The sequence below is a fragment of the Desmodus rotundus genome, chromosome 9 (assembly GCF_022682495.2).
Source record: "Desmodus rotundus isolate HL8 chromosome 9, HLdesRot8A.1, whole genome shotgun sequence".
In the NCBI taxonomy this organism is placed as follows: Eukaryota; Metazoa; Chordata; class Mammalia; order Chiroptera; family Phyllostomidae; genus Desmodus; species Desmodus rotundus.
Genome location: NC_071395.1, coordinates 25,031,270 through 25,175,448, shown reverse-complemented (window position 1 = coordinate 25,175,448; position 144,179 = coordinate 25,031,270). Strand labels below are relative to the sequence as shown.

Below are 144,179 nucleotides of genomic sequence, written 5' to 3'. Positions count from 1 at the left end.
AGAGAAGAGAAGAAAGAGAAGAGAGGAGAGGAGAGGAGAGGAGAGGAGAAGAGGAGAGGAGAGGAGAGGAGAGAAGAGAAGGGAAGGGAAGAGAAGGGAAGGGAAGAGGAGGGGTGTTTTGTTTTTTAATTCCTTCCTAGATCTAGTTCTTTGTGTGTCGTGGTTACACTAAGTCCTCTTATTAAACAAAATTCCTCCTTTGTGCTTGAGCTAATTTGAGTGAATTTCTGTTCTTTGACTCCAGAAGAAACCGGATACAAAGGAAATGGTGACGGAGTGTCAGCATCACTTGTCTTAGTGTCCTTCTAGTAAGAGTATGGTTGTATCATTCTAAGATTATATTAAGGAGCTTTAATAGTGATGAAGACTCTCTCCTTTGATCAAACTTGGGTTAGGTTCTCAAACTTGCCTTCTGGTGAGGCCCTGAACTTGGGCTCTGTCCTTGGATGGCTTAGTGCAGTTTTAGCAAGAATCCTGCTAAGTCACTCTATTGAACATTCTCACATTCCATATTAGATCAAATTTCTTACCCCCTCCTTTGTATTTTATCGTTTCTGACCTGCCTTCAGCAACAATCCCTCTCACCTCAACATTTCCTCTTGGTAATTTTCCATCCACTGACCCCACCCTGCTCCTTGGCTATAAATCTCCTCTTGTCCCCGTTCTATTCAGAGTCGAGTCCAGGTTCTCATCACAGCAGCAGAATTCCCATTCCAGTAGTCCCTCTTGAATAAAGTCTCCCTTCTGGTCCTTAACGAGTATCTGAATAAGTTTTTCTTTAACAATATACTCACTTCATAAGAAACACCCAAACTTGTAGAGAATTTTTATGAGTTTATTTGAGCAAAGCTGACCACTGCTGGCAAGCCAAATCTCAATGAACTGAGAATATGCTCTGGAGAACAGCACTTTTACAGCTTATTTTATACACTGCAATTAAAGGAGAAGGTGTAAGGGGGGTCACATGAGTTCCACTGGTGATAGATTAGGGAGGCAGGAGCAAGCAAAGCAGGGAAATCTCTGAGATTGGATGCAGAGTAAAATGAAGAGACAAATACACTGCCTTTCCATTGACAGGTGTAGGATAGTGAACAATGGACACTGTAGCCCGTGGAGATGGTATTTGAGGAACAAGATTTACAATGAGGGTTCTGTGGTCTTTGTGCTCTGGAGCGAGGTCATACTCTGAGGGGTCTGGAAAAAGGGTGTGTCCTCTTAGATGCACAAAGATAATAGATGGGTTTACTTAAAGTAAAGATTGACCTCTGCCAAGAAACCTACAGGCCTAGGATGTGACTACCCGCCATGACCTGCTTTTAGTTATGAATTTGTATGTTCAGGCCATCATATATGGCTACATTTGGTCTCTGAGTTTGTAAGGCCCACCATGCAGGCCTCCTCTAAACTTGTCGGGTTTATTACATGGCCCCTTTTTTGTCACAATACCTCCATGTGCTACAGAACCAGCTGATGCTGTTCTAGAACAGCTGTGGGGTTTGATTGCCCACTGCCCAGAAGCATGACTCCCCAGGCAAGAATTTGGTGAAAATGGAAAGCGTTTGTTTGTTTAAAGGTTACACAGATTTAGAATAATGGCAGATTTCTTCCATTAAGTCCCTCTCCCTTTAAAACAACCAAATACGAATAGGTCTGCCTCCCTCTGCCAAGCCAGACCAGTTTCAGAACATGCCACTCAAAAGTACCATCCTTCAGAAACACAGAAGTCTGTAGCTCAGCATTCTCAGTCACAGTTGAGCTCCAAGCACCTCTCTTGTCTCTGCTGGGCCTGGCAGGTCCCCTGCAGTGCTGCCATCTCTGTCCTTGTCTTCTGCATGAGGGGAGTACTGGGGATGCTTCCAACGGGCCTCCAGCCCTCCTGCCCTCCAGACAGACCCACAGACAGACCCACAGGCAGCCCTCCAGACAGATCTCCAGATTCCCGGCCTCGTGTTTCTTGGCCCACTCCAATTTTGAAAGCTTGACTCAGAACTTCCTGTGTGGTTGACCATCTGGCTCTTCCTATGGTGCATTAGCGTCTGCCATTTTTTGTCAGCTCCCTGATGTCTTTGACCCTCTTTTGGCTGCCATCTTTAGTCAGGGCAAGAGTTCCCAGCCACGCACAGGCATCCAGAATGGGCATCTGACCCCGCAGCTCACACAGGCGCTGTATGAGCGTCCTCCCAGCTGCATCAGGAGTTACTCTTCCAGGTCACTCCGCCTGCGCACTTTCTCACAGTCACATGCACTGTCTGCTCCAGATTTAGCCTTCTTCCCTTCAGGAAGGCAGGGGCTGCTAATCTGCCTTTGTTATGCAATGTGCCTCACAAATGGTACTTTTCCCACTCCCCACCCTCCTTCTGCCTTTTTTGCAGGATTTGGGATGGGGTGGGGTTCCCTGCTTTCCAAGGACCCATGCTCAGACCTACCCTGTTTCACCTGGAATTGAAGGGATTCAGAACAGGCCTCTCCAGAATGGGCTACCTTGGCATGTGGATTATTTTGAGCTGAAGGCAGTTGAAACCCTGAGAGCTCCCGAGAAACTTTTACTTCTCCCTTAAAGAATCTAAATTAGGAGCCTCGCCCATAATAACAAAGATGACTTTTTATGACCTATCTATAGGGCAAAGCAAACTGCTAATTACTGAACATCTGCTCTTCTTATCGTCCTGCAGTGCCCTTCCCCTCGGAAGCCCCGAAGTGCCTCACCTCATCCATAGCTCAGAATGTCGTATTTTGCTGTGTAGAATGCACACTTTTTTCCCCAAGTTTTTGAGGGAAAAATATGGATGTGTGTTATACTTGGGTAGTACTAATTCCAAATCTATATAAATGTTTTTAATTCTTTTATTTATGCTTATGAGTTAAAAATGTAACTTGAAAGCAATAATGACATCTGTATGCAAAATAATACCCTGGAATATGATAACTGGTTTTGTTTCTAAATATAAATAAGTAAAAAATTGAATTAAAAAATTAAAACAAAAGATTTTTTTCCCTGAAAGTGTGGGCCAAAAATGTGGATACGCATTATACACAGCAAAACACAGTACCTCATTTTCCTGTCTCTGACTCTTTCATGTATACAGTATTCCCAGACACACGTGTATAATTAAATTTGGTTATTTTCTCTTGTCAATTTGTCTCACATAGATTTAACTATTAAACCAGCCAAAAGAACCTTGAAGGTTCTTCCTCCTCTGCAGAGTCTTATCCATTTGAAACTTTTCCCGGAAGACAGCCTTTTAAAGAAATGAGGTCCTGCCCTGACCAGTATGGCTGAGTTGTTTGGGTGCCATTCCACAAAGTGAGGGGTTGCAGGTTTGATTCCTGGTCCGGGCAAATGCCTAGGTTGCTGAGTGCGGTCCTGGTCGAGGTGTGTGTGAGAGGCTGTTACAGAGCAGACCTGGGGTGGGGTGAACGATATGCTGGTACCAAAAGGATCCCCACTTTTGCTCTGGGGGTTCCTCCCCCTTACTTTGCTTTGCCCGCTGCCAGAGGAAAGACGTCTCTCAATGCCAGAGATTGGTGAAAAGGAAAGGAATTATTTATTAAAAGTTATACAGACTTAAGAGTAATGACTTAATGTCTTCATTAAAATACTAAAGTCCTTTGGAATACTCACAGATGCACACAGTTCTTCCTTCTCCCTCTGCCCTAGTCCGGGGTACCATATTTCAGGAAAAGAAGTAGAAGTCTGTGATTCAGGCTCCTGGCACCATCAACTGTGTTGCCACCATGATCTCCAGTTAATCCAGAGCCATGTGGCACCTTCTCATGGCCCACCAGCAAGAGTCCTTTCACCTCTTTTCTTCCAGGCAAAGTCTCTCCTGCTGCCTAAGCCATGTGACAAAAGGGAGAACCCCAAAGCTGTGTGGTTCCCCTTGGCGTGGCTGCCATGCCTGGGTTTGAATCCCAGCACCAGTCTTCCTCCGCAGCCCCATTTCTGACTCCTACAGTCACTTACACCTGCTAGCATTCCCTATTCTTCCAGCTTTACCAGACTGCCACAGTCAGTCTGGGCAGGTGTGGCCCCATGGTGTGGAACCAATCATCTCTAAGCTCTCATGCAGGTGCTGTAACCAGTGGGGGTTGCCTCCCAGTTACATCTTGGGTGGAAGTCACTTCTATCCCCCTGGAGCAAAGCATGGCCACAGCTATTTAACATTCTATGAAACCAGTTAAAAGTTATAGATACGTTAAGTGACCATGCCAGAGGTTAGCTGCAAAGTTGTTGCTCTACAAAACAGCTTTCAATGGCCCTACTCCATGTGTCCTATCCCCCAGCTCAGACTGGTGGTGGTGAGGACATCATATATATATTTTCCTCTAATATTTCCTGAACACCCTAGGTTCTGGACCCCATTACAAATCCCTATTTGGGCCCCCCCTCTTGGCTGCACCCTGTTACAATAAGGTGAGACAACTTTAGTGTTCAGGAGTAGGAGAGAGACCAAGGCAGGAAATGGATCAAGAGGAGCTGTTGATGGTAAAGGTTGGGAATCTCATTATCACAACCTGATAGAAAACTTGGTAGTCTCCAAATTAATTTTTGAATGAAATTAGAATAAAGCCAACTGAGCATTTACCACACTGTATCTCTGAATCCTTTCTGAGGCTTTATTTTCTGGAGTAACCCAAATCAGGATCTGGCTAGGCCGTGACGCATGTCAGAAAATTCTTTTAAGTGATGTAGTTTTCTTCCCTTTTAGGCTGTAGTGTTAGGATCCAAAACAATGTTGGGATGATATTTTGTGTCTATTACGCCCCAAAATGATGCTAAAGTGAATTCATTTATTTTTAATCTGAAATCGCTTTAATTAATTCACAATGTGAAAGGTTAGTTTGAAGATAAGGGATGATACAAAGGGGATGGCGGGCGCCCTGGTGTGCAGCAGATTGCCTCTGATCTCTTGCAATCCAAGTAAGAGGTTGTTGTTCTGTTATGGATGAAAAGGCTCATTATCTCAAAGATAATTGCCCAGATGCCATACCAGTGAGGTCACACTAAACAGGGCTGTGGTTTCTGAACCAAATACTTGCGCTAATTAACAGTTAAAGTTGTAGGAAAACATTTTTTCATGTTCTGTAGAGAACAAACAGTAAATACTTCCTTTAACCAAACGGTTTAACCAGTTACGGAGACTGAATGGAGCTATATTGTGAATTTGCAAAAATTAGGAAGAAAGGAAATTTGTTTTTCTTATTTCTAGTATGTAGTTACATGTTTTCTATATTGCTCCAAATGTGGAAATAATGAACTTTTAAAGAAAGTCATGCAGCATAAGAAGATAAGTAGTAAAATATTTTAATACCTTTACATTCTATTTACATATTTAAGCTAAGCCTTTAGATTTCAGTGTTTGTGAATACAGTTGAAATATTAAAGTCTTGGCCATTGAAATTTTCTGGAAAATAGGCTTATAGCAAACTGTAAAATAGTGGGTAAAGGCAGGGTGAAGGAAAATGTAAGCGGGAATCTGACCCCTTAGTTTTGTCTCCTACTCTCCAAAGTGAACGCTATGCTTGGTGTTTTTGAATTGCACAATAACTCTGCAGGTGGTGCTCTCCGCCTTGAAGTCGAATTTTATAGATAGCCACAAGCTCTTTTCCTATTAGAAAAGTTATTAATACCTTAAATCAAAACTAAGCAAATTGCATGTGGATTGTGTGATTTGTGATAAAGATTAAGGTTGACCATTTCCACGATTTTACGTGTAATTTTGTCCTGTTCCATCTTTGCACAAATTTGTGGAGTGGCCAATTAGGGGCAGCAATAGCTAGAGTGAAAACCAAGCGTGAAATTTGGAGCACGAGCAGACGGACACAAGGAGGGAAAATGCTGATACGGGCTGGTATGGGATATGGAACAAACAAACACAAAATGAGATTGCTCAGCCTCAGGGAACCGGACAGTGAAAGAAGTTTCTAAACAGGTGTGAGAAACCCTTTCTCCAAGCTGAGATGGGCTTCAAGACTTTAATGACGCTTCCTTTGTGACGTGGGTTGGAACCTCAGTACCAGGATTGTAGAGAATTTTTGTAGCTTGTTTATATAAATTCATTATAAATGATTTAAAAAATATACTGTGGGTTTAGTTAGCCGCACTTGAGTGCTTTTGGAAGAGCTTGCATGTAATGCCTGTCCTCTGTGTCCAATGCCCTTCTCCTCTCCTTTCGGATGACAGACCCCCGCCCTCGTGGCACCATGAGTCAATAGCTTGCTCCAGTTTTTTAGGCCCCAGTGATTGATTTAGGGATCTACCAAGCTGAGTTGTTTTTGTTGTTGCCGTTGGTTTGTTTTTTGGATGGGAGTGATAGGGAATTATCTATTTTCCCTCTTTTGTGGGCTTCTAAGCTTTTGCCTACAGAGTTGGCTACAGCAATATCGCACTTCACTGGGAGAAAGCCTAGTTTACACCCTTCAAGTTCCTACCTCTAGTCCTTTAGGCCAGTATGGTTTCCTGCAGCCTGTCTCATTCTGTGGCTACCACAGGAATGAAGGGGTTCAGGACACACTACCCCAAAATATGACAGCTTGCCATATTGCATATCTCAAGATGAAGGAATTTGAGAAATGGCAGGTGTGGGAAGAACTTTCTGACCTTCCCCTGAAGCAGGTCATGAAGCCCTCATGTGAGGGGTGCCCTCCTTGCACCCAGAGGAAAGGAGCACCCTTATTTCTGGAGAAGAAACAGAGAGGGGTCTGAATGAGCAGACCTTTATAAATTTCTCCCAGTTTACTACACTTGGCTCACTTTTGTCCTATCATATCTTTCCATGATGGCCTACTCTTTACTCAACCTAGCATCAAAAACACTCAAGTTCAACTGTTTCTTCCGGTCTTTATTTCCTTATGAAAGTTCCCACATCATGCATAATTTCTATTAAATAAATCTGCATGCCTCCCTTCTATATGAAATAAATGCCTATGCTATTAATCTGTCTTTTGTTACAGGATTCCTGGTGGAGAACTTGAAAAGAAATATATTTTACTCCCTCCCAGAAGAGTCTTGCAGTCCCCCTCCCCACAGCCTTTTCCTTTTTAATGGGTTTGTCTTGGCTTCTGTTAATGACAATATATTAAGGCAAATCACCCAATGTCTTGTTTCACTAGGGAGATAGGCCCTATTATAGGGGGCCAGAATGCACCACCCTGAAAGGGGCTACTTAGGCATGTGGGTTGTTTGGAGCTGAAACCAATTAAGACCAGAACATTTAGAAAAAGCTTTTTATCTTCCCTTAATCGCCTAAAAGGATTTAGATGGGGGCCTGCACCAGGAAGAAAGGTCTTAGCAGAGATCATTTTTTATATCAGAAAAGCTGGTCTGCATAGCATAGTGTTACAGAGCAAGGCAGGGAGTGGTTCACGATAAATTATTACAGAAAGGATTCCCCCTTTCTGTCTCTGGAGGTTCCTTCCCCCACGCCCACCTGCTAGGTTCGCAATGCCCGCCGCCAGAGGAAACACGTCTCTCAATGCCAGAGACTGGTGAAAAGGAAAGGAATTGTTTATTCAAAAGTTACACAAACTTAGAATAATGACCTAATGTCTTCAATAAGATACTAAAGTCCTCTAGGATACCCACAGATGCACAGTCCTTCCCTCTCCCTGTGCCCAGTCCGGGGTACCGTGTCTCAGGAAAAGAAGTAGAAGTCCGTGATTCAGGCTCCCGGCACCATCAGCTGTGTGGCTGCTGCGATCTCCAGTTAATCCAAAGCTGTGTGGCACCTTCTCATGGCCCACCAGCAAGAGTCCTTTCTCCCCTTTTCTATGGCTGCAAAGTCTCTCCTGCTGCCTAAGCCTCGTGGCAAAAAGAAGCACTCCAAAACCTCGTGGTCCTCTTTACTCTCCTTCAGAACCGCGTGGTCCTCTCTTTACCTCACCAAAGCTGCCTGATCCTGGCCCTCTTCTTTTCCCCTCAGAACCTCGTGGTACTCCCATTTACTTCAGAACCGTGTGTGGCCCCGTATTTACTTCAGAGCCGCATTGTCTACTCTCTTCTCCCCCAAAACCTTGTGGTCCTCCCCCTACAGTCAGTTACACCTGCCAGCATCCTCGTATTCTTCCAGCTTTACTGGGCTGCCAAAGTAAGTCTGGGCAGGTGTGGCCCCATAGCATGGAGCCAATCATCTCCACACTCTCACGCAGGCCCTGTAACCAGGGGGAGTTGCTTCCCAGTCCCACCTTGGGTGGAAGTCACTCCCATCTCCCTGGCTCAAAGCAGGGCCACAGCTATTTAACATATCTATGAAACCAGTTAAAAGTTATAGATATGTTAAATGACTGCCAGGGGTTAGCTACAAAGCTGTTGCTACCCAAAACAGCTCTGAATGGCCCTGTTCCATGTGTCCCATCCCCCTTGGCTCAGGCCTGTGGGGGTGAGGACATCCTACATACATTTTTCTAATATTTCCTGGACACCCTGAGTCCTGGACCCCATCACAAATCCCTTCTTGGGGCCCTCCTCTTGGCTGCACCCTGCTTCAATAGCACACATTTGTCCACCAAACAGTTGCTCTTCTCATTTCCCTGAGCACTGCCTTTCTCCCCTCACTCAGGACGGTCTATCAGCCTCAGTTGCGTGAGTACTTAGGGGTCTCATCTCTTCTTGGGGTTCTGTTTGTACATAATTAAGTTTGTTTTTCTTTTGTTAATCTGTCTTAAGTTAATTTAATTATTAGACCAGCCCATGTATGTGGAAGGGAAGATGGGAAAAAATTTTCTTCCCCAACACTATTTAAAGGAAACCCTTCAACTTGCTGTCACTTCTCTGTACCTGGAACCATCCCTGTTTTCTTGTAGAATTAGGAAGAATTTTCAGTGAGGCAATGCAATTTAAGATAATGCTTTTCCCCTGCCTATTCTATTTAGTAATACAAAATGAATGTCTGCCTCAAGAACACAGGAGAATTGAAGTGACTGCTGTTGTAATTCTAAAACTGAAATATCTTCAAGGAAGGAATTTTTAAAAACAATTATGCCTAATTATACTTAGGAAATAAGGACATCCTTAGTATTTATGAATCAATAAATGATCTTTCTGTTTCCTAAGCATGTTTTCTCTCTCCGACTTCTGTTAAATAGAAGATGAAATCTATTTACTACTGAATTTAAAAATATTTTAAAAATTTTAATTAAAAAGGGCTTCATATTATGAAAAAGTGAAAAAACAAAACCCTGAAAACAATATCAAAAGGCAAACAATGGAAAACCAATGTCCAGAAGACAGACTTACTCCACTTTGGTGAAGATTCATGCTTATTTTTCCACCTTGGATGAGAAGATTATGTCCTATACTGAACAAATATTTATCAAGCATTTCTTATGTGTCAGGCATTATGCTTGGTGTTGCTGATCAATGTCCTTATAAAAAAGGCCTCTACAGAATCTGCCTTCATTGAGTCTCTGGGGCAAGCGGGAAAAGAGGGATGGTAATTAAATACGGTTTTTCTTACAGGCGAGATGTGTTAGGGTAGGGGAAGCACAGGGTGCTGGGGAGCTATAGCAGAGGCACATGACTGCACCTAGAGGGTTGTAAAGGCCTCCTAAGAAAATGTTCTGTACACTAAAAGCTGGGGAAGGAAGACAATGGCTTTAACAGATTCCCTCATCTATTTTAAGTTATTGAAGGCAGAAAGAATGTTATGTGGTCATATCCAATTTAAGCAGTTCCTGCGTTTTAGCACTTGTTTCTGTCAGATACATCTGTGAGCACATTTGGCATTAAATATATGTGTGACTTCTGAAATGTGAGGAAATAGCACAAAATAAGGCCAGATGAACTCTGCCTAGAGTATGCGGGATTTAGACTGAACGTCCAGGAAGAAGTGCTTACAGCATTCATTCGCCTGGTGTCACCGAAGGCCTGCCACAGGTCAGGGGTATGTAGGCCCTTTAGGATTTGTTGCTGATTTCTTGTTATTCTCTGAAAAATGAGAGCCTTTCCCACTGTTAAAATCTTTAACATTGCTCATGAAATGCTGGTTCAACTGGGAAGTTTAGAGAGCAAGGTTTAGGCTTTTTGTCACGAAGTCCAAGGGCAGTCACAGACGTGCTAAATGTTTAACTGAAGAACAAGATATTTATGACCAGTGCCTAAATACTTAGTTTTGATGGTGGTGTGTATTGGGTTGTAAATTTTAGGAAATAACTCAGAGAAGGAACATCTGTTTATTGGCAGGGAACTTCCTGTTACCTCCGCTACCACTGTCTCTGTTCATGCGTTTATGCTTACAGTTCCTTGCCTGGCTTGTTACAGTAAATACTTAACTATTTTTATTTCCTTTAATCTGTCTTTTTTGACTATGTATTCCACATTGGTGCCCAGGTGACCTTTTATTTTTTATTTTTAAAATCGACATTGGTTAATAGATTATACAGCTTTCCCATGTGCAATTCTATAATAGAGCATCTGTGTATTGTATGGTGTGTTTACCACCCCAAGTCAAGTCTCCTTCCATCACCATTTATCCATCCCTTTACCCTCTTCTACCTCCCCCCATTCCCTTTTCCTCTGGTAATCAACACACTGCTGTCTGTGTCCACATGAGTTTTAGGTTTTTTTTTTTTTTTGCTTAATCCCTTCACATTTTTCACCCAGATCCCCAACCCCCCCCCCCCCCCCGACAGCTGTCAGTCTGTTCCCTCTAGCCTTTTAAAAGGAAAGATCTGAACAAGTCTTGCTCTTGTGGAAGAATCCTCAATCCAGGGGGACAAATGGTGATGGATGGAGACTTGACTTGGGTGGTGAGCACACAATACAGTGTAGATGATGTGCTGTGGACCTGTGCACCTGAATCCTGTATAATTGTGTTAACCAGTGTCACCCCATTAAATCAATAAAAAGGAAAATAAAAGAATTCTCAATCCACCGCCTTGAGGATTGCCATTGGCTTCACAAGCAAGGTGAATCACCACCTGACTTCTTTTGTTAAAGTTTTTATCTTGCTACCGGTTTGTACTTCACTTTTGCTTAGCCAGACGGATTGCTTGCAGTTCCAGGAGAACACACATCCATAGGCCTGTCCTTTGTTTTTCGCTTTGCTGACCCAGCCTCCCTGTTGTCAGGCACTGTGTCTTGTTCGTCTTCATAAGTGCAGGACTTAATATTATTTCTGGGCAATCGAAGGCATATGGTAGATGCAGCCCATCTGAACCAAGTTTTATTTTTTGATACTGCTCATCTGGTTAATGTATTGGGAATATAACCTGCTCTCCTGCATTTGTTCGCTTCTGTTGGAAAGTACACTTTTCATAACATTGTTAACAGAAAATTCTTGAGGATTATGGCCCAAACATTAGTGGAGTGCAAATGGTACACAGTTCATTGGTTAAGAGGTGGTTATTGGAATCAGAGTGAGAGGGGACTCAAAAGTTGGAAAATTTTAGTTTAAAGTGAAAAGTTGTAAGCCTAGCAAGTAGTGTATATGTTAAAGCTTTTGTTTCAGAAACTACAGATAAGGCCCCTCCTGGCTCCTGGGAAAACAGCTGACCTCCTGGGGCACTGCTAAAGATTACTGCCTGGGGACAACTGGAGGTATCCGGGCCTTTGAGTTCCAGGGAGAGACAGACACCACCCACTCCTGGGAACAGCTAACTGCCCTGGACAGGAATGTTGCAGCTTCTTTCATCTAATCCTCCCTGAACCTCAAAGCCCTCACCACACCTTGTTTATTCCCTGACAAGAAAAGTCTGGCCTGGAAAGAGAAGGCAAGATGGTCTGTTAGGGTGTGAACCCACCATCTTCTCAGGTAGCCGGCCATCTGAATAAAGTGCCCATAAAGATTCAATCACTGACATTATTTATTGGGTTTGGTAGTGACAGGCAGCCCAAATGCTGGTGTCTTTTCCGGTTTCAAGAGGGTTTCACTTTGAACCTAAGATCTTTAATTTGTTAACTGTGTGACTTTGAATAAGATAACTTCTCCAATGCCTTGTTTTTTTCCATCTGTAAAATAACAGCGCCTATCACTTAGGGTTGTTAGAGGATCGGCTGGGTTAATCCTTGTTAAGCACTTAGGGTATCTGGAAGAGAGCAAGCATTTAATGAATGTTAGGTAGTATTATTTTGAAGGTCTGCCCTTTCTTTCTTGGGGTCTGCTGGCAGTGTTTGGAGCTAGATAGGAGCATAAGGCTTGGTGCTGAGTACTGGGGTGCGGGGGGAGCAGGGGCTTCAAAAGATTCACAGCCAGGACCCCGTCTCAACAAAATACAAAGTAAAGATGAGTAGTTCCCATAGTGAAGTGAGAGAGAAAGTACTTGAAGCAGTTAGAAGATGGGGAGAGTACTTTGGCTAGAGCAGGGATTTTCGGCCTTGAAACTTGAGATGAGTCTTTGTTGTGGGGGGCTGGCTGGTGCATTCTCACATATTTAGCAGCCTGTCTGGCCTCTGCTCACGAGATGCAGATAGCTCATTCCCAGTTATGAGAACCCAAAATGTTTGCGGACATTGCCAAATGCCTATGGGGAGCAAAACTGCATTTGTTTGAGAGACACTAAACGAGGGGGATTGGGGAAAACTTGGCCTGGGTAAGCAGGGAGTTGGGGGGTTAGGCCAACTGTGGAGGTAATGTTCAAATAAATAGCAAAGATTAGAAGAGGCTTTGAAAATTCACCTCCGGGAAATCTTTAAAAATTTGATTGATCTTTATCTGTCTAAAATGATTTATGTGTTGGGTTTAAAGGAGGAACGGATTACCAAAATTTATTAACATTTGCCACTCCCAGAAGGTGATACATCATCTGGTGTATTCTCACTGCATCACAAGACTAAACGCAAATGGCAGGCGTGAAGATGCAAAGCACCGCTTCTGACCCTCAGGAGCATGTTTATTGTAAACTCTTCAAAGGCAGGGGTTGTATTTTATTTTTATTTATATTTTATTTTATTTTTTTCAGAGATTATATTTTACGACACAAGTTTGCAAGACATTAAAAGGCAATAGAAAGTTAGATATGACTCTATTTAAACAATAATTCAAGACAATAAGAAAGGCCTTTTCATAAGATTACTAGAACAAAATTTTCCAGGAATTTAGGAGAGGGAGGAATCATTAGGCTCCATAGCAGGTGAAGGCTTTACTCAGAGTGATAATATAAACAGAGCCTTGAAAAGGGGCGGGATTCAGATGAGGAAGATGGCAGGTCTTTCAGGCCAGTATGTCCTGAACAAAGAGATGGCAGTAAAATGAATAGGAAGGTTTAGCAGAGAATAATCTGGGCTAGAATCGAGGGTTTGGCGAAGACTAGGAGATGGAGCTAAAGAGACGCTTGGATTTTGTTTGTTGACAGCCACGTATTTCCATTTATGCAAACATTGACAAAGTGCTGTCTGTGGCCATTGGCGCGATGTCTGAGTCACCTGCCGTAAGCTACATTAGGAGATTTGGACCAAACTCAAAAGGACAGACTAAACACTGCTGTGGTCTGTGCCACGTGGCTTTCTCCATGGTGTGCTGGTCTGAGGAACCTGCTTCTTTTGGTCCTGTGTCCTCTTCTCTGAAACTGTGCCTTTCAAAGAATCAGGTCTCCCATGCCTGCAGGAAAAGTTTCGATTTCCCAAAGCTGCAACATGTTCTCGGTTTTCTCAGATTCTCAGTGCTCTGGTTATGTGAACTGTGCTAAGGATACCCTTTCTTCTTAACAGCTTCCAAGAGTTCTGGGTCATCGTTGGGGTCAAAGAGGCCAAAACCATGCACCCTGCATGGAGGTTGCCATATGTTATATTATCATACCCTATTTCCTACACTGTATAAGCAGAGGTGCAGGGACCCAGCAACCGCCAGCAAATCACTTCAACAAATGGAAAAAAAAAAAAAACACTGGAAGTTAATTAACCGCATTGTTCGCTGGCAACCAAAATTCTCTTTTTCTTTCAAATTTAAGTCAAAGTAACTTCTTCCACGCCAAAAAAGGTGAAGACACAGCCGAATTAAAAAGAATGAAAACACGTTTAAAGAATATATATTTTCAAAGCTTGCACAGGTTTTCTGCCCTGTCATTATGTGACCAAGAAGTTCTGTATGGCGCATATTCTAACTTTGAGTGTTTCAGTCCAGTGTTTTCTCACTTGGAATGCTGAAATTGATTTTTGTATGCCCACATTGGTAAACATGAAACACTTGTGGAATCTGTGGGCTGAAATGTTTATTAATGTGCTTGACAAAAACAGAGGGAGAAGGAAGAAAAATACTTTTATACCCAGAGACTGATTCATGCCCAGAGATGTCTGAAGCCTCTTAACTGAAAATTGCAATGCTTTTACTGATAATTTAGACTTGAAATTTCACATTCTGTGATTCAGTTTCCAGCAAGTAAAACAGCGTCACATTTACAGTTATATTTAAATCCCGATGGTTTGTGCTCCAATTTCTTGAGAAGGAAATCAGTCTTTTCCTCCCAGGAAATCTGCATCCTTAAATGGCAAAAATAAATCCTCATTTGTATTGTCAAATGGTCACTTGCATCATCTGAAGATTTGAGTAACATCATTTTCTTGCTGGGAGGTGGGGATCCCTGGAGGGAGGGGAGGTTTGTACATTTTCTCAGCGCCAAACACCGCAGAGTTGGATTCCGTCTGCTCTGCTGCTTGCTGGCCTCCGTGTCCTTCTTCTGTACTGACCATTGTTACTTGGCAGCCGGTAGGTCGCTGCCCGTGCTGCTGCTTGTTCTGTGGGACTTCTGATCACGACAGTTCATCCCTGCCTGTGGTACTCCTGCCGTCCTCCAGGCCACCCACCTCCATTCACTCTGGACAGCCGCCTGGGTTGCTGCTTCCTTCTGCTGGGCAATCAGCTCCTGCCAATCTTCTCCCTCTCTGGCCAGTGGGAAAGCACCTACTATCTTTCATGGCCGGCCCTTGGAATAGCTTTAGGGCCCCTAAAAGAATTTATATTGAATACAAGCCCGATGCTTAACCTTGACTATTATTTTTTCCTTAAGAAATAGACATTATTTCCTCTCTCAGAGCTTACTTTTCTTTGAGGGTCTCTAGTCTATGAAACACATCGATACATAGCTAACCTCCTGTTCATTTAATTCCTGCCCTCTACCCTCTTTTCCTTACCTCTAATTTAATTAGGGGTGTGATTAAGATCAGTTTTTTAAGATTACTTCACACTAGAGAGAATTAATTTTGGCAAAATGCTATGATATTTGGGAGCATCGTCTTCACAAACACATACAGAAGCTGTAGGGACCGTTTTGCTAAATTCAAAGGCTGGCTGACGTGGTCGAGATCACTAGCTACGTTGGTGAAAAATGCTTATGTAGGGATTACATTTTCCAGCCTATCAATCTTCAAGGCTCAAAATGTACAGATAATCCTTCAAACAGTTAAACTACTGCTCCATAAGTAGAAATCCAAAAGACTTCACTTTTATTCTTAAAATAGTTGTAACCGTGGGAGTATAGCAGCTTATCTAAGTTTTCCTCCAACTCAGGATTTGAAAAAATAGTATGTGGTTAAGTGGTGTGATACATGCGACAAAGGGAAAGTGAAGAGATAACACATCAAAAACTCTTGACCCAGGGCTGTGTCCATCACAAAGTTTCTGTAATTGTTGGTAGAAGATGATGATGACCAAAGGGGCCTTCGTGTTCCCCTCGGTGGGACTAAACTCTAGGCAATCTTCTTCAGGTAGCTCAAGGAAAGGAGCCAAAAAAAGGTACATAATTTTTTTTTTCCTGAACTTTGACTTGTAAAAGAAGAGCAAGAATAAAGATAATATTATTATTGAGTTTTTGAAAGCTATGTTCAGTGGGGCTATATACACGTGTTAATTTATACTCACGTAGTGCCTCCCGAGTGCAAGGCACTTTTAGGTCATTTAACACTCATACGCACCCATACTGTGAGGAAAGTGCCATCACAATTCCCGTTTTACCGACAAGGAAACTGGCGGGTTAAGTAACTTGCCCAGAGTTGCTCACCTGGGCTGTACAGTGCGATGAGAACCGAGTAATTTAGAACCAAAACCTGGGCTCGATGCCCTCTGGTAGGACGGACACAAAATAGCTGATGCATCTAAATGGGATTCAGCTCTTCGAAACTTGTCTGTGAAAAACGCCTTTGAGAGGAACTGGGTCAAACGAAGTGTTATAAAAGATTAAAAACCAATCTTCTGCTTATGCTTTGTATGTTTCTTTTATTGTATATTTTTCTTAAAAAGATGTGGATAAAAGTTATTTTCTTAGCAGTTGATATAAAAATATTGCTATTGAGCAAGACTGGCTTTATGAAAAAAATATTATATATGCTTTACTTTCATTTTTCTGATAATAACTCTAAAATTTCTTTTTGATTGATGGAAATATCTACCCTTTTAAGAATACAGTAAAATCGAGTACAATACATGAGTATAATATCAAATATATTAGCAATTACAGATATGTGTGTGCATGTGGGTGCGTTTGCTCTCAAGACTGATGGTTTACATAGCACCTCTGTGGGAATTAGTAAAAGATGTTCTCCCTGCACAGATGGATCAGAAAAACACACCTGCTGAGTGAGGACAGCCTGGGCTTCCTGCGCACTCTAAATGCAGACTGTCTGGGTTCTAGGTTCTAATCCTGACTACTTCATCACTGTGGCTTTGGTCACCTACTAGCTTCTCTGCAATTTCATTTTCTTGTCTGTAAAATAAGAACTTTTAGTGCTCTCCTTACAAGTAATTATGCGTGTTAATGGAGGTGTTAAGAAGAGTGTCTGGCCCAGAGCAAATATTCAATAGATATTTTTTAAAAATCATAGATGTCGTTAATTTAGAAGTAGTGAATTTTTTCTACAATACTTAAACATTTTATGAAAAAAATCTTATTGAGACTCTTCTCACTTATACTTAATATCTCTGTCTTTATTATCAGTAGACATACTGTTTGAATAACTTTAAATCATTTTCAGGACTCAACACCTTGAACTTGAAGTTAAGACATAGCACTGTTATTTTGTGTTTGAGGCTGTCATAGAAAATTTTGTCCCAAGCCACCACTGTCCTCACAGAGTATTAGGACAGTTCCCCACCCCTTATTTTCTGAAGTGTGGGTGACCTGGACAAAGTAAGTATTTCATGTTTTGCTTTCTAAAGTGTTGTTTAAAAACAGTTGTGAACAATGACATCCAAGGCGTTTTACTGTGAAACCATACCCAGGGAGTAATTAGTAAATGGGTGAGATTTCTTTTCTTTTTATGAAGGAGAATTTTTTTTCTGTTTCTTTTCTTTTTATGTCAGATGACTCAGAAAGAATCACAAACTAGTGTAGATTGAGGTTGTTTTTGCCCGATGTGTCTTCCTCCAATAGTACTTTATGGTTCAAAATAAAGAAATTTAAAGAACCCCTCATGTTTGATTATGAGGTTAATTCTCTTTTCCAAGTGACAATTTGGGGAAAACTTTTGCAGCTATATTTTACATTGACAAGCTGCTTAGGGTGCATTGGGAGACCCTAAAAGGCATGCTCCAGGAGAAAAGTGGATGGGTTTTAAACTTCCCTCTCGGGAACCCGGGTCCCGGAGCTTCAGAGATGATGATGAGATGTACACAACACTGTGTAGTCCCAGGTTCAGCTGCAGTCAGTGTCACCACCTTGAGACACCGTTCCTTAGAGGTGGGCCTAGGGGGTCTGCATTTTAAAGAAGGTTCCCATCCAAAATGATTTTGTTCACGTATAGGTCTGAGTAATTTTTCTCTGTACAATAGAGCAGAGGTCCCCAACCCTTGGGCTTCGGACTGGTACGGGTCTGAACCGGGCTGCACAGCAGGAGGCAAGCAGTGGATCAGCAAGCTGTCCCCCCTCCAATCCCCCCACCATCCATGGACAAACTGTCTTCCACAAAACTGGTCCCTGGTGCCAAAAAGGTTGGGGACTGCTATAGTAGAGGGTATGTGTGGTAGTGGGAATGAAAAAAAGGGGTTCTATAGAAGCAGTCATGCCCCAGGCCCGTAATTTCTGTAGTGAAAGGTATAAAGTCAGGCCTGGCCATTGTTCTCATGCATCTAGGTTAACTCACCTTTGAAATGCCAGAAGTAATATCCTCAACGTTGGTATTAATCCTCACTGAAGCATAGAGTCTTGTTAACTATCCTATAATCCAATCCTCACCTTGCTTTCCCAAGTCTTCCTTGTGTTCCCTCCTTAATTTCAAATGCATGAAAGAAGCTGCTAAACTGTTATTCTCTGGAGCATTTGAGATCTTATCTGTTGACATATGTTGTCAGTTGGGCTCAAGTAAACTCTTATAAAAATTCTCTACAGGCTTAGATGTTTCTTATGTTGACAGTAGAAAAGAGTAGAAAGAAGAGCAGGGGAGGAAAGAGCAAACATAGAGTAGACAAGACAGGGAGCTAAGAATTAGGAAAATTAGAGAAGCTGATGGAGACTTTTCTTTGGGGAACAATTTATTGCATTGCATTAGACTGGGATTTCTAGAGAAAGAAAACCAATAACATATATCTCTATGTATCTATGTATGTATCTATCAAGAAAGGAAAAGAGAGAGAGAAATTTACTGTAAGGAATTGGCTCATGTGATTTTGTAGGCTGACAGATCGCAAGCTGAGAGATCGGCAAGCTGGCCACCCAGGAGAGCAGATGATATAGTGCTATTCTAAGTCTGAGGGTCTGAGAACCAGAGGAGCCGATGGTGTAAGCTTTAGCCTAAGGCTGAGCCCAGAGTCAGGAGAAGACCAACGTCTGAGCTTGAAGACATTGAGGCAGAGAGAGAAATCTTTCTTTCTCAGCCTTTGGTTCAATCAGGCCCTCAAAGGATTGAATGAGGCCCATCTTCACTAACTAGGGCAATCTGCTTTACTTGTTCTACTGATTCAAATGCTGCCCCATCCAGAAACACCCTCATAGACATATCCAGTCTGTTCTCCCACCTGCATCTGCGTCTCTACTCTCTTCCTCTCTGCAACCCGGCTACTGCTAAGGCTGCTGAGCCAAGCCGAACTCTTTAGTAATTGAAAATGCTATTCAGGTATCCCACAGAAAAGCATGATGAAGTACTGATAGTTCTCCCTGAAGTGGGAAGCAAGGAGGCATCATGATTGCATTCCTGGCACTTGAGCATAGAGCTATTAATGCGTGTGCCAGTGTCTGTGTACCCTACATACAAGAGAAGAGGGAAACAGGTTAACATCAAGGAAAATTAGTAATACTGAAGAACTAGTAACAAGAAGGGGAAAATTATTAAAATTTGGATTGTCATAGAAGGTAATCCTAAATTCCAGACTGATCACTGTGCACGCTCCACTCTGTACATAAAGAATCATGACCTTCAAGGAGGAGGGGCCCTGGACTCTGGCTTGTAAATAACTAAATGGGGGATTGTCATGTTCTCATGCTCACTCACACTAGCAGAGTGTTGCCCCAGAGGGTGTGAAAGCTTTTCTTTTCCCCCTCTTTAATGGTAACATACTTTAATTTGTCCCTAAGGTAACATAAATGCCTTGAATTGATAAAATAGATTGGGTTAAACGACTGAACAAAAACACGTATGCTCAGATCAAGCTTTATTTGAATCCTAGAGAAATAAGATGAAATCCTATTTGTGCCGTTTTGAAAGTGTTTCTCCTTTTCTTCCTCTCTTCTTGCATTCTTGAAGAACAGCCAAGAAATAGCTTAAATTTGCTCACCTGAAAACCTGGGTTACAACCTGGGGACAAATCACTTTGCTGGAATCATCATTTGCAGAAATATACCGCTCCTTAGCTGGGCAAAAATATTCTCGTGATGATGGAAAGCAGGTGTGACACAGCTGGAAGGCGAGGGTTGCCATGGTCACAGCAAAAGCCTTCAGACAGCTCAGATGCTTCGAGAGCTGGTCCCCCGGATCCATAGGAGGCCTGATCTTTCCGCAGCCTGCGATGGATGACATTCCCTAGGGGAGTCTGAGTGCTCACCACTGGGAGGTGCTTCCGCTGCTTCACGGGTTCAAGCTTGATTTGACAAAATAATCCTGGAACATTCAATTTTACCCTTGTATTTTAAAGTCAAAGCAACTGACATGGGTTAAGAATACTTACAGTCTTTGGGCTTTTGAACACATTAGTCACTCTCACTGCTTCAGAGCGCGTTTCAAATTGTTTTCCGAGGTCAGAGTGCCAGGGTTTCAACACAGGCTGCAGGACTTTTTTAGCTTGTGTGATTCCCTGATTCTGAGTGGTCTGTTTTACTTTTTTGTGCCTCATTTTCACTTCTGTAAAGTGGAGGATGATAATAATACCTCCCTCATGGAGGTTTTCAGAAGGATTCAATGAGATCACACAGGTGAAGCATTTGGAACTATGCCTGGCACAGTCCTCAGTAAATGCTAGTTATTCTATTTTCAAATGAGCCACGAATTGAGTTACTTATGTTCACACAGAGACATTCATTTCTAAAAGTGTTTAGTTTCTAAGTTTTAGAGATTTTAAAATATACTGAACTCAGCCGAAAGTGTGTTCGTCTGCGTGTGTGCATGTGTGGGATGCCAGGAAAGGGTGAGCGATGCATACATCTCCGCGTTGGCTGTTTACCTCCATGGCACTAAGACGGGAAGCAGTAAAGCCACAGCTGAGGAATACTGGGCTCCTTCACATTTTAAAATTATTTTTTCTAAGTTCTAATTCTAGAGTTAGAGTTATCTTTTAATTATGTTCAGTGCAGGATGGGGATGAAATGAGGCTGTCCTTTGGGAAGGCACAATTTTGGTGATATATTCATGCTCTTATAACATTACCTAAGAAGAGTTTATTTTCTTTGGCCCATTTCCCTATTCAGATTATGCGGAGAGATGAACGTGAGCAAGGCAGCACAATTGTAGCTTATTAAGGACCTCGGTTGTTGATTCTTTAAAAAAAAATATGTTTATTGGTTTTTAGAGAGAGAAGAAGGGAGAAAGGGAGAGAGAAACATTGGTTGGTTGCCTCCTATATTCCCTTGAAAGGGGATTAAACCAGCAACCTTGGTATGTGCTCTGATTGGGAATCGAACACTCAACTTTTAGTGTATGGGAGGCCACTCCAACCAACTGAGGCTACACGGGCCAGGGCAGCTGTCGATTCTTGATACCATGAGGAGACTCAGAGCCTCCCCTGAATGCTGTGGTCAGACTTTGGGTGAAGGGCAGGGTGCTCACAGACAATCTCTCTCCCTTTCTCAAGGGAGATTGGGTCTACCAAGCCAAGGGCTTGCTCCTCACCCCGCACTTTGTGTTTCAGAAAGCAGGAGGGGCTGGAGCTTGATCATTAATAGGCCGGAGCATGACACACTATGAGCTCTTTCAAAGATCAGTGGGAATATGCAAATGTTACGAAAAAAGTCCAGAGCTGACAGGCCATTTCCGCTCTCAATGTGATCATTAATCATTATGGTTTGCCTTCACATAGCTAAAAAGTGCCCTGCAGATTGAAATGTGTAGCGAGAACTGTTTTTGTCACTAAGATTCTGCCATCCGCTACCTGTACAGTTCTTGATAAACTAACTTTATATATTGTTATAGACACAACCTTTCCATCCCAAACATAAAAAAGGGAATTTTCATGCATTTATTACAAGATAATGGACATATAGTAAACTGTTCATATTAAAAAGTGTATAATTTGATGAATTTTGACATTTGTGAGACCATCAGCACAATTACAATAATGATTATATGTATCTGTCATCTGAAGTTGCCTTCTGTCTTTGTGATTCCTCCCTTCCGACACTCCGCTATTCCTAAGGCAACCACTGGTCTGTTTTCTGGCAATATGGATTGGCTGGAGCTTTTTTTGAGTTTTTTATAAATGGAATCATACAGTAGGCCTTCTACTTTGGGTTTTTTCAATCAGCGTAATTATTCTGAGATTCATAGATGTTGCGTATAACACTAGTTTATTGCTTTTTATTGATGTGCAGTTTTCAATTGTACAGCTATATCTACCCAATCTCCTTTCGATGGACTTTTAAATTGTTTTGGGTTTTGGGCCAATACGGATTAAATTCTAAGATAATTTCTTAGAATTTAATAATACAAGTCTTTGTGTGCACATGTGTTTTGATTCGCTTGTGTGAAAATCTGTGAATTGAATGGCTGAATCAAATAGCAGGGTTATGTGTAGCTTTTTAAAGGAACTGTCCACAGTTTTCAAAAGTGGCTAAATCATTTCCCAAAACAGGCATGAAGAGTCCCATTTCTCCGGAGACTTGCTAACACTTGCTACGCTCAGTCTTTTTAATGTTAGCCCTTCTAGTGGACGTGTAGTGGTGTTTCATTGTGATTTTCATTTGTTTTCCCTAAAGAATAGAGATGTTGATTTTTTTTCACGTGTAAATAAATGTCTGTATATTTTCTTGGGTCAAGCCTCTGTTCAAATCTTTTGCCTGTTTTTATAGATTGTTTGTCTTCTTATTATTGGGTTTTAAGAAATTATATATTCCATATATCAGTCTTTTAGTGAATATATGTTTTGCAAATATTGTCTTTAAGTCTGTGCCTTGCCTTTTTATTTTCTGAATAGTATTGGATGAAGAACAAAAGTTAAAAATTTTAATTAAGTTTAATTAATTGATTGTTTTCTTTAATATCTTTAAAAATATTGTATTTATTGATTTTTAGAGAGAGGGTAAGGGAGGGAGAAAGAGAGAGAAGGAAACATTAATGTTTGGTTGCTTCTCACTTGCCCCACACCAGGGACCTGGCCAGCAACCCAGACATGTGCCCCGACTGGGAGTCGAGCCAGCGACACTTTGTTTTGCAGGCCGGCACTCAATCCACTGAGCCACACCAGCCGGGTTTGTTTTCTTTAATATCTTTTTGTATACTATTTAAAATATCTGTGTGAAAACCAAGATTACTAAAATTTTCCTCCTATGCTTTCATCTAAAAACTTAATAGTGTTAGCTCATATATTTCAGTCCATGATTAGTTTTTTACATATGGTATTAGGGAATGGTTGACTTTTTCCCCTTTGTGTTTAAAAATCAAGTTATCTAATTGTTTTTGTTGAAAGGGTTATCATTTCCCCATTAAATTGTTTTGGCACCTCTGTTAAAATTAACTCACCATATATGTGTGGATCTATTACTGGACTCTATTTGGTTGCACTGAATTGCATATATATCTTTATGCCAATATCACACTTTCTTGATTAATGTAGTACTGTGATATATTTTGAAATCAGATAGTATATAAGTCCAACTTTGTTCTTTTTTTAAAAAGCCATTTTCATTTTTTAGGTCTTATGCACTTACATATAAATATTAGAGTCAGTTGGTCAATTTCTGTTAAAAACCTGCTGGAATTTTGCTTGAGATTGCATTGAATTTATACACCAATTCAAGGAGAATGAAATATTAACAATAATTGACATGACCCCTGAATATGGTATGCTTCTTCTATTTTCATCTTTAAATTTTCTCTCATCATTTTTTCAGTTTCCATGTATAGGTATTACATCTATTTGTTAAATTCCCCCTAAATATTTCAAATTTTTTATGTTCTTATAATAGAATAGTTAAAAAATTTTAATTTCTGATTGCTTTTTACTGGTTTGTAAAATCATCACTGATTTTTATATACTGACTGTGTAAACTATGCTACACTCCTATTATTAGCTCTAGTAGTAGATTTTTTGTAGATTCTTTTTCTACATAGATGATAGTGTCAGCTGTGAATAAAGACAATTTTCTTTTTATTTCCCCAATCTCTTTGTTTTTTATTTTTCTCTTTAATGCAGTGACTAGGACTGCCAGTATAATGTTGAATAAAATTGTCAGGATGATTAAGTGAGTTTTATGTTGTTTAGCTCTGGCATTTTTGTATTCTTTTACATGTTTTTTGAAGTTTGTTCCATGTTTCACCTAAGTTCCTTGAAAACTGCAACATAATCATTAGCTCAAGGCTAATTTGACCCTACTGTTGAGATAGTCCAAGTTCATAACCCATTGCCTCATGCACTGATAGATTTCATCACTGTGGCTGTTGGGAGGGTACATTATTCCCAGCCCACTGTGATCTCTGGAATGGCTTCACCAGCCTCCACTAGTTTACATGCACTCGGCTGAAGACTCAAGAGAAATTCCTTGCACGTTTTCAGAATTCTTTCTCTCTCTTTATAGCACTCTCTTGTCTGTTAGTCTGCCCTATGGATTCTAGCTCCTTTGAGGCCCCTCCACTCTCAACTCCATCTCTTCAATCCAGGAGGGCTTTCAGGGTCTTTTTGGTCTCCGCCATCCTGTCTGGAGGCCTGAACTCTGCAGACAGAAGGCTGGGGCAGTGTCATGCCTCACTTTGTGTGTCTCCTTTTCCTCAGGGATCACTGCTCTGTCCTGAGACAACTTTTGTTTAATATCTGAAAACTTTGTTTCATGTGTTTTGTTCGTTTAGAAGTGTTTGTAGTGATTGGGTAAAGCTGGTTCCTATTATTCCATCATGGCCAGAAGCAAAAGTCTTAGGGGTATTTTGAGTTTATAAAATTTGTCAAAGTTGTTAGGACTCGTTTATTTGACTCATTCAGAAATGGAAACCCAATTCAACTTCCTGGAATAGCAGAAATATGAAAGAGCTCACCTAAGTGGAAAATAAAGTGAAGATGATAAAATGCAAAGGTTTAAACAGCATGATAAAAATGCATAGTCTCTTCCATCTCGTATTTGCTTGGCTTTATTTTCAGGAAACCTCTTTCCACAGAGTGAAAATATGGCAGCTTTAATATTATGTGAAACTCAGAGTGTTGATGTCAGAGGAAGGGTGAACAAACATCTTTTCTAATAACTCTGGTAACATTATTTAAGGGAATTCTGATTGGCCCAGTTTAACTTACATATGAGCTCTGAAGCAATCACTCTGGCCAAGTTTCACCCAGAAAGGTATACAAGTCAGCCACGGCAGGAATGTCAGGGATTGTGCAGGCTTATTTAGAGTGGGGAAGAAGCGACTCCACAAAACAAGAGATGCTGGGGAAATACCCAATGAATGTCCACTATATTTAGCTGGTAATATTGTTTAGGGCATGCATTAGTTATCCATCTCTATAATACACATTACTCCAAAATTTATGACCTTAAACCAACAAATATTATTTACTATGTCATAGATTCTGTTGGTCAGGAATTTTAAAGTCAGAGTCATCCTTGGCTAGGTGGTTCTGGCTCAGGAAGGTCTCTCTTGAAGTTGAAGTCAACTATTATTGGCCAGGGCTGCTGTCACCTGAAAGCTTGACTGGGGTGAAGTGTGGGCGGGATCTACTTCCAAGCTCACTCACTTGCTTGTTGGTAGGCTTAAGTTCTTTGTTGGCTGTTGGCTGGAAATCTCAGTTCGTCACCATGCAGGGCTTTCTCTAAGCTGCCCAAGGGCTCTCACTAGTGACAGCTTAATTCCCCAAGAGTGAATGACCTCAGAGAGAGGGCTTTTTGTACGTGAGATGGAAGCTGCAAGGTTTTTATAACCTATTATCACAAATGATATGATATCACTTCTGCCATATTCTACTCAAAGGGAAAGAGTTATGTTTCACTTATTGAAGGCAAGAAATATATAAAAAATTGTGAACATATTTTTTAAATTACCACACAACTTTTATGAGTAGAACTTATAACCTACAATAATCACAAGGACTTGTATTTTTTTTAATTGTTTCTTCACATTTGATTTCTCTGATTTGTGGTCTGAAAATTCAAATTATATTACTATCTCAAAAATACAATCATTTTTGGAAATACTCAATATAATAAATACATTTTTTCAGACCACAAATTTAACTGATTTGTGGTCTGAAAAAATTAGAATTATATTACTATCTCTAAAAGATAACCATCTTTAGAAATACTCCTAATATAATAAATATATATTTTATGGCGGTAATAATTAGTTGATATCTGGATTGCTTTAGGAATGAAAAGAAGTTCAAAGATATGCTGATAGACTATATTTCAATCATTGGGAACATTTAATACAAATTCAGAAAACCTATTAGAATGAAAAAAAAATAACTGCAACATTTTGTCTTCAGAGACTTAATATAAGCTTGTGTCTGTAAGCTTCAGTTGAGGTTACCGTCAAGTTCACTACAATATGAAGGAGATAAATACATGTGATACCTTGTATTCTATTTAAAGTTGTGGCCTATGGACACCCTCTTAGTTATATTTCACAAATAAGTTTCTACCTTGTGTAGACATTTCTGAAAATGTGGTGATACTTTTAGTAGGGTAATAGCATGACAGTTAATTAAAGTCACTATTTGTTACTTTACTTATTTCAAGTTGCTAACAGCTACCTTGACATTAATGTGCTACTTTTCTCAAACTTACTATGTTTACTGTAACAAAGAGGCAGAAAATATTTTAAAATACTTTTTCTTTCACTTGCTTTAATTCTAATTTTCCCTTGCAATGTGGAAATTTAATGCAAAAAAATATCTACATGAACAATAGCTGTGAACATTTCTTCAACTTTAAACACGAAGATTTCTTTTTAAACCTACTCTCATCAAAGATGTAGAAACAGTTCTAAGAGTACATAAGGTTGTATCAAAAGGAAGCTGCTTTTCCATCCTGGGCTTCCAGTGTTTCTGTTCTCTTGCCCAGAAAAAACAGTTCTCGCAGATTCCTGTGTACTTAAAGAGGCCAGCCTATGCATTTAGAGTGTTGGGCATGCATCTGTGTGCGAGAGTATATGTGCGTGGCTGTGCGTGGGTCCGTATTCATGCATATGTACGCTCTCTCCTTTTTCATTATGTCAGTGATTCCTAGGTTTAGCATGCCTCACCATCACCTGCAGGGCTTGTTAAAACACAGTTTCTTCAATGTACCACCCTTCAGAATTCCTAATTTACTAGGATAGGACTGAGACTTGAGAATTTGCCTTCTGACAAATTCTAGGTGATGCTGATGATGCTGGTTTGGGGATCACACTTTGGGAATCACTGAATTATGCAAATGTCAGAAACTTGCTTTGTTTCTTATATACTGAAGATTTGTTAATGCCAGTTTGAAAATGCACAGTTCTCTTTTTGACACTTGAACTCTAGGTGGCTAATTTGTTCTTACTGATGGATGATACTTAGATGGTTTCTAATGTTTGAGGTTTTAGTGAGAGCAGGTAAATTGGTTGATATTCACTTTCCAAAATGGACAATTAGCTTAATATACAGTTCACAAATCAATTCACAAAAAACAAATTAAAGTTCATTTTGTGGAATAACTAATTTGATGAATTTATCTATTATAGTCCTACCAGCAATGTTTTGATAGCTTTAAAAGAAATAAATAACAGACTTATGAGGATGCTCAATTTTAATTACTGGTGACATATACTTTTCTTAAAATTAAAGTTAGACTGAGGTTACTGGTGAAATTGGCTAGAGCATCATAAAACTGCTTACAATCCAGTGAAACAGAAATCAGTATATATTAAAAAATCTCCTCAATTCACGCTATTTTTCTAATCTAATTTTTGCCATGTTATAGATGATCATAATGTTTAAACTGCCAGTGACTTTATTCATATGCTTTGAATATAATTGTCTAGCTTTAAAAATTTTAACATATTGATTATCCCCTTGCAAATACCTTAAATAATATAGCAACTTTAATTTTATATGTCTAGCAAACAAAGGTAAGAGTGAATACTGTTAAAATTTTATTAATTTCTCAATTTAAGTTAAATTAAGAAATTAGAAATAGTTGAAGTAACCCTATCACACGTAAAATATTGAAATTTTGGTTTTGAGAAACCAGAATTTGAGTTGTGTTGACTTAGCAATTTGCAGAAAGATTACATTTGTAAGGTCAAAATCATTCAGAACACCAAGAAACAAAAGTGAGGTTCTCTGGGTGGAATGATATGATCAGTGACTTAAATTTGATACCTGTTAATCATAAGTGGAAAACTGAGGCTTTTACTTCTGCCTGGGATGTAAAAAGTTATAAAGAGTGCTAGTACACTAAAAATAAGAAAAAGTCAGGTAAACGGCAAAATCATAACTTTTTTTATTTTTTAGCTCATCAGAGAGCTGATATTGCAGGAAATCCAACCAGACATCCAAAGACAGGCAGAGTCCTCCAAGGGGGGACAAAGTGGGAGCACAGGCTTGTGTGTATTTGTGTGTGTGGGAGGAGCAGAGTGTGGGAGGAAGAGGTGTTGGGCCATCCAAGCCGTTAGGATTCAGTTGAATGTTTTCAATGATTTGCTAAAGGCCAAGGGAGAGGATTAAAACCTTGGGCTGCCTGGCTGGTGTGGCTCAGTGGATTGAATGCTGGCCTGTGAAACAAAGAGTGACCAGTTTGATTCCCAGTCAGGGCACATGCTTGGGTTGCAGGCTGGGCCCCCAGTAGGGGGTGCATGAGAAGTGACCAGACATTGATGTTTCTCTCTCCCTCTCTAAAAGTAAAAATAATGAAAAAAACCTTGGGAGTTATGAACAAAAATGGAGTCTGCATCTACTTGCTGATTGCATCTACTTGCAGGGTCTTCCCCACAGACCTCCCAGGGGTGCTCAGGAGGAAAATTAAAAGCTTGGAGCGAGAGTTGAGACTCGCTCAGCGGTAAGGCCTGCAGGATGGCAGTGACAGTGTCAGTGGGAAAGCATGGAGCCTCTCCCAGAACTTTCTCTCAAAGATTTAAGGTGATGGAGGAAGGCAAACAAATGCTGTTTTATGCAAGAAACAGGTGAACACCCACTGCAGCAAGGGAAAAGATTAAAAAAAAACCCCAACAACAATGTCCTTTCCCCCAAAGAAAGAACACCAACAAAGCCTTCTACCTTTGGGGAAAAGTCAGGGAAAATTATGAAGCATGGACTCTACACTAACACAGTAGGGTTATTTATATTTTCCTGTCTTTGGACAATAGGCAGGAAACTTCTGCAGACATGATTTACCAAATATTCAAGGCAGAGTTTGGCTGAAATGGGGGAAGGAGAGCATTGAGTATTAAAAAAGCCCTACTCCAGAGACCTCATTACTGGGTTTGCCGAAAACCAAGGCTTGACCAAGATCACCAAGAACCACCTTGCTTCCCCTGCCTCTGAGTAGTGAGCACCAGCTCTGATTCAGGAACAGAGAATGAAGAGAGGGCCCTGTGTGGTTCAGGGTCAGGGAAGACTGACGGTTGAGGACATAGCATAAATAAGCAAACAAATGGACAAAAATCCCCATGGCAATCCTGGTCCATCTCTACCCGCAAACACGTTAAAGGAAGTTGAAGCAAGTGGTACAGTGGAAGTTTCCAAAGTGATAATAAAACTCAAGCCTAGCTCAACTCCTGACCAGATCGACCGACTCTTCTTCCTTGTAACGTAGCAGGAAAAGAGGCACGTGTGCTTCCGAGCATAAATAGCATTTGCCTCAGTTTCTACTAGTCTACACAAGATGTATAGAAGTCAGTAAAAAATTATAAGTGCACGAAAAATTAATAAACAGCAATCTCCTCTCAAGAGACAACTAAAATGAAACTAGACTCAGAGATGGCCCAGATGTTAAAACTATCAGAGAGCGTCTTTGATGTAACTATGAGTAATACGTGAAAATTTCTACTGAAAAAACTAGACAATAGGATTTAACAGATGGAGAATTTCAGTAGAAAGATGTAAACTATAACAAAGAAAAAAATGTAAGTGCTAGAAACAATTTTTAAAAATGTGATAACAGAGATAAAAACGGCTTTGATGGGTTCACCAGTAGACTTGACATAGCTTAGGAACGAATCTGTTCGTTAAACATAGGTCAATAGGAACACCCAAACTGAAATGCAAGAGAAAATAAAAGTAAGAAAAAACATATCAAGGCATCCAAGAGCAGTGGGACAATATCAGTTTATACCCTATCTGAAATTGGAATCTCCCATGAAAAATAGACTTTCTATTTGAAACTTTCTTTTTACTAATAAATCACTTAATGCTATAAATTTCTCTCTTGACAGTGACTTAACTGCCTCTCACAAGTTTTTATATGCTGCAACTTTATTAATCAATGCACCTTTTAATTTGCCTTGTGACTTCTTTAGCCCATAGATTATTTAGAAGTGTGTCGTTTAGTTTTCAAATATTTGGAAATTTTTTTGTTATCTTCCTGTTATTGATTTCTGGTTTGATTCCATTGTGGTCAGAAAATATACTCTGTATTTCTTTTTTAATTACCTGAAGATTTATGTAAGGCCCAGGACGTAGTCTTTCTTGGTGTATGTTCCATAGACACTTGAAAAAAATGGCTGTTCTACCGTTGTTGGCTGGAATATTGTATTAATGTCAATTAAATCATCTTGAGTGATGATGGTGTTATTTTATATTCCTGATGACTTTCTGCCTGGTATTCTGTTGTTTGTTGACATCTCCTACTACAATTATGGGTGTCTATTTCTTCTTTCAGTTCTATATATTTTTGCTTCACACGTTATTAATTTCTGTTGCTTGGTGCACACACATTTAGGATTGCTGTGTTGGCTTGGAGAGTGGGCTCTTCTATCATTATACAATGTCGCTCTGTCCCTGGTACTTTTCTTTGCTCTGAAGTCAACCTTATCTGATATTAGTATGCTCAAAATATACTCACGCTTTCGTTTGACTAAAATATTAACATGACATATATATATATATATATATATATATATATATATATATATTCATCCCTTTCCTTTTAATTTGAATTGTTTTTCCCAAGTGGTTAGGTTGCCATTTCTCTTTCACTACCTTCCAAATTTATTATAATGTTTTGGCATCAATTTATCTGGCCTTATCCTGCATGAGGTTTGTGCAGATTCTTGAATCTGTAGTTTATTTATTTTTTGCCATATTGGGAAAGTTTTCAGCCATTGTGTCTTTGAGTATATTTTTAGTCCTATCCTCTTTCTCCTCTCCTTCCTACACTCTGATAACACTTAGATCTTTAGTTAGTTCTTTGTTTTTAGTCTACTAGTTATTCAGATTGGATAGTTTCTATTGTTGGATTTTCTAGTTCACTTATTCTTTCTCCCTTTTTTTCTACTTTTCCCTCGATCTCATATACTGAGCTCTTTATTTAGGTTATTGCATTTTTCAGTTTTAAAATGTCCCTTTGGTTGTTCCTTATGTATTTTATTTCTTTGCTGAGACTTTATATGTCTTTGCTGGGGTTTCCTATGTTTTCATTGTTTCCGTAATTGCTTATTGAAGCATTCTTATCATGACAGCCTAAAAATCGTTGTCAGATAATTCTAGCAACTCTGTCATCTTGGTCTTGGCATCTATCGATTCTTCTTTCATTCAGTTTGAGATCTTTCTGGTTCTTGGTATAAGAACTGACTTTTGATTGACATCTGGACATTTTTGTGTTATGTTGTGAGACCATATCTTATTTAAAACTCTTTTAGCTGGATTTATGTGACACTGTTCTAGCAGGAAAAGACCTGCCTTGCTACTGCCACATGGAAAATAAGTACCAGTTCCTTAAGACAGTTGCTGCGCTGACACATGGCGGGGTCCTTATTGCTTCTAGGCAGGGCTGGGAGTCTGGGAGTCCCAGCTCCCCACGTGGGCTCACTGACACTGCAGCAGGTGGCCTTGTTACTCGGCTGGCAGAGACGAGCGGCTTGGCTCCCTACTTGGCTGTCTCTGAAACCATTCTGGCAGGGAGAGGGTTGAGGTATCTTATTAAACCCTCAGCTGGCCTTTGCCAGCATGAGTGGAGTGAAACCATAGGTTTTTGGAAAGAAAAAGTTATTTTCTAAAAGTTTTTTGCCTCTCTAGGCTGCCCTTTTTCTGGTTCCTTTGGCTGGAGAGGCTTTTGTTGGTGCTTTTTTTTTTTACATGTGTCTGTTAGTATTTCCAGTTTGCCGGCTTTTTCAGCTCCGAGTCTGGGGTATATTAGGCAAATAAGGAAGCCTAAGGAACTCACCACTGTGTCTTTTTTGTTTCTACTCTTTAGACTCATCTAATATTTGTTTTATATGTAACCTAGGGTTTTGAGTTGTACTTACCTAAAGGAATAAAGTATGTCTATTCTCTCTTCCTGGAAACAGAAGTCCTATTTTTTTGTTTACTTCTTATTCACTAATGTTCTGTCTTTATTCTTTTCTTACCTTCTAAATTAGCATAATACTTTTTCCTGATAGACTTTCAAGTATAAAATATGTTCCATTAGGATAAAATTATGTGAGAGAGATGGGATAGAGATATGAGTTCAAGGAGAAAAAGGCTAGATGTTAAATTTATGAATGTTAAAGAAAAGATTGATTATGCACTTAAAAATAAATGATGGTTGGTAGAGGTATATTATTGGATTTATATTCCTTAAACACATTTAAAAAGAGAGATTTAACTGTTTTATTTAAGATGTTATATTTATATTAAACTGGGAATCACATCTTTGGAACTATAAAAACATCTGATTAATGATGGTAGTCAACTTAAAAATGGGTAAGAAGGTACAGAGTTCTCAAAAATATTAAGAAAATATGTCAGCAAAAAAGGTCGAGTCCATTGCTCTGGGATGTGAGCCTCAGTGTGAGATTGCTTGGTTCTGTGTGTGAAGAGTGTCAGAGGATGTGAGATGACTTTCCAGAGCGGTCACGACTATTTACATCCCCATTGGCAGTGCGTGACAGTGCCCTTGCCAGCCCGATATTATCAGATATATACATTTTTGTTACTACTATCAGAATAAACTGTTGTTTCATTATGGTTTTAATTTACCTTTCCCTGATTGTTGATGAGGTTGAGCATCTTTCAATGGCTTATTTCCATATTGATTTTCTCTTCATTTAAGAGGCTGGTATTGCCAATACTTAAGTTTTCCCAGCATTTTCTAGTGGGTTAATTATAATTTTCATCTTGACTTGGAGGCATTCTTTATGTATTTACTAATCTTATGTCAGTTATGTGGTACAATTAACTTCTCATAGCTTGTGGGTTATATATCCACTGTTGTTAGGGTGTTTTTGATAAATATATGATTTCAGTGTTAATAAAGCAATATGTACTAGCCTTTTTTCCTTTAAAGTTTGCATTTTATTTTCTTGTTTGAAAAATTTCTTCCTTACTTCTAGGTCATAAAGATATTCTGTTTTTAACAATACTTCTGAAAGTTTTTGTAGCTTTGATGTTCACATTTAAATCTTTAATTCACCTGAAATTGATTTTTGTGAAAGAGATAACAAGATTCGGATTTCACTTTTCCTTTATAAAATTGTGTGAACACAATTTAAAAAATAACTCTCCTCTCAGCCCCATACTGTTAATGTCACCTCCATCGAAAGTTAGTTTCCCTGTGTTCATGGGGCTGGTTCTGGGCTCAGTCTCTCTTCCTCTCTCTCTCTTGCTCTTTCTCTGTCTCTCTCTGAGTCACCACCATACAGTTTTACTTACTATAGCTTAAAAGACATTTTGACATAATAATACATCTTGTAGTTCTTCTGATCTTCCCAAACATGCTTAAATGACAGTAGCCTTTTTGTTTGAAGATTTTTTGCTCATCTCTAGTGCTTGTTACTATTATTTAAATATTACTAATTTTTTAATGACTGGAGGATTTTAGGTCTGCTGTAACAAAATGAACAGTAGGGAGGAGAAACCAGCCTGCAGTCTGGGCTATGAGGAAATCTCTCTGGCTCTCAGTACAGTTCTATAGGACAAAAATGTGTGTGTGTGTGTGTTTTATCTTTGTCTTATTTTAACCTGACCGAGACTGGGATTGTAGGTTGTACTTACCTACTCATGGTTTCTATCTCGCTACAGTAATCATAAAGACTGCATCTGTGTATTTCTTCAGTTATTTTAGTTTTCCCTGCCAATTTGTATTTTCAAACAATGTAGCAAAAAGCTCCTGCAACTGGTTCCATCCCCTCTGTTGCTCACGTTCCAAATCAGGGCGGTTTGACTTTTTTGTCACGTCTCTGCCTGACATCTTCAGTGGTAAGCAGCTTGTGTGTCTTTTTTCCTTCACGTTGGTCCGATTTTCATTCCACTTAGTCGTCCTTTGCTTATTTGGAAGTAGATGTCCAGGGTATTTGTTAGTATCAGTGAAGACGATTTCCATTTTATTTCCTTGCTCTCCTTGCTTTGGGTTGATTTCAGCGAATAGGTTTTTAACCACTTAATTTGAAGTCTCAGCTTGACATTTCAAGTTACTGAAATAATTTATATATCAGGTTTTATCTTTGATCAATATCGAATTCTACAGACTGTTTTTGGCATGAGAAGAAAACTTTTAGTATTACGCAGACCACAGAAAACTTGTAATAGACCACATGATGCAATCAAGAGTGTAAGATAAAAAAGTATTTTTACAGATTTAAATTATAAAGTGTTTTGGCAAGAAGGTATACTTGCATATTATATTTTTAAAGTTCTTGAATATGTCCTAATACATTCATTAACATATGCATTAGAAAGAAACAATTCAATTGATGATCTCTTGTTTTGTCTGTGGCAGCATGAGGTAAGGGGAAAGTATTTATTAAGTGTGTACCATAAGTCTAGTGCTGCGCATAAAGTCAGCCAGAAACTGACTTTTTAGCACTAAGAAGAATTTTTTAACTGTGGCTAACACATTGAGAACTCCGAAAGAGGTACCAAAGATTACCTTTTAATATTTTGACATATTTAGCTTAAAAGTGATCATGAGTCGGAATCAAACAGTAGATGTGGGTTAACCCACTGATACGTCGTCTCATCGCAACTCCTTATTTAAAATGCTGCTCATTTTACAGGGATCTAATTCTAGAAAAGAGGGGGATTTCAGGGAATTCTGGCTCTTTTATTCTTATTGAGTCCTAAATTTAAAAATTACTGCTCAGTCTCTTGGTCAGCTCCTTAGGGTGGGTAAAAGCCTCCTGAATGTGAGGTTTTCTTTCTCTGGATTTCTGTGTTGCCCGCATCTTGGCTCAGGTAACTAACCTATTGTCTTCAGTGGCAGCTGTGAAATGGAGCCTGAAAATTAATGTATTCCTAATAATAAAGACTCCCCCCAAATTCTTGAACCTAATCTTCTTTCTAGACAGTAATAATTTGTTCCAAAATAGATTATTTACTTTAAAATGCTATAAAGTAAAAATCTCTAAAAGTTATAATTAGGCTTAACAAAAGGTACAATATTTAATTTTGGTGTAACAAATATCGATTAATTCTTATTAAAATGTCAAGTACTGGGGTTTGCAATAAATAAAACAAAGCTTGTCCCAGCTTTCATATATTTTTTTCATATGACTTAGTTGTAATTTCACAGCTCCTAATAGAACTTTATCAGTTTTCATCAAGCCCAATTACCGGTAACTTAATAAACTTTGGGATTTCTTATAAAACTAAAACACGTTCCTCTTTGAACTTATAAAAATAGTATCAGAGAGTCTAATCTCTTTATGAAAATTAGTTGGTTACATCACTGAAGGATGGGGCAGCTTAAACTGGTACAAAGTTGCCTGCTGTAGGTTCTGAAACTCAGCATGTTAACACAGTTATATTCTTGCTTTTATCTTAAGGCTGTTCGTACTTTTGTGCAGCTACCGGAAAATAGGCCTTTATCAGTTCTAATTCTGGGGAGCTGGGTGGGGGGACGGGGGACAAGAGGCAGATATATTTAAGGAGGCCGAATGAAGAAGTGAAAAGAGCGTACACATGGAGTCAGCCAAGGACTGGAATCCTTGCCCAGCCACTTACAGAATAAATTAGAACAAGTTATTTAAGCTCTCAGAGCCTCAGTTTATTTCTCTATAATTTACGAATTGTAATACTTCTTCAGCGTGCTTTGAGAGCACCGAGCAATATAATGTGCATGAATACCTCGCACATGGCAGTTGTTATAAATGTAACGCAGCCACTACCTCCTTCTGGGCCCCCGTAGACCCGAGGCAGTGCCAAATCACAAGTTCCAGACAAAACAGAGAGAAAAGCTGCTTTTTCCTTCCTCTCATCCCAAAACCTATTTTCTGGCCTTTACATTATGGTAACAGACAAAAGACTTTATTGCACTCTCCACCAAGGAAAAGCATTAAAATCATCTCCAGTAAATTAAATGATAAACCTGCTTCTCCCTGGGAAATGAAACTTGTGGATAGGAGGTCCATTTCTCCTGCTATGAAAAGAATAATAATAGCTCTTGGTTGTTTAAGATGAAAGGGTACATTTCCTGTGACATTTATTCTGATACTAAAAGGCTGTGGGTAACTCTTACGGGAGTCAGGCAAACGACGCAGACAAGGAAAAGCTCTGTTTGGTCCGAACAGTTCGAGATTCTGTAACCTAATACTGATGTAGCAAGAGCTAGTTCATCACAATTCAGCTAAACAAATAGGTAATCTGTGAATAAAAGATGAATCTGATGTAATTGGTGATTTTACATTCAAATATATAATACAGGTTGGAAGGAGATTTATACTATATCATATTTTACTTTGGGAAAACTGAGTTTGAACAAGTTGGTCTCAATATGAGCCCTGAATATCATGCTGGTTTATCTAATTTCAAGTAAAATTACTGACTCAAATTTATTGGAGGAAATTACTTTCCACACCATGAAATCTTTTCAGACTATTGTTCAAATAAACTCAAACATGGAAAATCTTTTTCAAAAGAACTGAACAAAGTGCTGGAGAACAAATTAATATTTTTTCTAGATTAAATCCTTTAATGGATTTACCTTTAAAAAGAATTTGATTACACTTATATATAACACTGTAATAAAAGAGTTCAACTTAGTTCTTATGAGAATCGAATGATGGAGGTTAAAAAGCCATAGATATTTTTGACAAGTGTTTGGAGTGAATATTGGCATAAAATTCTTATTGCTGTTTTCTGCCTTTGGTCTGACTTTGTGGGTAACCTTTTCTGTGACTCACCGTGGCTTTGGAGTGAAATCTGGCTATCATATGCTCTCATGCTCAAAATCCCTAGACCCCACAGAGATGACTGATTTTAAAATCTGACAGCTATGAGTTTAAATTTAGGCTCCATTGTTTGTTAGTTGTGCTACCTTAAGATTAATTTTCAGCGTTAATCACTGTTATTTCAGATTTTTGGGGGGGTCAGAGTAATATGTTTAAATGTTTTGCATACATGTAAATATGAATGCATAATAAACATAGCGTGAAAATGGGGTAGTTCTATACATGTAGTTTTTGCACCTTCTTTTTTCATAATAATACTTATAAACATTTATCTCACTAAACATTTTTCTATTGCATTATTTCATTTTTAAAATTTTATTTTAAATTAAAGTTTGTATTTAATATTATTTTGATTTAGTTTCGGGTGTACAGCCTGGTGGTTAGACAATCCTACACTTTACAAAGTGCTCCCTCCTGACACCATACATAGTTGTTAACGACTTTCCTTATGCTGTACCTTTCATCCCTGTGCCTATGTTGTAACTACCAATTTGTACTTCCCAATCCCTTCACCTTTTCCACCCAGTCCCCCCTCCCTTCTCTCCTCTGGTGACCAGCTATCAGCTGTCTGTGTCTATGAGTCTGTTTCAATTTTGTTTGCTCATTTATTTGTTATTTAGATTCCACATATAAGTGAAATCATATGGTATTTGTCTTTCTCTGACTGACTTATTTCAGATAGCATAATACCCTCTAGGTCCATCCATACTGTCACAACCGATAGCACGAGACATGCTTTTTAATGCTGAGTAATATTCCACTGTATATATGTACCACCACTTTTAATCCACTTGTCCATTGGTGGGCACTTGGATTGCTACCAAATCTTGGCTACTGTAAATAATGCTGCAATTAACATAGGGGTGCATGTATTCTTTCATCTATTACATTATTTTTAATAGCTAATAATGTTTTACCACTGTATAGATGTATCATGATTTACTTGGCTGATTCCTTATTTTTGGGCATCCAGGTAATTTTGTTCTTTCTTTTTTCCTTCAGCTTTATTGAGATATAATTGACATATAATACTGTGTATGTTTATAGTATACATGTGTTGATTTCATATATGTGTATATTGCAAAGATGATTAACAAAATAAGGTTAATTAGTGCATCTATCACCTCATGTATATCCTTTTTTTTTTTTTTTGGTGATAGTGAGAACTTTTAAAATCCACTCTCTCAGCAATCTTTAAATATACAATCTGATATTGTTAAGCATGATCACCATGCTGTATGTTACATCACCGGAACTTATTCGTATTGTAATTGGAAGGTTGTACCTTTTCATCACCTTCATGCATTTCTCACACCCATACCTCTCATCCCGGCAACCACCAACCTCTTTCCATTTGCTTTTAGATTCCACATATAGGTGAGATCATGTAATGTTTATCCATTCATCTGTCAATAAACACTTAGGTTGATTCCATGTCTTGGCTCTTGTAAATGATGCTGCAATGAGTGTGGAGGAGAGATATTTCAAAATAGTGATTTCTTTTCCTTTAGGTATCTTCCCGGAAGTGGGATTGCTGGATCATATGGTAATTCTATTTTTCATTGTTTGAGGAAACTCCATACTGAATCAGCCTCCAATATACAATGATTTTTTCTCTCATAACCTGGATTCATGGGGTGCAGGAATCAAGAGATGGACATGGGAGTGGCACCACTCACTATTACCCTTAGTGAATCTTAGCAACATTTTTGCTTTCAGTTCTCTTGACCGTATGGTCTGCTGGCCTAGAGGTCTTGATGCTAGAGGTAGGAATGCTTCTATCTGGAGACGCCACAATGTCTCCACTGAGCTGGACGCTACTACTGCCACCCTGCTGGCTGCTTTGGGATCCTCATTCCTCTGAATCACTAGGCAAAGAAGGGAGAAATTGTGCTGCCAGGGATACTGCTCCTGACTGTCAGGGAAAATTGGACTCCTCCACAATGGAGGTGAGAAAGGATGCAGAATATCCCTTAGGGCATTTCTTAGTATTGTCATGCCCTGTAATTAAGGTCAATGGAAAACTATAAAAACCCAATCCAGGTAACACTACTAATTGCCCTGACCCTTCTGGAATGAGGGTTTAGGCCACCTCACCAGGTGAAGAACCACAACCACCTGAGGTGCTTGCTGAAGGCAGGGGGGGCACAGTGAAAAAGTTAGTTCTGCTGCATACATTAAGCATAGACAATAATAATAAACAAATAAATAAAACGCACAGAAATGTATGTCTTTGTTTTCTTTATTCCCTTATTCCCGTATGTAAAATAACACTGGTTTTAAATATTGTCAATTTTATATCAGAGTATTTAAGTTATGGAATTTCAAGGAGAAGATTAAATATCACTGAAGAATTTCATCTCTTCTGGGGAAGATGTTTGTGTTTTTGGTTGTACATGGGATGGCTGTGTCATGTTAGGTGGAATTACAATGTTGTTGCTTTTACTTCAAAATTAAATACAGTTTAAGAATTGAACAACAATAAAAAAAGTGAAGCAAAACTAAATAGCAATAATGTAAAAAAAATTAAGGGTGCTCAGTTTGATTTGGGTTGCGGATAAGCAAGAGATAACTTTTTAGTGTAGTTTGTCCCAGATATTACATGGGACATACTTATGCTAAAAACCTACTCCTTGTTTGTCTGAAATTCAAATTGCAATGTGTATCCTGTATTTAATTTAGCAACACCCATGAAAACAGGAATTCCTTTCAAAACATAGTTATTAACAGAATTTACATTTTAGTGTTTTGTACTCCCTAATAAAATAAAGTACCTAGAACAGTTATTTTTTTAAGTGTAGTTCCCTGAGTAGGTGCATTACTATCTGAAATGCATCATCTGAGAACTTGTTAAAAATGCACATGCTTGGAATCCACCCCATAGCTACTAAATGAGAGATGCTGGAGACAGGGCCCCCAAATCTGTGCTTTAATGAGATTTCCAGGTCATTCTGACCCACGAGTTATAATAGGAAGAATAATTTTCCTCCAAAGATATCTATGTCCTAATGCTTTGAACCTGTGAATTTCATCAGTTGCGTGACATAGGGGAATTAAGATTACAGAGGAAATTTGGGTTGCTAATCAGCCACTCTTACAATAGGGAGTGTATCCTGTGTTTTCCAGGTGGGACCAATGTAATCACAAGGGTCTTTAAAAGAGACATCCGTGGAAGATATGAAATGGTAAGAGGGCACAGGGAGATGCAACATTGCTGCTTTGAAGGTGGGGGAAGAGGCCAGGAGCAAGGAACGTGGGTGGCCTCCAGCAACCGGGAAAGGCAAGGAAGCAAATCCTCCCCTAGAGCCCCAGAAGAAAATGCAGCCCAGGTGACAGCTGGATCTAGGTCAGTGAGACTCTGTTTGGGCTTTTAACCTATGGAACTGTAAGACAAGTTGTTGTTAAGCCCTTAAATTTGGGGTCATTTACTACAGCAGTGATAGTAAACTAATTGAGTGGTAATCATCAATGCCTGCAAGAACCACCAGATAAAACGCAACACTCCAATTTGGTAAAGGGACTGGGCTGAGAGATAACATCAAATCCTTCAAAAAAAAAAGGGTGCCAAGTTGACAGGGAGTGGCTTTATGAGGATTAATTTTGTGTGTTAACTTGACAGGGCCTTGGGGTGCTCAGGTCAATCACCATCTCTGAGTGTGTTTGTAAGGGTGTTTCTGCATGGCATTAGCATGTGAATCTATAGACTGAGTAAAGCGATTGCCCTCTGCAGTACGGGTGGGGTCCATCCAACCAGGCGAGGATTGAATGACACAAAGGCTAAGGAAGGGGAAACTCCGTAGTTCTTTGTCTGACCTTCAGAACTGAAATGTACATTTTCCTCTTGCCCTTGGACTGGGACGTTTACAATTCTCAGGTCTTTGGACTCAGAGTAAAAGTTGCTCTACTGGCTCTTCTGGTTTTGAGACCTTTGGACTTGGACAGAAACTACCCCAGTGGTTCTCTTGGTTTCTCAGGGCTTCTACCTCAGTCTGGAGCTCTGTCATTGACTCTGCTGGGTTTCTACTGTGCTGACTGCAGACCGTGGGACTCCCTAGCCTCCGTCATCATGTGAGCCAATTCCTTATAATAAATCTCTTTATGTGCACACATATAAAATATATATCATCAACAAATATGTGAAATTAGATTATAATGGTAAAATGTGTACTTATAAAATAATTATATATAATATGTATTACATGTAGTACATTATATGTTTTATTTTAAAACGTCTCTCTATATGTATATGTGTTTATTTGTTTTTTAAGATGTTATATTAGTTCTGTTTCTCTGGAGAACCTTGACTAATACAGTATATTTTTATGGATTACATTATAAACTCTTTTATGTTACATATCATATAACTCTTTCTGTTTCCTGCATTAGCTCAGTTCCTTATAATAAATCTGGGCTGAAAACTTTTGTTGACACTATCATTTTTGTAATTGGATAGGAGCCACCTTAGAGTTTGACTTTATACTGTCTCTAACTGTGTATTTGTTGAATATGTAGTGTCAATGAACTTTGTAAGCTTCCTTAGGTACATTAAAAGTAATTGATTATACTCTAGACAACAGATGTGCTGGTGGGAAATCCTATCTACTCAATAAAGCCAGGGGTTTCATTAAGCAATATTCTATTGGTTCAGTTCTAGTCACATTATCACTTGAAAGTAAAAGAGCCAGCATTTCTTTCGATGCACGCAGTCTGCCCATGTTAAATATTCCCCTAATTTGGAATGCTTCCTCTCAGGCCAAATTAACACGTTTTGTGTTGAGAAATCAAAATCTATATGGTACTTATGGAACTGCTGCTTTGGATATTTACCTTGTTATCCATATAGAGGTCATTGCTATGCTTTAGGCATTTTAGGTCAAATTCTTTGTTTCAAATATTAAAAAATGAGGTGCATTGACATTCATAGCTGTAATGAATGAAATGAGGCGGATGAATTGTGACTTGTCCAACTGCAGTGAAATATTTATGCCCTATGGAAGTCTCAATTAGAATGTTGCTTTTTTCTCCCCTTACTGTGTCAGAAAATCAAAAAGAAAGAAAGAAAAAAAAAACCCAGAATGGGGTAGCTACAAGATTTTATGGTGTAGAAAAGGAGCCTGCGGCACTGCAGAGGGCACTTGGATGTCTGATGATGGCATCTCCTGCTCCGCAGGGATCCTTCTGCCTTTTCAGGCAGAGCTGGCCCTGGCAGATGCCTGCTCTTCGCAGTGGCCATCTGCAGTGAGGGAGGAAATTTAGAGGAGATGATTTTCGACAATGTGGCCAACAGAGAGTTTATAACAAGAGGGTAGTGCTGTCATGCATGGTTTAGAACATGACATTGGCCATTGTTCTTAGGATGATTATAAACTATTCTTGCTGGATCCAAATGGTGCAGCCAACAGGGGAAGGTTTTTCAGGCTTGGACTCTGTCCACTTTCCTGCTGTGTGGAAAAGCAGTCGTTCACTTTCTTGTTCTCTTTCTGTTCTGTCCTGGCAACTTATACAATTAAAGGCATTAAACCTTGCAGTTGAGTTAATGCTTCCAGTTGTGCTTGGGGAAGAAACCAGGACAGAGGAAACTGACTTCTTAAGCAGATTTAAAGAGAGGGAGGAGCACCCTTAATAAATGGCAGTTTGAGTCGTGGAAAAGTCAATTGCTTCTTTTCATTGCCAGCTGGTATTGAGAAGAGCTGGGTGAGAAGTTCATAGAGCAGCCTAGATAAAATGTGACTGAGTACAGAAATAGGGAACAAGGGACTTCTGAGTCAAGTTGGATCAAAAGATGTTTGAGGATGGTTGAGCGTTGGAACACTTAAAAAGTGAGACATTTTGTCCACTTCTGTCCTCAAATCCTAGCTAACATTCTTGGATAGGCTTTCACATGCAGAGCAAAAATGAGCACTGGCTTTCCCGTGAAATGCCCTATTATTTCTTGTCGTTCATTAAGATGGGACCTGAGAGCACAGAAAGAGGCAAAACATAATGATGAAGTTAAGCTGATCTTTTATGGAGTTGTAGCTCTTATTAAATTTCTGACACTTAGGCGTAGGTACGGTAGTTTAAAACGATTATTTGAAATGTCAGCCTCACTTCTCCTTGCTGAACTCATTGGCTGATTATCTCACCCTTGTTTGGGATTTTCTGAATGAATGGATGATAAAGAAAGAATGAATGGAGGAGTACATGAATATACTACCTGTTTTGGAGACTTAATGTTGCGAGCTTGCAATGTCATATTAAACAGGCAAGGAGGAAAAAGAAAGCTTTCTGTTTGGTGACCTTTTGAAGCTCACTAGTGTGTAATATATTTTCATCACACTGAAACATCTGACAATAGAAATGCGATATGCAGTTCCTTTTTTTTTCTACCTCTCTTTTTAATTGAATGGCTGAGGTATATTATTCTTCTGAGCCTTGACCTTGAATAGAATACACTTCAAGTATTTTAAAGCCAGAACAGAAGAAAGAATTTCAGCTAAACTGAGTAAAACCAAAAAGGTTTTTGGTCTCCTAGTTAAATTTATCCATCATAAGATGGAAAGAGACAACTATAAAGATGTATTAATACAATAAAATATAGGTGGTTGAGTAGAGCAGCAACTGTACATTGTAGTAAAATTCCTTTTAAAAATATTAATTGAGAATTAAGACAAATACAGGACTAGCTATATTAGGCTCACAGATTTATGTTTCATTCTGAGCCATTGACAAACTCATTCATAATTCATTTTTCACTGAACAGCAGGTTGACTCGAAGTTTATGATGGGACTCATTCATAGTTGTGATGACAAAGGTGCATAGGTGAAGTGAATTCTTAAACCTCATATATCTTGCTCTTCTTGAGGCAACAAAGGTCAAGTACGTGGCCTGTGGCATGAAGCAGCCTGTTGAGAGCTTCCCCTGTAATGTTTATGGTTGGAGAACTTAAGAATTTGTGTGTGTGCATGTCGCGTGTATGTAGGATAATAGGAATGCGGCTCTTGGGGTAAACTTAGAGTTTAGAATCTTAGCTACCTTTTGACTAAATTTCACACCCGATAAAAGCTAAATACAAAGTTTTTTTTTTTTTTTTTAAAAAAACAAAGAGCTTTTCCAGTCATAATAGAGACCTGTATGCCATAACTGATCACTGACTTTTAATATTTTGTAAAATATTTATACAAAAAGTCACTGAAACCATTTCAAAAGCTGAGCTTTTCTGAACTGAGGATAAGAATGTTTTAAATTCTATAATGTAGCATGCCAATTTCATGAGCTAATGTGTTCGTTCTTGATATAAAAAAAAAAAAAAAACAAAAAAAAAAACGCCAAAGAAAAAAGAAGTGTTTACTGGTTTCAGCACTGAATAAAACTAAAATATGACAAACCTGACTTTTGCTTATGAAGACTGATGTAACTCACTTACTTGTATCTCAATACCTTTGTCTTTTGTAAGTGTCAAATGGAATGCTGATGACTGTTTTACTGAGGAAATGACCAGCTGTACTGTGTATCTGGATTGATTCAGATTTACTTCTTTGATTCTTCATTTTAAAATCTATTAAGTGGGTATAATAGTGGAACCTGATGGAGTATTGAAAGACTTAAATAGTCCACGTAAAGCACTGAGCTCAGTGCCTGAGGAATAGAATACGCCCCTCCCTGGTCATGGTTGTTTTGCTGCCCCTGCTGTATTTACTTTATTTAAGCTTGACTATCCTTGAGTAACAAGTGATAGTTTTAATAATGATGCTATTCCATTTTTTTATGCTGAAGAAATCTGTATGTATGATGTTTTGTTCTTCAGAGTTTTCATTCATTCACTCAAAGATAGTGTTTTGTGTGACCACTGTTCTAGAGGATGAGCTGGGAAACATGAAGGAGAGTCTCTTAAATAAGAATGTCTAGGGAAGTTTCCATAGAGAAGTTGTGTTTCCGCTGAGTTCTGGGAGACCAGTAGGATCTGAAGAAAATGAAAGGAAAATGTAGGAAAGACAGTTTGAGGCAGATGGAATATGTGGGCAGACAAGGACTTAAGGACTGGAAATACGGAGTTGAGAAGTAATTATCTTTTTCATTATATAATTTAATTAATGTAAAGAATAATAAAATTTGGACGTAGTGGGCCAATGTAATTAACTGGAAAGAAACAGAAAAGTAATTATTGAGATTTGAGTTATTTAAATGGTATTTCTTCTTTAGGAGATAACACCAGATTTCTGCCTTGGACACAGAAAAAGTCAGTTTTTTCTTCTTTTTTTTGGTTCATTATTATTTGTTGGAATATAAGATTTTCTTAATGTTTAATATTAAATCTGTGGAGCATCAGGTCTTTGTATTGTTTACTTTTTTTTTCTTTAGTTTTGTCCTAGCAATTGCTCAATAAGTGATCATGTTACAGAGCAAGGGGGGGGGTGGTTCACAATAAATTATTACAGAAAGGATTCCCCCTTTCTGTCTCTGGAGGTTCCTCCCCCCCATGCCCACCTGCTAGGTTCGCAATGCCCGCCGCCAGAGGAAAGACGTCTGTCAATGCCAGAGACTGGTGAAAAGGAAAGGAATTGTTTATTTAAAAGTTACACAGACTTAGAGTAATGACTTAATGTCTTCAATAAGATACTAAAGTGCTCTAGAATGCCCACAGATGCACAGTCCTTCCCTCTCCCTGTGCCCAGTCCGGGGTACCGTGTCTCAGGAAAGGAAGTAGAAGTCCGTGATTCAGGCTCCCGGCACCATCAGCTGTGTGGCTGCTGCAATCTCCAGTTAATCCAAAGACATGAGGCACCTTCTCACAGCCCACCAGCAAGAGTCCTTTCTCCCCTTTTCTTCCTGGCAAAGTCTCTCCTGCTGCCTAAGCCGCGTGGCAAAAAGAAGCACTCCAAAACCACATGGTCCTCTCTACTCTCCTTCAGAACCATGTGGTCCTCTTCCTTTCCCCTCAGAACCTCGTGGTTCTCTCCTATTCACTCCAGAACCCTGTGGCCCCCTATTTACTTCAGAACCACGTAGTCTACTCTTTTTTACTTCAGAGCCGCCTGGTCTACTCCCCACTTACTTTGGAGCTGCGTGGTCTCCTCTTTTCTCCCCGAAAACCTTTTGGTCCTCCCTACTACTATGGAGCCGCGTGGTCTCTTCTTCCCTATGGCTGCCGGGCCTAGGTTTAAATCCCAGCACCCATCTTCCTTTGCAGCCCCATTTCCGACTCCTCCTACAGTCAGTTACACCTGCCAGCATCCCCGTATTCTTCCAGCTTTACTGGGCTGCCATAGTAAGTCTGGGCAGGTGTGGCCCCATGGCATGGAGCCAATCATCTCCAAGCTCTCACCCAGGCCCTGTAACCAGGGGGAGTTGCTTCCCAGTCCCATCTTGGGTGGAAGTCACTCCCATCTCCCTGGCTCAAAGCAGGGCCACAGCTATTTAACATATCTATGAAACCAGTTAAAGGTTATAGATGTGTTAAATGACTGCCAGGGGTTAGCCGCAAAGCTGTTACTACCCAAAACAGCTCTGAATGGCCCTGTTCCATGTGTCCCATCCCCCCTGGCTCAGGCCTATGGGGGTGAGGACATCCTATACACATTTTTCTAATATTTCCTGGACACCCCGAATCCTGGACCCCATTACAAATCCCTTCTTGGGGCCCTCCTCTTGGCTGCACCCTGCTTCAATCAGAGGTATACGTATAAGACACATTTATTTCTCACACGCTGGGACCAGAGAGCAGTAGAACAGGATGCTCTTCTGGTATTCTCTGGGATCTCTCACGTGTTCAGGAGTTGACCTAGGCTGACCTTAGCTACCGTGATTCAGGCAACTGAGTTCTACAATATGGGCTTCTTGTTATCCAACAGGATAAGTTGGCTATGTTCTTTGACAAAAGAACACAAGTACAAGAGAAGGGACAAGCTATTCATCTAAGTACATTTTAAGTGTCCTACATACCCAACAAATAAATAATTATTGATGGAATGAACATAACTAATAGGCAAAGGCATATGAAATGTTCTCAGAAGGCACATTTCTCCTGAGAAAAATTTGGGACCATTTGACTACATGATTCTTTTCTTTAATTTTATGAAGGATAAGTTATATTGGTTATTCATGGTACAAGGGAATGCAGTTGACCCTTGAAGCATGCAGGAGTTAGGAGCGCTGACTTCCTGTGCAGGCAAATATCTGTGTATAACTTTTGACCGTCCCAAAACTTAACCACGAATAGCCTGCCGTTGACCAGAAACCTTACAGAGAACTTAAACAGATTAGCATGTATTTTGTATGTTATATGTTTATGTACTGCATTTTTCCAAAAAGTAAGTTAGAGAAAAGAAAATATTATTTAAAAAAATCTAAAGTGGGGCAACTGCAATAGAATAACAATAATAAAAAATCATATGAAAATACATGTCCAGTATTTATTGAAAAAATATGCATTTAAGTGGACCCCTGAAGTTCAAAACACATTGTTTAAGGGTTAGCCATAATTGCTTTTAAAGGATACAAAAGTTTGTAAATTTTATTACTACCAACTTGCATTTATGATATAATTGACTTGTTGACATGCCAAATTTAAATCAGCAAAAATTTTATTCTAATTACTTATAGTAATTTTGAACATCTATCATGAAGTAGCAAAAATTCCATGTATCTACCTAAATGTGTAAATATTTTGTGGTTAACATTAGAATCTTGGAAATAACAAATTTGATGTTGGTACTTTGTTGTTTGTTCACCATTTATTTATTTACGGTACTTGTTTTATATTGGTACTTGCTTAAATCAACAAACCAGTAGATCTGGCCTTAAGCTGTTACATAGTAACACTTTTTTTGGTCATAAAGTTGCTTGTACACTTCTCCAAGAAATAAAAAATTATGAGTAGTGATGTTCCTTGTTTTTCTATCCTTCTTTCTTTATGGAAAAAATGGGTAGACATTTTTACTTTAAATTACTTTGGGTTTTTATTTTCTTGCAGACACTGTTCCTTTAGGCTAATACTTTCCCTGTGAAAGTGCACCCATCTGATGTCTCAAAGAGGAGTATTCTAGTGACGAGTCACCACCCTGCTCAGGCATGGTTTTCAGTGCTTAAATGGGAGACAAGTGTTTGGGTTATCTCCTGCTAAAGCCGGATTCTGCTTCAAAAATAAGCGGGGAACACACATCATCACTTCCAAGCAAGGCATTGTATTTTGCAACAATAATTGATATCAAATATCATATAGGATTCTGGCAGGAGACTGAGATAACCTTTAATTGAACATCTGTTACAGGTAGATAGTATTTGTTAATATAGATTTTATTATTATTAACACATCAAACATAACCAGGTATTATTTATTCCAATATTGGAGCATTAGTATAAGACCTGTTTTACTAATATGATTCATAGTCTCTTTTTATTTAAACATAAATTGAATTTATATAAAGTGGCTTTAGGCTAGTTAATAAATATAAGGATAAGGTTTCCAGAGACTGTGGGAATGTTGCAGAACATACTGTATTTTTCGGACTATAAGACTCACCTAGGTTTTAGAGGAGGAAAATAGGAAAAAGAAAACCCCGCTCCACCCCTTCCACCTCCCCTCAGCCCAGTGAGCCAGGTAAGCTACATTTGGACTATAAGATGCACCCCCATTTCCCCCCCAAATTTTAGGGGGAAAGTGCATCTTATAGTGAGAAAAACATGGTAGATTAAGCATTCTTTGGGGATCAGGATTACAAAATCACACTTGGGAATATGCTATAAAGCAGAGAGGATAAATCTAAATGACAAGTGATAAATTTTAAATTCAGATTTATTAATTTAATGTATCTCTCTTTAGTTAAAATATAAAAATGAAAAGCAATGTAACGATTTTTTTGTTTTGTTTTCTGGTTGAGAGAAATGTAAGGGAAGCAGGGTTTTCGGTTAGACCATCTCCTGGGAAGTCCAGCTAAGCCAATCTGAAGGCTGTTAAGGCAAATTTGCTGATTAGTATAAGGGATTAGAAATCCAAACTATTCATATGATTTTTATATTGAAAGATGCTCAAAGGAAAGCTGCTTCATAATCTTCTAAACCTGGTGAAAATGGTTAGAGCTAGTGGAAACTTTCTTTGTTCAAAGGTGGCTGGATTGCTTGGCTTGGCACTCTGGAATCTGGACCCATGGCACTGCCCAGTTAATTTGCTTTTTGTTCAAAAATCATAATCCACTTCATTTTTATTTCCTGCCCAATTGAACACATGTAATCATGCCCTTTTCAGCTTTTTAAAATAACCTATTTATAATTCCTGTTTTAATTTTTTCAGTAAAGTCCATTTCCCCCTTTCTCCTCAGTTGTCAAAGTAATATCTTAGAGGGAAATAAATATCGGGGTGGGGGAAGGAAAACAATGTGAACCCATGAATGTTTCTACAACCAGAGATTGTGACTGGCTATTAACAAGTAGGTATATTTCATGATGTTTTGTTTAGCGTGATTGAAACCGTCCTATAGTTAGATGTTTTTATCATGCTTTTTCTTCATAATGTTGCATCAAAAACCTTCTCATGGTATTTTCAACCCACCAAACATCATACGTCTACATGGTTATGCCTACGTCTATATAATAGTCTAAATGTAGATATGTCTTTATATTGGGCCACTCAAGTTTTATTAAACATTTTTGGGATTTGGTCATTGTTTATTTTCTTAAATAGCTAATTGGGTGATCTTTCGTTCTGCAATTTGAAATTATTTAAATATCTTGTTCAGATAAACATGTAAACTAACCATGCATCCACCCTTACGACCCACTTCTGAAACTCGTATTTCAGCCTTGCATATATCACACACATGGCTTTCCTTTAACCAGGTATATTTATCACACATTCTCTACAGGAATCACCTTTAAAACCCCTCTGAGGGGAGCTAGACTTTTGGCGCTATTATAGCAATATCTTTTTTCTCCCCTTAAGAATAGTCAGCCTCTAGATGGTGCCATAGAAACAAATAAATCAGCTATAATATATCTTATTCTATTATTGAGGTAGGGTTTGGAAGTATAATTCATTGGTCACCGTAAGAATGTCTGGGGGTCAAAACTGATTTTTATGAAATGCACAGTACTAGTTACTGACCAGCAAACAGACAATCTGTTTGAAAGAACTATCTGTCAACTTTAAGCAAGTGAACTAGTTGGCCAGAAAAGTTCTTTTCGTTCTTTAACAAAAAAATGATTCATATTGCAAAAACTCTTCACTAATTCATCTGATGTATTATGTGACATTTTGAAGTCTCCAGCTGATTGTCTAAGCCCGTGCATTGCACAGACCAAAGGTGGGGCAGCCTGCAGCTCTACCTGATGATTGATGTCCTGCAGGGTAACAGCAATAAAGCCTGTGCTTGCAGCAGTCAGCAGGAACTGATCATTTCTCGTTCAGCAGTGCAATTTAAATTGGTCTAAACTGTCTGTGTCACTAGGGAAATGATCCTCACACACGCACTAGGGACCTTGGGACTTTTTTTCTAGTGACTGAGGTCTCTCATCTGATATTTTACTAGAGGAATTTTTAAACAAGGAACTCCTCAACAACAGGCTGAGCTAGCCCAGGGTCTAGGGCAGCTGGAGCACCTGTAGTAGGCCCTGAGTAAATACTTCCTGATCTATCAACAATTCTTTCAGAATTTAAGAGATAGAGAGATGACTTTTAGAAAATGGACTTCTTTATTGTTAAAAATTTTTATCCTTTTCTACTTCAGATGTATTATTACAAAAAAAGTAAGAGATATAAAGGTGGATTACCATGTAAGCTTTTGTGAATGTCAAGGAGATAGGATTTAAACATCTGAGCTCACGTGAGATAATTTGCTTTTGTCTATTTCCATTTTGTCCTCCAGAGAGACAGAGATGGTATGCTGTGAGCGTTACAGCTTCCTTTCTGTGGCACATGGATTCCACAGAACTGTGCTATTGAAAGGGTAGTCCACACACCACTGCTGATCCACAAACTACTCTTACCAATTCTGCAGTAAGATTAGTGGAAAAATTCAGAGTCTGTGCAAAGAAGCACTTTACAGCAACTTGATATTGTCAAAACACCCAAGCATTTTAATGGACTCCCCTTTGAGCATGATATAGACCAAAACATTAGCTCGCCAATATAAAAAATGAATTAGGAATAAAACAAACAAAACTGGTCTTTTACCACGAGATGGTTTGAGAAGCATGGATCTAGCATATTTAGACGTGTGACCTGAACACGACAGCCTTCTGCACTTCGTGCATTCTCTGTACCTGACAGCTGGGTGATTATTGCTGGAGATCTGAATGGTAGGTAGACTTGTTAATAACAACATCCAATATTTGCCCGTACAGTGGAGGTCCTTGAACGTTTTTTTTCCCCTCCTGTATAAGTCCAATGTCTAATAATGGTTGTATGAATTCAAGAAAGAACCTGTCCAAATACATTAAAATACTTAATTTAACATGGAGCAGTTGAAGAATTTTATAGCTAGTTCACCAAAGAGAAGTTTGTACTTGTCTGCCTAATGCTGACCTATTCTCATTCTTAGGGTGTCTTTCTTTCCTCCATCCCTTTCTTCCTCCCTCCCTCCATTCCTTCCTTCCACCAACACATTTGTGTGTGTTTGTGCATATGTGTGAGTGTGTGTGTGTTGTGGTGGCAGTGGGCATAGAGGGATCTGCTAGCAGCACAGACAACTCTCATGGCCAAAGCTCTCTGATTATAACACTTTCTTTAAGGTGATATTGGAAGTCAGACTGCAATTTGGATTAAGCCACAATAACAAAAGTCATAGAAGCAGAATATCATGTCATGGTGTGTATAGATGCAATAGATGCTCATAATCTGAGGTGGGATGGGAGTGGGGGGGTTCTTCATTTAGAGGCTTACTTGTGTTCTAGAGCGAAGGGGTTTCTGGTGGTGAGCCATGTGCCTTGGGACTCGGTTACTGGTCAGTTCTCTTACATGTCTGGCAGTGCCAGGTCTTCATTTTGGTCCAGAGACAAAGCTCTTGGCTTTTATGCCTCGGAAGTTCGGTCTCAATATGCACAGGAGCAACGGCAAGAATGTTGCATACTATTCTTCATATCACAGGCGTTAACTAGCAACCACACTTCCTCCTCTTGATAAGCAGGCAAAGTTGACCATACCAGAATTTTTGCATCCCTTAGCAGTTTCCTTGTTTAAATTAAGCACTGCCTGCTTTTCTGGTACTCAGGGGAAAAATTACCAAAAGCTAAACACTCCATACTTCAGTGATAACTTAAATATATCTTAAAAATATCTAAATGTAATAACTTTATGCAAACAGCTCAGAAGGGACTCAAATTTCTGACCTATGATAAACAACTTATGAAAGTACTATTATTTAAATGAAACTCATTAAAAGTAATGTAACAGGCTAACCAGATCTGCCTCTGCTAATTTTCTCCCAATGTAATCAAGATTCTGTTTCACGAGTGTTACAGGCTGGGTCCCCCAGGAAACAGTCTTGGAGAAAGAGAATAATGAGTGAGAAATGTATTAGGAAATACTCTTGGAATTCAGCCCCTGGAAAGGAAGGAAGCAGGATCGAGCAGAGGGAGAGATTGGTATGTGATGTAGTTGCAGCAGGAGCCTCAGAGAACCCAGGGCCCACTCTAAAAAAAAAAAAAAAAAAAAAAAATCTCATTTTAACTTAATCATCACAGTTACATACCAAAGTCCTGGGGAGTGCCTTGAGGTTGAGATGAGCTTTCAGAATTGCCCCAAATTGAGGTTAGGGGCTGGGTCTTTGTAGTATCGTGTTGATCATTTTTTGGAATATGAACTACTCTGAGAAGAGGGTCACAGGGAGGGAAATTTTTCAGGCAAAGCAATTCCTGAAAATGGCTGACAGCTGAATGCGGTGTCCTAACAGCACTTCCAGCCTCTGGTGAAATAATTGCTTTTAGTACAAATGGGGTGTCTGGGTTGTGTGTCTCAATGTTGTAGGCTGAATTGAGTGCCCCTCAAATGCAGCATGTGTTGAAGTCCTAACCCCCAACTTTTGATTAAGTTAAATGATTTTTTTTTTAGAGTGTGTCCTGATCCAATTTGACTGGTGTCCTTATAAGAAGGGGAAGTTTGGTCACACGGAGAGACACCAGATGCGTGCATTCACAGAGACCAGCACGTAAAGGTACAGCTAGAAGTCGGCCATATGTAAGTCAAGGAGAGAGGCCTCAGAAAGAATCAAAATCATCAGCTTCCTGATTTTGGACTTCCAGCCTTCAGAACTGTGAGAAATAAAGGCCTGTTATATAAGCCACTCAGTCCGTGCTATTTTGTTATGGCAGTCCCAGCAAACTAATACACTCAGGATGCACTAGATGCAGCCAAACAGGAAAACTTATAATAAGCTTGGTTTTTGTTATCAGGCCTTCTGAGGTTAATTCAAACTCACGTGTGTCTGTGTGTGTGGTTTACTATAAGTATTAGGTGAGACCTAACTATTAACACTCTTTCTTACCTTTATAGTAGTTATATTGATGCTATGTTGGTTTTGCATAGCTAACTCATGCAAAAGTGTCATTATTTGGTCACTTATTCAACTTCTAAAACATGAGATCAGCATTCGTTTCTAAGTCAAAAAGCTGAATTTATTACTTACTTAAGAAAAGGAGAACAATGTTTATCAGGCACAGTCTCACCAAACAAAGAAGACTGCTGATCTTTTACAGGATTGGCGAACATTCGGAGGTGAGAATGAGTTAACTCATTTGGAGAAGCTTGTTCACAGGACTGGGAATGTTGTCGATGGGCTATATTTCAGAGGCATGTTCACTGAAGTGAGGCTGTTGATTGGCTGGCTGTAAAAAGTAGGAGGATGCCACTGATTGGCTGGCTTTCAGAAGCATGTTCATTGAGGTGAGTTATTATTGATTGAACAAACAAATTTAATCCAGTTCTGGTTGTTACTTTTTACAGTGACTATGAAACAATCAATCTCCTCCCAGGAGTGTGAAATAGTGACTTGCAAATAGTCGGTGTCAATAAATATTTGCTGAACTAATTTCAGAGTGAAAGATCCCAAGCAGGCCTTTTAATACATGAGTTTGGATATCAAGGGAGAGTCTGGGCCTTCAGGAATACATAACCCACTAGATGGTTGGGTTTCAAGCCTGATTGTGGACACGGTGACTTTGGGAGTCAGCGTAGAAGAAAGAGCACAAGTCCGAGCAGTGATTCCTGGACATTCAGTTTTGCAGTTTTCTTCTCTTTGACACAGTAGTTCACAACCTCAGTAGCGTGAGACTTCAAAAATATTAATAAAGGTATAAAATGAATTCTCACATGGCCTATTTACTATGGCATTTTTTTTTGTTTGGGTTGAGTTCCTTGTGACCAACCTCCACCCCAAGTTGCTGAGCACAAAGAAATGGGAAAAGTGATGATAGAGTTCAGTGACCCCTTTTGAGCCATGAGATAAAACTCAGTATGAAATAATATTAAATGTCAACTGTAATTGAAAAAACAACTGAGTAAATCAGAAAGATCAACAAGTTTGTTCCCACCTTTCTCTTCCTGAGTTGGAGCATGAATATAAAGTTGGAAGAAAATGTTCTTTCCAGCCAGCAGAGATTACAGAAAAAGTGTTAGCATGTGATCCCCTCTTTCCCTGGATTTTTAACTCTTCCTGTTCCAAAGGAGTGCTCCAAGGTAGCTTTCAGGAAGCTGGGGGCAATTTGAGTGTAAGAGACTGGTGCCCACTTTTTGGTGGGGGGTGTTCCACAGGCAGGTGCTGACTGCATGTGCCTTTCACACTGGTCTTTAGGAAACTGTGGAGCATGGCACAGTTGGGAGAACATGCCTAGGAACAATGTGAGTCCACACCAGCAGGTGGAAGCAAGCGTAGATGAGGTTTCCTGGGAATCTAGAGTGAGTCTTTGAACTAGAGGAGGCACGGGGTATTGTCAGCCCACAGACTGAGGAAATGAAAGAAAAGTCAGCCTCACTGGGACACACGGAGACCAATAATCAGACTGAAGGGAAGGAAGTGGTTCTACCTCCATTGCATCACTCATTCCGGGAAACTGCACTCAAATGTCACATTAGAGAGCCAGAACGATGTTACCTCAAAAATATTTGAATTCCTAAACTGAATTTATGCAAATGGGATGGACTAAGTTACTAAGCCTAGAAATTTAGAACAAATATAAGAGACAATGATCATGACCGAGGTGCAAAATTGATGCAGAACATTGTGGAACAATGTTTAGAATTATTAGACTTGGCTCTTTTTTCTTTTTGGCATTAAAACAGTGTCTGACATATATAGTGAGAGCTCCATAGGTGTTTGTACCTCTTTGTAAATAACCCTTAAGTCATCCAGAGGCATCAAAGTTGATCGGAGAATTAGAAACAATGTTCAGTGTTTTTTTAGTTTTTAAAGTAGGCTTTTGAAACTCCAGAAACAATAGATTTGAAAAAGCAAACTTTGATTTTCAAGATATAAATTCTGTTAAAAGAACAAAGACTCCGAAGAACCAAAGAGCGGCCCGGAGGGAAGCAGAGTGCTGACTGTATGCCATTGTATTATACTGAACACAGAATAGGGCAAGATGAAAGTCACTGTGCTGGGAGTGGAAATAAGAGGGTCATGGGACATGAGCTTCAGGAACTCGGTGGTAGGTGGTATAAGGTGACTGAATTTTGAAGAGTGGGGCCAGCTTGGAGACACTGCTGTATATTATAGGTCACCAGCACTAGGGAGCCATACAAATGTATGTCTTCGTTCAGATGAGCTCATTATGCTGCTGCTGAGCATCCCTGTAGCTGATCTGCTCATTGCTGCCTGTTGTGTTGCCTTCCAGTGGGAGCTTGTATGTTGTCCATGGAATGTTGTCCATGGATTATCTAGCAGAGGCGATCATTCTATGCCCATAGATTTTGATGAGTTTCCATCCGTATTCTCCATGTTGAATTCCCCTTTTCCAGTACCCTGGCCACACCACAAAATAGCAAGTAAGGATATGACACCTGGAGTGGCGGCGGTCCTTTGGAAGGAGGGCTCTCAGCACCTGTCCTTTGGAGGGACTAGTGTGGGGGAACCCATCTGCATTACGAGTTAAATTAACTTCTACTATATCTTCTATGCTGTTTCTTATCTGCTACCACTTCCCATATACACTATGAAAATCTTACAGATCTTTCAAGTAATCACAAAGTCACCTCTTCTATGGAAACCTAGTCTGCCTGTTTCACCCCACGCCTTCTGGACTCTTTTACTGGTTTAAGCAAAGAAAGGAATCTGTTGGTTCCACTATCCAAGGCAGAGGATGCACAGGGATAGAGGTGGACCTTTGGATGGAGTGCAATCCAGGGTTCAAGGCTGCCATAACCGTCACTCTGTACCTTTTATTAATGCTTTACTTTGCAAATATTATTAATTCTTCCAAGCCAGTTCCCTCCATGAGAAGGAAATCCAGGCTACCAAAAGAAATGTGCTTTATATTTTTCCAACTTCTTCACCAGGAAAAAATAGACTCTCTAGCCTTGATTCCAGTTCAATATAACCTATGGGAAGGATGGCACTGGCCTGGTTTGCTTGCCCAGCCATGTAGCTACAGAGTGGGAGTTGGGGTGGTGATGAGCAGTGCCATGCTTACCAGGGGAACCAGTAAGCAAAGAATCATGATGTTTTTGCCTGAAAAAAATAACCCTATTATGCAAATCAAGCCTAGATCAATTAACTACAGGAAGTAAATTGAGTAACACTGTAGTGACTAGAAAATTCTATCATATTTCATATAACCTTATCATAATATCTGCATATCTGATTGTTTGCATTGTTATATAACAAATAGGAGAATGTATTAGATTAAGGATTGAATGAGGAATTAAACTTCTGCAATTTAATGACATCTTTATATCTCAAGGCAGAATGAAATAAGATATATTTTTGACTTAAAGTTAGTTATTACATATACAAACATTCAAATTATTTATGCATTATATAGTGAATAAAAAGACTTATTTGGTTGTATCAGACATTAAGTACATAATGTGTGTCCCTAATGAAATCAATACGGTCAGTACATTTTGGATATTACTGATACTGTTTAAAAAAAATTCAAATATGAGACTTCCCTTGATAAATAGCACGTAGAATTCAACTACTAGATACAAAGTTATAAAAACTACCCCATACTTTTATAAACAACAACAAGTCATCTTAGTAGTTAAAATAAGTTATGGAATGGGTCTTTCCCATAATCTTTCAGATTACGATAAATGTTTCTGTAAAACTCAGAGGCAGTTGCTTGATATGTAAAGCTAGTCTTGTGAGTTTTTAGTTACCATTCACACTTTCAATTGTATTTCTCACTATTTGTCTATGGAAGGACCAACACTGAGAGTCTTGTACTAAAAGCTGTGGTGGGATTTGCGATTGATTATAAATTCAGAGCAACTGTTGATGATCATTATCACATATACAATTGTTATAATTTTGGTCGAATGCTTTACTTGTTAAAGACGGTTGACTGATGGTAACTCTTACAGCTAGATTTGATTTTACAATGGCCATTAAGTGACCAAATGACTCCTTTGCAAAGGGCCAATATGTAACATGGTTTGGGAGAAACAAGATCCTAGTATTTTTAAAATTGAGAATTTGGATCTTAAATCTGAAAATTAAAATGTAGTTCTTGTGTGTGTGTGTGTGTGTGTGTGTATTTTGATAAAGAAGAGTTATCCCAGGGTGGTCTAGGAGAATTCCCTTTGTGATTTAGAGAAATGAAGCTGAGCTTTATATTTTACATTTTTTCATTATCTAGATAAGAATTTATGGCACCTAATCGTTGTATAAGATGCAGTCAAGAAAAAAAAAGTCCTGTTATAAATATCAAAAAAAGAATCAGGAAGTCTTCCCACAAGTGGCTTCTTATAACCTCTAACTCATGCATGTCATTCTGGCAACAGCTGTGGACTCGGAATTGGGAAAACAATAACAAAGCTTAATGAGATTTGTAAATTATTATAATAAAAAAATCCTTAAGCAGCCAAACTCATTTTTGTAGTCATTTAAAACTCTATTGCAAAAGTGATTTGATTTAGAATAAGTAACATTTTTCTTTCCTGCAAAGAGACAAAAAAATTAACAGGTTTTTCTGTATATAAATTGTTAAAAATCTCTTACAGATGAGTGTGGTAGGATGAATAATGCCTCCCCCCTTAAAGATTTCTACACCCTAATCCCTGGGACCTGTGACTATGTTACCTTATATGGGAAAGGGGACTCTGCAGATATGACTAAATTAAGGATCTTGAGATGGAGAGATTATCCTATATCATCTGGGGGGGGGCAAAGTTGTCACATGGGTCCTTATAAAAGGGAAGCAGACCAGTCAGTAGTAGGACATATGGAAAAGATAGGAGGAAATTAGAATGATGCCAGGAAGGGCCTACAAGCCAAGGCATGCAGGTGGCTTCTGGAAGATGGAAAAGCCTTTAAAAGGTATATCTGTAGAAATGAAGAATATGGACATTGGAATAGTTCATCTCCTTAAGGGTCACTAGATTATACCTTTTAAACAATTTCCTTTTTTGTTTTTTTCCAAATTAGGTTAAACAGTATTTTCTTTCTTTCTTTTTTTAAAAAGATTTTGTTTATTTTTTAGAGAGAGGAAAAGAGAGGGAGAGAAACATTGATCAGTTGCCTCTCAGAAGCCTCCAACTCGGGACCTGGCCTGACACCCAGGCATGTACCTTGACTGAGAATTGAACCTGTGACATTTCCATTTGCAGGCCGGTGCTCAATCCACTGAGCCACACCTGCCAGGGCTGAACAGTATTTTCTTTGATAAAGTCAATATCCCAGATTGGCCCACTTGGATAAGCCAGGATAATCTTCTTATTTTAATATACCTAACCTTAATTACCTCTGTGAAGTACCATTTGCCTGTAATGTAGCATATTTATAGGAGCTAGGGATTAGTGGGTGGACATCTCTAGGGGGCCATTCTGCCTCCCACAAACATCTCTATATTTAAATATTTTATTTATCTGGAAATTGGTTTGTACATGTACAAAAAGACAAAATGCCTTTTCTGAGTTAGCCAGTTGTTCCAACACAATTTATTATATTCTTTTTTTTCTAACTGAATTTGACTTCTGTTATATAATTAAATTTTACATATCTATTTTACAATTTTATATTACTTTTACTCTCTTTTCCTCCCACTCTTTGGCTCAGTCGGTTAGGGTGCCATAACAAAAATGCTATATACGGGGTAGTTTATAAAATTTATTTCTTATAGTTTTGGAGGTTGGTAAATCCAAGATCAAGCTGCTGGCAGATTTTGTGTTCAGAGAGAACCCGCTTCCTGGTTCATAGGCAGATGTCTTCTTCTGTGCTCTAATATGCCAGAAGGGGTGAGGGAGCTCTCTGGGCTCTCCTTTATAGGGCACTAATCCTACTCATGAGATCTCTACCCTTATGACCTCATTACCTCCCCAAATCCTGACCTCCTAATTCCATCATGTAGTTAGGTGGTCAGGATTTCAACATATGAATTTCGGAGGACATATTCCCAAATATATCTCTCACTGTCTTTTTCAATGCAAATTTCTGATATGTTCAAATGATACGAGACTATTCACCTTTTTATAAGTCAATTGTCCACTGATTCCATGATAAGGGTCACTAATATATGATGCCTGAAACCCTAAAAGGCAGGAACTCTATGAAACTCTATGAAACCAATTTTAGGAGTTAATATATAGAAAATATCTCTTAATTAAAAGACTACAATGTTTTTACTATCAAATAATAAACAAACACACAGAATTGGCTGCATGACCATTTTTATTTTGTCTTTAGGGAAGGTTCAGAGCTAGATTTAATGCCAAGTAATGGTTACTACATGCATTTTCATGGTTACCATGTTTATTTCTACATATATTTAATGACTTACGGTTTTTATTTATATACTTTTTAAAAACAGTCTTATAATATATAATATTTGAGTTGGCTTTTCAAATATATATATTTGATATGCATATCAAATTTATTTCCATTTGAGAATCAGAAAAAAAAAGATGGTAAAAATTATGGGACATATTTTTCTTCCAAATGTTGGAATTTCCTAGACTACCAAAGGCCAGTCTTTTCATATTCTGTCTTCTAATTGGTTTGTTTTGAAACAGAATAAAATATTTTCAGGGTGGATACCACAGCAATTGAATGAACTAACATCAGTTTCAACAGGACATTGAAGCAGGTCAGACTATTCAAATGAGTCAGAATAACTTAACCCATTTGCTTATAACAGAGAATGTAGTAAAGTTTTAAAACTTCCCTTTTATCCCATTGCTCCACACCTCACCTCCCAACTTCAGTGTTAAGTTTTGATTAAACCAAAGTGAATTAAGTGAACAACATATGTAACTTCCAGAATCCCATCTTTCTTGTCCTGACCTTGCCGTGGTAGAAAGATATGATAAACAGGCCTCCATCTAGAGTTCCTTAATCGCTGCTACTCTTCCAAGCTACTTCTTCCTACTGTGTGCATAAATCACTGCAATATGTTGCTACAGGGGCATGCAAAAGAAACAAACAAACACCGTTAAACCTAACACTGAACTACCTCCCTACCAGGCATTCATGATTCTTAGAAGAAGAGAGAAAGGCATCGCCTAAATGATAATGAAAGCTTTATCTTGAAAATAAATTCAGCAGATAAGGGCTTCACAGCAAAATGGAAAGTATGAAATAAATACACTTATAGAGATTTGACACACACATATAATAGCTTTTGATCTTTCATGGATTTGTGACAACAAATGTACCAGAAATATTTTATAATTCATCCCTCAATTGAGATTTGTCACCTTGGCTTAGAAATGTGTATTTTTGCTTAGGAACAAATAATAAAACATTTGTTCATGGATCTATGACTATAATAGAAATTATAGTGTCTCTTATGCCTTTACAAAACATATTATGAGTTTCAAAACATCTCTTTGAATAACTGAGATAGTGAACTTTACCTGGAAAATTTGATGACTTGACATACCTTCTCTAGGAATAAGACATGCTTTCTTGGTTTTCAGTTTGGTTAGAGTTCCTACAGTTTGTCAGCTACCTTGTGGAAAAGGAAGCTATATTTGGAAAGAAGTCAGCAAACCTCAGATTGTAATTGTTTTTCCTGCCAAAAAAAAAAAAAAAAATCCAGAGTTCTGCTGAAGCCTTGACAGCTGTGCCTTGTCATGGAGAAAAATCTCCAACGAGAAAACAAAGAAGCATTTATCCCTATCATATATTATGCTCCAGTAGTGTGCATAATCTGGCTGTCATTTAAACATGTTTCCATAGCTTTAAAATAACTTCAGTGAGTGGCAATAACATCAAAGTTTTTTGTCCCTATTTTGTTATGTTTAAAATCATGAACATGTTTTACTTAGGGAAAAAGAGAAGATAATTACAGATAGATTAATTTCAAGTTATCTCAGGGACTACGTTACAAAGGAGGACTTTTTTGGTTTTGTAGGAGATTATTCCTGTAGGTGACACAGGTGAAATATAGGCATTTTCATCATTTCTAGAATCAGTAAAAATAAAAACTCGACTCTGTTATGCACAGCATAACTCTACTCATTATGTAGAGTTACGCCTACACGTTATACTACACCTCAGACTAAAGTCCAGAATTCCTTGTACAATTGTTCATGACTTTGCTTCAAAAGCAGGGATTTGCATTTTGACAAAATGCCTTCCTGCAAAGATTGACCACAATTCAAACTCTTTCTCTGGACATGGTATTAGGGAAAACATTCGTGAACATTTGGAAAAATTGGAAACCACTGGGCTCCTGAATTAAAGAGTTGACTTATAAAGATTTTTTTGAAATGTGTTCAGCAATTAGAATGTGCGTTAATGATTCTAGGTACGAAAAGACATTCTCCTTGGACCCACGTGCCGGACCATTTATCACAGAGTTCCGAGTGGGTATAATTTATGGGCAGCGGGAGTCGCGTTCTCCTCTAGAAGCTCAGATGGGCCAGTCATACTGCATGATGTTCTTTTTCTAAAACTAAAGTAAATCTAACATCGTGATTCCTTGAAAGTGAGGCTTTGATGTGCTGGGGAAGGAGTGGGAACATGTGTTAGGTCTGAGTGTCCTGGGGCCTAAGCCAGTCTTCTCTGGGATGCTTCAGTGAATCACGCTGCTGTTTCTTTTCCCTGTGAGTTCTGGTGACCACCCGAGGACCCTGAGTAGGAAATGATGGTTTTCTCCTCTCAGGGAACCCACAGCTTCATTTTCCTAATCATGGAAAGCCCCCTTGTTCTCATTTCTTGTCTTTCTCCATACCTGAAGAACTACTTAGCAGAATCTCTCCATTAGGGCTACCTTTTGAAAACAAAACAAACCCCTCCCACAGAACTGTCTCCCTCTCCTCACTAGAGTATCAAGGTTTTTCTACTTTCAACCTGTGACATAGCCAATAGGTAAGGGCATACTAAAGGTATACAGGAAAGAAAACCCCCAAGACAAACACAAATTAACATCTCCCAAATCATCTTCATAATTGTGTGAGTTTGGGCAAATTAAATTCTCTGTATCTTGATTTTTCTCATTTGTAAAGTTGGATAATAATTGCATCCACTATGAAGGTTAATGCACGCACTACACTCAGAACCATGGCTTACACATCATATAGTTATTATTATTTTTGTTTTAATTTTGAGCTAGTACAGCATGGTGCAGAAGGGCAGGATCTCCTAAGTCAGTCTGATTTCGTATTCATGAACTATCTGAATTTGGGCCGACTTACCTGTCAGGGTGTCAGTTCCCTTGTCTGTGCGATGACAAAGACAATTAACTAGCTCATAGCTTTTGGGAGTGTAAAAGTGCTTGGGAAAGTGGCTTGTGCATGGGATTCAAAAAAAAATCTCTTGATGAATGTATCTATGAGTCTACCAGTCTTATATCAAATAAATCTATTATATAGCATATATCCAGTAGGAATATATATCTCAGTAAAGCACATTTTTTATCATTTTATATTATAGTTTATTCTATATTTATCAGGAACATCTCAAAATACCTTAGCGATATAATCAAGCTGGTCTTAAAACTGGCATACGTGTTCATTGTTAAGCAGAAAGACATATACGGGTGCTACTACCAGCAAAACACATTTCTGATATTACCCATAATAGATATGCATAGTAGAACAAAGGATAATGAATCGATTTGTTTTAGATGTCTTCTGAACTTGATAATATGTGTTATGGTAGCAAATACTTCAAAAATTTGAATTCTTCTAAGCTGTGCCCCCTTGTATTGATTAAAAACGTCACTACCACAACGCCCCCCACCACAGCAGCGATGACTCTCAGGGCTGGGGCAGGCAGTGCCATGGATGTGGTCAAATGAATTCTGGGAATGAGTTATCAACTTTAATAAAGGACATGTCTAATTGAATGAAGTCATATTTAACTTTTCAGAACAAATATTAAGTTTTTACCATTTAAAATGTTAACTTTTATTTTAGTTATAAAATATATTGGAATTTTTTGTGCCATAGAGATTTTTGAAGTTTTTAGAAATTTTCAATTACGGTTGATATATAATATTATATCGGTTTCGGGTTTACAGCTGAGTGATTTGACATTTATACAACTTACAAAGTGGTCACCTGATAAGTGTAGTACCCATCTGACACCATACATAATTATTAGAATATTATCGACTATATTTCCTATGCTGTACTTTACATCCCCACGACTCTTTTGTAACTACCAATTTGTACTTTTATTTTCTGCTCTTTACCTTTTTCCTTTTTTTATATATATATATATAATTTTTAAATTACAGTTTCCATTCAGTATTATTCTGCATTAGTTTCAGACCTACAACATAGTAGTAAGACAGTCATGTACTTTGCAGAGTGCTCCCCCAATATTTCATGTGCCCACTTGGTCCCGTACATCGTTATTATGATGTTATTGACTATATTCCCTCGGCTGAAATTTACCTCTCTGTGGCTATTCTGTGAACACCTGCTCTCGCTCCCATCTCCTCTCTTCACCAAGAATAACTCATAATAACCACAGGAAAACAACAAAATCTAAAAAATAATTTGAAGGTCTTTGAATTTTATATAAATCTTGATAAAACAATTAGGCTTCCTAAAAATGAGCCATGGTTCCAACTATATCAGGAATAATGTGACAATACAGCAAAATCTAACATGTCTGAAATGCCTACTGCTACTCTAGTTATTTTTGATATCCCATATGGCCACATCGAATGTCTTCAATAAAGTATCTGAACCATCAAAGTCAATTTGGCTCATGTGCAGAGATAATAAATTCAATTAGAGCCTCACTCTACAGCAGGTATTGGACAAGAGAAGGAATGCACTGCCCCGGTGGCATTTACAGGAATGAAATCTGATGGCTTGTATAATTTTCAAAAAGTAATTCTGAATTGTTCAGGACATGTTTTATGTAAAAATTATTTACCTATACATGAATAAGATTAACATGCACCTTAAATTGGGATAATATATCCATTGAAAAAAAATTTGGGATTTTCTCCTCCTAACAATTTAAGGTAATTCTGTGTGTCTATGTGTGTGTGTGTGTGTGTGTGTGTGTGTATGAAAAGAAATTTTTGCTAATTTAGCAGCTCAAGGTACCTGACTATGCTTTTTAAAGTTATACATAACAATTTTTAATTCAGAGTCTTATATACTTTGAGCCACTAAGTACTACTCAATAAGCTTTTAGCACATATGTGAAACAAGGTAAATTAAAATTCTTTACTATAATTTAAAGGTAAGATCAAAAATATTAGTGATAATAATTGTTTTTATCAGTTACAAGGATTATATTGTTTTTAATCTTTCGATTAAAATATCCACTTCTTGATGAACCATAGCCAGAGTTGAAAGATGTGCCGGTTGCACATTTTTTTAGTGAACCATCTACAGAATCTTGGCGGTATACCAAACTGTCTTTGTTTCGTTCACCAGTTTGTGTATCTGTGTCTGCTTCAGGTGCCTTTCTGCTGGGGTCAGCTGAGGTTGTTCCGCTTCCTGTGTTCCTCACTCCCCCTGAATCAGGTTAATGTGGCATGTTCTCCTTGTGAAGATGGCAGAGATGCAAAAAGGAATGCCCAGCCCAGACAAGTACGTATCACATGCCCACTTGTGTCATTGCTGCTGATGTCTCATTGACCAAAGAAGTTCCATGGTCAAGCTCAAAGTCAAGGGCTAAGAGTATATTACCCACCCTCTTCTCCCAACGAGGCCATGACAAAGGGGTTGGATGCAGAGAGGGGTAAAGAATTGTGGCTAATAAATCAATCTATCACATGTAGTTATTGCTACAAAATTAGACGAACTAACTTAGAAGGACATCATTTATGACAGAAATTGTTTTAGATATTCTGGGTGGATACTTCCAGTTTTATGCTAAATGACAAAGCAAAAAGTATATCACATCACACCTGGAGTTCTGAATTTTTTTTTTTAACATAGAAGGTAAAAACTAAGTGTTTTGTAACCCAAACTGTAATTGATTTGGTTCTAGAAAATATTTGTTCATGTTCTGTGAAGCGTTTTGAAGTTATTTAAAAATATGTTCAATAACATGCCATTGGTTACATTCTCTAATGAGTAAGTAATTATTTTTCTTTATTGTCCTGTCTCCTTTGCATATTTTAGCTTCAAAATTATTAATTTTTTCCACTCTGCAGTGACAACTTTTGGGCCATCCAAGGGAATTCATTACTGACATGTATACCCTAGCATTAACAGGGTGGTTTTATTCCCTCATTCCCCAACTTGTATGCCCATCTTTTCTCTTAATGGCCAGGATATTCTAGCAGGAAAAAGCAGGATCTCATGTCACTGCCTATTTTTTATTTTTTATTGGGCAGCCTCAAAATACTTATGCTCTGGGGTACAATATAATAACATTCACATTTTTCACAATTTCCTTCACTGTTGAAGCAAGATTAGGGGGCAATGTCAACTGTTCTGTATGATTAATGGAATGTGGTAATTGTCATTAAGAAGCTAACTTAAATTTGAGTGGCTACCCTCTTTAGGGCTGTACTCATAGCTGCTTCTCTGCTGGTACTGATTACAACATATTTTATCTCCTTCTAGTTTACATTTTGGTGCACAAAGAAATCATTAATTAAAGTGAAAAATATCTCTTCTACCAGCTCATGACTTTTCAGGAACAGAACAAAAAAGCTAGCAAGTTTTCTCACAAATTCCTGCTGCGGATGTGAAGAGATGCTTCAAGTTCTGCCGTGGGTGGTTTTATCTACTTGCTCCAGAGTGGAATCTGTTTGGCACGCATAGGGGAGGGTACTTGCTTTTACAAACTGCAAGCTCTTGTCATCATGGGCCGTCAATACTGTCACTCAAGGAAGAAAAGTTGTGAATAACTGGCTTTGTTTTCTTTCTGACTTTAACCTTTGCCATTAAATTTGTGGCTGCTTTTATAGTTTCTCGCAAATTGCATGGTTTGTGCCTATTTTTGTCTAAGATGTTCAACTGTGAATGTTGCCTTTATAATTTGGTCATTCCTGTGTCATTATCAAGCATATAACCAACTTTGTAAGGCAGAGTATTGCTGTGACCTCATCCTGGATGAAAAGACTCATCTTTTCTCCATTGCTTGTGAGAATCATCACACAGATCCACTCGCCTTGGTTTGTTTGATTCCTTTTTATTTCCACTGGAATGTGGTTTACATTTATGTTATTATTCTTTATTATAGTATTTATTTGGTCACTTTTATAACTCCTTTTATGTGTTAGTAAAGTGCTTTTGACTCACTGATATATTTTTGCAGACAAAGCATATATTGCAACCCAATAATAACAACAGAAAATGCATATTTGAAAGCACATTCAATAGCATGCAAGTGATATGACAATGTATTAATCAAAACAAATATCATTAGGAGCCCTGGCTGGTGTAGCTCAGTGGATTGAGTGCCAGACTGGGAACCAAAGGGTTGCCTGTTCAATTCCCAGTCAGGGAACATGCCTGGGTTGCAGGCCAGGTCCCCAGGAGGGGGCATATGAGAAGCAACCACACATGGATTTTTCTCTCCCTCTTTCTCTCTCCCTTCCCCTCTCTCTAAAAAACCCCAAAAAACCAAAAAACCAAAAAAACAAATACCATTATGAGACTCAATGTTGGCTGAGAAAGATAAACTGACTACTGTGTTCTTAGTAAGAAATGCACAAATAAAACAGATTTTGAGAACATAGTAAGATATGTAATGATTTGTTCATTTAAAATCTGTTAATATCAATAAAAATTGTCAGTAAGGCAACAATACAATTGTTTCTTTTAGCCAGTAAATAGTCTGTGTACCACTTGGAACTCTACTGATCACCATTAAACTGCAGCACCCACTTCGCCAAATGCTGCTAAATACTACCTGACCGATATTTAAGAGGATAGGTCGTTAAGTGCTTTGTTTCTTCGGTAAATCACTTCTCTGACTCTGTCACACCTGCGTGTGTATTTAAAGTGGAAGTCAGGCAAATGAAGGTAATGCTACAGTTTTAATCTATTTATTAATTTAATTCAATTTAATGTATTGCATTACACTCAACAAACATATAGCACTTTTTAAATGCCAGGCTATATTCTAAGTACTTAAAAAATCCTAACTCATTTAATTATTGTAATACCACTACAGAGTGTAGACTTTGTTATTCCTGTTTTTGCAGATAAGGAGACAGGAGTATGGAGGACTCAGAAAACTTGTTTTTAAATACAGGAGTGGGGATTCAACCCAGGCCATTTGGCTTCTGATTGTCTATTATAAACACATTTCTTTATGGCAATTCTATTGTTTTATAAGTCTTAGAATGTTCAGCGTCTTGCCACATCAAATTGTTTTCATGAAGACTAGATGAGAAGAAAAAACACTGCCTAAAGGCGACCAGTTAGAATGAATTGCTGGTGCAATAGATGAGCATAAAGCAGTGAAATTTGATTTGAAAACAATAAGCCTAAATCGATATTATTCGACTGCTCTGGGTTTGAACAGTATGACATTTTATAATTTGGAAGATGGGATGAGAGACTCTATTTGGTGAAGTGTCTATTTAAGCTTGTTGGTAGTGAAATTTTAAAAGAACTCTAGTTTAAACATGTAAATAAATGTTTCTTATAGTTAATAAAAAAGTAAGTAAACATAGTTCAAAAGGTTACTTTGTGAATGAGAGTTTATAACAGTAGGTATATATTTTTTGAATGCCAGGGACACAAAAAGAAATGTTGCCAGTGACCCTTTAAGTATTTATAGTTTTAATTTGTACCCTTAAGCTACATTTTATTTGTTTTTAGATAATTTCATTTAATGAACTAAAATGCTGATTCTCTGTATTTGATATTAAGTTTCTTATCCATGTTTCAACACACACATCCATGAGTTTTGACAGGAGTCCCTGTCAAAACTCATATATTAATATAATAGTATGTGCCATAGTATAATATAATGTTTCATAGTATAATATAATGTGCCAAAATATAATATAATGATTCGAATGAACATAAATAACTGGTTCAAACTTTGCATTTAACATGACATGGCTAATAACCTCATAAAGTGGGAAACTAAAAATATGAGAGTATGTTCGGTGTGTATATTCACGTGTGTGCCTGATAGCCTGTCAACTCATTCTCACTATTTCAGTGTTATTTCCTATAAGTGTAAGGCAAGTGGTGATACATTAACATCTTGTTTATACTTCTGTTGGAAATTTCATATTTATGGCTTTTATACATTATTTTAGTTAAAGCCATAAGTAACCCACAGGAAGAAAAAAAAATCTTTGACAAAAACTTCAGGAACTCTAACTCAGCCAACAACGTTTATGCACCAAAGCACAATTCTTTCTTTTCTCTCCTTTGTTTAATAGTAGATAAACTTTATCTGTTCTTCCAAGACGGCATTGTCAACAGTCATAGTTTTTGTACAATAGTTACGTATTGACTATTTACAATTTACGGCAGTATTATTCCTCTGAAAAATGTACGTACAAAGGCGAAATAAACCCCGAGGTACTGCTGTTTGGATTTGTCGTCTGTCATAACCTGAAGAACCAGTCTTTTTTTTTTTTTAAGATTTTATTTATTTATTTATTTATTGATATATTTATTGATTATGCTATTACAGTTGTCCCATTTCCGCCCCTTCACTCAACTCCATCCTGCCCACCCCCTCCCTCCCACATTCCCCCCCTATATTTCATGTCCATGGGTCATACTTATAAGTTTTTTGGCTTCTACATTTCCTACACTATTCTTACCCTCCCCCTGTCTATTTTCCACCTATCACTTATGCTACTTATTCTCTGTACCTTTCCCCCCTCTCTCCCCCCCCACTCCCCTGTTGATAATCCTCTATGTGAGCTCCATTTCTGTGGTTCTGTTCCTGTTCTAGTTGTTTGCTTAGTTTTCTTTTGTTTTGGTTTCAGGTGTGGTTGTTAATAACTGTTTTTGAGTTTGCTGTCATTTTACTGTTCATATTTTTTATCTTCTTTTTCTTAGATAAGTACCTTTAACATTTCATATAATAATGGCTTGGTGATGATGAACTCCTTTAAGTTGACCTTATCTGAGAAGCACTTTATCTGCCCTTTCATTCTAAATGATAGCTTTACTGGATACAGTAATCTTGGATGTAGGCCTTTGCCTTTCATGACTTGGAATACTTCTTGCCAGTCCCTTCTTGCCTGTAAGGTCTCTTTTGAGAAATCAGCTGACAGTCTTATGGGAACCCCTTTGTAGGTAACTGTGTCCTTTTCTCTTGCTGCTTCTAAGATTCTCTCCTTCTGTTTCATCTTGGGGAATGTAATTATGATGTGCCTTGGTGTGTTCCTCCTTGGGTCCAGCTTCTTTGGGACTCTCTGAGCTTCCTGGACTTCCTGGAAGTCTATTTCCTTTGCTAGACTGGGGAAGTTCTCCTTCATTATTTGTTCAAATAAGTTTTCAATTTTTTGTTCTTCCTCTTCTCCTTCTGGCACCCCTATAATTCGGATGTTGAAACCTTTCAAGATGTCCTGGAGGTTCCTAAGCCTCTCCTCATTTTTTTGAATTCTTGTTCATTCTTTTCTGGTTGGATGTTTCTTTCTTCCTTCTGGTCCACATCATTGATTTGAGTCCCAGTTTCCTTCGCATCACTATTGGTTCCTTGTACATTTTCCTTTGTTTCTCTTAGCATGGCCTTCATTTCTTCATCTAGTTTTCCACCAAATTCTACCAATTCTGCGAGCGTCTTAATAACCAGTGTTTTGAACTGTGTATCTGATAGGTTGGCTATCCCTTGCTTAGTTGTATTTTTTCTGGAGCTTTGAAGTGTTCTTTCATTTGGGCCTTTTTTTTTTTTTTTTTTTGTCTTGGCGCGTCTGTTACTTAAAGGGGCGGAGCCTTAGGTGTTCCCTGGGGCGGGGTAACGCTGGTGGCTGCCCAGTGATGCTGTATGTGGGGGAGGGGCTGAGAGAGAGCAATGGCGCCCGCTCCACTCTCCACTGAATTTCAGTCTTTCACTCCGCTACCCACAATCTAATTGGGCCCCTCTGGTGCTGGTTCCTGAGTGGGTGGGCATGTGCACACTCTAGGCCACTGTGGAAGAACCAGTCTTTAGTAAACATTCAGTGAATCGATCTGGATGAAACAGAAGATTAAATGCTCTAACTTAAGTAGCATTTCCTAAGGCAAAGAATACATAGGCTATGAGTGAGTGGAAGCGATGTTCACCCTGCAAGGTGGCAACAGCCTGGGTCCGGCACTGCATCCCCAGACCTAGAAGAGTGCCCGATGCGCAGTGGGCGCTCCGAGACTGACTGAATGAGTCAGAAGTCGTGAATGCGAAGAGGCAGGCTAACGGGGCTTTTCAAATGAAAAGGTATGTTTTCTTACCACCAAAACTCTCCTTAAGGTTTACTAATTTTAAACAAAAAATGTGAAGGACTCCTGGGCTTTATTTCATCACTCTGAAGAGTTGTCTTTTTTTCAAGAAAATGTAGCGCTTACATTTGGGGACTGCAGCAAACTCGAGGGGCAAAGGAGCTTTCCCGATCCCTTAATTCCCTTCGCAGAGTTAGGTTTTGCTAAAGTGGCTGTGAGCCAAGTACACAGAGAAAGGTATTCAGAAAGGTGGAATTCTATATTCAAGTGCAGTAAAAGAATAAATGGAAACAGATACGTAAGTTGTAGATTTCTCGGGGCAGGGGGTGTTTGAAACTGGCTTACCAGCTTGGTATGGGGAACTCAGTCTAAGTAATAAAAGCTCCAATCAGAAAAGGATACTTTGAAAAAAAAAGAAAAGGAAAAGAAAAGGGCACCGTTTAAGGACATTAATGGAGACGAAAGCAAGTAAAATATAAAGAATAATCTTCCTTGGCAAAAGTCTTCATTGATTGTGTATGTTCTCTAAAACTACAACAAACAACATCTGTCCAAGGTCCGCTTTGCTGAAAAATGCCTACAGATCTTTTCCGTCTTTTGGAGACAGTTGATGTAATCTGGTAATCTATGATATGAAGTAATTGCCTTTTGGGGTTATCAAATTTATTTAGTCAAAGTGGAAGAGAGTCTCTAGTAATTGTTAGAAGATAATTAAGGTTTCTGCACCCAAATCAATAATAAAAGATAAAGCAATTGGAGATTAGTTAGTTCAGAAGATAAGTTTGAGAGGTGGCTTGTTGTCAGTCTTCAAGCATATAGAGAATTACCAGGTAGAGTAATTTTTTCTTTCTTTCTAATATATTAGTGTAGTTAGTGGGTTTGGTCAATCTTTCACCAACTATTTATTGAGTGTTTATTTTTTGCATAGTACTATGCAAGATTCTGTAGAAAACACAGAGCAATAAAGATCTTACAAGTGTGCCATATCAAACACAATTTTAAAAACGTGACTACCCACCATATATAAGTATTTGAATATGTATTGTTTCTTCATGGTTTATTTTTGGGGGAGAGAGTAGCAACTATTCTATTTCACATTTTGACAGGACCCAGCAAACTTCCTGATCTTCATGGACATAAGGAATCCAGAACAAAGCCATTCTGAGTGTCATTTGCAGTTAGATGTGGTTATGTTTCTAAGTTCTGATGATGACATGTGAGCACAGGTAGACGTGCAACATGTAAAACGTGCCCCGAAAGGGAGGGGGTATTTTGTATTCTCCCCTTCGGGCTGAGTTGTGGACTAGGTACCACAAAGTGGAAGTGGAAGATGAGGGTGTTGACATTTCTTCACTATCCTGGATGGTTGTTTGTGTGAAATAGAGAAAAAGGTGTTCCTCACTTAAGAAGGTTGCTTCCATTTGTATAAAATTGTCAATAAAAATCTACAATGTGTATTATATGAATGACACCCTTTAGAACTGTGCAGTGCAAAACCTGTACAACCATACTTGGTAAACCTGCCTGATAATCACGGAGCCACTGTAAGTGGTCTGGGACTGCAAACACATTTTACAATTTTTCTTTCAATTTTTTTGTCACTCAAATCCTAATTAAATCACTCTTCTCAAGAATGTAAGCTCCCCATGGAATAAAGATATTATCTGTCTTCTTCTATAACATTTTTCAGTGCTGAGGACAGGGCCTGCCATATAGAAAATGCTAAAAATTTGTTGGATGACTTGTTGAAAGAAGAAGGAAGGAAGGAAGGAAGGAAGGAAGGAAGGAAGGAAGGAAAGAGAGAAAGAGAAAGAGGGAGGGAGGGAGGAATGGAAAAGAGAGTGAGAAAGGAAAGAAGGAGTATTTTTTCCTTTGTGAAGACTTTGTAATTCTTTGAAATTTTGTCATATGTAAAACTATTTTCATTAGAATTATCTATAAAATACAACTATAATTATATCATTGATATTCACTATATTTAGTGATTAAGAAAATCACTGTACTTTTTAGTGAATCCTTTTTTTTCACATGTAGCTAACTAAACATGTGTTTAAAATTTAGAAAAATCTTTTGTAAGTGTGGCCTGAGCTATTTATGTGTGTTGACAAGTTAACCATGTAAAATTTAAATAGTGACCATTTTTGAAGGGTTGCCAAAAGAATTAAAGTCCTTTTTTGTCATTCATTCAGCATTTACTAAACTTCTCTTGTGAGTGTAACATTATCCTCTATGCACAGTGTAAAATGTAGGGAGTCTCTGTGTAATTGCCAACCACACCAATTCTTTCTATGGGTTCTGAATTACAGGAGAAATCTGAGAAAGAGTTAAATCTTTCTTAGACAAAATGCTTGTTTCCTTGCTGTTAAAATTGGACTGGGTAATTAAGCCTTTCAAGTTTATCTACCATGGGGTAGGGGGTGGTGAGGGCAGCCTTCACGGGGTCTGCGTGCACCACTCACCCAGGTATTTTCCCAAATTGTCAGAAATCATCTCCATAAGCTCCCTCCTTTCCCTGTGTGGGATGTCCATTGCTCTATTGTTTATTTTCATCGGTTGATACCATCTTCCCTCATTTTGCCAACACAGTTTTGGATTTGTTCTTGAACGTATTCATCATTTCCTGAAAATGCTGAGGCAGATACCAAGTAAAAGCATGGGTCCGTTCTTTCCATTTTTCTGGATATAAGGTCACCAGGACTTGTGCACTGTGTCTCCTTTTTACCCTGCACTTACTTTTAATTGACTAACCATAAAGAAAAAAAATCATTTCCTTCTGCAGTCCTATATATTTTGAAATGTATTTTGTTTTTCCTCTTTTTCAAAAAATAGTTCTGACTGTGAAGTTCATGCTATCTGGAGATAAGAGGAGAGATGGTCAAAGAAAGATACTTGAAAGAAATGTTTGAAATGTATGAAAGATTGTGTTTATCCAAGTGCTTAAGTAATAGAGTAGCATCCCTGTGTAGGAAGTTAAAAGTTGCCCTAGCTATTCTGAAATTCACTCAGAGGCTTTCATTTAATCCCTAGCCAGCCTTGGTAGGATTTACACAAACACACTTTTAATGTTGATGTGAGTCTTCCCTGTGGTGTCATCTCAGATTTGCAAATGGGAAACTGGAAGAGTGCCCTGTTGGACTGAGAACAACAGATTACAAGGCAGAGTGTATTCCTCTCTTTCAGTGGATCTGTCCCACTACGGGACCCTCCTCAAACTGCTTATCTGTACACGGCCACTTTTTCAAATAAGCTCATGAGTGTTGGTATATTTTCCAAAAGGTTATTCTTACACATGGAAATATTTAAAGCATAAAAATATGATTTATTTACAGAATATATCTACCTCTCAACCATGATTATCCAGTTTTTAAAAATAATCCAAAGGGTCAGGGGTCCCTCAAACCCTGTAGGTTCAGTGATTCACTAAAAGAACTCAGAGGACTCAGCAGACAGCCATAGTCACAGTAAGGTTTGATACAACAAGGCTACAAAGCACAATCAGCAAAGGGAAAAGGTGCTGGGACCAAGTCCAGAGGAAACCAGGCACAAGCTTCTAAGGGTCCTCTCCCAGTGGAGTGACACAGAATGTGCTAAATTCTCCCAGCAGAGTGGAGACAACATACATGAAATGTTGCCTTCCCAGAAGCCCCTTGGGGACTCAGTGACCAGGATTTTTGTTGGGGGCTGGTTACATAGACACCCTCTGCTTAGCATGCATCCAAATACTAGACTCCCAGATGAAAAGCAGGTGTACAACCTAAACCATACTGTTTGCACAGTTTAGACACAGCATACCAGCTACCTAGTAGAGAATGGAGAGAACACTCTCGAAACCCAAGTTCCCATGTGCCAGCCAAAGGTCAACCTTGCAAGTAGACCTTTCTAAGCATTCATAACTATCTCAGCTCACACTTGCTAGTTAAGTCTTGACTGTATGCAGTGTCTCTTTCTCCTTACTGTGTAGATTATTATTTTGTCCCATTTAGTAACCTTCAAACAACAAATAGAGCAAAGGGGAAGAAATTCATCAATTTGGCTCTCCATGAGTAAATCTTTTAAAGATTTAATAATGATGATGGAAATATATGTATATACATATATATTTACGATAGGTAGCATACAGTCTTGCTTCATTTTTCCCACTTAACTCCTTCACATTTCTTAAGAAAATTGAGTTTGCTTAATATATTAAATATTTTGTTATTTTATTGGATTATTAGTTACTTTTACTATTCATTGTTTGATAATTAAACTTATTTTGCGATAATTGTAGGTTCAAGTATAGTTGTAAGAAATAATGCAGAGAGATCTCATGTACCTGTCACCCAGTTTCCCCAATGGTAACTCCTTGTATAACTCTAGTGTAATAAATAGCGTAACCTGGAAATTGACATTGGTACTTGCTCAGATTTCATTCGTCTTGTATGTATTCATTTGTGAATGTGTATGCCTTTTGGTTTTGTGCAATTTTATAACATGTGTAGATTCTTATAACTCTCACCAGAATCAAGAAAGAGAATAGTTTCATCTCTACAATAATTCCTTGTGGTGTTCTTTTATTACTACACCTACTTTCCTCCTCACCCATCCCACTCTCCCACCCCCGTCCCTAATCTCCGATGACCACTAATCCGTTTTCTATCTCTATGTCATTTCCAGAATGTTATAAAAATGGAGTCACATAGAGTAAGCTTTGGGACTGGATTTTTCCCTCAGATAATTCCCTTAAGGTACACGTATCAACTATGCTTTCCTGTTTATTGCTGAGTAGTATTCCATGGCCTAAATATACCATACTTTGTTTACCTATTCACCCATTGACAGAAATTTGGGTAGTTTCCAGTTTTGGGTTATTACAAATAAAGCTTCTGTGAACATTTGTAATTTTTTACATGAGAACAAATTTTGATTTTTTGCAATGAATACCCTAGAGTGCACTTGGAGGTGTTTATTTTTATAAGAAACTGCCAAACTATTACACAAAATAGCTTTATCATTTGACATTCCTACCAAGAAAATGTGAGATAAATAGGTTTTCTATATTCTTATACACGTTTATTACTGTCACTGTTTTTTATTTTAGCCATTCTGATAGATGTGTAATAGTATCTCATTGTAGCTTTAATTTTCACTTCCATAAAGCCTAACACTGTTGGACACCTTTTCACATGCATATTTGCTATCTGTAAGTCCTCTTAGGTGAAATATATATTGCTCATAAATTGGATTCATTTTGTTGAGTTTTGAGAATTTTTATTTTACATGTACTAGATACTGGTTCCTTGTCAGATGTTTGCAAGTATTTTTTCCTCATCTGTGGCTTATCTTTTCTTGTTTCATCCTCTTAATAAGGCATTTTATAAAGCAAAAGTTTTAAATTTTGATGTCCATCTTATCCATGTATTGTCCTTTCGTGTGAAGTCCAAGAACTCTTCCCTTAGCACCTAGGCCCTGAAGACTTTTTCCTAGGCTTTTTTCCTAACAGTTTTATAGCTTTACATGTTATATATTTAAACTGATTGCCTAGAGTGATAATATTCAGCAAAAACACCACCTTGTAATTTCTCTGTGAAGGGTGACATACTGGATGTGTGTTGCCACTGTATAATTGCCAAATTCGTGTGAAGTCTGGTGCGCTGTTCCAGGGCATAGGATACTGTTAGTGGTAAGCAGAAGTTGTAGATTGGGAAAAAACAAACTTTAAATATTTTTAGACAATCATAATTTGAATCACATTTTCCACCTCAAACAAAAAAAGGCAAGAAAAATTAGAGTGAAAAATGAGTTTTTTCTAGAAATTTGAAATTAAAAAATAATATTTTCATAGCAGAAAGACCATTTTATATCATGGAATTTTATCCTGAAAGCATTTTGGGAGTGCTTTTTCAGAGAAGGCTCAGGAAGTAAGCTTCCCCTTTCCATTTGAAGTGAAAATACAGATGAATGCTTGTCCAGCAGAGTGGCTCTCTTCCAGGCTGCTCTTTATCGCCAACCCTGGTCCCCTTTAACACGAGCAAGTACATCCGCAAACTCAATTCCACATGAGTGTCTGAATCTGGGTGTTTTCATTTTTACTGAATTTTGCCTGACACAGAGAGTCATACCATAAAATTTCTTTCAGCTTGCAGCCGCTTCCTACCCATGCTTCCCACGTATTAGAAAACAGTTCACTTCCTGGCAACTCACCAAGGACTGGCTTTTTATCTCTCTCAGAAGAAAAAAATTTCCCCTTTTAAACTGCAGAAGTGGAAATTGCAGGGAAGGTTTTTTCACGCAGGCGGATGTGCAGCCAGGGAATAAATAGTTCCATTAAAATACATCCAACTGTTAAAAAGGACCTCAGTGCCTCTAGATGGCACACTACCATTATTTTTTCTTAACTTCAGACCAGTCCCTGCTTTTCAGCAATCAGGTAGCACGGGTGCTGGTTCCAAGATCATTCAATTTTTAAAAAAATTGTTGTGTTGTTGTCTCTTGTACAACAACACAATTAAAAAAAACTGCTGTGTTGCCCGTCTTTCCAGTTGTTGTCTGTGTATTCTGAAGTTGCCTTGAACTTCCGTTATTTTTTTTGACTTGTATTTATGTTAACACGTCTCAGTGTTCAAATTCTATGTCAGTTATCTGCAAACCCACTACTGCTTCATCCTAATAAACTTTATGTACATACACACACACTCTAAAATTATTCACGTGCATTTATGTGCTGAGTCTGCCTAATAGTATTACTGATATAAGTAAAATGTAAGGATATAAATCTAAAACAAGTTTACTTCATGCCATTTTCAACTGGTTGGTGTTTTATAAGCAAAATATTAATATTTAAAAAACTGCACTTTTATGCCATATGTAATTTTGCTTTAACCTGTGTATGTGAAGGGAATATGAATTTGAATGTCAAAAACAAAGATAGAAGAGCATTAAGTAGTATGTTTAACAATCTCCTTACACATGAATTCTCTATCAAAACATTAAGTGAAAATTCTCTTCCACCTGGACCACTAGACATTTAATATTTGCTTTCAGCCTTTTTTTTAAAGTCGGTTTTGCTTCACAATAACATTTGAAGGAAAATATTGAATTTGAATTATATTTTAAGTGTGATAGGATTTTTAAATAGAACTTGAATTCAACTTATGAATCAGTCAATGTTTTAGCTGATAAAAAATTTCAGGTGCACTTATTTTTAGTGATTGTAATCAAAATACAATCAGAATACAACAGAACCAGTGATATTTGCATTGTGTCAGAAGAACATTTTTTGAAATAACACTCTCTCTAGATTTAGAGTATTCTGTGAACCCAGAATTAATATAATAATTATATCTAGTAAACACATTTCAGTGAAAAGCACCTAACAGAAATAGAATGGAGAAACACATTTCCATAGTTACTTGATGCTTTCAGTCAGTGGGCCACAAAGAGATTGAACTTGAGAAAGATGATAAAATGTGGCAGGCATTTCCCACCCTTAAAGTGTTCTTTCTCAGAGTCTCTAACCCTGAGATTCTATGAGATTCCCAATGATCCTCTGTATTTCTCCTCAGAACTCATGACTACCGATTAGCTCCGATATTTCCTGGAAGAAATAATGTAATTGCATATCATGTCTAACAGTCTTCTCATAATCATGCTTATGAAATTTATGTGCTTAAGAAAATACTGGCTAACTCCATATCTGACAAAGAACTTGTAACTGGAATACACAAAGAGCTTTGAAAACTCAACAATAAAAATACAAAAAATTCAATCAGAAAATGGGTGACAGACATTTCACCGAAGAAGATAAACAGATGAAAAATGATCACATGTAAAAATTTTGAACACCATTAAACATTAGGGAAATAAAAAATAAAACCACAATGAGATATTACTCTACCGCTGTCAGAGTGAGTAAATTACAAAACAGGCACGGCCTCAGATGCCAGTGAAGACGGAGAGAAACTCGATCACTCAGTTTGCTGGTGGAAATGTGATATGGTCTAGCCACTCTGGAAACCATTTTGGTAATTTCATGTAAAAATAAACATGCAGTTTTTGCCATATGACTTAACAATTGCACTCCTGGACATTTATCTCAGAGAAATAAAAACTTATGTTCAAACAAACCTGCACATGGATGTTTTAGCAGTTGTGTTTATAGCAGCCAAATATCTGTCTGTGGGTGAATGGTTAATTAAGTGTGATACGTTCATTTCTGGAATACCACTCAGCAATGAAAAGCAACAAACTATTGATGTACAGAACAACCTGGGTGAATTATCAGAGAAATATGCTGAGAAAAATAATAAAAAATTATATACAGTAATGATTCCATTTATGTATTTTTGAAATAAAAAATTGAGAAATGGAAAACATATTTTTGCCAAAAGGGGTTAGAAGTGGCAGAGGGGGCTGATTTTAAAGGAACCATGCAAAACTGGTACAGTTTGAATAAAATCTATGGGTTGGACCGCAGTCAGTTTCCTGGTTGTGGTATGTTACTGTAGTTATGCAACATGTCAAAATTGAAGTAGGCCGGACAGAAAAAGGTGCATAGCATCTCTCCAGACATTTTTTGGCAAGTTCCTATAATTATATATAATTATTTAAAAAAACCCCAATGTGCTTATTTCCCCCATAGATTATGCTATGTAGATCTCCCAGAGATGAAACTAATTTCTTTTGGGGGGCTATGATTATTTTAATTATGATAATTTTCTGTTTGATTATAAAAGAGACACAATTATTAGATATTGAAGTGTTAAATGCAAAAATGTTTTATTTAAATAATTTTTGCCAGGAATATGTACTCGTCTTAAGCTTCTTAATGTGTCATAGATATTCTATGACTGTTTTCACTTAAACTTTCTTAGGATTATGTTTCCTTGTCATGTATGATGTAGCTTGTAACTTTTTCTTTCCGTTTGATCTACCAGGCCTGTCCAGAAAGTATCCAGCCATGTACTGTGAAAAATTGAGACATTTATAGAAGAAGAAAGATATGAGAAACATTGCACATAGGACAATGACACCTCATTCCCCTTTAAAGTAGGCACCTTGGGACATCACACAGTTCTCCCAATCACCATTAGCTGCCTCATCGAATTTTCCTGAATCTCATCAGTATTCTAAAATCTCTTCCCTTTCAAAGGGAAGATTTTAGTTTTGGGAAAAGCCCTAAGTCACAGGGTGCCAAATCTGAGCTGTAGGTGGGCTAAGCTACCTGAGTAATTTGATGTTTCACCAAAAAACTGCATGAAACATGATACATGAGCAGGCACATTATCTTGATGAAGCTGCCAATCACCAGTTGCCCAGAACTGCAACCTTTGGAATCATATGAATAGTTTCCATGGAGGAATGTTCAAGCTTAACACAAAATTTAATGCATATTCATTGCTCTACTCTCTCAGTCATTTTGAATGTGACAGCCACACAGTACACATGCTCACTCAACAGCATCTACTGCCCCCACTGACTAGTACAGTGAAGTCATCATTGTTCACGCATGTGCATTCCAGTCCACTCTCCCTGGCTGCCAGGTTACATTGATTTCATGCAAACCATTCTTGTTATATTAACAATGGCTGGACTTTTCTGGACAGACCTCATATATTATGTTATTTAGCCCTGTTCCTATTAAATCTAAAAATAGTATGAATGAAAAATGAAGACAACAGGCAGATGACACATGTAGATTTTTATGATCTTTTTAAAAAAGATTATTTCTTTTTTTTTTTTTTAGATTATTTCTTTATTTATTTTTAGACAGAGGGGAAGGGAGGGAGAAAGAGACGGAGAGAAACATCAATGTGTGGTTGCCTCTCTCATGCCCCTACTGGGAGCCTGACCTGCAACCCAGGCATGTGCCCTGACTGGGAATCAAACCAGCGATCCTTAGGTTCCTAGGCTGCGGTGCTCAATCCAGTGAGCCACACCAGCCAGGGTGGATTTTATGATCTTGGGAGAATTCTTAATGTATCTTTTGTGAAAAGGTTAATTTTATATCAGGATAAATTTCTCATATAATACCACTAGTATTACTAGAAATTTCCAAAGTAAGTTTATAACAATATAAATCAGTTACCTCAAAAACATACAATTTTCTATGACCAACTTGAACCACAGTGGCATGGCAACAGCAGAATTGTGGTTTTAAAAAAACATCACTTATTTTAGGAAAGCATTAAACTCCAACATCTTAGCTTTTATCTGATTCTAGAATGAATCTTTTCTGAGGCCAGTCTTCCTGAATTCAGGATATATTTCTGGGCCAAATTCACCAGCTTGGATGCAATTAAAAATCTTTGACTTTTTTACAGACTTCTCTAGGTTTTCTCAGCTTTCGCGTTATTCTTTCTATCTTTTTTATCTTTCTACCATGATAGGTGTTAGCCTGAGCTTCCGAAACCTCACACACAACTGCTCTTTCAAGAGATCGTGTTTCTCCTCCTTCCTCAAAGAATGAGCTGCTGTGCAGGTGACTCAAAGTTAAGGAGTCAGAATTAGACCACGGTGACATTTATTAAGCATAATCCTGTGTGTCTAGGAGGGGGGAGTTGGCAGGGGTGTTTGGGTAGGGAGAATAAAATGGATAAGAAATGTACCCAAAAGAACAGAATTTTTTTCAGTGTTGTGTATCATACTATGGATTAAGCCAGACTCTAAAATCTCTGCATGTTAATTTAGGAGGAAATCTGTCATTTAAAACCTTTAAGTGCTATGATTACTTGGTTTAGAATGAGAAGATCCGGGCTAGAGTATCGACTCTCCAATGTCCCAGCCTTACGGTCTCGAATGAGGTAACGCTGTGTTCTTTGACATTCTGACGTGTAACGTGAGGCTTGTAATACTGTCCTGAAATGGCTTTCCCAAAGTTGAAATAAATTTTCCAAATATTAAGGTCTATTTAAATAGAAGGTGTTAATTGCTCTTTAGCAATCATTATAATTTAGTTAATGTATTTCAATTTACATGTATAATGTGTATGTGAGTGTATTATCATCTGTATATATGTAAATTTGTTTCATAAAGGGCTGAGAGCAGTCTTTTTTCTCTTTTAAACACACACATCTCCATAGCCTAGTACATAGAAAGCATCTAAAAATATCTATTGAATGAATGGATGACAAGTTTCAAGGAAAAAAAAATTCAAATCTAAAGATTTAATTTATTTGAATTTAATTGGTTTCAGGATAAAATAATCCCAGAAAATTTTAGAGTAGGGACAGAATTATAGCATTTCAAATAAGATTAAATAATTTTAGAAATGATAGTAAATGTTTTTTAACTGTTTTGTTTTATTGTTACTGGCATGGCCACAGGCATCAGTCATGACATTTTTCTCATCATAAACTTTAAGTAACTTCCACTACTTAGGGAATGAAATTTAACTCTTTAGTCTGGTGCTAACCTTTTCATATTTAGTTTTCCATCTTACCATTCTTGTCTCTTTTGGATACATCTTATACCTCCCAACTATTTTGCTTTCCCTACTCTCATGCCTCCTTGTCTGTGTCCAGGCTTCTTCCTCATTTTGGAATGTTCTTCAGTTTATTTCTACAGGATCAGATCCCACCTACCTGCCAAGCTTTGTCTCTATTGTCAACATCACTGTGAAGTCCACACAGATACCCTTAATTAGAGGTAATCTCTTCCTGCCTCAGTATCCACTCTGTTTACCCTCTCGAAACCTTTCCTTTCCCTAGTCTGAAGGGTAAACTTTTCGATAGCAGATTCTACATCTGATTTATTGGTTTTTTTAGTTGGTATACAAGATCTAATTAGTTTCAGATTACATCATAGAGATTTTATACTTACATACATTACAAAATATTCACCACAAATAATCTTTGTATTTTTAAGCTTACCTACATTGTAAAAACACACCAGTTATTTGTGTATTGAACAATTTGAGTGCACTGCATTTTCATGCTTCTGCTGGTAAATAACTTGCATGAATCAGTAATTGTTATTTACAATAAAGAATATATAGATATCCATGATTTTGACATAGTCAGCCTTATTAAGATTAATTGATTTTGGCAAAAGTGCTAGGTGATTCTTTTCAACAAATGGTGCTGAAACAATCAGACAGCATATGATAAAAAAAAAAAAGAAAAGAAACAGAGAATAAAAGAGAATTTAGACTGAACCCCACAAATAAAATGAACTCATAATGGGTCATATACTTAAATGTGAACACTGAAAGTATAAAACACAGGAGAAAATCTTTGTGAGCTTTAGTTATGAAAACTGATCTTAGATATAAAATCAAAGGTATAATCTATAAAAGAAGAAATAACCTGGATGTCATCTAAATTAAAAGTTAAAGCTTTGCTCCTCAAAAGATGATGGTAAGAAAAAAAGAAAAGACAAGCCAGAAAATTTGAGAACATATACATGAATCATATATTTGATCAAGGAATTACATCTAAAATATATAAATAACTCTTACAATAAGAAACTCAATAAGAAAACTACCCAAGTAAAGAATGCACATGGGATTTGAATGGCATTTCAACACATGGGTAGCAAATAAGCACACAAAAATATGCTCAACATTATTAGTCACTAGAGAAATTCCCCTCCAAGCCACAACGAGACACCACACCGCACCTTGTGCCTCTCTCAGGACCACCTTGTGCTGCTCTTTTGCCCATGAGAAATTCAGCTCCCTTTTTGATTTCCCCCAAAATGTAGTATTTATTCAAGGCATCTGAGTGGAAGAGATTTACTGAATATGTTTGGGGCAGTGTTTGCATGCTACAGAGTAAGAAATTTTAAGCAAAATGGTAGATAGGACTATAGATTTCCATGAAACAAAGAAAACTATGGATTTTCATGAAACAGGCTCCTACTTGCACATGTTTCTTCCAAAGATTCATTCCTAATTGGAAAATTTGAAACTTGGGGTTCTTTTTTCTTAGTGAGGACCACCAAAATTATGGAAGTTTGTCCCCACCAAACTTAAATCTGTTTCTGGGCATTATTATTAATTTATTTCAGCTGTCCTTCCCCCATGGCGTTTTCTTAGTCCTTTACTCCCCAATATTTCTAATCTCTCTCCATCTCTAAATTCTTTCTCTTTTTCCTACTTTTCTCCTCTTCCTCTCTTAACAAAAATTGTCTACTTGTCTCATTTGAATGAATTTAGTTCTCACCTCCAAGGTTTTGAAGCTCTACGTGGACTTTGCCCAGGTAGGCTATTTGTTTCCAAGGAAAAAGAATTCTCATGCCAACTTTTAAGGTAAAAAAAATTTCCACCTAGTTATGTAGCTTTTTACCTCCATTCCCTCTTACTACTGATTACAGGCCCTCTAAGTTATTTCCATGGAAATATCTGTCTTTGATCCAAACCGGCATGTATTTTATGAAAAGATTAAAAGCATCTGTTGTATATTCTAATTTTAAGACACCTTTTTACTTCATAAATGAAACCTATAACTTTGTATCAGTTCTCTTTCTTATAATTCCAAATCCATTTTGATACTCAAGAGATCGGTATTTAGAGTTAAAAGTACTATTTCCATTTCTTCCCAAATTCTGCTCACATATGAATCACTTCTTAGCTACCAATCCGTTTTCCTTTAGTCAGGGTTATAATGATTGCTAAGAAGGGGGTCTCAGTCTTTTCCAGGTCATGCCGCCCACTTTTAGAATATGACTAAAGCTGTAAACTATCTCCTTAAATATATGCACATACAACATTTGTTTCTGCAACATCAGGGGACACTTTATGAAGCCCATCCATGAACTCTCAGGCCTGTCCTATCGGATTAAGTGTTCTTGCAGTATAACATGTGTTGAGTCAGCTTGAAAATTTATTTTTGTTCTTTGTAGTTTTTTAGTTTTCTTACTATGATTTTGCAGATCTTTCTGAGGAGATATTTTGCATGAATGCAAAGTGTCGGATTACTATAGTCTTATCATGTTATGGAGAGGACACTATATAGTTGGTCGAAGTCTGTTATAGTTTTTTTTTTTTTCAAAGAACAAAGTGACTCTTCTCATTTAAAACACATTAAGGGTTGAAAAAGTCATTAGGATGTGAATGTGGATATCTCAGAAATTGATGTACTACAATTGGAGCTGTTATATTAATGAAAGTGAGATTATCATAGAAGTGAATCATATAGCTATAAACTTGTAACACAGAGAGGGATCCATTAGTGTGTCAGTGGAAATAATGTGATGATATCAAAGAAAATGGGTTTTGTCTTAATGCAGAGCAAGTGTGAGCAGAACATATATAGCTGAATTTTAGAAGGCTCTAAGGGGAATTAAAAGCTAAAACTGACCCTATACTTTAAAAGTCTTTAAAATGGATTTTATTGTTGAAGATGATTACAATGTGATGTTATTTATTATATCAGCTAATAAAGGCAGAACTTAATTACTATAAGATTGTTTATTTTTACCTATCTTTTAATACAGGGGTGGGCAAAGGTAGGTTTACAGTTATCTGTATAGCAAAGACATACATGCGGGTTATGATTATTACAATAACTTTATTGAGTTAAAAGAATGTTACTTACGACTATAAACCTACTTTTTCCTACCCCTGTAAGTGCAGAATCTCTACTGATACATAAACAGATCTTCTAAGCCTGCATCAATTTTTGGCAGCCTAAGAATCTAATATAAATTCTTTTCTCTGAAAAGTATTCAAGGCCCCTGTTTAGAAAAGTGGCTTTTGGAACAGTAGTTATAGTAGTTGGAGATAAAATCAAGATATTAGAAGTTCATCTTTAATTTCCTGTGATTGCAATTAGAACAACATTGTCCCTTGCCTTCTACATTAAAAAATGTGAGTAGAATTTCTTAAGATGGATATAGAGTGATAAGTTGTTCTCAAAGTTGGAAACCTGCTTGGCAGGGCTCCACATGAGAGCTGTGACAGAAATGAGGGGCGGCTGACCCCGATGGGAGTGACCTGGAGTGATTCGTCAGTAAGTTTTTGATCTAAAGACCTCTGAGAAGCCTCATCCAGTTAGTATTATTTGGAGTTTATAATTTTACCTTATTATCATCTTAGAATTTACTCAGATTTTGAACTAAAGGAAATCTCACATCTCAATCTAGAAACAATAGCTTCATATGATTTTATATCTAACAAAATTAATTAATTAATTAATTGAGGTCATATTTTTATCTATTTGTTCAAAAATTTGGGAACTCCTAAACTAGACTATTGGGAAAATGTTTCATGTCAATTTTAATATTTTATCAATCTAATTGTGATTTCTAGAAACAAAGATGATCAATTTATATTTATTAAATTGGTGCAATCATGAATAAGGCAAGGGAAGCCTCCTCTGACTCCATGAGACAAACACTTAAACAGATATTTTAAATATAGTGTGACTGGTGCTAAGTGATGGGGAATGTAGAATGCAATAAGGTACTAATACCTGGGGCAGACAGTTTAGTCTAGAAAATTCTGAGATAGCTATTAGCTTGTCCTCCCTTGTATCTCAGTACAAATCACAGCGCCATGAACATTGCAGATGTTTAGCAAATATGTATTAAATGAATAAATAAAGACATTATGCCTGCCCAGTAGTAGCTAACAGTCTAGCTGGGAGGCAGACAGAGAGCTGTCTTAACTACATGCTTGCAGTGATAATGATGATGATGATGATGATTTAGTGGGTATTTCCTTTGTGTTAGAAACTCTGGTAGGTGTTTTACATCTATTATTTCTAATCTCTTAAACAATTGAGAAAGATAACTATAAACTAGTAACTGACATTTCTGTACACATACTGTGTGCTGTGCTAGTTTTTTTTTTCTTTGGTGGGGAGAGGGGAAATTAGGGAGGAGAGAGTAAAGTATGAGTCTCTTTTTCAGGCAAACTGTACCTTCTGAGCAAAGACACAGAGATGTGAGAGTGAATGGTTTGTTCACCTTTTTAAAATTTACTGATTTTAGAGAGAGAAAGGGGGGGAGAGGGGGGGAGAGAGAGAGAGAGAGAGAGAGAGAGAATCAGTGATTTGTTGTTTCACTTGCATCCATTGGTTGATTTTTGATTTTTGATTTTTCTATGTGCTCTGACCAGGAATTGAACCTGCAACCTTGGTGTATTGGGGCGACATTCTTTCCAACTGAACTACCTGGCCAGGGCTTGTTCACTTTGTTTCAATGATCAAATAATTTGTAAAAGACATTTGAAATTCAGTTTTATCCTGGACCTTCAGACCCTCTGAACTTCATGTGACATGAACCATTAATTTCCATAAAAGCTGAATTTTTTCTTAGGTTAAAACTTACTCTTTCTCTAGTATATATTGTTATATACTATGATCTTCGCTTCATTATGGCTGGAGGGGAGAAGGTCATGATTCACTCTTTGTCATGCCAGAGAAAGTATGAATGTGACATCTGTAAGAGTCACAGAGGAAAAAGGAATTATACTGCACTGAATCTTAAAATTCTTACAAAATGTTCTTTTGCACCGTTCAAGGCTCCGTCTCTTGGAAACTGCTGCTGAAATAGCTCTAAGTCTCTCTTCCCTGTTCCCTGCCACTGCTTTTATATTCATATTAGAATAATGCCAAGAAGGAAAACAAGCATGTGATCTCAGCTGCTCTAAAAAATCCACTTTTGGTTTCTCTGTTTTTAAAATACGGCACAAATGATTTAAGCAAGTTATTAGTCACACTAGTTCGAGGATTCGACAAATTATAGGTGAAAATGAGAAGCCCCTCTGAGAGAGGTTTATCGTAAAATTGTCAACACCCTGTTTAAGAGGCTCAGCCGGAGGCGGCCAAAGTCTCTAAGAACACTAGCCTCAGATTGTCTGTTTCTTTCTCTACTGAAGCACTAACTTCAACCACAGGTAGTAAGTGGTGGTCAATTAAGCTCCTACTTTCAAAATTAATAGCATTATGCAGTCTGATAGTCTTGGCCTAAGTGCATTCACTGTTAGGCCATTCTTACTTTCTCTTTTTCTCTAGGGAATACATTACATTCAGCAACCAGAGCTGACCAGTGAGCCCTTCCGTCTTTTCCTTTCTCTGCTAATGAGCTGCCAGCCCAGCATCACCAGCATCACCCTGTGCAGATTGTGATTCTCTTCCTAGAACCAATCGCCACCAGCAGTGCCTGCTTTCTGCACTTGCTTCTGGCTTCCAGGTGTGGACACAGGTGTCCACATGAGATCTAGTGGAAGTACTAAAGGGGATGTAGAGCTATCTGGGTTTATGCATTTGTTTTTTACAATTTTTTATTATTTTATTTTTCAATTACCGTTTGATTCAACACTATTTTGCACTGGTTTCAGGTATACAGCTCAGTGGATAGAATTCATACAGGTTATAAAGTGTTCCCTTCAATAATTCAAGTGCCCACCTGGCACCATAGATAGTTATTACAATATTATTGACTATATTTCCTATGCTGTGCCTTATATCCCCATGCCTATTTTGTAGCTACCAATCTGTACTTAAGCCCTGCACCTTTTTTCACCCTGTCACCCAACACCCCTCCCCTCTGGCAACCATCAGTCTGTTCTCTGTATCTATAAGTCTGTTTCTATTTTGTTTGTTTGTTTATTTTGCTCATTAGATACCACAGATAAGTGAAATCACATAGTATTTATCTTTCTCTGTAGGTTCATGAATTTCTTACTTGAAATTCCTTAGACAAAAAGTATAAATACAACATTCAATTAACTGCATTGTCTCCTACTACCTAGGCCATTTTGATTAATAAGATTGAAAGACTTACATATAACTCAAAATTTGCATTATAATCAGTTTTGATCTTTATCTCAGAGTGCTCTTACCCCTGTTTTCTCAGACTTTTTTTCTTGTTGTCAACATACATTCATCATGTTTGTTGAATATCTTCGCCAGAAGTTTCAGTGACCTCAGTAATCGAATTCATAACATTCCTGAGACACTCTACCTCCATCCCCACTTCTATTTCACTGTACATATTAGTGGCAGATTAATCTTTATATATTTTTTTGGAACTTAAAAGATTTATCAAATTTCTATTACATTAAATCTTACATAATCTGGTAGTATGTAGCAGCGTATCAGGAAGTAAATGGAAGTCCTATATTTGGCTTCAATGACCTACTTATTCAGCTTTCTTCTTTCCTTCTCTATCACTGTATTTCCTCATTTAAAAAATAGACTTTGGCCCTGACTGGTGTGGCTCAGTGGGTTGGGTGTCATTCCACAAACCAAAAGGTTGCCAGTTCGATTCCCAGTCACAGCACTTGCCTGGGTTTCTGGCCAGGTCCCCCAGCTGGGAGGGCATGCGAGAGGCAACTGACTGATGTTTCTCACTCACATCACATAGATGTTTCTCTCCCTCTCTTTTTCCCTCCCACCCCCTTCTCTAAAAATAAATAAATAAAATCTTAAAAAATATGTATATATACTTTGACCACTATCAGGCCCAATTCTATCTCTCCTTATAAATAATTTACAGTCATTTCTGACAAAATGCCCTTATTATTCATAAACAATTATTTCATATTTTGAGATGATTGATAGAGCAAGCTTTCATCTGTTATTTGAAAATTTTTCACACTTTTTACATTCTACTCCATAATATATTTGTGTTCACCTAAAGACAACATTTCAATTCATTTGCCATTGAATCAAGTTCTTGAATATTAATCACGTCTATTTTGTGGACTTTTGAGGGCTCAGATGTATTCCTTAATATTATTTCATGCGGGATGCATCTTTAGTTTTAGAATCTGGTTTTTACATTGTTCACTTCCTTGGTATTGTTTTTTCAGACTTCCCGGTTATTCAGATTAAGCAAATCTATCCTTTACTTCCTCTTTGAAGGCTTCCTGGTGCCCTTCAAGTTTTATAGGTCTTCCTGTTTTTTAGCTTTTAAAATACTAAATGCTGTACTACACAGCATTTTTGAGCATCTAACTTAAAAAATGAGAACTCAATTATTTGCTGTCTTGCAATATTCTATGTTTTAATCATGTTTTCTTATTTAGACTGTAAATTCCTTAAAGGCAGATGGTGTATATTAACACTGAATGAATAAACACTTTATACCATCTGAATATGAAGTAGGTGCTCAATAAAACCTTTTTGAATGAGTAAGTACTTGACTGTAGAAGGTTTCTCAATTATTGGCAAGAGAGTTCTAAAGCTGAAAATCCGTGACATTTGTTTTGATAGATGGACTGTCTTTTTTAAACAAATAATTCACTGCGGTTATTATGGGCAGAAAACTTCTCAGAATGACCTTTTTTTGTGAGAAGGGTGATAAAGTGTGCTTTCATTTGTATTTTTCTAGTTTTAATTTCTTTTTCATGTGTTAAAAGCTGTTACTGATGACAGTCACGAAAATAAATTATTAGATTGAGGGGCAGCCTAGTGCAAGATAATTTAATTAATTTTCACTTGGACTCCTAATGATTATTACTTTTCCTGAATCCTTGTTAGGCTTGTGGCCTTACCGTGCCGTGTAGTAGCTGGCAACATGCTGGCTTTCCCTCTAATAATTTTTGCACAGAATTTCTTCACCTCATCAGGGCAGAACCTGTTTCTGCAAACACTTGTGCACCCCACTGTGCTGGCGATGGGACTGATGTACGTTCCAATCTGAGCTTAGACACAACTGAGGAATGAACAATATACCTACGGAGAAGAGTGCCAGAGGGCTAATCTTCTGTTTCACGTTCAATGTGCATCTCATAATAATACTTTGACCTTGTGTGTGTCTGTAAATGTTTACCTTTCAAATGCCTTCAAATTATAATCTTATTTCACCCTCTTTGGTATTTTATCCTACTGATTCCTAACCTTTTATGATAACAGTGCCTCTGGTTGATTTTATAAACTACATATGACACTTGTAATTCAGTTTCTATTATCCTTGTGTCAGAGCAGTTTTAAATAATCTTTTTATAGAAGACTTTTGCTTTTGAAAATCAAATACCATTTTCCTCAATTTTATAGTTTTGAAGGTTTTCTGTAGGTTTCAAAATATTTTTAGCACTCTATAAATTTTCTCAGCACATCCAGTGATGAGTTGTAACCCATAAAGTTCATATATCACCAATGTGGAAATCACTCAACTTGTTGTACTGATAATACAAAGTTGTCATCAGTAGAAACACATCTATCTGTCTATCTATCTATCCATCTATCTATCCATCTATCTATCTATCTACCTATCATCTATCATCTCTCATGTCCTGTGACTTCCAGGGACTAGAAGTAGAATACATATCATCCTTGCTTATCAGTGCTACAGCCATTTCATTTTCCTGCTTCCTCATTCAAAAATCTTAACCCCTTTGGAGTATATGCCACTCACTGCCCACCACTGCTACCAACCTCCTGACCACTCTCCCTCATTCACTAAAAAGTTTAGCTCCCACATCACTCTTGTCTTCCTCTCTACTCCCATTTACAGTCATTATTCATTGTCAAAATCTAACATGCACATGGGTGACTCATCCAAACTCCAGCCTTCTAAATTGTAAATTTCATTTCCAAAAATCTGTTCTCCATCCACCTTGATCATCTACTACCATATATACATTCTAGACCTTGCCACATCAGTAACTACATCAGCTCATGGTCTTCCAATTCACCTCCCTAGCACTTTCCTATGCTAAAAATATTTTAATCTAATCAAACCTTCATACCCATGTTTACTTTCCATCCTCCTCTTTTCTTTGCTTCCTTCATATCTACCATAGGGTCCACACTTAGTGGAGTGGCTTCTGTAACAATCTCAACTTGCTTCCTCCTTTCTTTCTCTATTTCCTCAACTGTCAAAATCCCAAACTTGATTTATACCAAATTATGTTTCTTCTCTGTCTTCCCTGGAAAAGCTGACTATTTCTTTGAAAATAAAAATCATATAGAATTTTTACATATGATTTTTACAATGAAGAGTATTTAATATTTTTATTTGCAAATTATATATTATTTTTATGTGAGCAAAATCTATAATCAACATGTTTGTGATATATTTGTATCCTCACTTTTTGAGAGTTTAACAGATGTTGTTAAATATTTGCCAGCACACTACTGCTAATATATATGTTGTATGTAGCATATCTAAAAAAAGAACTCTTGACATTATTTTTTCACAGCCCTCCCAAGTATTGCTCCCTCAGTCTTCTCCATCCTGGTAAATGATAAAATTATTCAATCTGTTGGATAATCTCCAAATCTAGTAATCATGTTTGGTTAACCCCTTTCCTTGGCTTCTATATCCACACAATCAGTCCTGTCAGTTCTACATAATAATATAAATTACTCTCCACTTCCACCATCGTCATCTTTCTCCAGGACGCCATTACTCATTGTCTAGACTGTTAGAAAATTTTCCAAACAAGACTGCATCCATCCAGGCTTGTCCCTTTACACTCTTCACTCACCCAGTGCAGTGATTTTTCAAAAATGTAAATTAGATAATGTTACTTTCTTGATTATAACATTTTGATGACTTCTTATTGCTTATTGTAAGAACTGATGCGTTACTCAGACAGATGGCTTTGGGCCACACGAGGTTGCATCTTGACCATAGTGTACTGGGAATGATATGAAAAGTACTTCCTTTGAAGACTAGTCATATACAAAGAATATGCAGCAAACCATTAGTGATATGGTTCTGTTGATCATGCTGAGAATAAATTAAAGTTGGAATTTGCAAATTTACTGCTTTTTTATTGCTCAGGTTGTTAGTTTTCAGTTGCACTCAATTATAACAGCAGACACTCCCTCAGTTTTCTCTCGACTTACACTTGTTTTTGGTTGTCTTGCACAAGGGTGAGTTTCTCACCAGAGGTGGTGTTAGAGCACCTCACCTGTTGGGATTACTTGCTCTAAGCTGGCACTGTGACAGAGGTGACTCTGAAATATTATTGGGTGTGTGCATGTCTGTCTGAGAGAGAGAGAGAGAATGAGGGAATAAACCCAAGTCTCTCCAGTACAATGACCATCAAAAGCTGACATGAAGCAGATCTTGTTTACCTATTTGGCTTCTCTCAGCACTTTACCTCTCACTCACTCCCCTTCTCCCCCTTTTCAAACAGAGTTTGGTCCCTTTGAAGGGCCTTTTTGCTTAATAGCACTCATGTTCTTTACCTATAGCAGAAGAATGGAACCCTCCATTCTTGTATATATTTGGTTCTTTGTCTTTTGGATTACAGTTCGAATACCACCTTCTCCAAGAGGCTTTGCCAGATGTTCATATTTAAAATTACTTCCCTTCAAACCCATACTACTATCAATTTATTATCTAGTTTATTTCCTCTTTATCACTCATTAAATTCTGAAATTATTTTGTTTGTTTATAGTTGGTGTGTCTGTTTCCCACGCTATAATACAAGCTTCATGAGGGCAATAATTTTGTCATGTACTATTCACTTTAGTGTTTCCAGTGTTGTCACCAGAGAATAGGTGACCAGTTAACAATTGTTGGATGAGGAGATGAATGAGTGGAGAATAGCGAATGACATTAAAGTCACAGCCCTTGGGACAGAGTCTCTATGAAGAAATGATGATTTTGATGGGCTCTTCTGACATAATGGAAACATTCATGTGTGGGATGCCTGCAGAGTCATAAGAGGCCCAATTAAATGGCGAGGTACATGCCTGTTACTAATCACTGGCTACTTCTCAGGCATAACCAACTGCCCATGATTTCCTTTTCTTTCTTGAGCTGGTCCCAGGGACTTCATTTTTTTTTTATCTTCTGATTGTGCTCTTAATCATACTATACGTTGCTTTCTGTTTCTTCCAAAGCTGCTTTCAGTGTGGAAGATAATTTTATAACTCTCTACTTTAGTCCTCCCTCTAAACACACACCTATAAGCTCTATTTATGTGGTTTACCAATCTTGGGAGTATCTGGGCAAAATTTGAAATTGGCCACAGAACGTAGAGGGCAAAGAGAGACCAGAGGAAGAGGCAGACCACTCTAGATTGGTAGGTGGCGGTTTCAATAAGCAAGGGAGCTTGCTTGGCTTTTCTTTGGTGCCACGAGATGAGCAGATCTGTGTACGCACCTGCAAGATTCTTACAAGTTTATGCAGAGACCTTAAGTCAGTCACATATACTGCTCAGGTATTTAGTCAGATATACTAGCCAGGTAGTCCCCATAACACATTGCTCTCTAGGCTGTGTCCTCGAAGACTGTTTCCAGTGTGGGAACAGTGGGCAGAGCATCCATTCCAAGGACATGGAAGGGGGTGAGGAGCCTCTGATTGCAAGCTATAGCTTACAGGACAGCTCGTGGCCACATCTTCTTATTACCCCCTCCAAATATCCATTTTAGGGATTCCTCTGTTAATTACTCAAGGAAGTCAATAGGGGATAACACAAATAAACAATATAAGCATGTTATGGAAATTAAAGAATTACACGAGTTTTCCTGGTGAAATTATAAATCTATTTCTCACGGTTCCCTTGCAAATATCATTTTATCAAGGTGAGAATTTTATGTTAGTGGATGATTGTGAATCAGTGAGGATTCAGCCACTTTAGGTCTTTCAAGTAGAAAGAGATTTAATAGAGTGAGTGAAAGGTTTATAAAACCGTTGGGAAGGCAGAGTAGTTAATGTCAGTGAAGGTGGCGTGAGCTTCCAAGTATGTTCCAGAACCTCAGGAAGTTGATGCTGTCCTCTCTTCAGGAATCACTGGGAAAGTGCCTCATGCTTTCATAGTTTCCCAGCCACATCCAGGTGTCCAGGTGGGAGCTGTCAGGTAGGAACTTGAAGTAGGTGATCCCTGGAGACCACTTTGTAAACCCTCATGCCTGCTGAAATTCATGAATCCACTCACCACTGGGTGTGACTAGATATGGACAATGGATTCTCTTCTACTTGCAAAATCTCACACAAAGTTATCTCACTGGCAGAACATTGTCCCCAGTTAGGGCCTAGAAACAAAGAGGTCTGGGAAGGACATCTTTTAGCACCTAATATTCAAGGAAGAACCTAGAAGGTGGGAAGGATAAATTCTGGTTGCCAAAACAAACAAGCAATACCCCAGATGAACTAAATAAATTTTCCCCTCCCCCACCTTCAGATAAATGGGAACATTAGACCAGCAAATTGGATTCCGTGAGATTATCATTTTCTTCTCAAGGGAATTTCTGATTAACAGGTTCTTGTTCCACTAAATATTTGATTTGGACACAATCTTTATATCTATTTTTCCCCTCTTTTTCTGACAGACAGAAAAAAGGTAAGAGCATTTGATGAGGCAAGGTGAAAGGGTTAAAGGGCCAAATGGAATTTTCATTGATTCTGGATAATGCTTGCTCTTTGAAGATTTGAAAATGAAGAAAATATTACTTCCCATACATCACTACTTGAAAACCTAGTTGAAGAGACAAGATTAAAGCACACAGAACAAGTTGAGAGCAAATGTGCTGTGTAATGATAATATGCTTGGTTTTGTAGCTTGTCTTACAAGGAAGAAAATAATAAAATGTTTGGAGTAATGGAAGAAGAATTACTGTCTGAGTCTTAAAGATCAATAGTACTCGGAGTGACGAGAGGAAGGAAGAGCATGCGAAGTGCATGCATGGATGAGAGAACCATCTAAACAAAGGCTGGAGCACGCGGTGAGAGGTTTACAAATAACTTCTTAAGATAATTTGTCTGTCTTTAAATATGTTTGGTTAAATTGAGGGGAAACAGAGTTTGCCTACTCAAAATATGCCTCTTTGGGATACTGATTTTCTAAAGCTGGTTTTAAGAAACAAAAGACGCAGGATAAAGCTTTGTCTTTCCCCATCATTGCCTAAAAAGAATTTAGGAAGAAGACTTGCCCCAGGAAGGGAAGTTATCATCATAGGTAACTATAGTTTTAATACGAACTAATGTGTGACAGGGAGAAACCTACAAGGCACCTTGGATCAAAGTCCTTTCTGTGTCCCACCGATAAAGATGCCTCAGCGAACATTTGTTTACCATCTCTGTGGGAATTGCTTTCCTGCCCTTTGAAGCCCATAACCATAACCTCCCCCCACCCTCTTCCACTTTGCTCCCAAATGGCATATAAGCCTTACATGCCCAATGTGTGGTCCGGTCTCATATACTTATGGCACCCCTCCACATGTACATGTGTATTAAGCTTGGACATTTTCTTCTGTGAATCTGTCTCATGTTAATTTGATTCCAGCCAGAAGTACTTAGAAAGGTGGGGGGATAATTAATTTTTACACCCCCCACAAAATGGTAAGCATATAATTGGAAGTATAGATAATAGCTGTGAATCTTAACTCTCTGAGGCAATTTATAAAATTGCCAAGCTCCATCATCAGAGGTTCTGATTTAGTAAGGCCAAGACGGTACCCAGGAGTCTGTATATTTATAAGCCATGAAGTGATCCTGGTCACCAGTCAGATTGGAGAATCACTGCCTTAGGGGCACATAGCAATCGTATTGTTCTGTGATCTGGAGTTGTCATAAATCCTTGTAAATGTCTTCTACAAAGTTTGGAGGACAGGACAGGTCTTATAAGTTGCCTCCACTGACTCGCATAGTCTAGCATAGAAACTGTGTAGAGAAAAGCCTTCAGTCACAAATTATGAACTTCTGCCTGGACTTCAACCCTTTCAGAAGCAAGAAGAAAGAAGTTTCTTCAGGACTAATCACCTCTGAAGATCAAAGGAAGGCAGAAAAAAGAACAAGAAAGAAAAAAGGGTGACAGAGGGGGAGAGAGAATGACAATTGTGACCGTTTCTATTCACCGTTGAAGTGAATGTTCAGTACAATGAAATAAGAGGATTAAAAAGAAACTGAAATACTGCCATTATCTCTATATGATATGTTACCTGCCTAAAAATTTCAACAGAACCAATTAATGACCGGTTAGAATTTAGAAAATTCAGTAAAATAACCAGGTAAGAGTATAATACAGAGAAATCCATTCTTTTCTTCTATATGAACTATGGCCAGTTGAAAAATATCAATAATTCCTCTGGAAGAAAAAAAATTCCATCAATTGGGATCATGGTTTGTAAAATATTAACACATATTTATTTTTTGCATTTTCCAAATGTGATTTCCTTTCTATGGATGCCTGACATTTGTCTAACTTGAAAGGATTTAGATAACTAACTACAACCCAGAGGGCTGATGTGGGAGGAGATAAGCAAAACTGTGGTATGTCTTTTTCTAGAGGAGGTTATATGTAAATAGTAACAAGTTCTAGATTGCCAATTTATTCTCCATAACAATTACCAGCTGGACAAATGATGTACTTTATGGGATTAACCCGGAGTTATGCAAATTTCATTTTAGCTATGAATCTGCCCTTCTCTTTCCTTATTGGAAAATCAGATGAAAAATAATGAAAAATAAATGAAAAAAGTAAATGAAAAATAATGACACATCATGACAATGACTTAGAAATTGGAAAAGCACATTGGATAAGGAGTAAATTACTGATAATTAAGAAGACTGTTAATTTGCTCTAATATAATTTTTAAAGAACAAGTTGCACAAACCTTGTTACTTCGTTGATAATGAATAACTTGCAATATGCCTTCACCTTTTGGAGAAATGTCTGTGAGTTTCGATAGTGGAATTGAGAATGGCTGTTCTACTCAGGCACTAGGGAGATACAGTATGCAAATCTGGCCTTGTTACCATCTTAAAAATCATTCTGTGGCTTCCTATCAGATCTATGACTCTTAATATGTCATCAGAATCTTGTCCCTTGTCCATCTCTTTGCCTTTATTTTTCACCTCTCTCATGGGGTACACTTTGGGCTCCTGCAAGACGGTAGTAGTTGGCTGCATTTGTTATGCTGTTTCGCATCACAGTCTTTGCTAATGTTCTTCCTCTACCTAAACCATCCTCCCCAAATCTGTTTTAACTTGGTTAACTTTTCCTCACTTTAGAAATTTAGCTCAGGCATCAACTTCTGCAGAACACTTTCCTTAACCTTTGCAGTAAGGTTAAATGTCCCCCTGCTTTCACTGAATCGTGATTATACTGTTATCATTGTACTCTTCCCAGTTTATTGACATTTCTGTTTTCATCTCTAAATATAAACTGTGCAAGAATAGGAGCCACCATCACATTAAATATTCATCACCGTATTCCTTGTACTTAGTAAAATGTCTGTCTTGTAATAGAGGCTTGAATTGAACTGGACTGCTACAAAGTTGGAAAAATTATTTGAATGGTCAGATAGCGAGGATAGGGAGGTTGTGAATGCTAAACTCAAAATTTTGAGCCACGTGAGATGGAAAGCCACATTGATTTTGTGACTTTGCACTAGGCACTTAAAACGTGCTCCATTCATACTTGATTTCTTGAACTGTCTTGGGAGGCAGCAATTATTGACATTTTATAGATATTATACATAACTGATGCTCAGAGCTGGTAAGTAGCTTTCTCAGCATCTTAAAGCTGGCATAAGTGGAGTAGGGTTTAAAATTCAGATCTATCTGTTTTTAAAGTCCTATTTCATGCTGAACAATATATAGGAAGCAGTTGATGTAAATGGTTATTTGATGTAATCACTCATTCACTGATTCCTCGCTGGACCATTTGGATCATTTTTAAATGCTTATACACAACACAAGTGAGCCTGGATTATTTCAATTCTTTGCCACTTCTTTGGCTTACGAGAACCATGCATCTATAAAGACTGCCCAGGTAGCATACAGCCTAATATATTAGGTGGGATGCCGTTCAAATACAGCCAGCAAATACTTCAGCCAAAGGAAACTTCAGAATTAAAAGCACCACTGAAAGCTACTGAGCTACCTATTTGTAAGAGCTATCTGAAGTCATTTTTCTTTTCATTCTGTATCATCAGAGGTGGCTAATCCTTTAGTTCCTGTATTTTTCTTCTAGTCATTCTTCCTAGAATGGTAAGCTCGCACAATGGCTGTCTGGGATGTTATTAGCCCACCTCTGAGCCCTCTGCTCTGATTGTGTCTTAGTGATGTCAAGAGATGGGGTGGGGGTGGGCAAACATGTAAAACTGACCCACTGACAGAGAGGCTTGGTCAAGCAGGGTTTGTTTTAAACAGAGTGCCCCCTAAACCTGTAAGAAACATTACATAAGCTATAATCATTTTCTCAAATTTGGGTGAGCAAAATGAAGCTTAGGTCCTTTTCTATACTCTTGTATTTCTCCTTTCATAGCATTTATTAGCCTTCTAATTTGTTTTCTTAATCTCATTATTTCCTCTTAAACTACCAACCTTATAAGAACAAAAATATTATCTATCTTTGAGCACTCATTACCAGCATTCAGATAGTTCATGGCAGAGTAAGCACTTAAAAGGATAATTATTGAATGAATGACTAAATTATGAAAACTTGATATTGATTATTATAAAATTTTCCACATCCTTTGGAACAAATCTTCACACCCTCCCCCCCCCCCCACGCCCCTGAGGTCTGTCCAGAAAATATTCAGCCATGAAATATGAAAAATGGAGACTTTTTTGAGGAAGAAACCAGAAATGAGAATCATAGCACACGAACAATAGCACTTCAGTCCCTTTCAAAGTAGGCACCTTGGGACCTCACACAGTTCTGCCAATCTCCATCAGCTGCCCCATCGTATTTTCCTGAATCTCACTGATAGTCTGAAATCTCCTCCCTTTCAAAGGTCGTTTTATTTTTGGGAAAAGCCAGAAGTCTCAGGACACCAAATTTGGGCTGTAAGGGGCTGAGTCACCTGAAATCTGGTGTTTCATCAAAAAACTCTGCACAAAACATGGTGCATGAGCATGTATTGTCATGATGGAGCTGCCAATCACCAGTTGCCCACAGCTGCGGCCTTCTGAATCATCTGAATATTTTCCATGGAGGAATGTTCAAGCTTAACACAAAATTGGATGCAGACTGTTGCTTTACTTGCTCAGTCATTTTGAATGCGACAGCCACACAGTACACATACTCACTCAGCGGCATCTACCACCCCCACTGACTAGTACAGTGAAGTTGTCTTTGCTCATCCATGTGCATTCCAGTCCACTCTCCTTGCCTGCCAGGTTACATTGATGTTGTGCAAACCGTTCTTATTATATTAACAACGGTTGGACTCTTTCTGGACAGACCTTGTATATAAATCGTCTGAAGGTTTTGTTAAAATGCAGAGCCATCCCTGGCCTGTGTGGCTCAGTTGGTTGGAGCATTGTCCCATAACCAAAAGGTTGCGGGTTGGATTCTGGGTCAGGGCACATACCTGGGTTGTGGGTTTAATCCCTAGTCCATGCACATATGGGAAGCAACCAATGGCTGTTTCTCTCTCCCTTTCTCTCTTTAAAAAAGGAATGAAAAAAAAAAGGCTTTTGGCAAGGATTAAAAAAAGAAAAAGCAGAGTCAGCTTTAGTAGGTCTGTGGAAGAGGCTGGAACTCTGCATTTCTAACAGGCACCTGGGTGACGCTGTGTGCCAGCCCTCAGACCACACTGTGAGTAGCAGCTGTTAGAACACCACCACTCCCAGCTGCTGCGTTCATGTTACCACTTGTCCTCCATATTATTTATTTGCTAGCCGGCCTAACCGGCCTCCATCAGGAACTCATTGGTCATCTTTACACAGATTAATCTCCGTGGCTGCTCAGCTTGGAGCATACTACATGGGAACTCCCTCTGAGAAGCAACTCAATTGCAAGTGATTGCCTTAGAGTATCTGTCCCTGTGACTTTTGATTTAGGGCTCAGATCCGGAAATCACATTTGTTTTCTTTGTGCCACTCTTTTACTGCAAACAGTGTCTCTCTGTCAGCAGACACTCAGATCTAGCTTTTTACCTTGTTGTCTGCTCTTTAAAAGACTTTCTAAAATAAATTTGTGTGTATGACATACAGCGTTATTAGAATATTATAATCATGGTTTTTGCTTAATTTCATTATTGTGGCCTTGAGTTATGTCAAGTGCTATACAATATAGGTATTGTATGGATTCCAACTGGGCAAAAGAACAGTTTTTTATATATACTAGTTGAAAATGGAAAAGTTCCATAGCCAACCTCTACCCTAACATAAGGTATTCACTGGCCACCTTGTAGTTCATTTTTTAGTAGAAGAGAAATAACCTTTCACATCATGAAATTCCAGCCAGGCTTCTTTTATTTTTTTTTTAAACTTTAAAAAGCATTTAAGAAATGACTTACTCTTTTTTCTCCCCTAAGTATTTTCTGAGCTCTGCCACCTCTTTTGACAACTGACAACCGCCTGTTGTATAGACACGTATTTTCCTTATCTTTTCTACTTTGATTGATGCTTTACTTTCAAAACCTCTACCCTTTCTAAATGTATTTTATCTCATATTTAATCTTAGGCTACAGATTCATTATCTGTTGGCACATTAATCAAGACTTTTTCCTTTTGTTCTTAAGATATAATTTCATGCGTTTGAATGGCAATCCTTTTCTTCTTTTCATGTTTAATGAGATGGGTTTTTCTGCATTCCGAGGAGTAGGTTTCTGTGCAGGGGGTGGGGTGGACCAACGTAGCTTCCTCAGTTTTATTGCTTAAGGATTTTCTCCTCTCTTGTTACCAAAAAGAATAAAAAATGTGGCCTCTGGGATTTGCCTTCTCAGCCACCCTCTGCATCCTGTAGCTGAACACTCAATGTTCCTGACCATTCAATTTTGATTTAGTTCCCTGCACATTTTTCCCCTCCCTCAGTGTGGGTTTTTGTCATTTTGGAAGGGAAATTATTCTGGGCATTTCTGAGGTGTCCAAGGATTTAGGCAGCCACAGGGCCTTCTGCTCTTTCTGGTGACTGACCAAGGAGTCCACACAGCCCTGTCTGGTTGTGTTGAGATGTGTTTGCCAATTATTCCACTCAGAGTAGGGTCCTTACTCTTTTAGGGTGTTTGTTGGAAAAAAATCCCCGAAGTGTGAGGGCTCTTAACATCATCAGAATTCCCTGTATCTTTCCTTCACTATATCTGCAAAGCTGCTAAATCCATGCAGGTGTGGCCCTTCTGCTCATGGTCTGGTTATTGTGGGAGGTGTCCACGCTGTCCTCGGTGTTCTGTCGATTTTAAAGGGAGGATCTAAGGAGTCACCAATAGAATACAATCACCTGTGAAGCTTTTTAAAAATGCTGATACCTACCTCTTAGCTAGTCATTAGTTAAGGTCTAAACTTAACTATTTTTTATTGGGAATTGTTATATCCTGCTTTTAACTGTATTCAAAAAATTGTTAGGATTACAATTTCTTGGGGCTGAGAAGAGGTACGCTTAATTCAGTACTGTTCTCAGAAAAAAGCACAATGAATTTTACTGCAGGAAGTTGATGCCAAGTTTTATATACACAATTATTTTTTTTCTTTATATAAGGAATTAAATTTTCTTAAGATATAATATTTATCTTTACTTAAAAATATATGATGTAATGTAGACATTTATTGAATAAAACTTTATATAAAGCAAATGACGTTCATTCAATAGGTTTTCTTATGTGTACCAATTGTGCAAATAAATGGTTATTTCGTATATATGTGGTTTAAGAGTTGGAATGAATAATTTTGGTTAGATTCAAACTACATGTACTTTTAGAGATGACAGAGGGTATGTGATTAGATTGTTTAGGTTTATAAAATCAGGACACCATGAAAATCCTAGAGGATAACATAGCCAGGAAAATTTCAGATATTCCACGCAGCAATATTTTCACCAATATGTCCCCTAGAGCAAGGGATATAAAGGAAGGAATAAACAAATGGGACCTCATCAAATTAAAAAGCTCTGCATGGCTAAAGAGAACAGTAAAATGAAAAGGGAACCAACAGTATGGAAAAATATATTTGCCAATGATATCTCGGACAAGGGTTTGATCTCCAAAATATATAAAGAACTCACATGACTCCACACCAGAAAGACAAACAATCGAATTAAAAAATGGACAAAGGACCTGAACAGACACTTCTCCAAGGAGGACATACAGAGTGTCCAGAGACATATGAAAAGATGCTCAGCATCACTAGCCATCAGAGAGATGCAAATTAAAATCACAATGAGGTACCCTCTCACACCAGTTAGAGTGGCCAACATAAACAAATCAACAAAAAATAAGTGCTGGAGAGGCTGTGGAGAAAAGGGAACCCTAGTGCACTGTTGGTAAGAATGCAGACTGGGGCAGTCACTGTGGAAAATAGTATGGAATTTCCTCAGAAAAGTAAAAATGGAACTGCCTTTTGATCTGGTGATTCCACTGCTGGGATTGTACCCTAAGAATCCTGAAACACCAATCCAAAAGAACCCATGCACCCCAGTGTTCATGGCAGCACAATTTACAATAGCCAAGTGCTAGAAGCAACCTAAGTGCCCCTCAGCAAATGAGTGGATCAAAAAACTATGGTACATTTACACAATGGAATACTATGCAGCAGAAAGAAAGAAGGAGCTCCTACCCTTCAAGACAGCATGGATGGATCTTGAGAGTATTATGCTAAGTGAAATAAGCCAGGTGGTGAAAGACAAATACCATATGATCTCACCTATAAGTGGAACCTAATCAACAAAACAAACAAGCGAGCAAAATGGAACCAGAGACAGGGAAGTAAAGAACAAACTGACAGTGACCAGAGGGGAAAGGGGAGAGGGATAATGAGGAAAGATGGGGAAGGGTCAAGTCAAGGAACATGTATATAGGACCCAAGGACAAAGGCAAATGGGGTGGGGGGAGGATTGAATGTGGGAGGTGTAGGGTGGTCAGGGAAGGGGAGAGTATGGGGGAAAAATGGGGACAACTGTAATTAAACAACAATAGAAAAATAACTTCAAGAAAATAGTGTGTCATAAAAGTAAATAAAATTAAGGGAACGTTGTTTAAAATTAAAGCATATACAGGGTGGGGCAAAAAGTAGGTTTATAGTTGTGAGCATGAGAAACAGTTTATTTTTGTATTATTATTATTATTGATTAATTTTTGTATTGTTTTCCATAGGAACAACTGTAAACCTGCTTTTGTCCTACCCTGTAGAGTATGTTTTTTAGGAGAATTTGGTTTAAAGTCTAATTCTTCAATATTCATTTTCTTGTATATACAAGGGGTACCTCCAAAAGCCGGAAATATCTTCTGACGGGCAGGCCCCTTATAGTACAGGAGTTCCCTTCGAGGTGAGTGTTCTAGGAACCCATCTGTATCAGTGTGCAAGCTGGGGTTATTGTGAGAGGCTGCATTCAGCTTCAGTGAATTTTTTGTTGAAGATTCAGTGCATTTGCCCATTTCTTGAATGGTGATTTGCGAGTGCACCTGCCCACATCATGCTGAGTATTCAGCAGTTTTTGACCCAAAACGGCATGACCCCCATGCCCTACACTCCCTAGTGACCACTCTCCCTTGAAGAGACTTTTTTGTTTCCCTGGATGAAAAAAAGTCCTCAAAGGGAAACATTTTGCTGATGTGGAAGAGGTGAAACAAAAAATGACAGAAGCACTAAGAGGCACCAAAACTGATGAATTTAAAAACTGTTTTGAGCAGTAGAAAAAACGACTCAATAAGTGTATTGCATTGAATGGAGAGTACTTTTAAGGTGACTCAAGATTAAACATGTAAGAATAAATACACAATATTTTATATTTTCCACTTTATATTTTTTATAAATTCCACTTTTTGGGTCCTCCCTCGTACATACCCACATATATATCTGTTAAAGTAGATTTGTAGGCCCAATGTGGAGCTGCTATAGCCCATGGTGTCATAACAGCAAACTAATATTTAGATAACTTTTGTGTGGCTAGAAATGCTCTGCTTGACCAGAAACACAAGAGGCACAATCAGCTGAACCCCCAAGGCCGTGCCAGCTCTGGTCTTTCTCACTCTGGACAAGGTGGACTATGTGGCCCCAGTCAATCAGATATTTCTTATTTGTTTTTACCTTGTTCTTTATTCTTTATTTTATAAAAGCTTCTTGTCTTCCACTCCATTTTGCAGTTCTCCCAAAGAAGACTAAAGTTTGCTTCATGAAGTGTTAAACTTGGTATCACCAAAATTGTCTTCTTTAATCATTTTGAACAAGATGTCATATATTCATAAAATATATATTTTTATAAAAGGTGAACTGTTTTATAAGAAACATTCATGCATTCTATTTATACATTCTAGTTCCTTATCTTCAAACTACCACAGTGTACAAACTGTGTGTTCTTAGATTTAGTCAAATGTCTTCCCATGCCCTTACAGTGAGGCCAAAGGAAGCCAAGTCTAAGTAAACTGATCAGTCCAGCACAAGAAAATAAATTTAGAACTTTAAGAAAAGCTCTGTTTGCTCTGAATTATGAGACACCATCCAGCTTTGGCAGAAAGCTTTATTAACCTATTTTATGCCTCATATAAGGATAAATTTTAACTGGCTTAAAACTGCTTTTACAGTATGAAAAAGATTAGCTTGGGGTGTTATGGGGGGTAACATGGGTATTGTGTGTATTACCCAGAAATGAGAATACTTTGTGTTGTTTTGCAAATCACGAGTTCAATACCAGTTTATCATTATGTATAGGTTCTTAATGCACATTTAAAAAATAAGTGGCAGAGTCTCTTTTATAGAGTTTTTAGATTCAGGAAGGCACTCTGCATAATTTAGGTTATGATCCAATACAAATGGCGGAGGTGGCACAGGTGTGGAGTGGCTCATTACTTTAAATGGTGGCCCTACGTTATGGTAATCAAATATAAAGCTGTCACTCTTCTCCCTCTTTTATTGCAAAAGGCATGCCAGTGAGCTTCCATGTTAGACAGTGCTGTGCGAAAGTGTCAGGAGTGATCTTGAATCAAAACTTAGCATAAAGCACTGTATTAGAATTGATCATCCCAGAGGCTATAAATACAGAATGTCTGACAATCAGAAAACAAGCCGATTGTAGATCACAAGTACAAATCAGCAGTAAGGCTTTGTTGAGCTGCTTTTTTTTTTCCTGCTGAGTAGAGATAAGATTGATTAGTGCAACCTGAGGCAGGCTCCATTAGGCAGCAATGAGAAAACAAAAAGTAGTGGTTGGAGGGGAGAGGGGAACAGTACTGCAGGGGCGGTTCACAAAGCAATGCGGGGATAGCGCTGAGAAACTCTGGGGGGTAGGGAGCCAGCAGGTGGCAGGGCAGAGACCTCTTGTCACTTATCAGGTGGACTGTGCCGATCTCTTTGCCTTGCTTACTGTAATTAGGAATGGAAAGTGACAAAAAAAAGTTCTTGCTTTTTTCTGATATAGAAACTATAGTTACTTTATTAATATTCCAAATATTTTACTTCTCGTTCTTTTCTGTGAGAATCTTCAGAGTGGTTACATTATGAAACTAATCACACCTCCTAAAACAGTTTTAAAAACATTTTAAATCAATTTAAATAAAGCGGAATGGTACATTGTGGTTTTCTGATTGATAATAGCAAATGTTTGAGGAACAGGTGACACCTAGAGAACATGTTTAAAATATCATTTTTAGGACGCTAATCATTTCAGAACATATACCTTGTTTTTGTTATTCAAATTATAGAAAGAAACAGAACAGAATTTGTGTGCAGCTAGAGGTCTTTGCCTGATTGAATTCTCCCCTCTGGAGGAAGAAGAATCTATGCATTCTAAAATTGCAATTCCGTGAAGCAAGATGATAATCAAGGTACATAAATTAAATCAATATTTTAATTTTCAAATACATTATAAATGTCTAGGAAATATATGTTTAGGGAAATTATTTTTAAGACATATTTGTAAGGCAGTCTCCAAGATATATAGCAGTGTTGTCATATAAATTGTTACATGGAGAATTGAGGGTTGAAAGTAGCCCAGGCTGTCTTTCCATGAATTATGCTAGAAAAATATCAATTTTCCAAGTGTCTTTACTTATGTTACTTAATGAAACCACTGACAAGTAGCATACCATAGTGTGCACGTAATTGAAGACAGAGGAAAGAGAGAGAGAGCAAGAAAGAACACAGAGGTGAAGACATCAAGGATTCTGGAAAGAGAAGAAATGAATCAAAGTAGCTTCTTAAAACGGAGGAAGAGAATAGGCAGCTTAGATGAGGCGATTATTTTTTTCCTTACAGGATGGAGTATTTGTTTTTCATGAGAAATATGTGGGTTAAATATTTTGGTAAAAAGCAAAGGTACCGAGTGTGGCAGCTTACTATTTGGCAGTCAGAACTCAAACTCCGTGTCAGAAGGAGAGCTCCACACAGTCCACCTTTGTCTTACGTGAGTCGGCAGGTCCACCTCTGTCTAGGGAACCTGGTGCAGTGCGTGACTTTGTTCATCTGACAATATGCTGGTTCCAGTATTGTCAGAAATTCTAACTGAGTATACTTTCAGCACTTCGAGAGAACAAGGGGCACTGAAGGTTGTGTGAAGGGTATGTCTCATAAAGGTGGCCTAAAAATCTTACCTGATTCCATGTAAATAACTTTGGTTACGTAAATTTTAAAAGAACCTACTTATTTTAGGGCTATCAGTGTAAAAACTTAGTAAGACTAAATTCTATTAAAATAATTCTGAAAGCTAAATCAACATCATTTACAGTGGGTTTGCTCTGTGATATATGCAAACACAAGGCTTCTGCCAAGTGTTTTTGCTACCATATGTACACCTATTAATTAAATCCTTGTAAATGTCTTCAGTATTCCCTGGGGCTTGCTGGAGTTTGCTGTTGAAGTATCACTTTTGCCACAAATCCTATTTCTCTCCATTTTAAATGTGGAGGTGTGAGAGGGCCCAATAAATAATACCCCTCTGTCTCATCCAAGTTTGTAACAGTTTGAGAGATAGATGATATGGAAATTAGGCAAATGGGGATCAAGATATCAATTTAAATGCTGATGAAGCTGATACTGAGGGGCGTGGCATATTGTGGGGGCCAAACGGGGCTTGCTAAGTAAGTACTTCTTCTTGGACTAGAAAAGCTTACCCTCTCCTTCACAGTGCTGAGCCATAGCGGCCCTCTTCTCTTGGACAAGCATGGAGGGGAACAGAATATACATTCACCGTAGTCAGGTGATCTCGGGAGAGAGAGGAAGGTGTGAACTAAGCTCTCGCAGCCTCTTCTTCAGTCATAACTCACTCTGCCACCCAGGGGAAGGGTGTGTGAGGCCAAGAGTATCTAATAGAGTGTTTTCCTTCTGGAGATGGGAGATATGGGGAACATGCATCCACCCTGACATTCGAGATCTATACTATAGAGTTTATATTTTAAAATGTTGTTATAACAACACTAAGAACTGAGGACTTTTATTTTAAAAAAACATCTATATTTTCAACTCTTTCTGTTTTGTGGAAAGCCATATTCAGAAGTCACAGAAGCAATACAAAGACAATGTCAAATATAATAGATTGGTCTGATGTTGCTAGCATTTCACCCAAACTTTAAATATGCTTCATTGTTCAATTTTATATACTAAAAGTGCATTTGTCGTAAATGTAGAGGCATTAACTTTTTTTTAGATTTTGTCATTCTATTGTTAGGATAAAAATTTTAGTTGACAAACTTACTTATGTTTTGAAATCAACTCAAGCTGACCTGCCCAGCTGATGTTATGAGCAGAATTTATGCTCACGGGGTATACAAAAGCATGAAATGTGTTTTCTGTATTATCAGACTGTTCAGAGGTGTTTACATCGGCAGGTACAGATGTTCATTTAAAACTACATGAGACAGAGAACAATGGATGGTCACTAGATTGGAGGGGGCTAGGGGGTGGGTAAAAAAGGTGAAAGGGATCAAGAAGTAAAAATTCCCAGTTATCATAATAGTCACAGGCATGTAAAGGGTAATATAGAGAATATAGTGAAAAATATCATAATAACTATGTATGTGTCAGATGGGTAGTAGGCTTATCAGTCTATGTTATAAGGTACATAAATGTCTAAGCACTATGTGTTACATCTGAAACTAATGTAATATTGTATGTCAACTGTAATTGAAAAATAAATTTAAAAATAACTTATTAGGAAAAAATGTCTGTGAGGGAGTGATAATCATGATCAGTACTGAAACAAACTTGCTTTGTGTTTCCCATGGAGTAAACTCTGTTACCTGCAGGGGCACCTCCTATGGGAGCCCCATGTTCAGCACCTGCCTGCAGACTTGCAGGCTGTCACAGTACATTGTACTTGACTTAGCACTTTAAGGAAGCAATGGCATAGATGTGGTAGCCTGATAGGGTTCAAACCCTGTTTTGCTACTTGTTTTTCATGCTTTCCTTGGATAGGTTGCCTAACTTCTCTTTTCTTAATTTCTTTTTACCTGCAAAATGGAAACGGAGTAATAGTATTACATTTTAAAGATGATATCTTTTAATACAATATATGCTTTTAATACATAAAATGCTTATTAAGTACTAATAAATCTTAGCTATTATTATCGCTGTCCTGGTGATTGTGAGAGAGTAGTAATCTCTAAATCACTTTCACTTTTCTATGAATATCTTTGTCTTCTCCTGCGAGAACAGGTAGATGAAGGTCCTATTAGCCAGCTTGGCCCATTAGTTCTGTTTCTTCTCCATATTCAATGGCTTCTTACAATCATCTTTAAATGGAATTAAGATGTTCCTATCCTTTTCTAAAATCATAGAAAAAATCTTTCTTTGATTCTTCCTTCTTTTTAAAGTATGAATCTACCCTTCTTTTTATTTCAACTTTAGGACTTACACATTCGCCATCTCTTTTTCTTTTCTAAATGACTCCTCCGTCTCTAACGTCATCCTCACAAGCACTTACTGAACGTACATATGTTCACGCTTGGTAGTGGGGATATGGTGGTGAGTAAGACACACCCAGGCTCCACCTGCAAAAATAGTTTGCCTCCACCATTCTGCTGAAACCTTTCTCTATAAAGGTTACGATTATCTCCTAAATGGAGAATTTGATGGCCAATTTTCTCTGTTTACGTAACATGTCTAGGGCATTTGAGATAGATGACATTCCTGAAACTATGCTCTCACTCGACCATGCCACCACTCGCTCTGGGCATTTTCCTATCTCTCAGGGCCTCCAAATTAGTCTCCTTAGGTTCTCCTTCTCCTCCTCCCTCTCCCTGGTAGAGATCTCTCAACAGCAACACAGTCAGTGGGCAACCTGATCTGTGACTCTTATCCTCCAGGACTAGGAGAAAATTGATTTCTGTTATTTAAGCCACCTAGTCTCACACATACACTAATATATTAGGTCCTAAGAAAGCTTCAGTTAAGCTCAAATTTTTATTTCTGATCATTCTTATTGGACAATACTATGCTTTTACACCCTCTCTTCCCTCTGCCTAGATTTCTTCTCTCCACTTTCTTCATGTAGGAAAATTTCTCATCTTCTAAGAGCAAGTTCAATCATTTCCTCTGTCTTTCTGAAATGTCTTTACACTCACAGAAGCAGTATTAGTAACAGTTACTTTTAGAAATGATTTACTTGAGATTATAGCAATTCAACATCTCACTACAATATTTCTCTGCCTTAACAGTAAGCTTCTTAAACCAAAAAAAACTTTATTTTATTCTTCTCTATATTCCCAGGGTTAAGCACACTTTTTAGATAACAAGAAAATACAGTTGAATGAACTAATGAATCTATGAATGAGAAATATAGAGGTGGAATGAATTTCCTTAAATCTCTGGTACTAAATCAGAGGATGGACTAGTATTCCCTGGTACATATTCTCTTCCTGTGCTGCCTACTTACTAATTTATTAAGCAATTATTTATTAAATAGTTACTTTGTACCATGAGCTTTATTCTGTTTTGGGTGGTGAGGAAGCTGGTGAGTTGAAAAACAATCTGTTCCATAAATAGTTTTTTGCTTTTTAAGGAACACATTTAGATTATCAAGGGAGCAAAGGTATAACTATCCATTCTAAGTATAAGACCTTCCAATAAGGACTTAATATTTCACTTCTATAGATCTCAGAGAATAACAACTATGTATAGAAACAGTTGAAAAGTTTCTTCTTGGGTAGACAAGATCTTTAATTATTATATGGAAAGGACTGATAATCATAATCATAGGTATAGTTATAATTAAAAAAGTTTAGAGTTTTAAAAGAATATTTGCAGTGGCAGCAATGATCACCAAGATGGTATTGGCTAAAGACAAAATATAATCTAAATATTAACAGTCTGACAATAGTGCAGTCAATGTAATTTCATGTTTTTAATGGGCTACAATGAAATAATAATAACATCTTATTATTGGTTTCAACATTTTAACCTGATATACCTTACACTCTGATTTTATAATATCATGTTATGCATAGTAATTTCAGTTATATCTCCCTGTCTTAGTTCTAATAAAGTTTGTGAACCAATAGTAGCATGTTTAGAGTTAAAGCTTGTATTATTAATATTGCGTCAGTTTATCAAACTTTACCATGTAGTTGTTAGCTTAGAATTAAAAAAATAGAACCTCAGGCAGTCTTAGCAATCATCCAGTCTCAGTGCTGCAGTACACAGGTAAACTCTGCCTGGTGAGGGGTACCCCTGGGCACCCGTGGGCAGTTCATGCCATGACTTGTCTTCCACCTTTCCGTGCTATGGTATCGGAAGGAGCTTCAAAACTCCATTATAATAATTTTCAAAGGAATCAGGGTCAGAGTCTTATAATGGAAAGAATACAGGATTTGAGTTCAGTGATCTTGGATTTAGGGCGGCCTGTGCGCTTTCTTCGTTGGCTCAGAGGCTTGAGCAAGTGACTTATTTGACCTTCTGCATCATTATTTGTAAAATAATATTTCCCAACTTACTGTCATGGTCCGAGGTCACCAATGGTGTGCAGTTTTTTCGCCAGTGCACCGCCAGAGCCTAGCATAATGTCTGGCATATGGGGCATGTCCAAAACTATTGGTTGAGTAAATAAATCAACAATGGAGAAATGTATGAATTAAGAGAAGAATCATCAGTTGTTCAATTTTTGTAGTTATGTCAGCTACAAAGGATATTGATCTGAATCATTATATAATAAATGTATCAGCCATCTGTATTATTTCTAGTTTTTAATTAGTTTTGACTAATTTATTAAACCCATGGATTTACTCGATTGCAGTAGGAAATATCCTCAGTCTTTCTCACTACTGTTTATTGAGCTCAGTCTCTGAAGTAGGGCATATTTTCCCACCTCTGGATTTACTCCAGGCTGTTATCCTAGAGTTTCCATCATTTTCTACTGATGGTTATAAAAATTCGAGCCCATGCTAGTATTCCTTCTCCAATCTTTATTTAATTCACAGCTCTTCCATCCCCCAGATTAAATTTACTGAGGAACCTGTAATGAGAAAGAATGATGTGGTCAATTTCTTGGTATTTCTCTCCACTTCCTGCTCTGCTAATTTTGTCCCTACCCTTACCTAGGGTCAGAAACTTACGGGAGAAGGGAAAATTGAGAAGAAAGAAATGGTTGTATTCCACTTATACAGTTATAATTCAGTACTGACACTCCCTGGATGTGGCAGATGGTAAATGTATGTTTTCTCATGTGGTGCCTTCATGGATTACTGGAAAATTCCACTAGAGTCCCCCAAAGTTAATTTTCTTAATGCTTAAGAACTTGCTACTATCTTCTCTCCCCTGTTTTCGGAAACACTCACTTGATGGTCCTCTTGGGTGGAGTCCCTATTAAGACATACCAAAATTAGCTCACTTCCTTGGGGCCCACCAGTGTATTAGTCTGCTAGGACTGCCATAACGAAGTACCACAGACCATGTACTTTAACAACAGGAATTTATTTTCTCATAGATCTGTATGCTAGAAATCTAAGATCAAGGTGTTGGAAGGGTGGGCTTCTTAAGACCGAGGCCTTTCTGTTTGGCTTATAGATGGATACTGTCTTTTTGTGTTTTTAGCAATCTTCCCTCTGTGTCTGTCTGTCTAGTTTTCCTCTTTGAATTAGGACACGAGTCATATTCAATTGGAATTTAACTTAACAACCCCATTTTACCTCTTCAAAGACACTATATTTAAGTACCATAAAATTCTGAAGTACTAAAAGTTAGGACTTCAACATGAACTTTGAGGGGACAGAGTTCAGCCCATAACACCTAGAAATACACATATTCAGGACCGCTCCACCAAACTCTGCCAACTCAGGCAGTTCCTGGCAAAGCTTTCTCTCTTATAGCTTGGCCGGGAGTCATTTCCCTTCATTTGAACTTCTCATGTACTAGTCAGAGGCCAACCAGTCCCTGTGTCCCTCAAATTCCAGAGGTCACATATTAGGTTTTCCAATGATCCTCATTCTGAAGAGTGTCCTGAGAGTATCTTTACTCACTAATGGGAAACTCCCACTTCAATGACATTTTCCTTAAAGCGGGCATCTTCCATCTGCCTTTTAAACACCTGATGGGAAGGGTGGTGACTGGCTAATGATGACAGGACCAGAGAGGCACTGGTGGCCCAGTGCCTTGGCTACTATTGGATTGTTCTTGGCTTTTGGGGGCAGCTATGCACACTATTAAACCATTACAAACTATACGTTGGCGAATGCACATATACCAAGATCACTGTGCCTATTCACAGGGATTCATTTATTTCCTAGATAAACTTATAGAAGTCATTGTTTATGGTGTATTTTGATAAATAAACCATTTTATTTTTAGCATAGTTAAAATAGTCTTTTTCTTTATGCTTTGCACTATTGCCTTATATTAGAAAATGTTCCCTAATCAGAAGTCATAAATGTATTTGTATATATGTTCACCTATGTGTGTTAAAGTTTCCTTTGGGGTTTTAAAGTACCTAAAATTTATTACTTATTGGTGGTATCAAGTATGCATCTAATTTTTTCCATCTGGTCACATAACCATTGTCTCAACAGCATTTATGGAATAATTCATCCTTCTTGTGATTTACTGCCATCTCTGTCATAGGTCAAGTGTTCATATGTGTACAGGGCTGTTTCCAAGCACTGCATTCTGTTCCCTCGGTCTCCTAGCTGAGCACCTTAGTGCCACCACAGTGTTGTAACCACCGTGGCTCTACAATTAATCTGCACATCTGGTGGGGAAAATTTCCCAGAACTTCCTTTCAATTAAATTGTCTTAGCTGTTCTCAATCCTTATCTACTCCATGTAAGTTTTAGGATTTGCTTCCTCAGACCCCACAAAAAGTTCTATTGAGATTTTGCTTCAAACTATATGAAATTTATAGACAAATTAGAAATGATTGATATTTTTATGAAGTTTCACATGTAAGGATGTATTTTTCCATTTAAGCCATCTTTTTTATGAGCTTAGTAATATTTATAATTTTTAAATAAAGCTCTAAAATACATCTTTTTAGGAGTTTCCCATTAGTACTTTTATAGGTTGCAACCTGACAAAATAGCAAAGTTTATATGAGAAAAGTCCAGTGGTGAAAAACAGATTTCCTGACTGCATATCAATTTCCTTTTTAGAACACAATATGCTTTGCCACATTTTAATCCTTTATGAGGGTGTAATTAAGTTTAAAATTTTGATCAGTAGGTAAAGATGAGGCAGAGGACCTCTTAATTCAGCTGGTGTAGAATTGAGATCATTGGTGATGTCAGAAAAACTAAAAAAAGTTTCATTTAGACTACATGTCTGCAGGCCTCCAACAGGGCAAAGACAAAAACTTTGTTAAGTGTTTCTTTACTCTGTGACTCTGCTTTGTGGTTTAACTTAGCAGAGATGTCTACTTAAAATTTTTTTTTAAAAAAAGATGGCAGTTCAAGGACTGCCAGGATTGTTGCTTATTGAGCTAGTCTGTATTTCGGAGAGATATTTTAATATGCAATTTGACATAGATCTCACCTAAGAAAGACAAAAGTAAACTTTTGTGTTATTGACTCAGTGACTCATTCAATAAACATTGATTCAATGCCACCATCCAGACACTTCACCAGGTGCTAAGATGTAAAGATGAATATGACACTGCCTCTGTCCTCAAGGAACTCACAGGATGATAAAACACATCAGTGTTCGGTAAATAGCTACTGGGGCTGTGGTAGGCATGTGTGCAGGGAGCAACGGGCATTACCTGGAATGAATGATCACTTCTACTCTGGATTGCTTGAGCGGTCGTGAATGACTTTATTTCTCAGATACATGGCAGTGCATGAAATGGAATAGAGAGGAAATAATTGTATAGGCAAAGGATGCAATATAAACGTGGAAGCATGAAGTGTTCTGGTATGTTCAAGAAACTGACTGTGGTGTTAACAATATGAAATATAAAATGAGAGGGTTTGGGGGAGAATAAAGCTAAAAAGACCAGTTATATCCATGGATGCTTTGTATTCTACTGTAATCTATTCTAGGGACGTGGATGCTGTAGCCACTAGAGAAAAACTGAAGGAGAGAGCTTGGATCAGAGAAAGCTCATTCTGACTAAAATTAGGACAATGGCATCAGAAAGTACAAAAGTTGGAGGTGTGGACATCAGACAGTTGCAGCACTGAAAGTAAGAAGTAATGTAACAGTAAAAGAAAGAAATAGCAGCAGAAGTAGAGAAATATGGATGGATTGGAGAGTCACTAGAGTGGGTGGTGGAATCAGTAGGACTCTGGGACAGTTTGCAAGTGAGGATTAGGGGTGTAGGGGCTCAGGAACAGCTGGAAATCTGAGAAAAGTCCCCTCTGGTTTGGGAAACTAGTATATTGTAGCCATTTAGTCATATACATTGTTGCTTACTCACCGAGGCAGATTTGCTTTTATGTGTTCAGTGTAAGTTCCTTTCTTCCCAAGTGAAATGTATGTTGAATGCAGGTCTTGTCTTGAGATGTTTATTGTAATACATTATGAGAGACAAATTTTAGAATTTCCACTTGAAAAAGGTTTCTTACAATATCTACGAGTAACAATAAAGTAGTACTGTAATTGGTTTTTAACGTTATGATCTAAGGCATAGATCAATATCATTAGCTTGTCATATTTCAATAGACTGACTCTTTTTAAACATTTGTTTTTTAACTTTGTCATCTCAGTGTAGATGACTCATCTTGAGTACTAGGGATTTTCTGGTCTGAATGAACAACTGAACTGATTCAAAATTGCCTGGAGTAACATGTAATCATTTTTATGTTATATTTTTTCTCAAAAAATTCAATAGGCAGCTAAAAAAACGTTTATGTTTACTTATCGAGCTGAGAAAAATGAACACTTTAGAGTTACAAGTCAACTGGATTCTTATGCAGAATTTCCTGCATGTGTATCCAATGGAAAAAGCAGATGTTATATTACATGTAAATAATGAAGGGGACTCAAAGAGCTAGCTGCTATGAAAAAAATATCTCAAAAATAAAGTTCTTCAAAGCTTTTGACAATCATTTTAATATACCACTAGGTATTTGGAGATAATTATACATGAATTAAAATTAGGAAAATAATTCTAAAAAATTAGAATTAAAAGTGTGTCCTTATGTTGAAACATTGATTTAATTTATCATTTGTTGTTCCCAAATATATATCAGTATTACTTCTATTACCTGGGAAAAGTTACTATATATGATGAGATGACTAATAAGCATTTCTCCATTGAACTACTATATTCATCAATTAACTTGCTCTGAGGAAGTTGAAAAATATATTTTGAATTTCTTATTTTATATATATTTTCATCAATGATATAGTCAGATTACTTCATTCTCTTTGTTTTTTAAGTTTTTCTTTTCTTGTGGTTTGATTAATGAAAAAATTTTAGTGTTTAATTATCTATCAAAATATTTGTGCTATTAAATTCAGAAAACTTTGAAGGAGTTATATTTCTTTATAATAGGTCTAATCCATAAGACCTCAATAGAACACAGACAGAAATCATTTGTGTAGTGTAAGTAAATTTTTATTTGTTAATTTTTTGGTATTAAATTGTACAGCTTTTGAGGAAGAAGATCAATGACATTTCTTATTTTTATGAAATAGAGTATAATTGTACCAGTATTACTTAACTTCTTGACTCACTGCTATGTTTTCAATTAGTTATGCAGTTGAACCACAATTTGTAAGGATAGTAGTTGGACATATTGAACCTTGTGAATAATTTACTTTAAAAATTAGAGTGGATTGAGTGCCTTTTCCTTGATATCTATAGGATGTATGAGTTATAATTAATATTTTCAGAATTACATATTACAAAGAGGCTATGTTTGTATACTGGAGAGGAATAAAAAGTTTAAGAAAGTTAAACCATTGGAAATTATTTCCATATTTTATAAAATATACAATATTTTTACAAAATTTATTATTGAGACACTTCATTCATCATTCATTATTAGAAAATTTATTAGGATCATCCAGTTAAAAGAAATGGGACTGATCAAAATCCAAATCTTGGAGTAAGATATTTTGATCATACGAGTATTGGTGGAAAAAACGATGATAAAAGGGCAAGACTTTTGAAATAGCGAAGGGAATCTAGTGCTCGTCTAAGAGATGGGCTTTTAAAGATCTACAGGGCGTGTTGTTCATTCCTGTTCATTTAGAGTCCACAATATGCTTTCAGCAATGAATTTAAAAATATTTTTATAGCAAACTTTCAAATTTCTATTGTCTCTACTTTACAATCTCCTTCCGCTCTCTTTGTTAATTGCTTTGTACCAGAAAGAAACCTATATGTTACAAGACCATTAATATGTTTCCATTAATATTTTATCAGAGCATCACCTTTTATTCTTTGTGCTCATATAATTTTTAAGCCTTTTTGCTATGATGTTAACTAAACTGCTCCTAACTCTACATCTTCTCATTTTTATGGTTTGGATATATCATTTGGTGAATAAGAAGCTCTCTTTTTAAAGTTTGTACAAATATGTATTTGTACAAATATATAATTTTGGATATGGTATTTTCTTTTGTGTCCTCACATCCCACATCTCTTGAATTACTTTTCATACTTTACATTTTTTACATCTTTACCTGTTGAAATATCTATCTGTTCCTAGAAGTATAAATATATATGTGTGTGTGTGTGTTTATATATACAGGGTGGGACAAAAGTAGGTTTACAGTTGTGAGTACATGAAACACAGAATTTATTCTTATATTATTATTTATTAATTATTGCATTATTTAATATGCCTATAAATAAAATGTATGTTTTCACAATGAAGTGAACTTTTTTTGCCTTTTAGGAATAAAATATATTGTAGTTTCCTATGTGGGTACACTAAAGCAAATTTCAGCAGATTTTCAGAGTTGCTGGATGGATGGAAAAACCACAAAATATATTGCTAGGGGAAAAGGAAAGTTTTTTTTTTTTTTTACTCTCTGCTTGAAAAGTGACAGAATAAAAGAATTCTTGAGAAATGTGTTAGATAGATCTTTTCCTCTTGTGGAAGAAAAGACTCTGAAGCTAAAAAAAGAGAATGAAGCTTTTGTGAGTTTTACTTGCAAACTGTGCCTGACTAACTAAGCTTTTTATTCATTGTTCACACATTGAATATCTTAAGGAATCTAAGCATATGGAGATAGAGAGAAAGAGCATGATCTAAGGCAGAGCACCATTCTAATTATCAGTTCTGAAGTCAAACTTTAGTGTTTTTTGAAAGCTTAATAAGTGGTTCAACTTTGAAATACTTCCAGCATTTTTTAAAATTCAAAAGATACATACATGTGAAAATTGGACCAATTAGTTGGACTCCATGGGTCCTGTCTTGCAGGTTCGCCAGCTGTGGCAATGCTGACTATATATTTGTTTCAAATATTCATTGGTTTAGTCTTCTGAAGCAGTTCAAGCTGGCTCTGTAGTCTCTCTTCTGATACTCAGTAGGAAATGTATTATTATAGACTGAGTAACTTCTTCAAAAATGTTGTTAGCTATCTCGCTCTCTCCATAAATCTCTTAAAAACTTAGAAACACATTTCATGGCATAAGACTCACCGTGCATGTAATCTAGTTCAACATAACCTCTATGTGTTACACAAAGTACATGACCAGTAAGTGTTTGGGTCACCATGACAAATAACATACACGGGAACACTAATGGTGATGAGTTCTGACAAAGAATAAGAATGTTAAATACATTCCAATGAATAGGTAATTTATAATAAACTGTAAATGTTGCAAATTCACATTTACAAAAATAGCTCTACAGAAAAAATCATTAGCTGAATTTTTATTTCAAACACCCATTTCACCACAGTGGGAAAAATTTAATGTTGGCCAATTCCAGAGTCCTCTACCTAAGAGAGCTATCAAAATTTGGGGAATAAAATGATAAGTGGCTCAACAAAATTCCATGAGTTTGGAATGAAAAGCAGATGTTGACTGTCATGCAAAGATCTAGGGAGAGAGGTCAGTGGTCCCATTTGAACCCTGACTTTGATTCCTCAGTATCGTGCTGAGTTATCCCTTGGGCTTGTGCACCTGGTCTCTTCAAATGTTGGTGGCATCTTTGCTTCCTCTGCGCTTTATTTGGGGATGCAAGAATCATTTCATCCTCTTCATGTGTTGTTAGTGAAATAGGCTGAGTCTACCTAGATACACCACTCAACTACACGCCCTTCGAAGACTCTTTCCAGGGAAGATACACAGGCTTTCTTTGACCTTGGGTCTCACACACTGAGCTCTAGTGACATTGTCTTCCTGGGGAAGCAGTTTTGAGAAGCTCTTTATTGGGGACCCACATTCATCTACATTGTCATTAATCCCTCCTCCTGTCTCTTTTCCTCCCTGTCTTTCCCACCCCTTGTGTATAGAATCTTTTAAAAAATATATGCCCCCTCATTCAAATATGTTGTCTTTGCTTTCTGATTCCTCTAAGGAATTTGTTATTTCAAACACAAAACTCAGACAAATATTAATATTCTTTCTTTCTGTGACTTGTGTTCTTCACAGCCCTCCTTTGAGGAAATAAGTAGAAAATAGCCTAGCAGCTTTAATGGGGAGGGGGGGTTGGGGGTGACATTGGGAGGGTGAGGAATATAAATTGCAGAGATTAATACTTAGAAATATTAAACTCTGCATGATTGCTAACACTGAGCATTTCGGCACACTGATGCCACAGGAAGAAAACATCTAAACTCTCTATTTGACTGTGAAAGTGGGTTATTGAATACTTTTATTATGAGTAGACTTTATGGATCATGTACATTTATGTTCACAACACTAGAGCAATAAAAAACTTTTTATGGGACTGGAATCTCTTCGAAGACACATCTAGAATTCTTTTTTAATATAATAAATTACATGCTATTCATATGGGGAGTATATAATATATTTAATCTCATCTGTTTCCATCATAAATTCAAATGAATGATCAGGTATATTTTAAAAAGACAAACTAAAATGTCATAGGAAAGAAATGGTTCTGCCTAATTTTTATATTAGCCTATTTCTACCTTATAATGATGAAAAGGTCACATGTAACCCGTACAAGGGTCACCAAACTTGCTCTGTAGGTTACAGTACCCCAATAGCCTTGGGAATGAGAGGTTGGTGGCTTGTAGGGTTTTTGGAACTCCTCTTTGCACAGGGCCTCTTTAGCTACAAAGGCTTTCAAGAGCTCCTCTGGAAATAAACCCCAAGGACAGACCCTTTCAAAAGGAACCTTCTCTTCTATTCCAGGGCTAGCCTTTACATGAATAGGTACTGAGGGTCCATTGTAGAGTAAAGAGGGGTTTTATGCCTAAGTCGTGGTCTCCGTGAAATGAGTAGTCTATGCCATTGATGAAGGCTGAGCCCCTGGTGATGCTATTTTGTTGTAAAGAGTGCTGAATGGCTTAGAAAGCCTGACTGTACATTCACACTGCTGTTCAGTGTATGTCACTTTGAAAGATTCTGAAAATGATGTGTAAAACCAGCCTTGGATGTCCAAATACATTTTTAAACAAGTGGATCCTAGTTTGGGATGAGTTACAAAGTGTGTCCCCTCAGCGATATACCCGCCCCAGCTCTTCACTTTAGTGACCGATTGGGGCGGTAGACCACAGAAACAACCTTTACCACGCACCAAGTATATTTAGTTTGTGTGATTGAACTAATTCTTATACAGCATGCTAGAAATAATTGGTGAAGGACACAGAGAAATCTGAGGGGAAGAATGGCGGGAAGAGTAGAACATGAAGGGCTTTGAATGCCAACCTAATACTTCTTAGCTTATTCAATTAGCCATTTGAGGAGGGTTATAAATAGGGGAATGACATGATTGCTTGTGAATTGTGTATATAATAAGATTTGCATATTAGAAGAATTTTTTGAAAACAGTATGAAGGCTTCCCTACTCTGAAGGAGTCAAAGTAGCAAGTATTTCATGTTTATCTTTTCTAGGTCTTTGCTTGGTGTTTTACTTGCTTAACTTACTTTAATAATTATTATCCTAGAAGGAGGAAAATTAAATTACCTAAAGTCATACAGAAAGGAACTGGCATTTTTTTTCTGTATGATAATATCTCTTGCTGAAGGCTCAAGGAGTAATTAGAAGGATAATTTAGTCATCCAAATGAGAATCTGTGAAGTTCTGAGGTAAGATATAGAGCTAAGCACAGATTGGTGAAAGATAGAATTAACTGAACTTGGTACATACCTGGATGTAGTTTAAGTGTCCAGAGTTACTCCAAGGTTTGTGAATGGGAAAAATGGGTAGATATCACTGCTAGTATCTGAGATAAGAATTGTGCACAAACATTTGTGTGTGTCTGTGAGGGGGGGATTACAATTCCTATGGGTCATATAAGTGAAGATACCTACTAGAATATTGATAAAGTAGACTCAGAGGCCAGAGAATTATTTGGGGCTGGGGAGAGTAATTTGTAATTAATAAATATATAAGTGATAGTTGGAAGAAAATATCATGCATGCAATTGTCCAAGAAGTGAGGGGAGAGATGAAACATGCTAGACAAGAACTTGTAGGCATGACATTCTTTAAGGCAGAGAACTTGTAAAGCAGAGATTCTTTCCTATGTATAAAAATTCCACTTAGGTGGCCCGGCAAACACAGATTTCCACAGTCTAGGTCCAGGGAGTCTGGTTCGCACCCAGGGGATCCTCATGTAAGGGGACAACACTTTGGGGAACATTTATTTAGGGAATCAACAGTTGGAGTCTGTGAAAGAAGGGTGACTCAAGCCATAGGAAAAGCAAGAGGGAAGGGTAAGTCTCAGAGGCCAGGGGAGGAGAGGCTCTAGAGAAGTAAGGCATCATCATGAATATTAACAATTTCAGAAAGCATTAAACTTTGGGGACTGTGGGTAACTTATTTGTCCTGGATATTGCTGGCTCTTGGCCAGTTTTCTAAGTTGTGGCACACACAGCCTTATTTCCTTCCAGGGTGACCTGCTTCCCCCCCTCTCCCCCCCCCCCCACCCCGTTCTTTCAAAGCAATGCTGCTACCATCATTCCCCATTTCTGGACACTAACTTCCCAACTGAGAAAAACAAATTTTCTTTTAGCAAAACTCAGATTGAATGTTGTCCAATAGATAGGTAAAGGAGGACTCACCATTTACATCACACCATTAGCTTGCATCTCTGCAGTATAGGGGGGTTTTCGTTAGCAGTAAAATGCTGCAGGAATATTGGAAACAACATAAGTTTCAGACATTGAATGTGCTACTTGAATCCAGGAGGTTACTTCATCCTCAAAATATTTGTTTTGGCTTCCGGTGTGAGGGTGCGGCGTTTTCCTGCATGTAATCTTTCTCCAGCCCACCCCTCTCCCGCCACCAGCCTGTGGAAGTCACCCAGAGGTATCAGAATTGCTCAAGTGGTCAGCAAGCAAACAGTAAGTGCTATTCCTAAATCTCTAAGTCAAGCCCGAGGCAAATTCACACAGAACACCAAAAATGAATTTTATTTTAAATCGAAATAGGGATCAGGAGATATAGCTTGGGATTTGGGGATGATTAAGTGCAGGATTCAGTTAAGAGGCCTCACCTTTGCAGACAATATAAGGCAAACAGCCCCGTGACTGACCTATAGATCGGGGCTGTAGTGGCACACTGGCGTGACAGACCCAGACACGTGCTGCTTCAGCAGGCTTTGTCCAACTCGACCAAAGTGTTTAATTCAGAACACAGGCAAGTCAGCTTTGGGTTCAGTAACTGAGCTATTTTTTCATAGGTTTTAAATTATTTTTGCATAAAACTGTTTGGTCATTCTTCTAACTACCACCTTTGCCTAAAGCAATAGAATTGGCAAAAGCTCTGGGGTTTAGAATCCTTTTAATATGCTTCTTCAACTTTCGCTAGTGTAACGCGAGTACTGATAGAAATAGCATGTCCCAAATCATCTCGATGTAATTTAAAATTTAATTCTATCATTTATTTTATAATGTATAATCACCTTGATGCAGAAAATTGGAAATGGTCAACTTATTGTAGGCAATCTATTAAAGATATCTTCAAGGGTATATTTAGAAAACAAATTAAAGAGAAATTGGACCTGGGCCTGTGTGAGCACAGAGAACCCGTAGTCCACGCAGAGGACTGCTTAGTGCCGGCTCCATTTCCTGATCGTTACTTCCCCACCGCTCCTCCTCCAGTTCCTCCAGAGGATCATTAGAGCAAGTGTGAATAAATTTCTATTCCCATCCTTTTTGCCTTTGTATAATTTTTATGCTTAAAGAGTGCATCCTCCCTTCTTTCAGTGACTTTATATCTTATACCAAACATCTATTCTTTGAATAAGTGCATATTGCTGAAATAACTGCTATGTAATTAAAGATCTTTATGTTCCAATTACCAAGTGTTACATATTAGTATTATGCTTCTGGTATGTAAAGGAGCAAAAAAAAAATCCAAAAAACCCAAAAAACCCCAACAACATATGGATCTCTAAGAAGCAGGGAGAGAATAAATAGATGAGCTCTGGGTTACAAAATAGTGCAGTGACAGCTGCTTTGGACTCATAAATGAGGTGTTTGAAAAGGGCATGAATAGGACAGCAGAAAAAATACCTGGCTTAGCTGCACACCTGTTTTTCGTCTTGTTATAGATTATTGTGAGACAGATTTCTTCCATTACGTCTCATTTTGCCACTTTCTCTCCCTCCCATTGAGCTTTCTAACATGATACTAAACACCAACATCAAAGGAATTTGAGACTTTGGAGATGTCTGGTATAAAGCAAGCAAGGAGAGCATGTCTGCTGAAGGTGTAATTCTAAAGGTGTAAAGTGGTTAATGGAACAAAAAGCTCATAGTGATTAGGCTGATACAGGTTATTTACCCGTTTACAAATTATATACATGGAAAGTACAAAATAGTTATGAAGCACAGCTACAAATGCTTTTGAGAACTGGAGTTCTATGTTTAATTTCTGGATAATACTTGTTGCTTTCTCCCCCTCTGCATACATCATTAGAGTCATGAATTAGATTTAAAAATTAACATACCAGCTTTGAAGGTACTTTTTTTTTTCACAGAAAAGTTGAATTTTAGGTACCTTCCAAATCTAGGCCTCTTAGAAGTGGAGGACCCTTCCTTTAGTGTCTACTCAAGTTTGCCTGTTTGTTTTTAGATTTATCCTTTTACACATCTAAGGGAGTAGGTAGCTGTGGATTCCCTGAATCTGAAAGATGTTGGCTTGCAGATGGAATCCAGCAGGCAAACCTCACCCGAGGTGAGATGAAACAGGTTTATGGTCAGATAGAAATACAAGGTCACTGTGCCTTAAAATGTCAGCGCAGCAGGCATCCCTCAAGCGCTGTACCAAAGGGATCCTGAAAGCTGACAGGTCAGGAAAGTAAGGGTTATTTTTCAAAAGCCAATTGACAATGAGATCTTTTATTTTTCTGTAGGAGAAAAACTTCTGACAATGTTGTTTATAATTAGCTTTCTTATTTTCACATACTTGAGAGTAAAAAATATATACATTGCTAAAACCAAAGGAAGTAAAAAATGTTTTGTTGCATGTTTTCTAATAGGAGTCATTAGAATCCAGATACTGAGTGACAGTATTTGTACAAAGTGTATTGGATTCAAAAGCCAATGTGCATGCCAGGCTTTCCGTGTGATCATATGAAAAACATTGAGAATTGTATTCCTCTTTATTTTATTTCAGTGGCTATGTGATAGCTTCATACCTTAAAAACTAAATTTCCAGAATACACATAAAGAGATTTTTAGAGTCATGCTTTTCAATCCTTTGGGGGGGGTCATATACCCTCACAGTTATTGTTTGTGTGCCTTAGTAGAGAATTTATTTATCTAACAGGGTTTTTCAGCACTAGGCAATATATCAGACATCTTCCTATCAGGTGCACATAGAGGTATCGCCACTTGTCCCGAGGGACTCTTAGTTTGGTGAGAGAAACAGATAAATAAGTAAACAATTGTAATATAGTATGGTGAACGATGCACACAGCATTGGAAAAGATGATGGCAGGGTATGAAGGCCAGGATGTAAGCCAGGCCAGGTTTGCTCTTCAACAAAGAGGATTTCTAGGAATATGATTATATGCCCAAAAGACAAACCCACCTATGCAGGCAAAGAGAGGGAATATATTCCAAGTATAAAAAATAACATGTGAAAGGCTTAGAAATAAGAACGACTCCAAGGAGATGTGATTAGTTAAGAATGGCAAAAACATAAGGAGCAAGGGAGAAGAGGTGAGAAATGAGACAAGAAAAGGTAAGCAGAGGCCAAACCTGGAAATGTCCTGAAGACAATTTTGAGGAGCTCCTGGGAGCAGTGAACCTCCACTTTTAAGGGAAGCGACTCCAAAGTGGAATGGTTGTAGATGCAGAAATCAAGGGCATTTCAAATTCAAATGTCCAGGTGGGACGCCCCATCCCATTTCATAAACTGATTGATGATCACAAAGTCTTCTACATCTTAGTGAATGGCAGTTACATCCTTTTATTTGCGTGGTTGTCATCTTTGACGCTTTTCCTCACAGCCTAATCCAATGTCAGGAAATCTTAGCTCAACCTTCAAAATCTATCCAGAATCCAATCTCACTTTTCCAAACCTCTGTTAGTTATACCTCTAGTCCTTTCCTCGGTTGTTTCTCGCCCAGACACTGTGAAGGATTCTGACTTCCTCCTACCATATTTTCCACTCTCCATCACCACTCTGAGCTTCTGTACTCACTTCACCTCAATCTTCACTTTTATTTATTTATTTTTGCTAAGATGCTCTATCAGTTCTGGAGAGATTTGTTAAAGACTACCACTATAACTATGGATTTGCCTACCTCTTTCTTTAGTTCTTTTTTTGGTTTATAAACCTTGAGGACATGCTATTAGGTACATATATATTTATAATTGTAATATTTTACTAGTGCATTACCATTATGAAATATCTCTATTTCCAGTATGGCTCTTTCACTTAAGTGTACCTCATCTGTCATTAATATAGCTATACCAACTTCCCTTTGGGTAGTGTTTTATGTTTTTTTTTTTCCTAATCAGGGAAAAAACCCATTAGATAATTCAATAAAAGATTTAATAAAAGAATTTGGTTACATAAGTTTGCAGAGCTAAAGTGCAAAAAAAAGAATGTTGAGGTAACCTAGAGATAATAACTGTAGGAAGTAGCTACCATGTTTAGCCTGCAGAAACAAACGAGAAAAATTGAAGGGGAAAGAAGGACTTTGGAGAGTTGGTGTTAAGATCCAGAGAAAAAAGGGTGCTACTCAAGGCAGGGAGGAGTTGCCCAGTGGAACTGTTGCTCATAACTCTGGGGAGCCAGGCCCACCCAGCTCCTGCCTGTGCCCTTGAGGGTTGGTCACGATGAGGCTGGTTCTGGGAGAGTCAGTGGAAGCTGATGGCTTTGGACTGCTACTTGTGGGACCGTCTAACACTGATCCCTGCTACACATGGGAATATGGAAAATAAGCCCCTTTCCCCTTTCTCCGGCCTTCCAAATTGTCTCTCGTGACTCTTCTTAGAAAAATGAACAGAAACCCAGCTGGCAGTCTGGAAATGTAGTTTGCAGGACCCAGCCCCAGGATCACAGAGTGGAATACAAAGGGGTTTTTTAGAATGAGAGTTGATAAATAACCAGCAAATATGACATACATTTTTCTCCCTTTACTTCAAACTCACTATATTCTTTTTAAAATTTTTCTTTATTTATTTTTAGAGAGAGGGGAAAGAGGGAGAAAGAGAAGGAGAGAAATCTCAAGTGTGTGGTTGCCTCTCATGGCCCCCCAACTGGGGACCTGGCCCACAACCCAGGCATGTGCCCTGACTGGGAATTGAACCTGCAACCTTTGGTTCACAGGCTGGTGCTCAATCCATTGAGCCACACCAGCCAGGGCTCAAACTCTCTATATTCTTAAATTGTAGGAGTACTTATTTTAAGCATAAGATGGTTTCATTTTAAAAAATTGAGTTTCAAAATTGTGTCTGTTTTTAAACTAGAGAATTTAGTTAATATACATTTAATCTGTATACATATTACTATCACACTAATTGGCAACATATTTGGCATTAGATGACTATTTTGCTATTTACTATTTATTCAACCTGTTTTCTAACTTCATCTCTCCTTTATTAACTTTTTTCTGAGTTAATTTTTTTATTACTGAATTTTTCTCTTTTAACAAGCTTGGTACTTTCACATCACTATTCTTTAATGGCTAGTCGATGGAGTACAACAGGAGTATCTTACATATGAAAGTCTACTACAGATTAGTCCTTTTTCCTCTTCCCAACTCGTAGGCTGGGCATTGAGCCGCTCCTACATTAGCACTAGCTCTGAAGTCCAGTTTTCGTGCCCCAGTTCTCTTTGTCTACTGAAGGTTCTGCTCTGTTTCTCTCAGAATTTTTTTCCTGCATAGACATAAGCTCCTAAGGGAAAAGTGGTCCCTGGTTTTTTTTTAATTCTGCCTTTCTACTTCTCAGCATGAGGACCGTTCTGAATTACTTAATCTATCACAACAGAATGTAGAACCTTTTACAGTCTGTTCTCCCTAGAGAATAATACAAGTCAGATCCTGTTCTTCAGCTCAGAGTCTTCTGATGGATTCTTATTTTATTCAGAGTAACTGCCAGAATTCTCTAGGATCCTCCCCCTCACCCATTTCCTCTCTGACTTCAGCTCCTCCTACGCCCATCGCTTTTCAACTGCACGGGTTTCCTTGCTGTGTCTCAAACTTGCTAGACTGGTACCTGATTTCGACCATTTGTACATTCTGTTCCTTTCGCCTGGAACAGGAGGCTTTTCCATCAGCTATCTGCTGGGCTTGCTCTTCCCCATCCTCCCATATTTGCTGAACTATTGCTTTCTCCGTGAGGTTTGATCCAATGACCCTCATCAAAAATGGAATGCCTTAGATACCATTCATCCTGATTTATTTTTCTCATTGAATGTCTTTGATTTGTTATTATTATTTTTAATCTGTTTTCTTCCATTAGAATATAAGTTCTAGTATGATGGTGATTCTTTTTTAAAAAAGTATTGTTTACCATGTATCTTCACCACGTAGAATGGTGCCTGGCACGCAGTGGGGCAAGAGCGCTGGATTTAAACTGGAGAAATAGTGAGCAAAACTGATTCATTGGACAGTGATGATTAGAGGACTAGGATAATGATCAGATTTCTGGCCCGGGGCACGTGCTATTCTTCTGAACAACAAGCAGGTTCCTTATTTACCAGATGAAATTTGCTATCTTTTTCCTCTCTGGCTCCATTATGCTGTGCTAATGTATCATATCCCTGTTCACCCCAAAGGCAATAACTATATTAGTGATGTTCTCCAAGATTCTGTCAGTGATATCAAAGGCTAAAGTACATCTTGTGGGCTGTGTCCCCTGTCTCTATCTACTGCCCTCAGGCAGACTTTTCTAAGTGTCAACTGAAGGACAGAAGTGATAAGTGCTACTGTGAGGCAGATCCTGGCCAGCGGGATCCTGCGTTGTGGCTGCAATGGACAAATACACACGGACTACCGAGTCCTGTGGAGGAAAGGGATGGCGAGGCCCCTCTCTCAAGAGGAGAGCGCCTGACCCCTGCCTTGACAGGCTTTTATTGCTTTTCTGGGAACATTACCTTGAGGATGATCCTCATTTACTATGCACAGGTTCACTTCAGGCAGTTACAGAAAACAAAGGAGATGGTGTTGCTAATTACATAAAAGAGGAAGGATATTTGCAAATGTAAAGGGAAAAGTGGTTAAGCTGGTTACACTCGTCCTTGGAAGGTTTAGGGTAGATTTTAGGAAGTTACTTTAAAGACATGCAGTAAATATTTGCTGCCTCAATTCAGGGTGAGGGAGTTTTAGCAAGAGCGAGCCGCATAGCGGTCTAGGTACAATGAGGGCCTGATTCCCCACGGGAGAATGTATCCGTGGGCGTGGGTCCTGTGTGCCAGACCTCACTCCCCACTGGCTTTTCCGAGTGGGGGCTGGGCCACATTTCCCATGCTTGGAATGGTTCCCCACACTACTGCTGTTGAACAGAGGAGAGGCTTCTATGATTTGAGAGTTTGAGAAAACCTGTAGAATGAAATAATATTTCTTATGTTTACTAATATTTGTATAAGATGCAGCTCTTTGAAAAGATTGGTCTTTAAGGTCAGACAGGGTATGGGAATGAGCATGAATAGGGGATAGAAATGGCATCAATGGAATGGATTTTGGAAAAATGTGGAACAGTTGGAATGGGGGATGCAGGATGAGCATATATATGTGGAAGTAAAGACCTTTAAATTGTTTTTGAAAAATACAAGTATATTCCTTTAAAGTGAACATAATTTACAATTGAGCAGAATGGTGATTGGAAAGTAATGGAAGATAAAGCTAGAGAATAGGTACTAGACAGACGTATGGCTGATTCAGCCCATTTTGATGCCCAGGCATTTTTGAAAAATATAAGGTATATTATTTGATACAATTTTTTTCACTTTCTTATTTTTAAATTTTGAATAGATTCAGCATGTATGGTATTCCTTACATTAGATTAATCAGTCATGTTTTAATAAGCAGAACTGAGATTTCTATTGGGATAAGGAATGCAGTTTTTGTGCTTTGGAGATTTTCTCTCTACATCCATCTGTAAGAAAGGAGACCAAAGAGGGGATGTACATCCCTGAAAAATGCGGGCATGTAGATCAGGTTCACTCACTAAACCGGCCCTGGCCAACCTCTCCTTCTGGGTTCCTGGAGTTTGGGCTGTATCTTCACTTGAGCTCTCTCGGGCAACTCGATGTGGCACAAGGATTCCCAGGTCTAACTGTGCCACAGACATGTCAACAATCCTGAGCAAGTCACTGAACCTCGTTAAGCCTCATAGGAAGTATCCAAGTATTAAACAAGATGCTCTTTACGTCCCCCTTTGACTCTACCATTACCTACTTCTACAGAAGCCTTTCTCTGGAACCTGCATCTCATCTGGTCTTTGGCTGGCTGCATCAAAGGACGACTAGACACAGAGTCAAGGCTAGCTCACTACCAGTGCAGTGTTTTATCGGAGGGTGTACTTACTAAAACAAACAAACAAGTAAAATTGATGCATTTGTATTCGCTCCTCGGAGAATGACTAAGTAAGAATTTGGATCCTATAAATGCAGACATGGTCCCTCTTCAAGTGGGTGTTATCTTTAAGGATAGGTGTGTTATTTAAGTAAGTTTGCTGCTACAACATATTCTTCCAGAACTTAAGGGAGGGTGAAGGGCCTAGCCAAGGCCTGTCATAGAGGGCAGAGAGTAGAGACATGTCTACCTTGTAGAAACATGTACCTGAGTTTAGATCCTGCAGTGACCCTGGCATCTGTACATGCAGAGTCTTTACCTTCAAGCTGTTACAGATTTCACTGCGGACTGTTATTTATATGAGGTGACAGAGACCGACTCAGCAGGAATGAAGTCTTTAATAAATTTATCATTTTATTGAGTGTCTCAGACTATAGTTGCTAGTTATATAACAGTGTTCGGTAATACATTTTTAGGTCATTGGTGTGTATGAGGATCTAATTTATTTATCAATAAGAGTAATTTATGTTATTGGTTTGTTTATATACATGAAGGAGCTTGGTGAAGTGTAAAGAACATGGACTTTTGACACAGGCAGACTTAGGTTCAAATTTCAGTTCTACCATTTCCTAAATGTATGACCTGGAAATAGTTGAATAACTACCCCAAGACTTGTTTTCCTTTCCTAAAAATGAGTGTAATAAAACGTAACTCAAAGTTGCCGTGTGGACAAATAATATAATACAACACAAGTTCATAGCATAGTTTCTGACAGTAGATTCTAAAAACAATGTTAAATTAGTTCCCTTCTGCTTTTGTTCATTCCTCAACCCCTTTAGTTCCTGAATATTGTGAAATATAATATATGGGAGTAGTAGCATGTATGAATAATGAAAACAAAACCTTTTCCTGCAAGTAGCTCCCACTTGACTGGGGTGGAATAAAATAAAGGCACCACTCTGACATAGGTGACTAGTGTCTTTTCTAAGTGGGTGTGTGTTTAGTTTTATCATTGTGTATGTGCAACCTCTCTTACATGGATGCAGGATTAAACACTCCTATCAATGCAAATTTCATAGCCTGAGGTTGCAAATAAAAGGAGAAAATCTTTTAACACAGTTGTCTTGATTGAATGTCAAAGGCATACCGGATATGAAAGAATTTAGTCAATAATGTTAACTACCAAGAAGTCAAAAACCTAAACTAAATGAGTGAGACTTTGTTTTTGGTAGGTCATATTCAGCAACATCATATTTTTAAAGAGGTTTCTCAAGTTTGAAGTAATGCTTTGCTTTTCTTGATCTCCAAAAAAAAAAAAAAATCCAGTGAAGGAGTTGGACTTTATGTCACTAATACCAGCGGGAGTTGCTATTGTGTTAAATGAGAAGCAGCTGACATCCTTAGATCAGAAAGATGAAGCACATGACTGAGTGAAGGAGTGAAGAAAGGGAGTGGAAACAATGAGAAAAATAACTAAAATCACTAAAAGTAAAATTACAAATGAGTAAGAGAGTTTTTTGTTCAGTGAAATAAATGTTAGGCTATACCTTTAAAAATGATAACAATAGTTATTATTTAAAGCAGGCATCCTTAAAATTAATTACCCAAACCTACTGCCTCTTTCCTCCATTCTAGCTCCTTGATAACATGGCCAATGCACTTATAAAACATCTACCACACCCACAAAAAGTGGCGGCCCAGGATGCCCAGGCTGCCCCGGCTGCCAAGTCATGGGTACAATGGTCCATATAGTTAGAGTAACCAAAATTTAGAAGGGAAATTGCTACTGGGTTTGGGAACTCTGGGACCACCAACTGTCTGGTTGAGAAAACCGACGTGCTTATTCTGAATAGATGACCCTGAATGGTAAAAGCAAGCAAGCAATGAACAAACAAGTAAAACCATACTGATTTTGGTTTTGACATAGATTTGATTTTCAGTACTCACTGTGCCTCTTCATAGCTCTTGATCCGTGGCAAGTGATCATTCATCTTCGAGGCTCAATTTCACTTCCTGCAAAATAGAGATAATAATGTTTGTGTCAAACCGTGCTGATCAAGTGAGCTGGAGTATAGAAAACTTGGAAAATCAAAGGGGCTCTTTGCATGGTGGTTTTTCTTTTTTATTTTCTCTAGGAATGGGCCCTGAGGAGGTGCTTAGTAAATAGTTCTGGTATTAAATTAAATATTAACTTTTTGGATGATTGTGAGACTATATTTGTTAACAATTATAGAACCATAACAACAACCCCAAATACCAAGCTTGACACATGAAAAGGATCAATAACAGTTGTTTTCTATTTGCCCTCCTTTAGAAAATAATGGAGTTGAACTAGATGGCCTTCGAGGTATCTTTTGGTTTTTAAAATTCTATAATTTCACAGATTCTTATTCTCTTCATAAGAAAGTGTAGCTTTGTGTATACCTTTACACAGAAAAGCACTCATTTTCCATAAGGCACTCTATCTGGCTATATATCAAAAAGGAACTCCAAATGCTCCATAAAAACTGATTTTCTTTTAAAAAACAACAATAAAAGTCCTCCTTCCCTTATTTTTCTTGTGAAAGCATGGGAGAAGAAAAAATTGAGAGAAAAAAGAACAGGTAGTGAACTCAAAGGACATTGTAACAGAGGCAGTAAGAAGATTGAGTGATAATTACAGTAATGGATGGACCCTAAGGAGAAAATGTTAGCAAAATCATGTTTGAAAGCAGCACCAGAGTGCCTCGCCATGAATGAATGACTGAATACTATAGGGCAATATATTACAGCACGGTAGGGAAGAGGAAGAAATGGTCAAAGGAAGACAGCAAAGCAAGGAAAAAAATTATGAGCTGAGTTTTCTGACAAAAAGAAAAAAATTGAAAAACAAACTAAGTGAGGTTGACGGGCAGGTAGCTGACAGATCACAGTTTTCAAACTTGGCTTGCACGTGTTGCTGGTATTTATTAATGTGGTTTTTCTGGCATTTAGCCACTGATGCCCTGTTCTAAGTAAAAAAAAAAAAAAGAAAAGAAAAAAAAGAGAGAGTGTTCTCTAACTCAAAAAACCCCAACAAAACCAGAAGCAGTGAATAGAGGCATAATGGAAGAAAAAGTGTAGTTAGTAGAACTAAAAGGAGACAGTAAAGATTTTGATGGGGAGCAAATTACAGCACTGTGAAACAATGATGGCTTTTAAGGAGGAAAACACTAATTAAAGACTGCTTATATTTGTTTGGAATTTTAGAAGACAAACTCGAAGGAACAAATCAGTGGATTTCTTAGGAGAGTATTGCCACATTAAAATTTTATGCCACTTGGGAGAATGCACGAGCATCATGCTTATGGTTCTCTAAAAACAAATGTAAACCCAAACCATATGTTAAATGATAAAATTAAAATCAAATTTTGACTCAAATAGTTTGCTATTTTTACAAGGCAATTTTCTTTATAAAATACAGTTTTAATAGTAATATGCCACTCTTTTTACTTTATGAAAAGAAGTCTTTAAATTATCTCCTGGATTATAGATTTGTCCTTGTCTTCAGCATGATTAAGACTTCCTTCCAGGGTTCTCCCTCCAAAATTCACTCCCATTGGTTTTTTAATCCAGTCATCAGGTTCTTCTTAATGGTTGATGCATAGGACAGAACACGTTGTTCTTTATGGGAGCCTGGAGTGATAATAGCTATGTTGTACTTCAGAAAGATTAATTTGACAGCTGTGTATAGGACTGATTAGTGTCTACAAAGTTTTACAACACTCTCAGGTCTATTTAAGGTCAAATTTTCAGTCCAAGAGTTTTGCTTGCCTTTTTGTTTTGGGAGCTTTTGTTAGGCCTCACCTCTTTTCAGACCTAGAAAATAACCTGCACTGAGGTAGGCTGCCTTTACGCTTTGATTGTTGGTGTGGCCCTTGGACAGACTGCAGGATCCTGGACAGAGCATCACTCACCCTCTCCAGCCCTACAGGGCGGGAGCTGATCCAATACCAAATGGACTGTAGAGACTGCTCTGCATCCCAGGTGGCCTGTGGCCTAAGCATAAGGGAGAAAGGGAGGGGAAGAGAAGCAAATACACGCAGAAAGAATGACAGAAAAGGGAGGAAAGAATGAGAGACATAAACATCTACTAATGGGTCAATACTAAGTATCATTCTTCCGCTTATCCAAATTTTTTATTATTACGTAGGGTTTTATTTTGCCTGAAAATGATGGCATTGCCTATAAAAATTCCCTTCATTCTTTAAAAACCTGAAAACACATTTTTTCTTAACTTTTAAAATTTACAAAGGAAGACTTTTAGTGTACTTTATTTTTTAAGGTTGTTTATTTTTATTATTTGTTTCAATCCCAGTTTACATGGAATAATATTTTGTATTAGTGTCAAGTGTACCACATAGTGGTTAGACAATCACATACATCACAGAGTATTCCCTGCTGATGTATCCAGCATCCACCCGGCACCGTACATCGTTATTACGATATTATTGACTACACTCCCTATGCTGTACTTTACATCCCCATGGCTATTTTGTAACAGCCAATCTGTACTTCTCAATTCTTCACCTTTTCCACCCAGGCCCCCACACCCCCATCCCCCCCTGGCAAACAGCAATCTGTTCTCTGTATCTATGAGTTTGTTTATATTTTGTTTTTTATATTTTTCTTTAGATTCCACATATAAGTAAAATCATAAGGTATTTGTCTTTCTCCGACTGACTTATTTCACTTAGCATAATACCTATTTTAAAAAAGAAATTAAAACATACAACACATTCTTCTTGTTACAGGACCATCGAGTTCGTTCTGCTTCTGTTGAAACAGTATTTGCTTAGTTAATTCTCTCAGATCTTTTCTTAGATCTCAGCTCAGGCATCCTCAGAGCAGCCTTCCCTCATCTGCTCAATTAGGACAAATCTCACAGAAGAGCAAATCGTCCCTGTATATTTCCTTCACAGGTGTAATTTGACAATTTTGAGATGATTTTCATTAATGTTCATTTCCCTCACTGTACTGGGAACTCCACAGTGGCAGGATGGTGTCTATTTGTTTTTAACCACAATTGTATCCCCAGTACCCAGAAGTGCCAGTCATACGGTGAGTAGTCAAGAACTGTTTAAAAGTGAAATTTATGATGAGTTGGCCAGACCACTGAAGGGCACCAGAGAAAACAGAAATCTATAAGGTGAATTTCAGCAAATGCTTTTGAGAGATAGGCGAGATGGAAAAATACAATGCAGTTCTCCAATTGGAAGATTTTAAGTTATCTTTCTCAGCTATGCTTGTTGACAAGCCTAGAATAAAAACAAACTGAACTTACAACTGGAATGGTTGAATCATAAAGTGTTAAACCAAATTATCTGTAAGAACAAAACATTTTCAATCACATTTCTGTTACTAAAAATATTATTATTTTAATTTTTATTGTTATTCAATTACAGTTGTATGCCTTTTCTCCCCATCCCTCCACCCCACCCCAGCTGAACCCACTTCCCTCCCCCACCTCCACCCTCCCCCTTGATTTTGTCCATGTGTCCTTTATAGTAGTTCCTGTAATCCCCTCTTCCCACTGTCCCCCCCTAAAAATATTATTAATAGTCAACTTAGACTGTTAAGTAAGATAATTATGTTTAAAGTTTAATTTAATTTGTTTTATATTCATTTTTATTCTTTTATACTCTCTTGTATGTATATATATATTTCAAAACATGTATTACACATTAAAACACCAGTACATGTATGTGAGAGTTACATTCCTAGAGCAACTTCATGTCCTTCCCACTCTCTTTAAATGTGTTCAGTGAACCATTTGTTTCTCCACCCTGGATGGAATTTCAGTCAGATTCTGTAGTTCTCTGGTAGTTCCTTGTGTAATGGAAAGTTTCTGCTCAGTTCTCCTCTCAACAGATGCTGTTTTCAGTAGTTGTAACGTCCGGTCCCATGCTAACAGCAATCAACATTATTCAGCTCCAGCTGAACTTAGATGCTCCCCGACCCCACTTCAGGTCTGCTTATCCAGAAGCCCGAGAGGGGACAGCGCTGTGATGGTCCCTTTGCTGTGCCCCACCTTGCCTTTCTCACCTACCACTGCTCCGCAGCCCCAACAAGTTTTCTCTGGATCTCTTAGGACTGGGATGGAGAAGGGGTGGAGTTGAATGAAGAAAGAGAGGTGAAAGGCAGAAAAGATCTTCCCTGACTATTCCTCTCATGTTCTGGTCCGTCTGCATAAATCCTTCAGATGCCATCCATGTGTTGATGGCTTCCAAATTTATATGCCCAGCTGAGACTTCTCCATACTTCTCCATACACTCTCTACTTGACGTTTCTTCTTGGACACTTAATACAAAATGGAAATGGTAACATGTCCCAACACAAACTCCTGATACTCTCCCCAAACACACACTCACACACACACACCACACAACCTGCTCTTTCCACCTTCATTTCCATTTTATAAGGCAATCCATATTTTCAGTTGGCCTTTACTCTTCCTTAACTCTACTTTTTCTCTTATGTCCCACTTCCAATACTTAGGCAAACTGATTTAGTCAAATTCAAAATGATTTCAGAGTTCAAGCACATCTCCACTGATTTCCTGGTTGATTCAACCGGTTGATTCCCTGTTGTACGCTCGAATCATCTCTCGTGTGGATTATTCCAACTAATCTCTCGGTTTTCAGTCTTGGCACTCCTGCTACTTTGTTCTCAACAAGTTAGACAATTCTTTTAAAACCCAGAAAGTTGCTAGAATGATGCACATAAAAAGTAAAAAAAAATAGTATATATCTAGGTGAGGTGATGGATATTAACTAGACTCATTGTGGTAATAATTTTGCAATATATACATATGACAAATTATTGTGTCATATGCCCAAAGTTATGTGTCAATTACATTTCAGTAAATTTCTGGGAAATATTTAAAAGTCATTCCTCTGCTCAAAATCTCCTGTTGGATTCCCAAGTCTTTACAGTGTTTTCCCCTCTAATGGTTTCCCCACCCTCCTCCCATCTTATCTCCTTGACTTCATTCTTACATCCCTCATCTTAGTCTGCTGCAGAGATTCTGATTTCCTGGTTGACTAACCTGCTCTAGCCTCTGGGCGTTTACTCCTCCCCTCCTCCCCAGGTAGCCTCATTGCTTCTTCCCTCACCTCTGTAGGATCCTTGCTTCTGTCTCTGTCTCAGCAAGGTTTCTCTGGGCCCCCTTTTTGATACTCCAACACTTCCCCCACTCGAATGCACGCTATCTCTTTTGCTGCTTTATTTATTTTTTCACGACGCTTATCATCTTTACTGGCTGAAAAATTTTTTCAGACAATTTTATATATTCATTTATTTATCTGTTTAATTTAATTGAGGTGTAATTTAAACCCAGGACTTAAGTATGTCACTTAGTTATGCAGTTTGATGGCAAGTGACACTGTGCACATTTGTTCACCACCACGATCAAGGTCAAGAACATTTTACTACCCAACAAGTGCCCTGTGCAGTGAGTCTGCTCCCCCTACTCCTAGTGCCTGGACGCCACCAACCAGCTTTCAGTCCTGACAGTTTTGCTTTTTCTAGAATTTTATTTAAATGGAATAATGCATTTTATTTTCTTTTGTGTTTGGCTTCTTTCACTCAGCATGATGATTTCACAATTTGTCCATTTGAGTGTGTTCATGGTTCTTTTTATTGCTGAGTAGTATTTCACTTCAATGAAGTAAAACTCACATTGTTTCCTGTTCACTAACTGGTGGACATTTGGGTTGTGTGTAGTTTGGTTCTTGGTGATTAAAGCTACTTGAACATTTACATACAAGTCTTTGTGAGTGTTTCATTTTTCGTGGGTAAATCCGTAGTGGTAGGATTGCTGAGCAATATAGTAAATGATACTCTGATTTTACAAGAAAGTGCCAAAATGTTTCCATAATGAGTATATCATTTCGTTTGTGTTCCCGTTGTTCCACGTCCTTGCCAGCATTAGGATTATTGGTCTTTTAATTTCAGTCATTCCAGTGGATGCGCAATGATATCTCACTGTGGTTTTCATTTGCATTTCCCTAATGACTGATGAAATTAAGCATCTTTTTTTTTGTGCTTATTTGCCATCTGTTTATGTTCTTTGTTCAAGTGTATTTTAAATTTTAGCCCATTATTTTTTATTAGTTCTTTTTCTTATTATTGCATAATTAGAGTTCTTTGCTTATTCTGGATATATGTTTTTTTTTTCTTTATCAGCAAGTTGTTTGCAATTATTTTCTCCTAGTATGTGGCTTCTCTTTCTGGCAGTATATTGCAGTGTTCCTTAGTGTGATTTTTTATGTATTTCCTCTGCTTGTTGTTCGCTGAGAATCTAGGGAGGGGGGGATTTGGTGGCTTGATTCTTGTGAAATTTCCTGACTTATTAGAGCAAACATCGTCATGTTAGACTGAAATAAACCCGGTCCCCTCCCCTCTCCAGCAATCCCAAGTCACCACAGGCATCCCAGAGTACATCTGGCTTGGTGAAGACTCTTATGGACGTATGGTTTTGTTAGAATCACTGTAGTATATGTATCTGGCTTCTGTTTGGACACAGGTTACTATGGCTGCTGTAAAATACCATGAAAATGTTATGGTGCAGTTGAAGCATGTGTATAGGTAATTTTTTTTTTCAGGTTTTTAAGATGTCTATTGGCCTTTGATTTATTTCTAGTAGGTTAATTTTCTGAAGCATTTTGAAGGTTTTGTTGCTACCTTCTCTTAGAATTTACCTGTAGAGGTTGGTAGCTAGTGAGTTCGGCTACAGCGAGTCACGATGCTGCCCTCCCTGGCAACTGAGTCTTCAGGTCTGCTGTGGATGTGATGAGAGGCTGCACTTAGGAACATAGGAACATAGGAAAGGATGTGTGTGTGTGTGTGTGTGTGTGTGCATATATACAGGTATATGCAGAAGTAATGCCTGCTTGAGTGTGGTTGGTAGGGTAATAACATGGGTGTAATAATTTATAGTTTTAATTTGAACATTTCACCTAAAATGCCATATGGTGTGCTTCAGTGTGATATTGTTATGTTACAGAATTCCATTCTTATGGTTTTGTAATAAAAACGGGGCCTTATTTGTGCCAGACCCTGTGTATGTATATATATTTGCTTTGAGGGAGATTAAACTCAAACATACTATCTTGTAGTGTTATCAAAGACAAAATCTGGAAGAAAAAATATTAGGCCCAAATCAGATTTACAGCGATGGTTCCAACTTTTTGTTTTTAAGTGCATAAGTTTTATTCCTCTCCTTTAGACAGCTTTCAAAAGTAAAAACTACTCTTGCATTACATTTGTAAAGGTTTATGATGAATAGCGTGATTTCTGGAGTGGCTTCTCACCTGTGTGAATGCTTATGAGAATAAAAATAAAAGCAAATTATGTTTTCTATAGATTCAAATTTTATAAAAAGAGCAAGAAACCACACTCATTCATGCAGACATGAACACTCTCTTTGGAAGGAAATCAAATATTGCAGTTTATTTATTGGTAAGCCGGGCTAGCTGTGGTTTTGGAAATCAGCCATACAATTTCATAAGTTATAAAAGAGTAATGTTCTCCAAGAGGCCAGTGCAACCTTTTGTTTTGAGAAGAAAAAAGAGAACTAATAATTGAATGAAAAATAATTCTGTATCTTTCAGATGAAATTTTGGGTAGTAAAAACAACTTTATTTTATATATGAAGTAATTTTTACATGAAATAAACAAAACATGCCTGAATAGTGTCTTCACTAGAAAGCGTACAGTTTGGGACTAATATATTATTATCTGACAGCACTGATTTTTTTCTACTTTTACATTTGCTTGTTCCTTCAACTTTCTATGCTGTGAAACAACTTAGGCAAAGGGATCACATCTTATATTTTATCATATAAAGTATGATAAATGTTATCATAATGTCATATAATTCAGCATCTTGATAATTTAAGTAATGAATAAATAATTTCTTTTCAACCTTGTGATTAATTATATAAAATTTTGTATACATACAATTAAATTTATATTTGATTAATTTGATTTTTTTTTTGGTGCACAAGATTTTCAAGGATTGAACTTCCAAAGCTCCTAAAACTTAAAAAAAAATAGTTTGCTATAAGGAATGGGATGAAGGCCAATAATAGAGATCTGTGAAAGGCAAGTCCTATTGCAGAGATGAGTATGTACAAGCGTAGTGATCAGTTCGTCCTGATTTTCAGGAACTTTGATGATTATAGCATTGAATCCTGGGAACTCGTCAGCCCATGTAATCAATACACAAAACTGTAGTAGGTGCTAGACTGCACCTGACCTAGATGCACGCCCACATCTGTAAATAAACTACCTGTGTCCACACAGTAGACATGTAACATATGTCCACGTGGTGACTCAGGCCGGGATGGGGAAGCTTTCCCTCTCCCATTTGTGTTCAAAGCTTGGCATCGTCTGCTTTTCTAACCGAGGAACTTGTTCGATGCTTATTTTTTTAACAGATCATCCAGGCATGTGGTCAGTCTTTAGTTTTCCTTTTCTTATTTTTTAATCTATTGATCTACCTACTTACGTACCTATATGTTTTATTTGATTTTGTTATTGAAAATCATAACCTGCAGGATACATTGATCACACACGTGTGGAAAAGCAGCATTTCCTTTGTGCTGATTCACTTTCCCTTTGAAAACTGTTATTTTTAAATTACTCATGCCTTGATTTTTTAAAACAAAACCTATTAAAATACTAACTGAAAAAATTGCTTCAGATATCACTTCTATGAAATGTCTGTGTATGTGAACAACAAAAAGGGACATATACATTAAATTTTTTTTTTGCAAAAAAAAAATCCATGAATCCATGATTAAGGCTTTTCAAAGCATAGACAATTCAGTTTATAATCAACATCTTATATAACTTTAACCCCCTCAAGCCTCACCACTCTGCGGTTACTAATTATTTCAAAATACCATTTATATTCACATTTCACTTGCTTATAGACCTCACCAAATAACTGTAGCATCTTAGCTTTCTAATCAAAACCTTCCAGCCCTTTACCAAAAGTTCCTGGGGACTCACGAGTTTCCAGTCTCAGGCCCTGGAGAGCCACCGTGGGATGCAGCTTGCTATCCCTGCTGCTGCCTTCCTTGATAACAGTGCTTCTCTCTGCAGATTGCTTTACTACTCATGGGTTGTATTTTGGTAAAAATGCTCTAGCTGATTCATCACTTCATCCCAGTGCTTGGAATAGTATCTGGCACATATAACTATTTAGTTACTATGTGTAGATTGTGTAAATGAATGAATAAATTCATTCAAATGCATGAATGTATAAATTATTCACACGTGTTGAATGAGTGTTCAATACGTACCAACACTGTACTAGTGCTGAGGATACAGTGAAGGGCATGAGGCAATGGTCCTTCCCACACAGAAAGCATATGAAGATCAGTGAACAGGCAATTGTAATGCAGTGCAAGGTGTCACGTGTCCAGAGAGGATGCAGGGTGCTGGACAGGTCAGAGGGTCACTCAGCTTCTCCACTTAGGATCCACCCAGGCTACCTTGGTGTATAGCTGGCTAGCTGTTCTGTTTAGATGACTTTGGATGAAGATGCGCAGAGAAGTTCTTTAGTTCCTGGGCCCAGAATGCTTCTTCTCAGCACATTCTCTCTTTAAAAGAGGATTGAGTAACTGCAGAAACTCTAGGTCATTTCTGGGTTGGAGGTTTTTTAAAAAACATGCATATTTTTAAAGCAGAAAATTGGTTCTTTAATGCATTTCAGTTTCTAATTTACCATGAGGAAATTTTAGAGGAAAACCTAAATTTATCTTCCTGTTTTTCTTTAGAAGTATAACTGCCTAAGCATAATGTCTGAAAACTAAGATAAAACCTAAGACTAATTCACTTTTTATTTTAAAAGCTTTTTTTTTGTTGTTACTTGTTTCATCATCAGTGGCATGTGGGCATGATGATGTTGATGGAATTTCTTTTATTTTTGGCAAAGAATTTAGTATACAATTTTATTTGTATGAAGCAAATTCCAATGGGCCCAATGTCCTCTTCGGAACTCATTTAATATCACATAGTGGTTGGCCGTGATAAGAAGCTCCTTTAAATGAACTTTTTCCTGCTCTGTATCATTCATATGCTAATATCCTGTCAAGTTTCAGTATATGTCCTAGCTTTAGAGAGTTGTTCTGTCTTTAAATGCTTCATTCACGCTCATTAAAACACAGTCAAATAATAAAACTCTGGCTCAATTTCTAGTCATTTTCTGACTGATAACATATTGTAGCTTCTTTATGAATATACCACAGTTGTTTTAAAATGTTTTATTAATTCTGTGAATGTATAAATGAAACACATCATTTACACCTGATTTAAATAAAGAGAAGTGTATAACATCTAAACTTTAAGTAAAATTCCTCCTGGTTTTGGTGGTAACTTTGTCAGAGAAAATAGAAATTACCATTTTAACTACTATTAAAACAAGTAATACTAAATTTTTTACATGTATTGTTGGTAGAGGTTTTTTATTAGTAATTTAATCTGGATTATGTGATTTCATGAATGTTATATATTTTTCAATATTTTTTTCTAATGTAAACAGTCTAGTTATTGAGCCTGTTACGCTCTCTGGATAAAAGAAAATGGGTGTGCATGAAATGTATTCCTTTTCTTCAGCAACAGCGATATACTGATGATTCCTAACATTCTTTTTGTCACATTACATATAGAAAATGGTGGGACTTATGTGGAACCCTAAAGTCAGTAACAAGGTTGCTGATGACCTGAAGGTGACTACATGAGCCTTGCACAGCCCTGGGCCTAGCCCAGTGAGTGGATCAATAGCTCAGCACACCTGCGCCCCACTCACAACACACACCCGTGGGGAGATCTACTCTCATGCGCAAAGGGCAGTCTCGACAAAATCGTGTAGTGCAATACTATAAATGAAAACTTTGGGCTTTTTTCTCTTCTCTCCTCCTCTTTCCCTTCATGAGGAACGTTTTTCTGAATAAAACTAACAAATATTTATTCTAAGATGTTTGGATAATAAAAATATAAATAATAACATAAAATTACTGGTAGTTCCAATACCCACAAATAACTGCAGTTGAACTGTGTGTGTGTAAATTGTGATCATATGTCGTATACAGTTCTATATACCGCTTTTTTTGGGAAACTGACATTTTGTCTACATCGTCCTATGGAATTAGACATGATTTTAAATTTTGGCAGGATATTCTATTAAATAAATATTTTGTAGTTAATTTTATAATTTATTTTGTTGGGCAATTCTCATTTTTTTCTAGTCTTATAGTTAATATATTAATATACGTCCTTAAGCATAATAAGAATAAATTTCTAAAAGTAGAGTTAAGAGGTTTATATTAGTTGTACTAGTTGCTGTCACAATTAAACTCCAAGATAGTAGTGGTGAGCTGGATATACTTTGTGTTCACATGAAGGTCAGTCAGGGCGAGTCACGGTTTGGGGAGTGGTGGTGCAGAAAGTACGCTGTTGCTCAGTCCAGGAGAATGGCGGCAGACTCTGCCCTTGTCTTCAAACGTGGCTTCAGCAATTGCATTGGGGGATGATGCCCAACCAACAGGCTGGGGAAGAAAAGCAGAATGGATATTGCAGAGAAGGTTTATATGGGTCAGTCCTGGCGGGGGCCTGAAGTCTACTCATAATCCGTTCGTAGAAATCAGTCACCACTGGACCACACTACGTTACCAGGGAGGCTGGGAAAGGCAACTGAGCTGTGTGCTTAGCTACCTGGTGTTCATTCAAGATCACTATTCTGAGCATGCTTAAATATCTTGAAAATTATCCCGGGGAATATTTTATTCAGTTTCCATCCAAAGCAACAGTGTAAAAAATGCTTGTTTTACCTTAACAGTAATAGGCATACTTAAAAAAAAATGTTTTCTGATCTTAAAGTAAAAAAATGAAAGACTTCTCATTGTTACTTTAAATAGCAATTCTTTGATTACTAGTGCAGATGAGTATTTTTCATATATATATGGATTTTTTTCTATTCAGGTGCATATCTTTTTCCTAGTAACTTAAAACCTTTAATGAAGCTAGGAAGAAAGCACTTTTTGGTGATGATTTTTAACAACTTTAGATTTATCTTTTAACTTTGTGACATATTTTTCAGAGAAAGCCTTTAATGTGATCAAATCTAATAGTTTTTGCTTTCTGTTTCTCATTTTATGTGATGTGGAATGTTTAATATGCTGGCATGTTTAATCCTCTTTTTTTTTTTTTTCATCTCTGCTGTCCCTTAGCTCCCTTGTACAGCTGTTTG

At 37.8% G+C, this 144,179-nt stretch overlaps 1 long non-coding RNA gene across 1 annotated transcript; it reads left to right on the top strand.

Moving 5' to 3' along the window:
* Positions 1–40,778: 40,778 nt before the first annotated feature.
* LOC128779284 (uncharacterized) lies at positions 40,779–95,248 on the top strand. The gene is made up of 3 exons (XR_008425182.1): positions 40,779–40,885; positions 64,813–64,944; positions 95,095–95,248. It is a non-coding gene; the product is annotated as an uncharacterized lncRNA (long non-coding RNA).
* The last annotated feature ends 48,931 nt before the right edge of the window (positions 95,249–144,179 follow it).